Here is a 144,179-nt window from a genome sequence, read left to right on the forward strand (position 1 = left end):
TTTTTTTAATGGAGTTTTGCTCTGTTGCCCAGGGTGGATGGAGTGAAGTAGCATGATCTTGGCTCACCGCAACCTCCACTTCCCGGGTTCAATTGATTCTCCTGCCTCAGCCTGCCAAGTAGCTGGGATTACAGGCATGCACCACCGCACCTGGCTAATTTTTTTATTTTCTTTTTAGTAGAGATGGGGTTTCGCCATATTGGCCAGGCTGGTTTCGATCTCCTGACCTCAAGTGATCCACCCACCTCAGCCTCCTAAAGGGCTGGGATTACAGGTGAGCCACCATGCCCAGCCCAGATGGTGTTCCTAAGAAACATTATAAAGATTGTTTCTTCCAGCTGGGTGCAGTGGTTCACGCCTGTAATCCCAGCACTTTGGGAGGCCAAGGTGGGCAGATCACAAGGTCAGGAGTTTGAGACCAGCCTGGCCAACATAGTGAAACCCCATCTCTGCTAAAAAATACAAAAAATAAGCCAGGAGTGGTGGCGGGTGCCTGTAATCCCAGCTACTTGGGAGGCTGAGGCAGGAGAATCGTTTGAACCCGGGAGGTGGAGGTTGCAGTGAGCCAAGATTGTGCCATTGCACCCCAGCCCAGGCAATAATGTAAAACTGTCTAAAAAAAATTTGTTGCTTCTTTGTTCTACCATTAGTTGCAAATCTTTTGGAAATTTAGGACTGCCTGTGTTGAATTTTCTATTTTAGGCTCTCAATAAGTTTAACTGGATGAAAAGGAAATGAGAATGGAATAGAAGGGCTAAAGTAGTCTCATATATTCAAAATGCTTAAATAAAAGAAGCACAAAAGCAGGCACACAATGAATTTCAATTGGAAGGCTTTCCTCTACTGAGTAATTGGACAAATTGGTATGCAGACTTAATATTAGAATTCCTCATCCAGTTCCATGATATTATCAATAGATTTATTTTTAAAAATTGGGGCATAATTGATGGCTATTGCAAAGAAAAGGTAGAGCGTCTTAGGATGTAAATTAGGTAAATTTGTGCAGAACTGACCAACATTCTAGTAACACCAGGAACACCTGACTCAGAAAGGCGTTGGAAAAATTATTATTTCATGAAGTATTCAGAGCAGTGTGCCTAGTTTTGTCCCAAAGAGATTTTAATAACTACTTTCTGAAGTAGGAGTGCTATATATTTTTTATTTTTTTGAGACTGAGTCTCACTCCGTCACCCAGACTGGAGTGTAGTGGTGTGATCTCAGCTCACTGCAACCTCCGCCTCTCAGGCTCAAGTAGAAGTGCTATTTAAAACAGGTTTCATCCACATTGAGGAATTATCTGCTAACTGGCAGAAAGATCCCACTGATATCTGATATATGTGCAAGACATTTAAAAAGACTTTAATCTGAGCTTTATTATCCTGTAGAGAGGATTGATGTACATGGTCCTGAAGTACCATGGAGCTGGTATACCAAATGTCATCGGTTTAAGAACCAATAAGGAGGGAAAAAATTGGGAGACAAAGAAATCCATCACACATCACAATTATGTGCCTGACTTTTTCCCAAAGAGATTTTTAGTAACTAGTTTCTGAAGTAGAAGTACTATTTAAAACAGGTTTCATCTGCATTGAGGAATTATCTGCTGGCTGGCAGAAAGATTCCATTGATATCTAATATATTTGCAAGACATTAAAAGGGACTTTAATCTGAGCTTCCATTCAAAAGAATGGAATACAACCTTAGATGTTTTATTTTTGTACCAAATATACAATGGACTCTGTTGGAAGAGTAGAGAGATCTTTTTTACTGACAGTTTCAATATGCATTCTGAACAGTATAAATTTAAAAGGTATCTTGATATAGCAAGGCTTCAATGGATAGACCAATAGAATCCATCACACACCAAAATTTTTGTTTCCTTGTCTCATTTTTTCCCTCTCTTTATTGGTTCTTAAGCTCATGATATTTGGTATACTAGCTCCATTGTACTTCAAGACATTAGCACTCCATTCTACAGGATAATAAATCTCAGATCAAAGTCCCTTTTTAATGTATTGGATATCAATGGGATCTTGCACATATATTGGATATCAATGGGGTCTTTGTTTGCTTGAGCTATTAACAACTTTGCAAGACACGGTGAGCTCTGCTGCCATGAAAAAGGTAGAGGGTAGGTGAAAATTGTCAGTGCTTCAATTTCAGTTTGTTTTCTCTGTATCAGTAAAGCTACAGCCAGGACTTGTGTATATGTGTACATGAAAACACACAACTTAGTATTTAAAAAGTTAATTTTCCTTTGATAGTCTAATCATTGTAGTCTATCTGAGGAATGAATGCATTTTTTTCATTAGTAAAACATATTCACAACTACTTCTTGTGAAATCATAACACCAGCATTATTATGGCAAAGATATTTGCACCTTCTTTCTTGGCTTGTGTTTTCCAATATAAAGAGTCCCAGATTAATGTCATTGTCTCTGCCTGAACCATTTACTGACTAGAATCAAGCCCATGCATCTCCCTCTAATTGCCAAGTTTCTCCTTTAATGTCAAAGAATGAGGATGTTCATGCCTTCACAATCAGATGGCTATAAATCATACTTTTGAGGAAATCATTTCCTGAGATGCCTGAAATTTATTATTGAAATCAACCACTTTTAAGTGTTAACGAGTTTCAGGGATTTTAGCAGCATATTCTTTGTCATATCCTTTCCAATATACTTTCATAGTGTAAGAGCTCACCTATATCAATATGCCAAATACTAAAGCAGATGTCTCATTTAAACTTCTTTTATTCAACATATCAGAAGACAGGGTAAATATAAAGTTGCCCTCCAAAGAGCTATATGCCATTTCCCAAGATGGCCTAATTTAGTTTATTTTCCAAGTTAGGCAACTGGATATTTTTCCTGCCAGAGTGCAGTGGTCTTCCATGATTGAAAAGCCTAAGCAGATGCAGGAAGTTTGGGGTGTCTAGATTTCAGCAATGTACATTGCAAGTAAAAAATATTATGCACTTGACTCCCAGTCCATAGTCTCTTGGAGTCTGTGCAATAATATTTATTTTTTTTCCCTGTTATAAACTCAATGTTGTAAAGGAGCAATGAAAGGATATGACGTATTTCAAGAGCTGTTATTAGTGGCTTATTGGTGCCTACCACATGCCAACCACTGTGCTTTTAATTTGATATCAATTCTTTCATTTAATCCTCAAAGACTCGAAGAAGTTAAAGAACACAAAGAGGTAGCATATGAACCTAGATAGATTTGATAAACGAATCAAAGTATGATTATATTATTCTGCTAATGTATCAGAATCTACAACAAATCTTAGATAAACAAAAGACTAATGAGAAACATCCCTTTTTATCAGCTTCCTCATAGTTATACCTAGTGAATAAAAGTATATGAATGAACATCTTTTAAGGTAAAACTCCATGGAGATAAAGAATTGAGAGAAGATAATATAATGCAAGTCACAATGGTGGTTCAGTCAGCCTAATATGGCTCTGATAGTGGTATCCAACCATGTTGTCTCCAGGAATAGAAAGTAGGAAGTAGAAGGATCTGAAAATAGATGGTCTAGAATACTATCCTTAAATACATAAGTTTTCCCAAAACCATCTTACTGCTTTGTGAGCCACTTAAAAGCTGGCTTCTTGAATTACTATTGATTTATGAATCTCTATTTTTTAGAGTACTCTACCTCAGCTTTTAGCTGTCCCTGAATTCCTGCAGCACGAAGAGGATCTCTCTTTCTGTTCCTCACCCCTCACTCCTCTAGCAATAGTTTGCCGTTGCTTGTTATTTAGTGCTTACGAGGCTCGCTGTGTGGGTAGGTGGACTTCTCTGTTGTCTTGGTCCAGCTTCAATCTTAGACTGGCCCCATGTGCTTGGATCTTGGATTTAGGGTTTTCTCAGCATTCATACCTTTCCTCCCTGTGGCAGCCAAACACTGCCGTGTTTCTCTGTGGGTGTGGTGTGAGAGAGTTTTCTGCTTCTTTCTCACAGGTAGCAAAATTAGAATGGTATTGTTATAGGGTCTTCAGCTCAGAATGGTTTCCTGTCTCTACCCAAAGGTAGAGATTTTTTTCCTTGACTCTTTTCTTTGCTGTTGTGGATCTTAACCTGTGCTCTGGGGGGTGACAGAATGCGCTGTCAGGTCTTTAGCCCCTTCCCCAACAGCTTAAAGCTTTTCCTCCTGCAAGAGGCTGATTTAGGCAAGAATGGTGGGATTTGTGCTTTCCTGCAGTGACTGCCGATTATGTCTTGTAAGCCTACACTTTTGCTGGGGCTCTCTCTGTGTCTCACCCTGCCCCTAATTACTTCTTCCAATATCTGTGAAATGGCCCTACCAGTGAATATAAACTCCTTCTATGTCTGCAACTCCCAGCAGTTCTATATTCTGATGATAGCTCTCACTCAATCTTTTACCCAGTTTCTTTTTCTTGCTTGTATGGCAGATAACATTTCTTTTTCTATGCTCTGCTGCAGTTGTGCCAGTCCATAAGCTGCCTGTCTCCCTTGGAGGAGCCTTTTCCCCATTGGAGTCCAGCCTACTTGTTTGCCCTGTAATCTCAGGTCTCTGATGGGTTAAAGCAAAGTTACAATTTTTCTATTTATCTAGCTTTACTTATTGAGGCAGAAGCAACACTCTTTTCTAGCAGGAATGGGAACTCTAGCCATCTTCCATTGCATCTAAAATTGAAATATTGGTATCAGAAATGCAAGACCTTTGTCAGTATTCTCTCTGAACCATAAGAAGCATTGCAAATCATATTATCATTGTACATCACAGATCATAATTGAAATACCTCCCTCCTATTCAGTCTGAGAAGGAGGGCATTGTTTTCCCTTCTGCTGCACCATTTTCCCTTCCATTTTCTTTTAAAAGAAGACTAAGGTCTTTTCTCAAAAAATGTTGAGAGAATTTTATATTTAATTGTTAAAAGTCTCACAGAGACTAGAGTCTTTATTGGGCCGCTTGATGGAAGAATTGGCAAGTGTCTGAGTTATTTATTCTGTGGCTTCAGTTAGGTTGTGAGTCATGGTAGTAAATTTGGACTCAATAAGGAGAAATCCCAAGAAACATAGCAAGGCTGAGGAATTAGATAATTACAATTTACTTTGGTTCGGATGGGTTTTCTCTGGGCTCTTCATAGATTTTGAAGATGCGATTATGGATATTATGAATATCTACAGAGCAGTCTCCACATTTTTATCTACCTTGGGCTTAATAAAAAAAATATGGAGAGAAACAATTTTTAATCCATACAAGAGAACTTGGATATTTCTCTTGAAACAATTAGAAGCAACTGAAGAGCTTTGCGTAGGACATATTTTCATTTCCTGAATGAACAAGTGATTGACTGAACCAATGAGAGTGAGAATCCAAGTATGGCAATCTTATTTTGAATTCAGATAAATAAAATTTTAGAGGAGGAATGTCCAGTTTGCTCTGAAATAGGTAACAACCAAGAAAGGGCAGATACTTTGTGCATTCCAGTTTTGGTGTTGGCAAGTTGTCAAAACCTTAGCTGAGAGCACAGAATTAAGAGAAGAGGAAGGTTAAGGCTTAGGCACTGTGTCAGGCCTGCAGCCACATGTGATAGGGTTCACTTAGCATCCTTAGCAGAGGATTCATAGGAGGGATTTTTAGGAAAATCTGTAGGGAAGAAAAATGACTCATCAGAGTCAGAAGACTAGGCTTCTGTGCTTGACCAAAACAATTGGGTTTGGGGACTGAATAAAGAAATAGGGATTTAGAAACTGCAGTCTCATTTCTGGAGTTTCCATGAATTAGTTAGGTGGCTACAAGGTTAACTACAGATCCTAGCATCTGTAGCAGTGTCTCCCCACATATCTCCTTTCTCTGCTGTGGTTAACCAAATCTTGTGGTAGGCTTGTGACTGCAGGGAGGACCCAACTAGCAGACCCAGCTGCAAGGAACATGAGAATCAGAAAGCATGGTAAGCTAAGCTGGAGTTGGCAGGATTAGAGTGAAATGTAGCCAAGGAGATAGAAAAATGCATCTGGTCCAGAATAGGCTGCTGTTCTACATGGTCCAAAGTACTCCAGTCTATAGTCTCACCAAGATTGCATCTCTCTGGCCAGTCTTTAGGGATCCTGCCATAAAAATCTTTATTTTGTATGCATGTTTTTTTTTCCTTAGTGTCTTCCATACTATTTTCCTCAAGAGATTTGGTTGAGCAGATATAAAGTCCTGTACAATCAATTATAGCTTTAAAATTCCATGTTTCACATGTTGCTTTTTTAAACAGCATACTCCATGGGAAGAAATAGAGATGTGATGTCATCCGAGCAGTATGGCTTTTACATGTTGTCCTGTGTGGTTTCTAAGGCAGTTGTGAGGGTGTGCTTCCTGGAATGAACTCAATGACTTCCTTTCTAGGTCTTATCTTATGCACCCTAACCACCAGCTGCTAACAAATGCCTGGGTAAGGTTTGTGAGTTTTTCCTGAGAATGTGGGAATAGGCAATTGCTTCAGGTTGAGTTCTGATCTTTTTGTAAGGCTCTTCTAACATGTTCTTCACAGTGGGCTCTTTGAGACAACAGAAATATGTTGCAGGTCTTCTGGCTGTGATGATGATATGATAAGCTGAATAGTTTTAGTTGCTTTCTGGAAGCTCACAGAATATTGACTCTGTGTCGCATTGGTTTCTGCATCTGTTTGCTGATAAATGAGGAAAATAATCTTCCCATTGGGAGACCTTTTGTACCAATACAATATGTAACATACAATATTCGTTTTGTATGAACAGTCCAGTTTCACGGTCTCACCCTCCTGCGTAGATATTGCTGGTTGGGATTGAATGACCCTCTGTGACATGCTGGATGCCATAGATGAGAAGAAATAACAAGATTGGTCCCCTGAGCTGACCTGTAAGAGAGCTTCCAAGAACTTTTGGGGCAGGAGTTAAATCTTCAGTAAAGGCAGGAGTCAGAATCTGGTTCCTTTCCTCTTCCTTCTTATTATACCTGAGTGTTTGTCACATATGACCAGTTGTTCATCCCCTCTTCCCTCCCCACTGTCTTCTCCCAGTCCTAGACTGTCCTCAGCCTATCAGCTACTGTCCTTACCAAGGAAGGCAGAGGCCATGAGTGCCCGTAATATGCTGCCAACAGTCATGTTGGCACCTCTATTTCTAGGAAAAAAAACTGCCTGCTCAGAGCCTGAGACCTACTTTATTCAGTTTTGTGTAAAGCTCCACCTAGAATTATTGGAGGTGAGCAATGCATCTGTCTCAGAATAGGAAAGAAAGTGGTACAGGGGGGAAGGCAGGGGCAGGGACAAGTTGTTAAATCATATCCTGCTCATACTTGCACAGACTAAATTGAGCCACTAGATGTGTTTAAGACAGCTTTTTCCCTAGCAAAGTTTGCTTAGTTATTCTCCAGACATTTTGGGGCCACAAAATTTTATTCCCAGATTTAGACTGAGATTAAAAAGATACCTATATATTTTTTGAGTGAAGAAAATATATTTTACTTTAAAATACAGATGTGGTTTTGTATCCCCGGATGTAGATAGGCATATATATATTGTTACACACAAAATTTCAGGGTGATACTAGAAACTATGATATTTTCCCTGCCTCCTTTCCATCTTAATTCATGATTTCAAACAATTCTTTTGCAGTCTACTCTGTTTTCTGATTATCTTAGACTTCTGCTTATCCTCCTAATGTGTGATTTTGGTAACTTTGTCAAGACAAAAGAAAACTTCCATTCTATTCAATTTTGTTTCTCTTGGCTCAGTTATAATAGAAGATCACTTCCATTGATAAAATATTATTTCCCATCATCTTAGTCCATTTTATGTTACTATAAAGGAATACTGAGACTGGGTAATTTATAAAGAAAATAAATTTATTTGGCTCATGATTTTGCAGAGTATACAAGAAGAATGGCACCAGCATCTGCTTCTGGTGAGGGCCTCCGGCTCCTTCCACTCATGGTGGAAGGCAAAGGGGAGCTGTTGTTTGCAGAGATCACAAAGTGAGAGAGGAAGCAATAGAGAGGGGGACATACCAGGCTCTTTTCAACAACCAGTTCTCTTGGGAACTAACAGAGTGAGAACTTAACTCATTCTCTCCACTCCAGAGCATTAATCTATTCAGAGGGATCTGCCTCCATGACCCAAGCACCTCCCATTCAACCCTAATTCTGACACTGAGGATCACATTTCAACATGAGATTTGAAGGGGACAAACATTCAAACTATAGCACTTGGGATTCCAGGCTACCGGACAGTTTCTGAGATAAGAATACAATTTTCTTTTTTCTCTACTTTTACCCCTAGCCCCTCAAGTTGCCCAGATTAAAAAAATATTCTGGAGCTGCCATACCATGTTGATCACCACCCATAATTTGATTTAGAGAACCTAAGCTCACTTAAAATGACCACCTTTGGTTAATAATAAAAATACTAGATAAAATTCACTGAACATTTATCATGTTCTAGGAACATTATGTACTTATTATTACTTAATCCTCCCCTTGTGAGACAGTTGAATCTTGTGAGAAATTATTACAGAGAGGAGACAGAGGCTCAGACACATGCTCAAGATCACGGATACAGTAAATGAAGAACCTGGGATGTAATCGTCCTCTAATTTAAGAGAATGAATTTTAATTCCTGCATACTACCTCTTGTTAACTTCCTTTTCCTACTTCTTGTTATCTTATCTCTTTCTTTTACTTTTTGCCCAAAATTAAAACAGAAGAATTACTTCTATTGAGTTAAAAGAAGTGTTACAGATTATCATGAGATCTAGAATCTAAATCCTTTTATTAATCTTTTTAAGATTAATTTTATTGAATATAAATTACATGAAATAATATATCACATTTTAAGCAAAACAGTCAAGCTGTTTTTGAAAAATGTATATGTAGCAGGATGAGCCACAGACAAAACCTCTCAGACACCAAGTTGTAGAAGGAAGGGCTTTATTCAGCTGGGAACATCGGCACACTACTGCCTTAAAATCTGAGCTCCCTGAGTGCACAATTTCTGTCCCTTTTAAGGGCTCACAACACTAAAGATTTCACATGAAAGGGTTGTGATTGATTTGAGCAAGCAGGCGGTATGTGACAGGGGATGCATGCACCGGTGGTCAGAGAGAAACAGAACAGGGCAGGGAGTTTCACAGTGTTCTTCTATACAATGTCTGGAATCTATGAATAACATCGGTTTCTAAGTTATGAGTTGATTTTTAACTACTGGGTTTAGGCCAGGCAGGCCCAGACCTGGTTTCAGGCCTGGCGCCAGGCTGCCTGTCTTTGATTTTACTTCCTTGTTGTTTTTTCTTAAAACAGGTACTGAGTATAAAACAATATAAAACAATACAAGAGGGTCTCTCTCTTCCCTCATTTACATCTGTGTAACCACTATCCTAATCAACATATAGAATATTTTATCACCTTTTAAGTTCCCTTGTGACTTACTGTTGTCAATGTCCTTCTTCCATTCCCAATACCTGGAAACTACGGATCTGATTTTTGTCACCATCGATCAGATTTACTTTTTTCTAAAATTTCGTATGTATAAAATTATATGGTAGGTATTCTTTTGTGTCTAGCTTATTTCTTTCAGAATAATGCTTTAAAATTTATCCATATTGATGGACGAATCAGTACTTTATTTCTTTTGGTTGCTAAGTACTCTTCAGTTTTATGACTTGTGATATTATGAAGTATGTATTCAATCTTTGACCCCTTTTCCTGACATACGACTCCTAAAATACTTAGAAACTCTGAAGCGATGTCTTGTCTTTGCTAATGATTGACTGAACTGATGACTGGCAGCCCCTGGGTAACTTCAGGATGGGGGATGGGAGAGACAAAGGCATGATTAGAGAGTTGGGACTTTCAGCTCCATCCCCAATATCTGGGAAGGGGAGAGAGTCTGAAGGTTAAGTTGACTACCAATGGCCAATGATTTAATCAATTATGCCTATTTAATGAATCTTCCATAAAAACCTAAAAGGGCTAGGTTCAGAGAGCTTCCAGATAGCTGAACACATGGAGGTTCCTTGAGAGTGGTGTGCCCTAAGACGGTAAGGAAGCTCTGCACCCTTTTCCCCCATACCTTGCCCTTTGCATCTCTTCATCCTTATGCTTTGTAATATATGTATGCCTTTATAATAAACTAGTAAATGTAAGTAAGTGTTTCTCTGAGTTCTATGAGATGTTCTAGCAAGTTAATTATTAATTGAACTCAAATGGGGGGTCATGGGAATCTCAATCTGGAAAGAAAAATAAAATCTCAAAACCACAAAGTTATTATGCCAAGGGGAAAATTAAGGTTGGAAACAGAGTCACACAAAACACTGCCTTCCTTCTGTTCCCAAACAGGTAACTCTAATCTCACATGCTTACTCTATCTTATGTAAAATGTAGATTTACTGAGGATGAGATGAATGCATAATTGATTTTTTCCTCTACTCTCTTTTTTTCACACACAAAATGTGGATTCATTGAGTGTTAATCAAAGCCTTATAAGAATGTAACCACTTGTCTCATTGCCTACTGTCCCTCCTTTTTTCCCCTTTCCCTCCTGCTTGCTCTTAACCCTTAAATAGTTAAGTTTCCAAAACCCTCTTTGGAAAAACACAGGTCAAGGATCCTACTGTGACTTATGTTTCTATTTCCCAGGCATATCCTCGACTGGCAAAATAAACCTCTAATCAATAGAGATCTGCCTCAGTCACTTTTTGGTTTACATGTTGGTGACCACAAAGGAACTCCGAGTGGAGTCTGGCTCTTGGCCTCCAGCAAGTCTCCTATTGAGGCCCTGGTACCAGCTGGAACTCTTTATTACTCTTACAGATTGGATGATTTGCTATGTAAGTTCTGGGAACTTCTCCCTCCAGAGATCCCTGATCTCCCCCAAATTTTCAATTGGGATCTGAGGTTTATTCTGCTGTAAAACTCCTTTTCTGGTAGTTTCTGCTTCCATGATGGCAGACAGCAGTCTTCAGCTTGGGTCCATCTCCAGGTAAGTAGCTGGTTTCATATTGGGATTTGGTAGCTGAAAGTCAAGGTTTATTGTCAGTTGGCTATAACTTACCCTTATGCTGAGAGATCACAATTATATGTGAATTCTGTGATCACTTTTTCTGGTTTTTCTTTTCAGTTTTGGTCCACCTTCTGTTAGACTTTACCAACTCCTGGCCCCCTCGAATGTTGAATGAAACTCTGCAGCTGGAGAAAGTCAATTTTCACTTCTAAAAACTCTGGCTGGGTAAAAAAGGTCAACAATTTGACTACCTGAGAAGTTTCATTTACACAACAAGACCCTTTTCCCATCCTTTCTTTCGGTGCAATTAATTTAAAGATTTTAGGGATCTCTTATTCTAAACAGTTAACAAAGAGATCACATTTAAAAAGGACATATAATAGTGTCATGGCCAGCCTTAAAAATTCTCTTGACTAAATTAAGAGTGAAAAATCTGACCTAAAACAGTTCTGGTAGGTAAAATTCCTGCAGAGGCTTGGGTTTGCTTTCTGGTCAAGGAAAAACAAAGGCCACTCCACCTGTGGCCTAATAGTTAAAATTCTGCACTTTCACATCCACAGGGTGAGTCTGATTACTGGTCAGGGATCCAGCCCCTCTCGGTTTAATATTTGTGTGACTTTTTTGTTGGGTATCAATTTATTATTGATCTTTATTATTGATCTTTCCCACTTCCTTAGCTTTTTGTTTCCTGTCTTTTTTCATCTGTTGGGGGCACATGAGGCTTTGGGGCCTTTGTGTGCATATGGTCAGCTGAGAAGGTAAGACTCTAAAAACATGGCCTGACAGAAATATGGGTTATACCCCATTTATTGGTAATGAAACTTTCCTTCGCTGAGCAATCTTTGGGGTGATTCTGGAGCTTGTTAAAAAATGCTTGCCAACTCTTTGGAGACAGCTTGTGTACCCATGGTTATGTAATAACCTTGATTAAGGCACCTGGGGGTATATCTTTTGGTAAAGAAGTTCAAAAGTCAGAAATATCAACTGTTTGTCTCAGCTAAAATATGATAATAAGAGATTTGAAAGGATTTATTTAAAGGGCTCTATAGTCAAAAGTTGACTTAATTAAAACTGATATTTAGGCTATGTATGTATTTACTTACTGCTTTAAGGCCTCTGTTCTCTCTCTCTCTGTAAACATTTCTCAGGCAACTGAATTTCTTCTTAAACCGCTGCTAGGAATGTGCACTCCCTCTGTCTCTCTGTTTCTATTGCCCTTTCCTTCCTCTTGCCACCCTCAGTGCCACATAAGAAGACAAAAACAAACAAACAAACAACAACAACAAAAAATTCTAACAGCCTGGGATTCCTTAAGAAAAAACAGAAAATGTGCCACAGACCCATTTATGGGAGAAACTGCTATTTTTTTCCTCAGGGAATCCCAAGAGTTGAAAATGGACAGTGTCTTCTCAGATCTAAAACTCTTCTTTCCTTTGCATTGCACTACCAGAAATTTTTGCTTCTGGAGTTACTAGAAATTTCTTTTCATTGTGAAAAGCTGGCCTTTGGTGTGTATAATGGCGAAGGAATGGGCTGATCACAGAGTGGGCTGATTGGCAATGGGTTGCCCACCAGCCTCAGGGGAAATGTATTTGCAGTGAAATGTACAGTGAAAACATGGTGTGTCCTAATCCCCATGGTGTTTACCTCTTTTGGGGGACCCAAGATTTAGTTTGAGTTATGCTTTGAATTCAATGGTCCAGATAAAAAAGAGACTAAATTAAAAGCACCTATCTAAATGAAATTGGTCACCTTATAAAAGCCCGTGATAAATTTATATAATTTTGTGTTACTTGGCATCCATGTTTTCAATCTTCCTCGAACACAACCAAATTTAAAGAGCTTAAATTCCCTGTCTCTCTCTGTATTTTGAGATGCAAATCCTTTATCTTGTTTCACCTGAGAGTTATCACTTTAGAAATGCAAATTTAGGGTTGCCTAGCTAACAGTTGCCTAGAGCAATAAAATAGGTAATTGAAACTGTGAATAAAAACAACTACTTAAAATTGGTAAATAAAAAATCATATAGTTCTACAAGATCTGCTTCTGTCTGTGTGTCTGCGTGTCTAGTGTCTATATATTTATATGTGTTATGTGTATGTGATGTTTCACTACCAAAATATGTGAAAGAGTTCTAATTAATTGGCTTAAAAAGTAAACACTTAAATATTTTATGAGAAAAATAGAAACCTTAACTCAAACACCTTTAAGTTCATGTGACTTTAGTAATCTTTAACAAATAAAGACAATTTAAAAATTATTGGTGAAATAAAATAAAATAGAAACCTCTTCAGAATTTAATTTAGATATTTTGTCTGTCTATTGGCCTACTGTTCAGATATTATCTCTGCTAGATGTTTTAAAATCATAAAATGTGTTTTTATGACAATTTTTGACACTTAACTTGTCTATAAACTATGTTTTTGGATTTGGGCCTTTAGGAGATTGTGAAGCCTAGCTCCAGGGATTGTCCTTTGTCTTGGACTCTGTATCTGGTGCTTAATTAGAATTACTTACTTACTTCCTCAGTTTTTCACTAAGAATAAGAATTACTAAGAAGTAACATTACAATTTATGTATATAATTATACTAGCTATGGCCGGGCGCAGTGGCTCACACCTGTAATCCCATTAGTTTGGGAGGTTGAGGCAGCCGGATCACCTGAGGTCAGGAGTTCAAGACTAACCTGCCAAACATGGTGAAACCCCATCTCTACTAAAAATACAAAAAATTAGCCAAGTTTGGTAGTGTGTGCCTGTAATCCCAGCTGCTTGGGAGGCTGAGGCACAAGAATTGCTTGAACCCAGGAGGCGGGGGTTGCAGTGAGCTGAGATTGCATCACTGCATTCCAGCCTGGGCGACAAGAGCGAAACTCCATCTCAAAAACAAAACAAGACAAAACAAAACAACAAACTACTAGCTATAAGAGAAACAGTTATATATGCAAAGTGTACAAAGTTGTTTTGTGTTTTTGATAAAAAGCTTCTAAGAAGGCATGGGAATCTGGTTTCTGTTAAAGAGAAAGTAATTTTTCCCAGCATGGAGATATTTTTAAATTAGTTTTTTAAAATTAAGTTTGTAAAAAGTTAATTTTAAAGTTTTCTGAGTAAAAAAATGATGGATAAAACTCAATGAATATAGAAAGTTGAAAAATTAAATTTTTGTTCTAGGGTAGACTGATAGGACAAGACTAAAGATTTAAGCAAGTTGTAGAATGTTTGTGGAAGACTGATCTTGTGGAAGGAATTCTGTGTGTGATTATTTCGTTTGTTTTTTCTTTCTTTTTCTTTTTTTTTTTTTTTTTTTTTTTTTTTTTTTGAGACAGGGTCTCACTCTGTCACCCAGGCTGGAGTGCAGTGGCGTGATCTCGGCTCACTGCAAACTCCACCACCCAGGTTCAAGTGATTCTCATGCCTCAATCTCTCAAGTAGCTGGGATTACAGGTGTGTGTCACCACATCTGGCTAATTTTTATATTTTTAGTAGAGTTAGGCTTTCGCCATGTTGGCCAAGCTGGTCTTGAACTCCTGGCCTCAAGCGATCCACCTGCCTCAGCCTTCCAAAGTGCTGGGATTATAGACGTGAGCCACCCCACCTGGCCATTCTCAATTCTTATCAACATATGACTCAATTAAAACTTGTTGAGTGTTTCCTACATGCAGTGTTGTGCTGGGTTGATGTGAAAGGAACAATTGAGGAAGGATCTTGACCATTGGGCAAACTGGTAAGATAACTCAGGGTCCCTTGGGCAAAGCTGGAAATCAATCGGAATAAACCTCAATAAGAAGAGAAGACAAGGCAAATATAAAATTGAAGTACTTCTAAATGCCATTTCCCCAAAACAGATATTTAAAACCTTGGAAAAAATAATGCTAGTGACCTTTCCAGATAGGTAACAAGATTGACAATCTAAATACCTACCGTGTACAAACCTCACGTCCAAGAAAGAACCAGAGAAATTTTTTTTTTTTTTTTTTTTTTTTGCTGTCCTTCTATTGTCAAGCTGTGGGTACCTAGGAGAAGAAAGAGAGATTACTTTTCACTTTCAGATAGGAATGCAGAGATCCAAAAGGAGTTTATATGTATAGCTTCAGTCAAATAGGAATTCACTCTGGTTTTTGAAACTGAAATCTGTAATTTTCTCTGAATCTCAGTTATCTATCATATAATACCAACCAAGCAATTAAATAATTATCAAGAAAACAATGCCAAATTAGATATGGTCTTAAGGCCATGGCTTGCTTTTTGTGTTATATGTTGAAGCAAATGAATTTCCTTCAGGTTTCTCTTTTATCATGGATGAACCTTCTGGTAAGTTTCCCATACTCCTGTGGTGAGCATCTGTGCTAGGGGAGCACCTGTGGCTCAGCTTTAGGTTTGAGTACAGGTCTTGGAGGCCTGGGTATCACTGTGTCTCTGCACCACAGAAGTAGGTTCCTGAGTAACTGAGCTGGGAGGCCATAAGGTACAGGGAGCTTTGCTGCTTTTTTTCATTAAATGAAGCAGATATTTTGTCATGACCCTTCTGTTCTCCACCCTTCAGTAATATCATCAGGAAGATGGGTGCTTCACCATGCTTCTGCCTGTACCAGTGTACAGAATATAAAGCCTTGGAGGAACTGCAGTTGACGACAGCATCTTCCCCTTCTCGGAGGATCATGGCTTGAGGACTCTGCACTGGTTGTTGGCTTCTCACCCCTGATCAGAAAGACAATCGAATGAGATGCTCAATCTCGTGAAGGGAAGGGTGATTTTCTCTCTTCATTCCTTATGTAAAACATTAAGCATCACCACATAATTACGGTACATTTTCCTCACTTCTTAGGTCTGGTTCTTAAAAGGGCCCTTCCGAAGACAGAAAGCTATTGTCATTAAGATGCTGTCATATCACAACCTCTCCCAGACTGAATCGTGTACTCACAGGTCAACTGCCACAACAAGGTGCCTGAAAGCACTTTCAGAAGAGTCTCCATCCTTGGCCTGCCAGAATATCTAGTCAGCTTCTGAATAGGCTTCCTTAACAGGAGTTGCTTTGAACTCAGAATGAGGCCTGTTGCAATTGCTTCCAGGATATTGCAACTTTGGGGGCAACCAATCAGAGACACATCACAACAGTTTAACTGCAGGGAACTAAATGCATCTATCTAGAATACTTTTTAAACAGCTCTCCCCTGTAGCCAGACTGAGGAATGTTGATTAAACTGTGGATTTTGGCTTTTCTTGAGTAAGTTTTCATCCAGGATAGGTTTTTTTCTTGCTATAAGAAGGGCCTATCAATATACTGTGTTACAGAAAGAATTACTCCAGAATTAAGAGAAAAAAGAAGTATCAAGGGAAAATGTATTATATGTATTTTACTACATATGTATATTTTATATACATGCCCACACATGGATATAATATATAAGTATGTGAACTCATAGTAATCTTTCAAACAGTGACATTTCATTATATTATTTACTTGTGCAGATTTCTTTCACTGCTCATCATTGTCTTCAAGATAATGTAATGTACAAACATCTTATAATGGCTTTTAATTATTTTCACAAAGTGGTTTCTGCTTATTGCTTTAGTTTTATATTTACTGACATACATTTTGAGTTGTATGCTCTGGCCATTCTGGATTAGTTTAATGTCATTCTCTTAAACTAAATGTTGACTTCATGTCTTTGTACATTCTATTTATCTTTTTCTGTAATACCCTGTCTCTGACTCCATTTTTGGCTAGCTGTTTTACAGATCTTAACCTACATACTACCTCCCATAGGCAGCTTTCCCTTACATTCAAGTTTCCAAGTTAAATGCCACTGTTAGGTGGTCATATTCTACGCTTCTCCTATGATAGCTTTTATTATACTATATTGTAATACACTCTGCAATATTACATGCTCCCTGAAGGCAGAAACAATGCCTTATTCTTCTCATTTGCATCTATTGGTTTTGAGTCTAAGACACATATTAGGTATCAAATGAATAACGTTATTAAGTGAAATCTCAAGTAAATAGAAAACATATTTGGTAACCTCACAAATATTATGGTTACTCATTTATAAAACTGAGAATTAAGGTACAACTGCTTTGCAGTGGTGGTTTGAACATTTTATGACATACATAATCTTAATTATAGCGTAATTCTGGCTTTTAGTCCTCAGGTTCATTGTGTTCTGTGTCGCCTTGTACTTGCTGTTTCTATCTTTAAGATCACTTTCACTACCTTCTCTGTCTTTCAACTTGATTGACTCCTACTAAATCTTTAGGTCTCAGCATAGGCAAGACATACTCCAGGCTGCCCCTGACTCACCTCTAAGGCTAAGATAGGGGTGGGACTTTCCATATGCCTTCATACCTTCCTTTGCTTTCCCAAGGTTGGCCTCATTTCACTTTACTCTGTCTGATTAGCTGCCTACATAACTAACTAGACTACAATTTAGTGAAAGAAGATATGTATTTTTCCATAGCTCTTTTTTTCCCAGCATGTAACATTTATGCAGAACTCAGCAGGCAACCAGTTAACAATTGCTAATTGATAAAATGAATAAAACTTGAGACCAATGTTAGCTGGAAATCATTGCCCTTGCATTACAGATGAAGGTCCTGATATAAAATGTTAAGAAGTTGATTCACTTGCTCAAGAAGACACAACACACTTATGGCTAGAACAATGCTAGAAAGTATGTTTTCCCAATGCTGTTTCCCAAATATATTAGATAAGAAAAGAACGTAAATAGATAACTGTGGGAATGAATGAAATGTGAAAGTTGAAGCAGTCTGAAGAGCTTGAACAAAAAGACAGGGATGAGATTGGATGTAGTATTCCTTTTTCTGGTATGATTCTACGTTGCTTTGGAAGGATAGAGACAGCATTAATATATTCCCTCCCCATTATGCAAGACATGAAATGGGGTAAATGTAACAGCAGTTAGAGTGAAAAATGTCCATTGTAACAGAACTTTATAATGGGTTTCAGTAATTTGTAAATCATGTTAAATATATCTGAAAAGAAGAAAAGCTGATTTATTGTCTTAAGGTATTTGAAATAGTTTTGTTAAGAGCAGGGATATATAGTAACCGGACTGATTATTCAGCTGAATTTCCATATTTTTTGAAACTGAAATGAAATGATTCATCATAGCTACATTTCTCTACACCCTGCTAGAAGACAGCAACAACTCTCGCGTGTCTGCCCTTTTGCTGGGATCTGTGGCTACAGCTTTGAATTTGGGAACAGGCTCTGGATGCCTGTGAGCAAAGAGTATGCACAGCAGACTCTCCGCTCAGAGTAGCTGAGGCTCTAGAGTAGGAGCCCGAGATGTGCATGGAACACCCTAAGTATGAAGAGTGATGCTTAATATTCCTTCCTGCTTTTCATTCTCATTTACGTGCATTATGAAAAGGATCTTGGAATTTTTCCTGCCTATACCAATGTAAGCCATAAAAAGAACAGAAAAAATACTGCATGTGATATTGGTGCTCCTGGATATGGAGGGATAATAAATCTAATTCACACTGAGTTAGCTTTACATCCATGTTCAGGAATATAGAATTAAATATGAGAGAATTGATCAACCTATAGATTTTACCTTATAGTTAAACCAACCCCACAAGGATCCCTAGATGAACCAAGCTAAGCCAACCTATATATCACCCCTATTCTGATCAAAACTGTCTTCAGCATTCCTGAAATCACTGTTCCTGAAGTCACTGTTCAGATTATGCCATAAGTAATGGGATTTACAGAGGCTTCAGCATGCTTCTTGGGAAGTATCCTGAATTTCTGTATCTTCTCTCTGTAAAGATCTTCAGCTTCAGAAAATCAGCCTGTGAGGAACAAGCTCTAATCATTTATCTACAAATACAATATACATATAAAACCATAATTTCAGCTTTTAATTCTCTATGAGTGATAATCTCACTCTTCTATAGGTCAATGATGAAGACATGTATGATAAGAATTTTAAAGATTGCTAGCTTTTCAAAAGCATGACTTGTTAATAGCTTCTGTAGGAAGGGCCCATACTTGGTGGTTTGGGGCATGAGTGACCATGAACTCTCTTTTCTCACAAAGTTAGTGATACTGAACAAATCCCTGAACTCCCACAGCCTGTTTTCTCTACTAAAATATGGATTATTCTAATAGTTGTCTTAAATAATTATTAGAAGAATTAATGTAATACATGCAAAACAGGTGGAATAATAGAAGTTCAACATAATCTAGACATTATTACCATTACACAGCAGTGTGCTCTAAGTGATAAAATTCTTTCTCATGGAGCTACAAGTAACAATTCTGATACCACTATACATGTTTAATGGAATTGGACTATGATGTAAATGAATAGTGGGTGGTGATGACAAAAATTCTTTGCTTGACCAAACTTTAGTCAGGCTTTTGAAGTTTCTCCTAAACTCATCTGTACATTTTCTTGTAAAATGTAGTTTTAACAAGAATCCTTCTAAGTCAGTTTAGCAAGAACCACACCCTCCCCTGCTGCCCTCGTCATCCTCCGCTTGATATCTGATTACACTCCATATCCAACTGGGCTCCTCATCCTCTATCATCCCCCAGGGGATTGATGTCTGATCACCCTGACCTGTCTTCTGCAAAGATCCTGTTTGGCTGGTCTAGCCAGACTATCCCTTGGTTCTAATGTTTCCTCTTAGTAATTTCCCATCCACTGACCCCTAATCTGCCCCTTGGCTAGAAATCTCCACTTGTCTATGCTGTATTCGGAGTTGAATCCAATTCTTCTTCCTCACTGCAAAATCCTGTTGCAGTGGTCTCTGTACCTATCACGGTGGTCCTAAATAAATTCTGCCTCACCGTGTTTTAACAAGTATTACTGAACAACTTTTTGTTAACAGTGAGAGCCAGGCTGTGCACCCCTGTAGTGGGAATTTATGGATAAGTAAGGGGAGGAGGCTAGTGTGATCCATGCGGTAATGATTTAGCATTGGAGACATTGCTAAGAACGAATGTTTAACTTAATATAGATACAGATGGTTATGCTACATATAGAAATATTTATAGATATGCAGATATACATAAGTTAGTATTCACACATGAAATTCTTTGCTCAGAAATGCCTGTACACTGAGAAAAACTAAAAGAAAAGACATCTCAGGAAATGTTCATCACTGGAAGAACCTGCAGTAGGACCTTGGTTTTCCCATTCCAAACACACATCCTTGCCCCCTAGTATACAAGGGAGACAGGGCACCCGCATTCCAGAAGCTAGCAGAAACAAAGCATCACTAGAGATTTATGCTTTAGCTAAATCAGCAACCTCTTTCTGAAAGTAGAAAAGGAGAGTGGTTAGACTCTTAAACACTCTAAAACTCAGGGAACTTTCTTAACTTATTTGTAAGGTTTTGTCATGTATCAGTCTTTCTTTAAGCTCAACTTGCCTCACCTACTTCAAAGCATAATCTCTCATATTGGCATGTTTAAATGGAAGCGAGTCTATGTGTCTCCCAGTCTGAGTCCCCAAAGCAGGTTTGAGTACGGGCTGCAGGTGCCTGGAGAGCACTGTGCGCTTGCTGCACAGAAGTACACTGCAGAGTCTCCAGGCTGGGAGGGCACAATGTGCAGAGAGAGGTGCTTGGCACTTTTGTTTAAGAAGACAGTGAATCTTCCATCTTCATTTTTATCCTTAATGGAACTTATAGATATCAGGAATGTAGGACCTTCAGCAGGGTATTTTTTGTACCATAGGAAATAATCAAACATGCTGTTAGTATAGTCACAGTTCAGAATAGAAATTCTTCCTTCCTGGACGCTCAGGGATGGTGAATTTTGCTTAACTTGCTGGTCGTCATTCTTCTGTTGACTATTTACCCTTGTTTGGAAAGAGAATAACAGATTTTCAGTTTTATTTTTAATGTCCCCACAGGAAACCATCAAGATCTGGAAAACAAAACAAAATTCTCCAATTATCTCCCAGCCTTGTAGTGTTCCTTGTAGCTTTTCCTACTATATTCAAAACTCCCATGCACAACTCACAGTCTGGCTGAAGCCACAGAATCAGCACTGATGCTCCCAGGAGCATGGCCATCCCTCCTGTGAAGATGCAGATTGTCTTGTCTCCTGCCTAGAAAGCTGCAAATCTGACTTCAACCTCCTGTGCTTTATTCATGTCCTTCCACAGACCCCTTATTTTACATATGAACAACCTGTGTGGAGCTCTAAAGTTATTTATCTGTATGAAAGGAAGCACTGCCCCCTTTAGTTCAAATGTAGAAAGTTTCTGTAAATGTGTTTCTGTATTTCCTAAAGATGATTTTATAATGCCTTCCCCATAAAAAGTTAAAAAACAAGAGATTGAAAGAGAAGGAAAAGTTTTTAGAGAACACACACACACACAGCAATAGTAGAAAATGATAGCTGAAAATTAGAGAATTACATAAGGTCAAATGACTGACACCTTGTCAACTGGCATACTAAGGCAGACATCTTGTTTAAAAACATTAATAAGGATTGATACTTATTGGGGACGCATATGGGTATGATGTTTTATTTAATACAATGATATGAATTTAGAACACAAAGAAGTTTCATAGCTTACTCTTTAGTGCAATTGAATTCTAATATGGTCTTCAAATATGCCCATATTTTCTATATGATAAATAGCACAACATAATTAAATTAAATTTAAATTCTGGATACCTCTCTTAAAAACACAAATCAGCACAACAAAATTTATCTTCTGTATTAGATCACCTTCTGAACTGAAATTATCTCTATTGGAACTTGAATGAGATCATTTAGTGTGTTCTGTATTTTCAAATGAGAAAAACGGTGACATAATCCTGTAAAGTCTATAGACAATATATTCATGAAATTTACCAGAAGATGCCAAAAAGGCAACATAGCTGCTTATCTTCACTCTTGGTCCACAGGTAATGTATTTCCCCATGGTTTACTATGATGGAGGAAGGAAGAAGAATCAATTGTACTTTTAATGCTGAATTAGTAGGGCAACTAGTGATTTCAGCTAAGATTAAATTCCAAAATGTTTTTTGAAATTATTTTTAGCAAGGACTGATAACACATAATAAAATAATATTTGATGCATATTTTATTATGGTAATAAACATTTTGAATTTTCACTTGAAGAATAATGAAACAAATACTCAGAAAAGTTAAAATGCCTCTATTAAAAGTGTTTTAAGTCCATTAATACATTAAGTCTGGCTGGGCGTCATGGCTCACACCTGTAATCCCAGCAGTTTGGGAGGCCAAGGCGGCTGGGTCACCTGAGGTCAGGAGTTTGAGACCAGCCTGGCCAACGTGGCGAAACCCTGTCTCTACTAAAAATATGAAATTAGCCGGGCGTGATGGCACCTGCCTGTAATCCCAGCTGCTTGGGAAGCTGAGGCAGGAGAATCGCTTGAACCCAGGAGATGGAGGTTGCAGTAAGCTGAGATCACGCCATTGGACTCCAGCCTGGGCAACAAGAGCGAAACTCCATCTCAAAAAAAATATATGTCTATGTAATATATATACATGTAGTATATATATATATATACATATAATATGTGTATATATATATAATATGTATATATATATACATATAGTATATATATACATATGTATAGTATGTACTATACACATATATATATACATATGTATGTATATATATAGTCTATTAAAAATAATTGTCTGATTCAGGAGAAACTGATAAATTGTCTGTGTTTCATATTATATACTTTAAACCTATATAATTCAGACTTTCTAGTGAAGAAATTTTCATTGATTTATTTGTGTATTTATATATCAATCAACATTTATTTAGTTTTTATGCAATATTTAGCAATGTGCCTGGCTTAGAGTCTCAAATATGGTTATGGGACAATCTTCATTCATAAATACTGGTAATTTGAAGAGAAAGACAAATGTGTAACTATATACTTACAACATAGCATGAGACATGAGTGTTTTTATGAGGAAAGCATAACGGTGATCCATTAGTTCTGCTGAGGAGGTTAGCAGTGTGGAGTCAGGGAAGACCCTACAAAGGTAGAGCCCTTCAGCTGGGGCCTTAAGAGATAAAGGAAGATTAACAAGTTGGCTTTGTAGGAAAAGGGCATTCCGGACAAAGGTATCTGCAATTTTAAAAGCACACAGACAAATTATAGCCAAGAGTGCTCAGCAAATGAACTCCGTTCATTATAGTTGAATTTCAGTATCTGTCTGTAGGAAATTTATGACTTGATGTTAGGAAGGGTGGTCACACGCAAAACATGAGGATCCATGCATGAATCATGTATAAGAAGGCTGATTTTGCAAGTCCATGGGGCCTAGTGGTCTGTAATAGTCTCTCTTTCGCTCGTGCTCTCATACACATGCACACAGACTCACCATTTAGACAACAAAAGTACAAAATACACAATGCACAGATGCATCACAAGCCCCATGTTGAATCATTGGATATGAGTGACTCTATGCCTTGCTACAGAAAACTGTTTTATTTGGGAGGGGTGTTAGTGCGAGATTTTTCAGCAAGCTTTGAGGCTGATTGTGGGTTATTGGTGGCTCACAATTTTATATTTGTGGTGAATTCACTTTGTTGCCTGTGTGTGTGTGTGTGTGTGTGAGAGAGAGAGAGAGAGAGGGAGAGAAAGAGAGAGAAAGAGAGAGTATTACAGCCCACTAGGTCCCCTAGACCTGAGGAGATTCTGCTCCTCCTGGGGTATGCATGCTGGAACCAAGAGAAGTTCTCACACTGAAGACTGTGTCATTAAAGTGATTCTAAATCATATCATAGAACAATTAGAATGAAATAGAACTTTTATCTACCGAGAGTGGTGAACATTAAAAGAACTGATGATGGCTCCGCCACACAAGAGCAAGATGTTCTATTCTGGAGATGTAAAAGATTCACAGTGTTTTGAGCTTGTGGGAGAGCAGAAGATGAGCCTATCAATTTACAAATTTTATGACGTGCTCAAAGCATGTTATAAAAGTCACGTTGACACTTCTATTCCTAGGGAAGTAACCACTCTAAAGAGCCTGAACCTTGGCCTTATTCAGTTTTTATGACAAGTCCCTTGCAGAATCAGTGGAGATGGGTGACACAGCTGTCTCTGCACAGGAAATTAGTTGGGGGAGGGGGTGGGGACACTTGTCATAGCATATCCATATTCATATTTGCATACACCAAACTGAGTCACCAGATATGTTTAGAGAAGTCTGTCTTCCCTAATAAAGACTACTCAGTTATACTACCAGGAATTTCTGAAACATGGGAGTAGAGCTATTCCTTTGATATCTTTACTTTAACAACACAGAATTAGATTGACATATGTTAAATTATTCATAAAGTTATAAGTAATTTCTTCCTGATGAGAATTTTTTAATTAAAAATAATTCCTACATCTTCACATAGTGATAAATCTGATTCTTTGTATATATATATATATATATATATAGATTTTTTTTATTATTATACTTTAAGTTCAGTAAATTTGATTCTTTACACCCAGTGTTTCACGGAAATGCAGGAGCCCACAGGCTGTATCCCTTTCTTCCCTCTCTTCTTTCCCTTGCAACTCACCTTGCTACATGTGTTCTTTTAAGGTCTACTCTTTTTCTGGTAAGACTAGATTTCTGATTGTTCTTTCTCCCAATAGGTATCTGGATACACATTTTTAAAAGATGGACAACTTTCCATTGAACTAATTTATATTTGTCTAGTGCATCAATCAGGGTACCCTCAAGTGCAGGAAAGTCACCATGAGTTGTATGGGATAGGGGCTTAATTATGGGAATTTGGCTTTACGTGATTGTGAAAGGAGACAGGAAAGTGAAGGTCTAAGGGCTGTGGGAGGGCCAGAGAAGGAAACTCTAACCAGTTAATCTGAGAAACCAAGCATTTGCAGCTGCTGAAGTGTGATTTGAAGGGGAAGTTCAAGGAGAAGTCTAAGGAAGCTCTTGCCTTTGTGTGGTTACCATCTCCATTCATCTATTGCCAGGCATCTGAAGATGACTGGTCATCAGGAAGGCATGCTAGGCATGGAGTGGAACAGAGTTAGGACACGCTGGCACCTGCTGGGCATATCCGTGTCTATTTGTCAGATATGACAAATGACTGCTTCAGAGAGCAGTGGCTACTGTTTCACTTTTGCCTTCCATAGCTCACACACATTACTCTTTGGCCAATTTTATCCTGCTACTATACAAAAAAGGAAACTCTGGGAAACTTGGTTCCCTGTTTAATCCAGTACAAACAACCATTTTGTACCTCCTTATAAACTTTGCATTAGGTCATACCTCATTTGATGGTATTTAATTTCCATATAAGACAATAGTAAAATAATTATTCTACCTAATAGGATGCAATTTCTTCCATAAAATTGTAAGGATGCTAACCTTTTCCCCAAAAGAAAATGCAAGGTCCCTTGTGTCACTTTATACATCGTTAAATGAAGTTTATTCTTTTTCTAGGTGAGTCATACTTCTCCTTTGATAACCTGTGAATTTTATAGTGAGCCATAAAGCTAACAAATAAAAACACATACTATTGCAGACCGTAGAAGAATAAAAGAAATAAAAAGAATGGGTTGTTAACCCTACCCGCCCCCCACACACACATCAAAGTAAGGAAGATGTACCCATAACTACTTCAGATCTTGTTTCTGTCACTGGTCAAGAGGTTGTAGCTAGTATACACAATTTCATTCTTCTGCCATCATTCATTATTGTTTTTTGCCCTCAGCAATCATATTTCTTTGTCTGGTGGGATGATGACCTCAAGATCTATGTCTTAGCACTCCTGCCTATATTGAGTTGCTGTAGTTTTCCATTAAATTTTATCATCATTCATGGTGGGATTAAGAGTTTCCACAAACATACTCTTCTTTACCCCCACTGTATTGTAGCAAACCATTTCTCCATGAAAGGCAGCATCAATCATCTCAGCCAGTAGAATAACCCCTCTTCTTTGCTTTTGGTTGACTGGAATGAGGAGTCCATGCCATTCTCTTGCCTATACTATAATGTCAAATTGGTTTTGGCCAGCCCAGCTGCTCAGGTGTCTACCTATGTGGATCAAATGCAGTGATCTTCAGGCCTCCATAAGCTGTCCCCAAATTTGCAACTGGGCCACATATGTTTCCTGGCTCCTGAAGAGGGCTGGGCATTTGCTAGACTCACTCATCCATGATTTCAGAAAAACTTGAGGGAAATGAAATTGACCCTTTGAAAAACAAAAGCAAAGCTGATTTTAAGGATTTTTCTCTTTTTCCTTGATTTTCAGCAGTTTTACTCTGATGTGTAGAAGTATGCATTTCTCTTGTTCTGTGTGCGTTTATGTGTGTGTGTGTGCATGTGCTTTACATTTACCCTGTTTAGAGTTTGCTGAGTACCTTGAATCAGTGGAGACTTCTATCAAATTGGAAATTTCCAGTTATTATTTCTTCAGATTGTTTTTGTTTCATTTTCTCTCTCCTCTCTGTGGCACCAATTACACATACATTAGGCCATTTGAATTACCTCACATCATTTGTATGCTCAGATCTGTTCTTTAATTTTTTTTTGTTTATTTGACTTAAAGGCATTTCATGTTGATTTGTCCTTACATTAACTAATTCTGTGTCCCTCTTCCAGTCTGATATTAAGCCTACTCAATATCTTAATTTCAGATACTGTATTTTGCAATTCTATAATGTCTATGTAATTTTTAAATGTATGCTAAGTTACTGTTTTAATACTCTGTTAAAATATGGTATTGAAATAATTTCCTGTTGAAAATTTTGATTTATTTTATTCGTGTTTCCTTAATTTTTAAAACGTATTAATTATAGTTATTTTGAAATTCTTGTGTGTTAATTCCACATTTAAGTCATTTGTGGGTCTGCTTCTATTCATTATATTATCTCTTGATTATTGGCCCTTGTTCTTGCTTCATTATATTTTTTGTACACTATAAAATCTGGGTAATAATATATAAAATCTGTAGATTATTTTGTTTTTCTTTAAAAATGTTAATTTTGTTAAATTACCAGCAGATCACCCTGATACTGTTGAGACTTACTTTAATCTCTGTGAGGGGAGGGTTTTTTTCCCTCAGTTATTATTTTTGTCTTAGAACATAGCCCTTACTCTTAGCATGTCTATTTGTCACATATGACATATAACTGCTTCAGAGAGCAGTGGCTACTGTTCACTGACTCACCATACTCTAGTGAGTCAATTGAAAGCCCACGGTGTTTCCCAAGGTTTCTTTGCTCTGGCTAGGCCAGAGCTCCGATGTCTTTCTGCACAGTGCAATCCCTGAAATCTCCATGGAGCTTTTAGACCCCCAGAAGTTGTTTTCTGTGAGGCTTCCCAAAGTTTCTCCCTGTGCATGTGCAGTTTATGTGTAGGCTCTGCAAACACCCTACACAGATTTTAAGACCCTCTTATACAAGATTCACTTCTCTTTAGTACCATTTTCTTAAAATCACAGTTATATTCATAGCCATAATTCCATCTCTGTTTTTTCCACCCAGTAAGGCTGCCACTGTCTTCTGGGGTTCCAAGTCCTAGTGCTGAGACTTAGAAAATACCCACAAGGCAGAAATGCTGAGTGAATGTGGGAGTCACTTTGCAGTCTTTCCCTCTCCTAAGAATTGCAAACGTTCACTGTCTCCTCTCCTTAAAAGGAATTGTTTCATACGTGTTTTCAGTTTTGTAGTAGTTTATAGCTAAAAGATAACTGCAATGTCAGCTCTACTGCAAAAATCAGAAAATCTTTTTTTCTTTAAGTCAATGCTTTGTTATATATTTCCTCCCTTTTAAAGACAATTGTCAGCTTTATTTAATAGTCAAAATGGATCACATTTATGTATCATATTTATCATATCTTATACAACTTATTTAGAAATGCTTTCCACACTTAAAAGGGATTAGGGTCTCTGAAGAACTAACATTTTCTTATCATCAATCAGTTGCATGATTATTTTTATTTGTTCTTAGTGCAGTTATCCTTATCTGCTCTGTTAGGATGTAGATATGCTTAGTAATTTTGTTCCTCATATCCTTCACCTTACCATATTATGATTTAGAGATGATTCATTTCAAGGTTCTTATTTAGTCTCCCATAAAATAAGAGTTACTTATGCACATTATTTAGTAACTTGCAAATTATACATTATGTCTTAAAATTGCTATAATCTGCCTTGCTTCCTGCCTATATATGTATGCTGTTCCTCAAATTGGAGAACCTTCCCCCACTTGCTTTTGTTCTTCAGTCTGATTAACTCCTATTAAATTGCCAGATTTTGAACTGAGGCATCACATACTCCAGAAAGCTTCCTTTAACAGACATCTGTTTGTTTTTATAATACCCTTTACTGTCCCAGTTAAGTCCTTCTCTATTTTATAGGAACTGACAATAAAAATGTGTTCCCCACTAGAAATATATTCAACAAGGAAAGAACTCTTTATTTATTCAAAGTTCCCTACAGAACCTAATAGGTATTTGATAATTATTTGTTGAATAATTAATGTATCAAACTTGTGAGTAGTGGTGGGTGGGAAATATCATCTTCACATTATAAATGAGGATTCTGAGATGAGGGACAAATAAAATGACTCACTTGCTGAAGATGACATAGCATACTCATGACTGGAAATAAGCTTTTTTCTAATAACCTTCACAAAACATAACAAAGAGGAAAATGATATAGATACTATTGAATATGAGCAAAATGAACAATTAAAAATACTTTAAGAAGTTGGAGACCGGGTGTGGTGGCTCACGCCTGTAATCCCAGCACTTTGGGAGACCGAGGTGGGCAGATCACCTGAGGTTGGGAGTTCGAGACAAGCCTGACCAACATGGAGAAACCCTGTCTCTACTAAAAATACAAGAAATTAGCTGGGCATGATGGCGCATGCCTGTAATCTCAGCTACTCGGGAGGCTGAGGCAGGACAATCGCTTGAACCTGGGAGGTGGAGGTTGTGGTGAGCCGAGATTGAGCCATTGCACTCCAGCCTGGGTGACAAGGGTGAAACTCCGACTCAAAAAAAAAAAAAAAAAAAAAAGAAGTTGGAAAAAAAATTAATGAAGGATTAGAGAGCTTAGCATGTCTTTTTTGACACATTTTGGTTTGACTTTCTCAAGATTTTCCTTTATACATAGATAATATAAGATAAGAATAAGTAGCATTCGGGGTGCAAATACCCTTTTTGACAGAAAGCCTTATCATTGAGTTTGAGGGATCCTTTATCTAGAATTTCTGACTCATTGATTCCCTGATTTAGGGATTAGGATGTTAGAAATTGTTCTGTTTAGCACAGAGATAGTTACTAGAGTAAGTATTCATCAGAATCTTTTTTGGAAATGAAATCACTTTGATTTATCAAGTGTATGCTTCTCAAAACCATGTTACAGCAAAACACATGGACATCTCTAACTTATTGTTGAGTCTTAGAATTGCAGGTACTTGTCTGATTTCAGGCTTCAGGTGCCTGGGAAGCACTGTGTCTCCACAACATAGAGGTAAGTGGCTGAGTCTCTGGTCAAATATGCAGAAAGCTCTGACCATCCTTCATGGTAGTAGAGGCCATCTATTTTCCCTCTTCCTTTTCATCTTCACTTAAGTCTGTTAGAAAAAATATCATGGAAATTTTCCTAGGATTCTGTCTGTACTAAAGTAAGCCATAAAAAAGATGTGGAAAAGGAAGTACAGGTGAGACTGGTGCTTTCTTGCTCTTGGATATGGAGGATTGAGGACTCTGCTCATTCTTATCCAGAGAGATATGATAATATATGAAAGAGTTGATCAATCAATAGATTTTGCCTAGTAACACCATTCCCACAGATATCTGCAGGGGAACCATTTATGCACCTGCACCATAGTGTCAAGTTACAACTCATTTAGAAATGCTTTCCACATGACTCAGGACATGCAAGGAGATGTAGGCAGTGGGAATGCAATGCTAATCACATCGGGACCTACTGCCACTCTCGGGGTTGGGTTAGGCCTTCAGCTATGGTTTCATGTATAGGCTGCAGGTGTCTGAAGAGCACAGGGTCCCCACAGCACAGAAGTAAATAGCTGAGTCCTCAGGCTGGGAATCTGATGTATAGGTGGCCATAAAGTTCCTCAGCTTTGACTGCTGATTTTAGTCTTCTTTTTTGCTGTATTCCTGAATTAATGTTAAATAAGGACATGAGGTGTCCTCCAGGCTTTTGTTGAAACCACTGCACACGGATCATGTAAATAGAACAACTGCACACCAGGAATGAATTTCTTCCCTCTTGGAGGATCAGGACGTGAGGACTCTGCTCCACTTTCATTTGCACTTTTACCCCCGTTCAGAAAGAGAAAAGTAGATGCAGATGAGAGTCATCACAAAATCACTGTAGCTGTTTCCAAGTGTAGGAAATTTCTCTGTAGTTTTCTTCCTTATGATAGAGGACACAGCTTAATTGAGAGTTGCGTTCTTTCTCTTTCTCCATCTCTCCCGTTCCTCCATTGCTCCTTTCCAAATTCAGTTGTGATACTCCTCCAGGTTTCCTCTGGGCTGTCCCTAACTCACAGCAAATCTGTGTCCACAGGAGGCCCAGCAAGATTCCTATTAATGCCTTCATGATTCTTTACTTTTTTTGCTACAGGGGCACACCTTGATATCTATTCTCTTTAAATATTGGTAAGTATCATATCTTGAATTTGGAACTAATTTTGTTCCCATGGCTGAGAAATTTCATGAGACAGATTCAGCGGCAGCAGCTCCCGGGAGCTGCCACTCAGCTTCCTAGTGGAAAACTCCACCTACCTGTGGTTTAGTTCACCTTCTGCACACTGTGGTGCGTATGCGTGAGTCCTTGTGTGTGTATGTGTGTGGGTGGGGGGTAATGGAGGGGTCATCTTTTTAGGGTTCAAGAATCATTTTGGGGAAGAACAGGAACACAGTAGCTTAGAGAAAGAATAGAGAAACAGTCTATATGTCTTTGAGGAGTCAGAGATAAAAGATATTGACCAAGGTGAAATCTGGAACATGATCAGACTGAAAAATTTTTTGCATTGTGAATGAATTGTATAAAAAGTTATATATATTTATATATAAAATACATATGTTTATATATATATATATCACAATTCCCGTTTTTACATTGAAATTATCTTATTTAATTTATTAAAGCCAAATGAAATAATAGCAACTTAGGACGTATGACCACCATAGGAATAAAAAATGTGTTATAATAGTAGAAAAATGTTAACATCCTCATTTTGTGTATATGAATATATATGTAATAAAAATATATATACATATATATAATAAATATAATTCAACATTCAATATGTAGACATATATACCATTGGTTTTCAACCAGGGGCTATTTGCCTCCAGGGACATTTGACAGTGTCTGGAGACATTTGTGTTTGCCACAGGTGAGAATCTTACTGGCATCTAGTAGGCAGAGATGAGGGATGCTGTTAAACACCCTACAGTGCCCAGCAAAGCCCCTTCCCCCAAAAGAATTACCCGGCCCAAAAGGCTAGTAATGTTGCTGTTGACAAACTCACAGAGACAATGCTTTTCAATTCAGACAGTCCTCCATAATTTTCTTCTTAACCTTTCTCTATCCTTTTCTTCCCAGCTACACCTTACATTTTCTCAATTTGCTTCTTTTTAAAAATTTTTCTTGGTTTGAGTTTCTTCAATTTTTAATGTTTGTGAGTACTTAAGTATGTGCATATATTTATGGAGTACATGAGATGTTTTGTTACAGGAATGCTATGTGAAATAAGCACATATGGAGAATGGGGTGTTCATCCCCTCAAGCATTTATCCTTTGACTTACAAACAATCCACTTATATGCTTTATTTTAAAATGTACGATTATTATTGACTATAGTCACCCTGTTGTGCTATAGTCTTATTCGTCCTATTTTTTGTACCTGTTAAACAGTCCCACCTGTTCCCCAGCCTCCCACTACCCTTCCCAGTTTATGGTAATCATCCTTCTACCCTCTATGTCCATAGGCATGGTTTAGATAAGAACAGTGATCAGAGATTAGAAATAATTTCTGGACAAACAGATCTAGTCTCATATTGGCCCCTGATACTAAAAAATATTAATTCATGAACTATAAATAAATGTTAAACAAATTGTCTTCTTTAAATCTTAAGCTTCATCTTGGCTCTTGGAGATAAAGGAGAATTGGTGATAAAAAAGCAGGATTATGTATGTTATTAAGAATTTTATGGTCCATATACTCTTTTGCTACTGATCCCCCACCCTCAGCCTAAATTATTAGCCTTCTTCCTGTTTCAGAGATTTTTATTCTCCATTCATCCATCAATCCTCCTGACAGCCTAAGGAGACTTTTCTCAGGTTAGAGTACCCCCTAGAGCTAACACCACTTCCTCTGCAGCAATGCAGATGCCCCACCCAGGGGTGGTGCCTGAGTCTGGTCTTAAACATCAGCAGTGTGTTTTTAGGAAGGCATACAGTGATTCAGGAGTGTGGAGAGTGTGCAATTTCTCTCAGAAATTATTGCTCTGAATGGAGGTTGTAGGTCAGAGGATTCTTCAACTTATAGCCCCTGGAGAATGATGGCTATGGGAGCAAGTCTATGACTGTCTATCACCATGAGAGTGAGTTCCTTGGAAGCAGGGACTGTGTCCTTTCCATATTGACAGAGCAGGAGCATCACTGTCTTGGACAAGCCCTCATTTTAAAATTCACCTTAATCAAAAACTTCCTAAGTCCAAAGGCCATCAGCCTAATGGCTATGGTCAGCATGACCATAAACTACAAATAACATCTCCAACCAGAAACATTCCAAACTCCTCCCCAACCAGAGGCATGCTAGCTCTGAGATAACCCTGCTCTGACTGGGAAGGTGCCAGCCCCAAGATAATCCCCCTCCTGCCAAAAAGACATCAGCCTCAAGATAACCTCCCCTCCTCCCAGAGAGATTCCAAACCCCGCCATAAACTTCTCCTCCACACATAAACATTCCAAGCTTGTGATAAATCCCCTCACCCTAAAACCAATATATACTCTTAGTCTGCAAGAGAAAGTGCTCCTGACCAAAAAATAAAAATAAAAATAAATAAAATAAATAAATAAATAAATAAATAAATCAGCCAGAAGCCCCTCTCAGGTTTTATCTAAAGTAAACCTGTCTTTAACTGCCAAGCTGTGTTTTGTGTTTCTTTCCTCTTTCTTTAACTCTTACACATATTCCTGGCTCAAAACATATATCAGGACACAAATGAGGTTTTGAGTGTACCTTGTGGAAGCCGTGGTTCCCACTTTCAATTTTTTAATTTGTAAGTCCATTATGCTAGGCAGTTACCAAAACATTGCTAATCTTCACAATAATACTGTAAATTAAGTATTTATTCTTACTTCCTGCAGTACTTATCAGGAAATTGATGCTCATGAAGTTAATATAATATTCCCAAATTTACACAGCCAATAAGGGACAGAGCCATTAGAAACCCTTGCTCTTTTCATATTGTCATGGTGCTTTTCAGGAAGAGACATGTAAGCCCAGTGATTAGGGAAAGACCCTGGGCCATTTTGTTGAGGAAGTAAAACAGAATCTCCTATCAACCCATAACACCTTCCCACAAAGGTAGAAGAGAAAGAAAACAGTTTTGGCCGGGTGTAGTGGCTCACGTCTGTAATCCCAGGACTTTGGGGGGCCAAGGCAGACAGATAGGTTGAGCTCAGGAGTTAGAGACCAGCCTGGGCAACATGGTGAAGCCCCATCTATATAAAAATACAAAAAAATTAGCTGAGCATGATGGCATGTGGTCCCAGCTACTTGGGAAGCTGAAACAGGAGGATTGCTTGAGCCTGGGAGGCACAGGTTGTAATGAGCCCTGATTATACCACTGCATTCCAGTCTGGGTGACAGAGTAAGACTCTGTCTCAAAAAAAAAAACAGTTTTATTGAATAAGCATTAAACCAGAATGTGATGCATCTCACAGGCAATCCACTAAAGATATTACAAGGAAATAAAGAAATCTTATCCTTTTATATAGCCGAGCAGATGCAACTGATTGTCTACAGTTTCTCAAGATAAACAATAACTAGTCCGCAAGAAAGAGGACTTGACAGCATCATTTGTCAAACATAGTTCATCCTCAATTTACCTGGTACTTGAGGTAGCCACCTGTTTTGTAATTGCCTTCAGGCAAAGGAAACAGTTCTCATATCTTTACGACAGGAGGTTGGTTTGCAGCTGGGAGCAAAGTACCAGCTGAAGTTAGGCACCTATTCTCCACTAAAACTAGATTAGGGCACTACCTCCCTTCGTGATTACATTTTGAAAAAAATGCTCTCAGGTTCTTGAGAAAGACAGTCCTGGATTGTAAAACTGGCAAGGGATTTATTTAGCTTTTAAAAAGATTTACCTACATTTCAAAGGGATAGAAAACTCACAATTACAAGTTTTCTAAAGTAGGTGCTCTAATGAAAGGGAGGGGAGAGTGTCTTTCTCTTTTTGCATCAGAGATAATTAAAATAGTTTTCTTATTTTTATTTGTATTTGCCTTTAAAATTTTCAGAATGCAGGAGTTTAATGTGATAAAGTTTTTAGAGGAGGCTTTTAAAATGGATTACTGGGTAGAGTAAGGTTAAGAAAATAAGAAAAATAACCTTTGGAATATAAAATTAAGACAAATGTAAGACTATAGTTATTATTTGCATGGAAATTGTCTGTGGTTAAAAGACTTTAGGATGAAATCTGGATTCCATAATCTTCCATGAGTATAAGAAATTGCTATGGAAATTTAATAACGAGTCCTCTCTAAATGAAAGGTGAAGTTTTTTTCCTTTATAAAAAAATTATAGGAATATTAATACTTTATGAAATAGATATGATCAACATAAATGGAGTCCCCATGTTTGTATAAACAAAGTAATTTGTTTATATATGTTTTCCTGCTTTTACACATGGAAACAAGAAATCATAAAGCCATTTTATGTCAATCTTACTATAGTTAGAATTATGTTTAGCTGCAGCAACAGAAAACTCAACCAAATAATGGTTTATTAAAAATTTTCATGCAAAATTAAATCTGGGGGCTGGATTTGACTTGGCATCTAAAAGACTACCAGGCATGGGATAAGGAAAGGGGATTAGGTATGTGTTTTCCTTTACGGTAAAGTTATCTCTTCCATGTTTTAAAAAGAGAAAAGGAGGGGTAGAGAGATGTGTACTCGTATCAGGAGAGAAAAAAACATTATGGGAAGGCCCTAGCCAACTTCTGGTCCTATCTCACTGGTCAGAACTGTTCTATATGTATATGGCAATCTCTTGCTGCAAGAGAGGGTAAAATGTAGTGTTGAGCTTTTTTAAAGCTGGACATATTGTTGCCCAAATCAAAAATGAGGGCATTGTTAATAAGGAGGCAGAAAAGAATTGTGATTAGGTTGGCAGCTTGCAGTGTCTGCCTTCCTGACTCCTCTTGTGAGGACTCAGAGTATTAGGCAGAGAATAACTCATTCCCCCTTAAGTAGTCAGTGAAAATTCCACAGTAGGGGTGACATTTACATATGGGCATCAATAACAATATTATTTTAGGGACATTTGTTGAGTATACATGTTATGCCTGGAACTTGAGACAATTTTATGTATTTTATCTCATTTAATTCATAGCAACTCAGCAAGATAGGTGTTCTTACTAACATTAATTTATAAGGAAATGTAGGTGAGGATAAATAATTGCCCAGGGACACAGAGCTAGAAAATTGCAAAAACGAGATTTTAATTTAAGTTATTTTGATTTCAAAACTCAGAAACTCATGTGCATTTTGCTATATCATCTTGCCTTACAGAACAAATACAACTGCTTCAAGTATGAAAATGGGCCAGTGGAGGGCTTGCTATGTGGAGGAAACTGCCAACTTCTTTCTTCTTCAGGCTTGAAAACTTGAAGTTATTGACATTTGCCATTCAAAGACTCTTCCCCAAGCCAGTCCTGTGAACATACAGGCCATTGTAGTTAATGTTTGGTCACTTTCAGAACCACCAACTAGGATGTTGCTTTGAAACCACAGTTGGATGCTACTGAGGTGTACTATCAGTATCTTTCTTCCAAAAAGGTAGTAACTTTCTTCTAATTTTTACAATACTTCTGCATTTTACTGCAGTGTAAGAGTCTGGAAAGATAGCAGCTTCATCGTCTCTGGAGTACTACAAGAAAGCTGGGAAACCATCCATTTCTGCCCCATTGTACTGAACATTCCTGGGTGTGGTCTTCTGGAAAACGGAATGACCAATCTGAACCATGAAGTATTCTGAAATTCTCCATGTTGATCCTTTGGATTCAATTAGCATGAGAGCTGAAGGCGTTCCCATTTAAATTAACAGAAAATCCTAAAGAGACGGAAAATCCCTGATGCCAACTATGAAAGGAAGAATGAATGAAAGAAGGAAGAAAGAGAGAATGAGGGGGTGAGAAAGGTGGAAGGAGGGAGAAAAACTCATTTCAGGTTGGGAAAGAATCCCTAGCTCCCTTCCCTGGTGCCTTCTGCTTTGTTTCTACACAGGGGTGGAACACTCAGAAACAGTCTGTCTGATAGCTTCCATTTGTCCCTCTATATCGACTCTCTTTGCTACTGCCTACCCTGGGGAGTTGCAGGCCCATATCGTTAATGATCCTAATAGCAGGCTGCATTTCCAGATATTTGTGTTATAGCAGAGGGGTCTTGTCCTCCAGTGTGTGTGGAAAATGTTTTCTGGAAAGGCAGCAGAAATGGTTCCATGAGGGGCTGAGGTTGTTCTCTCTATTCATGCCATAAGCTGTGCAAGGCGGAGCTGGAGGCATGTGGCAGCCTCGTGACTGGGGCTGGCAGCAGGGTTTGGGTGCAGGCAGCAGGTGCCTCAAGAGCACTGTGCTCCTGCACAGAGGTAGAGGCCTGTATCACCAGGCTGGGCCACAGTGATGTGGAGAGAACTGTCCTTTCTTGCATCACCAAACTGAAAGGTTAGTCTCTTCAGCTTCTTCACTTCTCCACTCGTAACTACTGTCACCAGGAGGACAGGACCTTCCCCAGGCTCCTGTCTGTACCATTGTAAGCTGGAAAAAACACTTGAGGAGTTGCAGTACACAGTGAGATTTTCTCCCTCTTGGATGCTTAGAAACCGAGGGCTCTGCTCCAGCAGCTGGGTGCTCACCTCTGTTTAGAAACAGAGCAGAAGGAACCAGGGAAGGGAATTAGGGATTGTTTCCCAACCTGAAATGATTTTTCCTCCCTCCTTACTCCTTTCTCCTCCCTCCCTTGTTTTCCCCCTTTCTTCCTTCTTTTATAATTCCTCCTTTCATACTTTGCCATAAAACAACTTGCCATCAGGGATTTTCCATCTTCTTAGGATTTTCTGTTAATTTAATTGGGAACCTTTTCAACTCACATGCCAACTGAATCCAAAGAATGGACACGGAGAATTTCACGACCATCTTGTCTTTCTATCACATGGTGGACATGGCCCCTGACTTTAGCTGCTCCTGAAAGAGCCCGTCCTGTAACAGACTTCTCTGGGCTAGAAGAGTGCTTGCTGCCACCCACTTTGAGTTCCACAGAAAGGCAGGAGCCTCAGTGTGGCAGCCAATGGAATCATTCACTCTCCACCCGCCCCTTCCTCCAACCCAAAATGTATGTTGCCTTTTGAAATACTACCCTCCTGTGGAGAGATAGAAAAGTGATTTATTTCCAATAATGCTCTGTTTCTCCCAATTGCATTTGGTAGGCATAAATATCAAGATTAAAGTAGAAATGTAACTGGGGACCTCACCCACTTTCTTTTTCTTCCTTCCCTTCCCTCCCCTCTCATCCCTTCATTTCTTCCCCTCTGGACACTCCTTGCCAGCAATGCATGCTTGTCTAATTATTCTCTTGCTTAAGAAATCCCAGAGTCAAACCTTGAAACAAACCACGCAGTCCCCATTGAGGCATCATCAAGCTTAGGGGGACTTGTGAACAATTTGTCCACCACCACCAGGCCGAAGTCAAGATAACAACTTCCAGACCCCCAGAGGCGCAATTACCCAATATAGCCTCGAGAACAAGACACACAAACCCTGCACCCTGCAGAATTCCTGCATGTCTCCCATCCTATGTTTCATTTTTAAAATCTCATGGTGAATTTAAAAATGTAAAATGGTACTTTAGAATGCTAGTTTGCCATCTTCTCAGTTTGCTGGCTCTCATATTAAACCTGCTTTTCCCATCTACCCTCGGCTCTCTGTTTGGCTTTCAAGTGGAGAGCAGCTGGACTGGGGTCCGGTTACAGAAAGAGTATTGTGACCTTATTAAAAAAAATGGAAAATATATCCTTTTAAACATTGATCATTTAAAAGCCAGAATAAAAGAATAATAGAAGATAATGAAAGTACCATCTTATCATTTCTGATATCCTCAACAAGCGTGCTGAGCCATGTAGTATCTGAGTAACTGTAACTGTAGTGGGGGGCATATGTGGTGTGAAATGATACTACATTTACAGGGCCATACGGCATGAGTGTCATAAACCTATTTTTACTAAATTAAAAATGAACAACTCTGTGGTAGATTAATTTCGAATACTTTTTTGATATTCCACTGCATTACTCTGTTATTAGATCCCTGGTTCATGCTTATCAAAGCCCTCATCACACTATCTGGTAATTGCACTTGTTGGGCTCATCTACAAGTTCCTTGTGGAAAAGGTTGTGCTTTTTTTTTCACTCTTGTAACCCCAGCAGTTACTAGACAGAAAGATGTGAACACATAATCATGAATTGATATGTAAAGTGTTTGTGCATTGGTATAGTGATTTAAGGATATAGATGTTGTGGTGTGAGTATAGTATGTATTCAAATATCACAAAATCTTGTGTACCGAGAGGATTGTTTCAGCCATTGCATACAGTCATTAGTAAAGATAGTCAGATTGGCCATATGACTATTTGTTAATATCTTAAATGGGAAAATACAATGCATATGCATTTTCTTTTTAAAAATTTTACCTGTAAGTGGGTATGTGGGAATCCAGATTCCTTGAGGGGCTTAAAATAGAGGGGGTCAGCCTGTGGGGCTCATGGGAACAAGAAAAGAGCTGCTCAAGTTTTACAAGCTATTGACTGCTTCTTTGAGGAATCCCATAACCCAAGCCCTTTAGATATAATATGCTTTTATCTGAAAAGTAGAATAATGATTTAGCTTCAAGATGGAAATGAGAAGAAAATTTCCTTGACACTGGGATTAACTATCATTGTCATTATACTGATTGGGAATATGGAATGATCTTTTTTAGTGCTTGAATCTCCTTGCACTTTCAGTCAGAAGAAAAATTCTGCCACAGAATTTTTCTGTTCTGGATTTCATCCTTATAAAAAGGATGGAATTCAGAACAGTGTGGCTGGAGTCATATCTTCCTCCTCGGGTTCTATTCTAAGTAAGAACTACTGGATATAAGAAAAGGAAATATAGTCATGAATTGGCCTGAAGGATATAATGAAGTAGAGTCACCTCTTGGAAAAATCTTTTTTTTAAAGGTATCATGTTTACTGGGCCTTTATGATTGCGTAGAGTTTTGCCAAGTTTATGAAGAAATAACATATAAAAGAAGGAGGTGTTAGAGTGAGGTCATCTGATGGGCTGAAGTTCAGAGATCATAGAGGTAATGATAGGAATGAGGATAAAAAGTTATGGGGAGTAGTGGTGTAGATGGCCAAATAAACCTTGAGTTTTACTTTTGGGTAATGAAGAGCTGTGGAAGGTCCTGAAATAGGTTAGTAATCTAGTTACACATGTGTTTTAGCAGGGCAACTCCAGAGGTGGTAACAGATTGGAGAGGCATGAACTAAGTGGTAGAGGATATACTTAAGAAGCTACTCCAATTAGCCAGGTGAGAAATAATGAGAACCTGGATCAGGATAGTAACAAGGAGATTGAAAAGGAGTGACTGAATGATAACAATTTGCTTGTCCCTTCTCTTTTTCTTGTTTCTTTTTGTGTTGAAGGACTTGTCTTCAGTAAACTAGTTGTTCACATCAACAACGTTCTTTGTAAGATCTTGTTCCCCTTTATCAGAGCAAATGACTCTGCCCTGGTGACAAAGGCTCTGTGGTCTCTGAAATAATTGGAATCTAGAAGTGAAGATCTAGAATATCCAGCAACCGGAAACTTTTTTTTATTCTGATTCACAGCTATTTAGAGTGATCTAGGATCTTGCTTTAAAGCCACTGTACCCCAGATATTAATTTTGTTTCCACAAGGCATCACTGCAATTGCAAATGAGCCGGGTTTGGTTGCACTCTTCCATCTTTTGGCTTTTGAGGACTGTCCTAATGCCACTTTATTTACATTTATGCAAGTCTCCAAATTAACAGTTCATCAGAAGCCACACCGCAAAGTCTCAAAGAAAACTCCCAAGAGCTTTCATAATAGCTCTTGCACCCAAGTTTAATGAAGATTTGGTTTGGGATGATGAATATCCAGATGAAAGAGATTTTGCTCTTTCACTGCCATATTCTGCTCCGTCAAATATATGAAAATATAGCTCATTTTCTCATGAACTCTGTTATTCATAATATATGACACAATTAAGTCACACTATTTAGCTATTCATATTCTAAGGTGAAGTGGAATCCCTATCATCTTTGGTCAGTTATTGAAGAAATGTTTTGCTTGTTTCATGTTCATTTGGGATAGAAGTATATTCTATCCCAAATGTGCCCATTATAAAAAAAGTTTATCAATATATTAAAAAGAAAATATTCTACCCCAAATATGCCCATTATAAAAAAGTTTGTTATCAATATATAAAAAAGAAAATAAAAACACTCACACTCAAACTGTACCATTATCCCTCTTGGTATATAATTAGAAAAAATGTGGCTCCATAGGAGTGTAGGCAAAAAAGTACAAAGTTCATTTCTGATTAAAATATTCTAAGCAAGCCTTTCTCCAGAATCTAATTTTCCAACACATGCTTCATTTAATAAACACAGTTTCAGGCCATGTACTAGATTTGGGGGATATAAATGAGACAAGATAAGGTCTCTGCCTTCCAGGTCCTTAGTGTCCAAAACAGCTGCTGTCAAAAACAATTTTCAAAACTAATGTTTCAAAAAAGACCTGTAGCAGCATTACAGGCAAACATTGGACATGTAATAACTGCTAACAATGGGGCCACAGGGAAAGACTTTATCCAAGGCTTAGAGGGGCAGCCCAGCAAAGATTTGGAAACTATCCAACCTGCCTTTACACCTAAAGTAGAGCTCAGTGACAAGCGAGAGAAATAGAATAGCCCTTTGGAGGTTGCACCAGAGAGAAAAGGGCCAGGGTCAACTGTTGACCTCCCCAGGAGATTTTCCACATTTCTCAGAGCTTAAAATAGAACCTCTAGCCACACTATCAAGTCCTCCAGAATCATTCCACGGTGAGAGGCTGTGGTCCACATGGACAATTCTCCTTCCACTCTGAGTCCACCCTGGGTAGCCTCCAGTGTGATAAGGGTGGTGAGGGGAAACTGAGTTCAAGGCACCAGTTCTGTGTAAGCCTCCCCTTAGTGCCACCAATGTCCTCAAGGGAGCTCAGGATCACCAGGACAAATAGAATACTGAATATAAAAAAGTTTGGATACAAGAGAAAACTTTCAGAAATATTTTTAACACTTAGCACTTTTCGTAGAGAAGTGATGAATTCTGCCTAAATGACTTGATACCGGATTCAGACATACTTATATTAATACTCCATCATTGCCATTTACTGGCTAGGTCACATCAAACAATTTACTTAACCCATGCCTGTAATAGTTTTCTAATGAGTTGAATGGGGTTTATATTACTTATGCCACAAGGACGTCTTGAGGCTTCATTGAGATTATGTATATAAACCAGACTGTGTTTCAACCAATCTATTTAGACGATTCCCTGAAGCTCAACTTTACTACTTCAATTCATTCTCAACAGGCCCTAATGAAAGGCCCAGCCCAGATGAATCATCACCTAGAAAAATCCAAGAATACATCAGCCTCATCAGCCACACTCATCCGAAGTGAAAAATGCCCAGAATATATGACTATATTGTTCTGTGACAAGGGTTATGTGAAGAAGTGTAACAACTACGTAAAACTCAATAATTAGTCACCTTGTCGCTTTTTAAACAACTGGTACACAAGTAGCCAATTAAAAACCAATCAAAAACACATGGGTATTTAGTAGTCAAAAACACATAGATGTTTTTGATATGGCAAGCTTGACAAACAATATGTACAATTAACAATGTTGTTGACTTTTCTAAACATTTCATATAAATCAACACATTTATTCTTCACAACATCACTGGAGAAAGTTAACATTATTCTCATTTTTCAAATGAAGAAACTGAGACACAGAGAAGTTCATTAATCTTCCCATAATCATATAGTTAGTAAGCAGGCAGAGCCAGTCTTCTAATCTAGGCAGTGTGGCTAAAGAGTGGACCCACTTAGGTCCGTGGAATACTGCCTCTCAGATAGTGGAAACCTTGCTCAGCAGAATAGCAGCTTCAATATGACCTTGGAGCTTATTAGAAATGCAGAATTTCAGACCCTACTGAATCATAATCTGTACTTTAACAAGATCTGCAGGGGATCCACGTCAAAGTTTGAGATGTAGAAGTGGCACACAAACAGCCTCAGATCATTATGTTAATTATTAAGAATTAACATCTAACCTAAGTGGACATGTATACTTACCTATCTTAATTACTTGAATTTTATGAATATAACATATATTTCCCTTGTCAGCATCTGTGGATATTCATATCCTTGACCCATTTCCTCAACTCAACTATTGAGATATTTTTACTTCCTTAATTTAAGTCTGTAATGTAGATGCTGGGGATATCTTGTGTTTTTATCCCTTTAACCATCATAGGGAAATCTGTTCTACCCAATTTTATCCAAAACTGAGGTTATTACATCTTTTCCTTCCAAGGAAAAGACCTCCTATTTTAGTCAGTTTCTGTAAGCCAATTAGTAGCTTTACATAATCCTAAAATTCTTTCTTTTTTTTTTTTTTTTGAGATGGGGTCTTGCTTTTTTGCCCAGGCTGGAGTGCAGTGACACGATCTCAGCTCACTACAACCTCTGCCTCCCAGGTTCAAGCGATTCTCCTGCCTCAGCCTCCTGAGTAGCTGGGATTACAGGTGCCCACTGCCACGCCTGGCTAATTTTTGTATTTTTTAGTAGAGACAGGGTTTTGCCATGTTGGCCAGGCCAGTCTCGAACTCCTGACCTCAGGTGATCCACCTGCCTCAGCCTCCCAAAGTGTTGGGATTATAGGCGTGAGCCACCGCGCCTGGCCCATAATCCTAAAATTCTTAAAATGACTATAGTGTAAATGGTTAGAGCTTAATTTTGAGAAGAAAGGTTTAATTTCTTTGGATGTTAACAGGTGCTATAAATTAATTAACTGGTCTGTGTTCCTGATTAATTTATCAAAGCAACTCTAAGTCAGTTTTGTATGAGTAACTACCTCTTTAGTGATTTAAACCTCTAACCAGATTGCAATTTAATATACAATCCATTTCAGAAATAGTCCACATTTTACTTCACCCATACACTGAGGCTCATCTCATCATATATATAATTCTTTCCTACTTCTATATTATTTGATGCAAAGAAATCTTCATTTTGGAAGATAATTCAGAATAATCCTGTAAGAGGTAGAGTAGGTAAAATTGTCTCCATATGATAGAGGAAGAAGCCTATCTAAGATCACAGAGTAGGTATGGATAGATGAGAGAAGTCAGTTTTCTCTTGCCTGATCCTCTCAAGGAAACAAAGAGTCAGGAAAGAAAAATTGTGAGGTGGGACAAAAAACAAAATGTGCACATTGTTGAAATGGAAGAAACTGGAAAAAAGTAACCATAAATTAAAGAGACCTGCACTGCATTCACTAGTAGGAGATTATTGAGATTTAAGCATAAGTGTGTGTGTAAGTAGGGACTGCTTATATTGTAGGTCCCATTCATGTAGGAGCAAAAAATAAGATAATATAACCAATATTTAGGGGATAGAAACAGAAAAGCAACTATTATAGGCCAATGTATACACTTGAATAATCTCGAGTATCATATAATGCCAAGAAATAAGAGAGAATGACTGAGTTACTGACATGGCTGAGGCAGAGGAAGCGAAGTTGATAATGGTTCATATAATTTATAAATAATATTTATTAAATGTTATATGTTTGTATTTCCAGATCATTTTTTCAGAATATTAAAAATATTTGATTCACTGAGTTTGCCTTTCCCTATACACTTGTTGAGAATAAATTTGCTGCCTTGACACTGGGAGCCATAAGCCTAGCAGCACCACTGGGGACAGGCTGCAGGTGCCAAAAGAACATAGCACACAGAGGTAGGTGGCTGAGCCTCAGGCTGGAAGACTGAAGGGTGTAGGAAGCTCTGCCTCCTTATTAGTAAGGAGAGCTCTTTCCTCTTCCTTTTCACTCCAGTTTAGATTCATTATGAACAGGATATTGGCAATCCTTCTCAGAATTTTGCTAATACCTGTTAAAGCATGAAAAGAAGCTTTGATCTTCTTTCCCCCTTTGGCGTGCAGAGATCACAAAGTCTGCTCCCTGCTGATGGGCAGAACTGCATAAGATTGTAAATTCAGGATTACTACAGAATTTACAACCTTTTTATGCCTTTCTCATAGGGAATTCTGAGTAATCCACAATGAGTGTGACTGTTTGCCCTATCCCTTAGCCTGTTGGGAAAAGTCTTTGACAGCCTCTGTGCTCACATCCAATGTGAAGCCATGAGAGCTGAGCTGAGGGATCCCCAGGTCTTCTTCATCTGTCCTAGCCCAATATCCAAACTTAAGAATTGTTGAGATCTAATGCTTCAAAGAGACAGACCTGTCTGTGTATGTGATTATAAAGACAACCAAGACAAGTTCTATTCTTTGCCTAGTAATTGTTCTCATAAGCCAATTTAACTATAAATGGTATCACTATGGTCTGTGAGTGGAATCACAAACATAGCCTTCTTATCCAATATGTTATAAACTATTCATGTTAGGTGTGTATTCCAAGTGGAAGGTTTCTGTTTTTCAGGTTTATGGAGTCCCCAAAATCTTTTGCAAGCCTGGGAACTCTTTCTAATTATCAAACACCATCCCACTCTTGGGTCTTACTAATTCTCAGAGAGTTGTCAAGAAACAACGACCTGTTCCCTGCTGCCCAGGACCCACAGACCCCTTTATTCTCTCCTGGAAAAGCCATTCTCTTTTCTATTTATAGCAAAAAACCTCCTTCCACCTCTCCCACTTCCATAAACCCTATTATTCCTCAATGAAATTAGATTTTTCAAAACAAGCCAGAAGACTCTACAGGCAAACACAGCTTTCTGTCTTCCCAGGCCTCATCACTTACATGTTGAAGCACAGAGACACCACCTGCTTGAAAACAGGTGAAGGAGGGAGAAACACACAGAGAACTAAAACATAAATTAAGATGACAAAATGATAGAAAACTATATAATGTATATATAAATGTGTCTATACACCTGTATAATACCTATTACATAGGTTCTCTCTTTTTTGAATAATTACTTCAATAAAAGAAGAGTTAATCTAATTTTTTCATGATTCAATTTTTAAAAAACTGTCCAATTCTATTTTTTCTTTTTTCTCATAATTTAGTTATGCTTATACATTTATCTGTACCATTTTCATGATTTCCTTAGATTTATTTTTTTCTTCTAATTACTTGAATTTCGTGCTTACTTACTTGATCTTGTTTTTTATTTATTACTAATGAAAATGATATTAAATGATATATTTTAATATCATTATCATCATTATTATTGTAACCTGGTCCCTAGACCAAGGAAGCATATGACAGATGGGCTTTCTTATCAAAAAGAAAGAGTAAGCATTCTGTTCTTACTAGTGTGTTTTATGTATGTTTTCTTCAACTGGCTTCCAAGGCTGCCATCCTTTTCATTTTTGTCATAGGGCTATCACACAGTAGCAGCCTCATTTGTCACTCTCATGCCTCTCAGAGCATAGTCATATACAACAGCATCTCTCTGGTCCACCCTGGGAGGTTCAGGTTGCTGGACCTTCTGTTCGGAAGAATTGACAAATTGTTTTTGTCATTTGTCACAAGAATCTTGTACCTGAAATCAGAAAATCTAGTCTTTGGAAGGGATGCTATGAGCCCCAAACTATGTTTTTGTTTGTTGCTGAGCTGGCTGTAAGATCCTGAGTGACTGCTATGACGGACTGGAGTCTGAATGCTGTTTCCAGGACTAAAGGAGAGCCATGGCATAGAGGTACTGCAGAACCTCAGTGAACATTCACCCCCAGGAGAGGAGCACAATGGGGGCCTGCCTTCCCATTCCCACTAGAATGGAAGCCATACTGGGATACTGGGATTTGTTTTCAATGAGGTCTGTGATCCCAGAGGACACATACCCTAAAGTCTGGCACCGACTAGAGAAAAGGTAAGAAGAGAAAGATTCAGCCCTTTAGGTAATTCTTCATTCAACACACAGGTGCTTCAGAGATATACCTACTGAAGAAAAGACATTTGGAAGAAACTCGGGAAGTTCTGATGGTACTTACAGGCCTCCAACGCCCAGTACATACACTCTTTCCTTAGGATCTCATGTGTTCTCTGTTGTACCTGCAGTCACAGAGCCCTAGCACAGAAATAAGGACATTTATGGGCATTCGATCTCTGTTATCTTTTCTTGCCTTGTATTTTCTGGCTCAGCTGTACATCCCATTCTGCCTTTTGCTTCTATCGCCGAGTTTTTCTACATAATTCTTTCTAGCCTGACCTTATCAATCTGTCTGTGGTAATATGTGGACACATCAATCCTTTTTTAATTCCCACATTAAGATCTGCCAGGAAAGAGCCTGCTGCTATAGAAGGTGACAGTGGGAGAGAGAAGAGTCATGAGAAGCTGTAAGACACCGAGGTCTTAATGAAAGGAAGCTCACACAGTATAGGAGTAAACTGCCAGTCTCCCGCTTCATTTATATAAAGGCCCATCTACTGAATAATGGAAAACTCAAGCTAACTATCTTGATCTTCCCTCTTACTCACTGGATTAAATCATAGTCTTGAGAATAAAGAGAATACTTTCCACACAGTTTGTATAACAATAGAAAGAAAAATATTGTGACTCCAGTTAATAATCAGGGCTGTGTCAGGACAGAAGAGAAAGGATTTTCCATTTCATTAATACAAGGAGAAACAGCTGAAAAGAACATTACATTTATAACCTTGTAGAGAGATGCGGACCAGATCTAGGGCAACAAATCAATTGAAGGTTACAGAATGTTGTTGTAGGTTCTCTTTTATCAAGTCCTGCAGCCCTAGTACAAATGGCCATCAAGGAGTATGCCTATCTGTGTGATTGAATATCTGAAGAGATAATACATGTTTGGTGGTTTCAAAGTGTTTCTCCTGGTTTCTCTCTTTTCCTCTACTTTTCTCTAGCTGCTCATCTTTTACTTCCAATATATGTATTCAAGAGAATAGATCAGTGATATCATAAGTTGAAGATATTTGGCTTAAATTTTATAGCTAGGATTTCAAAACTCAGTGTTCTTTCTATAATGCACTAGGTTTCTGATTATGAGCAAAATTAGTTATGTTTTCTGGGCCTCCATTTCTTTACCTATAATAATTTATTAAATGTTTACATTGTGCTAGAATATGAGCTAAGCCCTTGAAAGATATTTTATTATTGGATAATTGGAACAACTTCCGACAGGATGATCATGATGATCTCCTGTAAGCAGATGATAAAATTGAAATTTAAGATGTTTGTTAACGTTTCTACTATAATTCAAATAACGACAGAGTTGAGAGTTCTACACACCCTATCCAATCCATAAACTTATTCTTTTAAATTACTTATTATATTTCTTTTCCTAACAGAAGTTATTTCTACTTTCATGTTAGTATACTTAAATTATATAATATATGCAAAATTTTACATAATGCATGCTGCATAGTAAGTACACAAACCAAAGAAGCACCAACACAAAAAGTTGAAGAGAGTACACAAGGCAGGAAAGTAAGAAATAATCCGAACTGGTTGTAGCAAATATTTTCTATGAGATTGAGCGCATTGGATTGATTTTTCTTTTTTCTTTTTAGCTTCTATACTAAAATTGATTTTTCAAAGTTAATAGACTATTTTAGAGCAGTTTTATGTTTACAGAAAAATTGAACAGAAAGTACACAAAATTATCATATACGCCCTCTATACCTGCCCACAGAAAAAATTCAGATTTTTATACTCTCAAAGATCAAATAGGACACAGAAAAGCTGATTGTTCCCTCTATTATGTCCCATAATGCTTCTGACACTTAAATGAGATGTCAGCGTGTTGTTACATTGTTATATTGAGAGGCATTCAGCGAAAAATAAAGCAAAAGTTGGGCACGTTGAAATGGAGAAGTGTTATACACTCCTCACATCCAGTTCATTCTGCACTTATGGACTTATTATATGTTAGTCCCAGCTAGTCCAGAACCTAGCCTGAGTCTTTCTTTATTCTATCAGCTTTCCCATTTGTTCTTAGGCTTGACCCACTGCATAACTTGAACATTCTTGTGCTTATCCCTTGAAAAGCTAAGGAAAAACATAGTGGCATAGTTCCATTTAATAATTAGTGATATCTCACCTTGTGTGAAAATATGCAGATGTATTGTAAGGTACCCTATAATGTCCTATATAATTTATAATGTATATAACGGAATACATTTCGTGGCAAACAATCTTCATAACTGATTTTTTTTTAAAAGATGAAGGACTAAACTTATCTTGTACCCTTTCTGATATCATTACTACAATAGGAAGGCTCATAACCTCCTCCAGAACTGTGACATGTGATATAAATAGAATTAATCTCATTTTAATCTTTGAGCATAGGAGAGCAATATAAAATATGAGACATATCATTTTCCAGTTGGGTACCTGGTGCAGTAACAGCAGAAAATACTCTTGTTTGCCTGAACTCAAAAACAGTTTCTTGGATTGCTAGGATTGTTTTTTTCTATGCAGGACATCACCAGTGGGGACACACAGAGGGAAGAAACAAAATTATTGATTTGAGCCTTTTTTCTTTTTCTAATGTAAATGTTTACTGTTATAAATTTTCTTCTAAGCATGGCTTTATGTTCTTTCTGTTGTTTACTGGAGTGTTCCATAAGTGTCAATATAATAGTGTTGAGCAGGTCTGCTGCATCTTTGCTGATTCTCTAACTATAATACTTGTTCTATTATTTACTGAACACAAAGGGTTTAAGTCTCCAAGTGTAATAGTGGTTTTGTCTATTTTTCTTTTAGTTCTAACAATTTTAGCTTCAAATATTTTGAAGCTTTGTTGGTAGGTACAAGCACTTTAAACATTTTTTTAGTGAAGCAACCCTTTTATAATTATGTAATATTTCACTTTATTTCTTTAATATTTCTTTTTCTGAAGTCCCATTTGTCTGATGTTAATATAGCCCTTCCAGATTTCTTTTGATTAGTGTTTTCATGGATCTCTTTTTCCATTCTTTTACTTTTAATCTTTGTCATTGTATTTAAAGTCAGTTCGTATGTAGATGGGTCTTCTTTAAGAAAAAAATCCATACTGACAATCTCTGTCTTTAAATATCTGTGTTTAGACCATTTACATTTAATGTAACTATTAATATGGTTGTATTTAAGTCTATTACTTCAGTATTCATTTTCCACTTCTGCCCTTTGTTTTGGTCTCCTATTATTCTGTTATAATGTATCTATTTGATTTTTGACTATTTCTTTTTGTATTATGTTTTTAGTGGTTTCTATTAGGATTGCCTACTACTACTATGCTTACTACTTAATCTTTCACAGTCTGTTTATATTTATTTATACTGCTTCATGAAAAATATAGAAATTGTATATAGGTTACTTTACCCTCATTTCTTCATGTTATAGTTGTCAGATGCCTTCCATCTTTAGACTTTGAAAACCCCAACGGGGAATTTTATCACATTTTATTTCAACAGTCTATGCATTTTAAATAAATTAAGAAGAAAAATTATTGTGTATAATGCTTAAATTAACATGGAAATACAGATATCTATTTGAGATCCTGATTTCAATTATCTTGGATATATACCCAGAGGTAGGGTTTTGGGATTATATGGTAGTTCTATTTAAAATTTTTTGAGGAACTCCATAATGTTTTCTATAGCAGCTACACCATTTTACATTCCCAAGAACACTGTACAAGGATTTCAGTTTTGCCAAAGCCTCACCTATACTTAACTTTTTAAAAAATAATGGTCATCTTAACATTTGTGAGGTGATACCTCATTGTGGTTTTGATTTGCATTTCCCTGATGATTAGTGATGCTGAATACCTTTTCATATACTTGTTCACTATTTGTCTGTCTTCTTGGGAGAAATGTCTATTTGAGTCTTTTGCCCATTTTAAACTTTTTTTTTTGTTACTGAGTTTTATGGTTCCTTGCATATTTTGTATACTAGCCACTTATCAATATATGGTTTGCAAATATATCTCCCTTTCCATAAATTGCTCCATTGCTGTACAGAAGCTTTTTAGTTTGATGTAATATCATGGGTCTTTTTTTGCTTTTGTTGTCTGTGCTTTTGGTGTCATGCCCAAGAAATCACTGTCATGTCCAATATTATGAAGCTTTTTCTCTACGTGTTCGTCTAGTAGTTTCACACTTTCAGGTATCATGCTTAAGTCTTTAATTAATTTCGAGTAAGTTTTTGTGTATGGTGTTCAATTTTATTCTTCTGCATGTGGTATTACAATATGCAAGATATGGAAAAGAAAGATTAGTGACAAATAAATAAATAAATTGTGGTATATTCATACAATTAAACATTACTCAGCCTTGAAAAAGAAGAATATCCTGCCATTTGTGACAACACGATTGAACTTGGAGGAGATTATGCTAGGTGAAATAAGCCAGTCACAGATGGACAAATAATGCATGATTACACTTATTTGAGGTATCTAAAACAGTCAAATTCATAGAAGCAGAGAATAAAATAATGGTTTCCAGGGACTGGGGGGAGGGAGAAATTGGGAGTTGTTGTTCAACGGTTTTAAAGTTTTAGTTATGTAAAAATAAGTTCTAAAGATCTGCTATACAACATAGTGTCCATAGTTAACAATACAGGCTTGAGCACTTGAAAATTTATTGAGGGTAAATCTCATATTAATTTTTCTTACAACAATAGCAGCAGCAATAACAACAAAAACAAAGAGTCACAAGGAAACTTTTAGAGGTGACAAACATGTCTATTGCCTTGATTGTGATGACGGTTTCACGGTTGTATGCATATGTCCAAACTCATCAAATTGCATATATTAAATATGTATAGTTTTTGTATATAACTTATACCTCAATAAAGCTGACTGTAAAAGAGAAATGAAAACTAGTTTCTTGTATCTTATCATATATTTACTATTTCTGTTGTTCTTCCTTTGTATTTGAAGTTGCAAATTTTCCTCTGGTATCCTTTCCCTTCAGCCTGAATAACTTCCTTTAGGACTTCGTTTATAGCAGGTCTGCTCACAATGAATTCTCTCAGTTTTCCTTTCGAGAATGTCTTTACTATAATTTCTTTGTGATATTTTCACTGGTATAGAATTCAGGGTTGCCAAAGTTATTTTTTTGTTGGTGTTTTAAAAATGTAACGAGAGATAGATCACACATTCCTACAGGTCACTGTAAGTACTTTGATGTTACTCTAAGAGAAATGGGAAGCTATTGCAAGGATTGGAGTAGATGAGTGACCTATCTATATTTGAAAGATCTCATTGGCTGCTGTATTAAGAATGTTCTGTAGGAGGACAAGCAGGGAAACCATTTGGAAGGCTACTACGGTAATTCATTGAGATGAGGGTGGCTTGACCAAAGAGATAGCAGTGGTCAAACTATGGGTCAATCTTTTAGTTAGGGCCAACTGAATTTCTTGATGGATTCAATGTGAATAGTGAAAGAAAAAATAAGAGTCAAAAATAACTCTGAGGCTATGGGCAGAGATTCTGAAAGAATGAGATACTGTCGATTGAAAAACAAAAGGTAATAGAAGCAGCATGTTGGCAGTGAGAAGGAGAGGATCAGGAGTCCAGTACTGGTCACACTAATTTAAAATCTTGCACATGTACCCTAAAACTTAAAGTATAATAAAAAAAAACTTGACGGTCTTCAGTGTGGTATTTCCAAGCAGAAGGAGAATAGTCATAGAAGTCTGTCTCTTCTACGTCTTGTCTGATGTGACCCAGTAGTAAAAGAAGGAACGTGTTGAAGTCTCTGTTTCTTCTCTGGAGTCAAGCACTCCTCATGGCTCTGTTCTTCCACCTTTCTCACTTTCATCAAATGAGAGACCTTTCTACAAATAGGTCAGGCTGTGTCCTCGAGTTCCTGAAAACCTCAGTGTCTCAGGAAGTTTGTGTTCAGCTCCTCCTGCAGTCCCAGGCACTGTGTCACCCACAGCACAGAAGTACTCAGCAGCATGGCTCACATGGGTTGATGGTTTCCTCAGGTAGAAGGAGGTTTCACTCTTCTTAAATTCAGCCTCAAAACCTTTGATGCCTTTAACCTGGGTGGTCTCTGTTAGGTCTTTGAGGAGAAGCTGGAGGCTTTGGCTAGAGTATTGGACATACCAGAAGAGAGAAGGAACTCCACTATAGGAATAGTTGCACTTCAGTTCCAGAGGGGCTTCTTCAGAGACAGTGATGTGGCCATCAAGCTGGGTCACCGACTGGGCTCTGGTTCCTCCTGCAACATCAACACTCTGTTATTGAGACCAGAACAGATCTACCTGTAATGAGACAGAGTCTCTATTTAGATTCCGATTGGAACAATGTTCCTTGTATGGAGACGGGAGCAGGGAAACAATATTATTATACTTACTCAGTGTGAAAAACATTCCAAGCAGCAGAATGACCACTAAGAGCATGGCTAGGCAGTGAGGAAGCTGAGAGCTCTATTCTAGAAGATCTCCTGAGTGGGAAGGAATGTGCCAGAGGATGGTGAGTCCTTATAATGAGGAAAATCTAGGATTCAAGAGTTCCCTGCTTAGGTAAGGCCTAGAGACCACTAGTAAGAGCTGCTCTCTTGACAACAACCACTCTGGTATTGACCCTACTCAGAATGTGCACCTCAGTGAGCTGTGAGATAAAGCCGCTCAGGAAGGACACAACTCTTCTTAGCAGAGACATTTCCGGTCTGTGAGACATTGCCCTCTGGAGGTCAAATGTGGAAACACACTGAGCCTTTTGGGTTTGGACTCCATTTCCTTGGTTTGAATTTCTTAGCAGAATAATCTGATGACAGTGTTTTCAGGGGTCTGCTTATGAGGAAGCCATTTTAATCAATTAAAGTAAATAATATTATTTAATCCTATGAAGTAAATACTATTATCATCGTCATTTTATAAACGGGGAAACTAAAGCATGGAAGAAAAGATTCAATTTGTCCAAGTCGTAGTAAGTGATAGTGATGTAGGTGATCCCTAAAACCAGCCCAGCAGGTTTCCTGGCTTCACACAGGAAAGAATTCATGAGTGAGCTGACAGAACAAAGTGAAGGCAAGTGTATTGGAGCTACAGAGTACAGGAAAGTGGTTGCTCCATAGACAGAGTAATAGCAGCAGCAGTTACAGCCCTTGTGGATTGTTGGCTAGCTATATATATGGCTATTTTTTGATTATATTCTAAATAATAAATAAATTCATGAATTACCTGGAAAAGGAACCCTAAACTGAGGGTTCCTCCCCTTTTAAGCCATATAAGGTAACTTCTGGGGATTGTCATGGCATTTGTAAACTGTCATGGTGGTGGTGGGAGTTTCACTTAGCATGCAAATGTATTATAATTAGTGTATAATGAGCAGTGGGGCCAATCAGAGGTCACTTTCATCTCCATCTTGGTTTTAGCTGGTTTTGGCCACTCTCTTTGCTGCATTCTGTTTTGATCAGCTCCTGTTTTGTTCAGCAGGGTCTTGTGACCAGTGCTCAGAAAACAAGTCTGGCTGATCTGCTATCTCAACAGAATTGGAGTTTGTCTCATCGATATGATTTAATAATCCACATTATTGACCACTGATAACTATTGCACATTTTACACTATAGCCCTTTACAGTTGATCTTATCTATACTGAACAGATGGGAAATCAAGTCCTTATGAAGTTAAATAATTTGTCCAAGGACATGCAAGGATTAGAATCCAATTCTTTTCCACTGCAAGCTCAGTTCCTTGCCCACTATGTTATCTGTGACGTAGTACTACCCTATAAGACTAGATGCAATTTTACCAAGTCAAATGCTTAGAGCAAAATTTAGAAGAGAATAGGGACTTAAAAAAATCCTCAAGGAACCCAAACACTGACGGGATAGATAATGGAAAAAGTACTAAAGAAACCTTGAAGCTGGGTGTGGTGGCTCACGCCTGTAATTCCAGCCCTTTGGGAGGCTGAGACGGGAAGATCATCTGAGGCCAGGAAGTCAAGACCATCCTGGTCAACATGGTGAAATCCCATCTCTACTAAAAATACAAATAATTAGCTGGGCATGGTGGCTTGTGCCTATAGTCCCAGTTACTTGGGAGGCTGGGATATGAGAATCGCTTGAATCTGGGAGGCGGAGGTTGTAGTGAGCCAACATCGTGCCACTGCACTCCAGCCTGGGTGACAGAGTGAGACTCCATCTCAGAAAAAAAAAAAAGAAAAAGAAAAGGAAACCTCAAAGGGTATCCAGGGAGGTAAGTGGCAAATCAGAAATGGCTGGATTTCTAAAAGAGAAGGAAAAGGAATTCTAAAAAGAAATGAATGGCTAACAGAGTGAGTGGTAAATAAATGTCTATAAGATGATAACTTTTCAATGTCTATTGATTTTTTATTGATGCGTAATAATTGTACATATTTATGAAATGCATGTGACATTTTGATACATACATACAACATGTAATTATCAAATCATGGTAATTGAGTTAACCATTGCTTCAAACATTTATTATTTCCTTGTGTTGACAACATTCCAAATCTAGCTATTTTGAAATATACAATAAATTATTGATAACTATAGTCACCATACTGTGCTATTGAACTACTGATTTTTTTAACAACACAAAAATCATGATTTTGGTCTTTTCAGCAAAAGGTCAACTGCTGTGGGAAGAGGCATTGTGATGAGACAAGGAAGAAAAAATTTGAATATAGAAATCTCCTTCTAGAGATTGCTGGATCCTCTAAAGAGGAGAAAAGAGTCATGGTGTTAACTGGATGAGGATGTTGAAGAGGTAATGGTAGGGTTTATACAAATTAGGGTATATTTACATGCTTTTGGAAAGAATGTATAAACAATGGATCAAAGTTTTGAGGAGACAGATGGGATTGGAATGTGGATTATGGGTAGAAGGACAAAGTTTTGGTAGGAGGAAAAACAGTTATTTTCAATTTTATTGAAATGAAGGAGAAAAGGATTACAGTAGTTTAGATTTAAGTGATACTTTGGAGTGTGAAGGTAGAAAGCGAAACACGTATTACCTTCTAATGGGATCTTTTTTCTTGTTATACACAGAGATTAAATGTCTCCCAAGAGAGTGAATGGAGGAGGATCTGGGTTAGGAAGTCTGAGGTATGTGAGAAGTTTTAGAAAATGGCAGTGAGATGTGATTACAGAGAAGAAGAATACTTTCCTGGAAACATTGTGGGCCTAGTTAGTTTTAAAGGTAACAACATTTATTTATTTATTTATTTATTTATTTATTTATTTGAGACAGAGTCACACTCTGTTGTCTAGGCTGGAGTGCAGTGGCATGATCTCAGCTCACTGCAACCTCTGTCTTCCAGGTTCAAGCAATTCTCCTGCCTCAGCCTCCCGAATAGCTGGGGTTACAGATGTGTGCCACCATGCCCGGCTAATTTTTTGTATTTTTAGTAGAGACAGCGTTTTGCTGTGTTGGCCTGGCTGGTCTCAAATTCCTGGCCTCAAGTGATCCACCCACCTTGGCCTCCCAAAGTGCTGGGATTACAGGCATGAGCCCCTGCTCCCAGCTGGTAACAGTATGTTTTAATGGCACCCATCTGAACATCGGTGTACTCTGATCAGACAAGATATGCATTACAATAAGGAATATACAGATTCATGATTGGGAATTAATTAGATCACTGCTATGATGCAGAATTGGGATGAGAATAATATAGTCAATGACTAAAGATTGAAAGCAACAGGTAATAGAGTATAAGCATTATAGGTAAGAAAATAAAAGATAAGAAGCTTCTGAGAAATAAGGTGAAAATAAAGGGGAACAAAGCTGGAGGCATCATACGCCCCACCTTCAAACTATACTACAAGGCTACAGTAACCAAAACAGCATGGCACTGGTACAAAAATATATACATAGACCAATGGAACAGAATAGGGAACTCAGGAATAAGGCTGCCCATCTACAACTATCTGATCTTTGACAAAGCTGACAAAAACAAGCAATGGGGAAAGGATTCCCTATTCAACAAATGGTGTTGGGATAACTGACTAGACAAATCAGAAGATTGAAATGGGACCCCTTCCTTACACTGTCTACAAAAACTAAGTCAAGATGGATTAAAGACTTAAATGTAAAACCCAAAAGTATAAAAACCTTAGAAGACAACCTAGCAATACCATTCTGGACATAGAAAGGGGCAAAAATTTCATGACGAAGACACTAAATGCAATTGCAACAAAAGCAAAAATTGACAAATGGGATCTAATTAAACTAAACAGCTTCTAAACAGCAAAAGAAACTATCTACAGAGTGAACAGACAACTTACAGAATGGAAGAAAATTTTTGCGAACTATGTATCAGACAAAAGTCTAATATTCAGCATCTATAAGGAACTTAAACAAATTTACAAGAAGAAAAAACCCCAACAAAAAGTGAGCAAAGGACACGAACAGACACTTTTCAAAAGAAGTTATTATTGTTGGCTGCATGTATGTCTTACATGTATGTCTTATACATGCAGTCAACAATAATATGAAAAAAAGCTCAACTTCACTGATCGTTAGAGAAATGCAAATTAAAACCACAAAGAGATTCCATCTCACACCAGTCAGAATGGCTATGAGTAAAAAGTCAAAAAACAACAGATGCTAGCAGTGTTGCAGAGAAAAAGGAACACTTATATACTGTTGGTGGGAACGTAAATTAGTTCAACCACTGTGGAAGACAGTATGCCAATTCCTTGAAGATTGAAAAACAGAAATACCATTTGACCCAGCAATACCATTTCTGGGTATATACCCAAAGGAATATAAGTCATTCTATCATAAAGACACATGGATGTGTATGTTCAGTGCAGCACTGTTCACAATAGCAAAGACATGGAATCGACCTAAATGCCCATCAAAGACTGGATAAAGAAAATGTGGTAATATATACACCATGGAATCCTACACAGCCATAAAAAGAAATGAGATTATGTCCTTTACTGGAACATGGGTGGAGCTGGAGGCCATTATTCTCAGCAAACTAACACAGGAACAGAAAACCAAATACTGCACATTCTCTTTTATAAGTGGGAATGAAGTGATGAGAACTCATGGACACAAAGAGGGAAAAACACACACTGGGGCCTACTTGAGGGTGGAGGGTGGGAGCAGGAATAGGATCAGGAAAAATAACAAATAAGTACTAGGTTTAATGCCTGGATGACAAAATAATCTGTATAAGAAACCCCCATGACACAGAATTACCTATATAACAAACCTGCGCAAGTTTACCTGTATAACAAACCTATTTTAAGTTCAATACCCCTGAACTTAAAACAAAAGTTAAATAAAAAAAAAAAAGAAAAGAAAGGTGTCAAGGGACTAAATGACCAAATATAGTCAAAGAACAAGTACAGTAAGAGTAAATGAGGGTAAGAATCTCAGGGTGGGAGGTTTTAGACTGCAGGTAAGATTTCAGAGGTGGAGCAGAACATTATCATAAGACCTGTCTAGATGGTGGCTATGGGAGTTAATGGCTAAAGGGGATTCAAATTAATGGTCTTTAAAGTTGATGAGTTCTGGCTTCTCACTGAATGGCTCATGTATCCTCATAGCGAATCTAACTCATGTCCCTAGTATTTTATTGCATCCTTAGTATTTGCCAGTAAAAATTTTCAATTATAAATAAATATATTTGTTCAGTAAATATTTTCTGAGTACTTACTATTTGCCAGGCACTGTCCTAGATACAGAGGATGCTTCAGTGAATAAAAACCAAAAATACAGGCTTCAAACTTTTGTATGTTCAAATACAGGAGAGTGGAGGATGGTGTTAAACAAAAGGTAAATGAGATTAAAGACTGTGTGAAAGAGAAAAGGAGTGTGAATAAAGTGACTGTAAGGACGTTGAAAGTGATATGTCAATCTTTGGAAACTGCTACCAGCACATCTCACTGCACTTTCTAAGATTTGTGTGTAGATATCTGTTCCCTTATCTTTCACTCATGGAATCAAAGCAATTTCCAAGTATGATCATCATAGCAATTTACATTTATCTACCCATTCTATGGACCAGAAAAATTCCTCAATCTGTGTGAAGTTTCCAAGAATAATTGGAAGCCACTCAGATCCAGGATCAAACTCCTCTTTCCTACTTCCTTTGCTTTGTGTTCTAATTTCTTCAATATCCATTCTGCTTGGGAAACGTATGGCTAATAAAGAGCTGAGGATGCATTAGAATTCTTCCACAATCAAAACACCCATTTTGACTGCTATTTGAATGTTTAGGGTACTAGCATTACCTTTCTATAAGATTAAGGACCATTGATTTTCTCAACTCATAACTCGCAATTTCTACCCTGACATTCCGGACCTTTTGCTCTAACATGTGTCTTAGATGGCTACTATAATCCATTCCACTGATGCTTTATTTGACTCATTATTTTGGGGTTTTCTTCTTATGATTGCTTCCAGTAAGATGATGAGGTTAAACAATGTGTGTTCAGATTTTAGTGTTAGACAATCTCAGGTTTAAAAATAAATTTAAAGTTGATGCTAACTTATTAATACTGTGAATATTAGCAGGTTTTTAAATCTCTTTGAGACTCAGTTTTCTAATCTGTAACATACACCTCAAAATAATTCTCAACCAAATGGTAATAAATATTAAAATATGTAATATACTTAGGGATTTCCTATAAAGATATTGACCTTCAAGGCCTAAAGGAAAGGAATACTTGATAGGTTAAAATATGTAAAAATTTAAAATTATATTAGAAATAAGCAATAAAAAGGTAATGTTAGAATAAAATATTCAAACAAATAATGTATTATTTAAGGCATGAAACTAATTCTTATGAAGAAAAAGAGAAAAGAAGACAACTAAATAGAAAAATATTCAAAAGGTAGGAATAAGCATATTGCCAAATGAAAAAGTGCCAATACATGTAGAAAAAAGTTGCTCAAAAACACTATGAATCAGGAAAATGACTAAAGATAATATATCTTTGGATTATTAAAAACTGGGCTGGGTGCGGCCGCTCATACCTATAATCCCAGCACTCTGAGAGGCCAAGGCTGGCAGATCTCTTGAGCTCAGGAGTTTGAGACCAGACTGGGCAACATGACAAGATCCTGTCTCTACAAAAAGTAGCCAGGAGTGATGGTGTGTACCTGTAGTCCCAGCTAGTCAGGAGGCTGAGGTGGGAGGATTGCTTGAGTTTTGGAGGTGAAGGTTGCAGTGAGCCAAGATCCGGCCACTGCACTCCACCCTGAGTGACAAGAGTGAGACCCAGACTCAAAATAAATAAATAGAATAATTAAGTAAAATAAAAATAAAAGCCACTAGTAATTCTCAATTTTTATAAAAACGTAAAATGAGTTCTTTCACCTACTGTTGTTTGGAAGCTATTTAACACATTATATATATTATATTTATTAATTATATAATAGTTATAATGGATACATTATGTGTATAATAATACATATATATGTATTATATAGAGTGTAGTTACATCATTTGGAGGGCAAATTGCCACTTTCTCCAAAAATTTTAAATGCACCTTCCCTTTGACATAGTAATTTCAGTTTCAGAAATCTCATTAAAATAAACACTTCCACATACACACAAACTAAGGTGAATCTATAAAGATGTGGAACACAATGTTCTTTATGACAGTGAGGCAGTAGGAACAAATATGCATCAAGAGAAAAGCAATTATATGACGGAATGTCTCAAAGTACTAAATAAGCACCAAAAAGAATAAAGTGAACTTCTCTATTGATATAGAAAGATCTCTAGGACAATTTATTAAATGAAAAATAAATGGCAAGTTAAAAAATCTAATAAATCCAATTTACATGACAAAACTGTGTGTGTGTATGTAAGTCTGTGTGTGATTGCATAAAGTTATATGCAAAGATAGATAACTGAAATTAAACTGGCTATCATGGTATACCTTAAACTGTCAAAGCTAGTGTTCTTTGAAAAGAGTGGTGTGAGATAGGGAAGAATGAGGAAATGCAGCTAAGTCTTCCACTTTTGCTTTATCTGAGTCATTTATGGTGAGATGGATTTGTGTGCTTCTTAGGAAATAAAACATGATGAAGACTATTTAAAGATTCAAGACTTCAAGAAAAATAAAAACAAATTAATATTCATTTGATTTTTGTTTCTTTCCAAAAAGAAAAACCTTCATCACAAATATGCATGCTCTAGTAACTGGTGTTACTGCACTAGTAAGAAAGAACATTTCAGATTTTTCTTGCAGAAACATCAACTTGTTTCTGGTAATTGGAACAACTATAACAGCATGCATTTCAAAGCTTGGACTTGCCCCTGCATCCAGACGAAAAAAGCCTTTGGGACAAGCAGAATTATTTTGATTGTCCTTATCCATTCATTTTTACTAACAAACTGAAATGAATTTTTTTTGACATGAAGAAGAGTCTTGAAAATTCTTAACCCTCTTCATTTTATTGCTATGTTCAAATTATGATTCACAGCCTCTTTATCATTTTTCTCAGCCGCATCAACAATAAAGTTCTTATTCCTATCTTTTTACCCTTCATCGTATCTCCCTTATTTACTTTACCTATTTTCCTCCTTCTCTCCTTCCCTTCCTTTTCCTCTTTTCTTGTTACTTTTGGTCTCCTATAGACATTTTGTTCTAGGTGAAGGCTACCCACCTCCTCACTTGCCACCAGGGAGATATTGCACAGGTGCAGCCCCATCTGTCCCGGTGTGCGACTCTGACGATGCAATAGTACACAGCAGTGTCTCTCAGCGTAGCGTGGGGCAGGATCAAGGTGCTGGACTTTCTGTCTTCGGTGATGATCAGAGAGGCCATTTCGTTGGTTTCATTGTTTTTTAGACCATGAATGATATACTGTGGCCCTTGGGAGTGAATCTGTCGATACCAATACACATACTCATTTCCACTGATGGTAGAGTGATTACAAGGCAGGTTTGCGGCTCTTCCTTCAGCGCAATCCATGGAGGTGGGCTGGGTGGTCTTAGCATCTATTATAGTTCCTAAGGGGTCAAGAAAATCAGATTAGCTCCTGACTCTCAAACCAATGTAATTCTGTGGATCAAGGATACAACACTCCCTTAACACTCCAAAACTTTTATGTCCTGCGAGAACACAAAAAAAATCATTGGTGTTAATTATAAAGACCAAAGATACATGCCAATAATCAGAGACCCTCTAGGCTGTATTCCATGGGCGCTTGACTTAGTAAACCCATAGATTTCTTAAAACCGAATACTGCCAAGGGCTCTTCTGGGATTATGGTTATGATCTAGCCTGGTATGTAGATGTATGTACTTCCTAGACAAATGCACAGGACAGTTCTCAGTAATATCTAGTATGCTGGATAAAGCACAGGGAGCATAGAGGGCAAACCACCCTTCGGGGTCCCTTGTCCTCAGAAGCCCTCCCTAGGTAGACACAGAGCACTTACCAAAGGTCAGAAACACAGTTACTCTTGCCACCAGCCTCATACTTCAAGGACAAATGAGGATTGTGGACCCAGAGTTCAGTTTTTGTGTCTGATTCTAGGTTTAAAGAATTTCCAGAGAACAGAAGCAACAGCTACTAGTAAAGACTTGCAAGGAGTGCAGCTCTCATTGTGTTGTTGTCAGGATCTTGTCAGCCAATGATAGAGCAGTTGCTTTTCTATGTCTTCCTCCCCAGGTTTAGTCATGTTCCTGAGAAGACGGTGAGGATATCAACCAGACATCCTCAACTCAGGGGGTGTCTACTGAAATCATTTATGAGGTTTAAAGTCTAAGAGGCTGGCACACAATGAGGAAAACTGATCATAAGGATGTATCTATCCAGACCTTTTCTTCCATCATTTCTTCCTCAATGTACCAAATAAAGTTTCCTCTGCTCCATGGAGCTTGTGGAAAGTGTCATTAAATCCCAGAAACCTACAGTGAGCTCTGTGTTGTAAGGAGTTGGAAATTCCCATCTACATTCTAGAAAACGGAAGTGAGGTTCAAAAGTAGGAAGTGATGTGCTCGGGTGGGGGGGGAATAAAAATTAATAACATTGACACTAAAAGCTAAGTCTCCCCAAACTCGGGTTTTCTATAGAGGTCCCTGGAATCATGTGTCGACTGTTGTCTAAGTAGCCATTTCTCAATACATCTGTTCTTGATATAGTGACTAATGACATAAATGGTGCTGGCTCTCATCCGCCTTAAACTCATGGCCTTCATGTTCATTTCCTAATTTCTATGCCCATGCTTATGCCTACTGTGTGCACCAAGGACACTGAGGCGGAAAGAAAAGAGACCAGGAAAAGCAAAGAAGGTTGGGGTGGTGGTGGTAAGAATAGGTAAAGGAAAGGAAGAAGAAGGTGTAAGGAATAGGGGAGGTAAGAGATGATTAGGGAAGTGAAACTTGGAGAAAGCAGTGTTAAGGGAGGCGCTCTGAAAAGACTTAGTCCATCAGTGTAAGGGCCCCAGAACTTTTGAAGCCATAACACACTTAATAAGAGATCATAAAGTACAATTTGTCTAAAGAGGATAAAAGTGTATCTTTTGTTTCCTGTTTTCTGTGGAACTTTAGTGGAAAACATAAGCTTAGCGTCCCTTCTCCAAGAAAGAAACCTGAGTTTTAAGGTGAAGCAGCCCCCTCTTGTGACTGACTGAATGAACTGTGTAGCTATAGTCAGGCAAAAAGTCAGCCAGCAATCTTCTGACTCTTTTATCAGGTTTGAAGGTAGGTATCTTAGTTTTAATACCTCTGTACTCATCTTTGTTTTATCAGTCCTCTAACACGCCAAGAAAGGTTTTAACTATTTTTTAAATTACTTTGTTATTTCAATAATATTCCCATTATAATTCTCAATTGCTGACTTGGAGTTAATTTTTCTTTTGTTTCTAATCTTCCCATAATTAAAGGATGGTTCAAAAGCCCATACTATTCAATGTTTATAAGAGATATTGGCGGCCGGGCATGGTGGCTCACGCCTGTAATCCCAGCACTTTGGGAGGCCAAGGAAGGCAGATCATGAGGTCAGGAGATCGAGACCTTCCTGGCTAACACGGTGAAACCCTGTCTCTACTAAAAATACAAAAAATTAGCCGGGCGTGGTGGCACGTGCCTGTTGTCCCAGCTACTTGGGAGGCTGAGGCAGGAGAATTGCTTGAACCCGGGAGGCGGAGGTTGCAGTGAGCTGAGATTGTGCGATTGCACTCCAGCCTGGGCGACAGAGCAAGACTCTGCCTCAAAAAAAAAAAAAAAAAAAAGAGATATTGGCACAGAATAAGCACTCAATAATTACTTGTTTCATGAACGAGTAGATGAGTCATAACTGACAAATTTACTGAGAGAACTTATGCAGAGCAAATCTTTAAATTATTCTCTGTGCACTCTTTCAGTTTTCTGGAATAGATTTTGAACAAAAGACTACAAAGGGGTAAACACAGGGTCAGATTTGTAGGCAAAAATTCAATGATAGACAATAAATTTCCCCAACATGGGTGTGAAAAATCAAGCTACAAAGATATGGAGTAAAAGTCATAGTAATAATATTCCATTCATTTAAAAAATATTCACTAAGAGCCTACTCTGTACCAGATCATAAAGATGTAAGGTAACAGGACAGTACTGCCGAAAATATAAGAAGAAACAAACAATTACTTAAAGTAGGGAGGACTATATCATGTTGTTACATTAACAAAGGCAGAAGAAAAGTAATTAATGCAATTTCCTTTTTTGCTTTTGGTTTGTTCGCCTTTATTTTTTGGAAGACAATTGAGGCCACTAACAGGTGATTTTTTAATGGTATTGAAAAACCATTAAGTATTTTGCATAGCTCTAAAGAATAAAAAATGTATTTGTCCAATCTATTGAGTATTCGCAGAGTATCTTACATTTTAGAAGATTACGTGATCTCTAAGATCATAATGGGTAAGGTTTTCTCCTCCTTTGCTTGATGAAAAACCAAAATAATGAGTTCAACTTATTTTAACTTCTTTATGATTTACCACCATAAAATATATACAAATCTATTATTTAAAGTTTAAATTCATCAAAACTTACACACGCAAGAGAATTTGATACAAGACCAATACCCTCACATGATGAATACTCTCAACAATCTAGAAATGTAGAAAAGAGTCCTTAATCTGATAAAAGGTATCTAAAAAATATCCAAGGCTAACATTGTAATTAATGGTAAAATACTAAACATTTTTTCTCTGAGGTTAGGAACAAGACACATTATCACACTTCCATGTATTATCGCATTGGAATAACTGGCATCAAGTCAGGAAAGAAAATAAAATGCATACATTTGGGAAAGGAATAAGTAAAATTCTTCTTCTGCATAGATAACATAATTTGAATATAAAAAAATTTAAAAGAATCTGTAAAGAAACTACTAGAACTAATGGATGAATTGCACAGTGATTGAATAAGAAAATTCCATTGTATTTCTAGATTCTAGCTAAAAGCAATTGGAAAATAAAATAAAAATGCCATTTACAATGAAATAAACAAATGAATTTAATTAAGGATATGAAAGTTCATTAAAATGAAAATTATAAAACATTAATAAAAGGACTTAGAGAGGACCTAAATAAATGGAGAGCTATATTTATAAATCTAAGGAATCCATATTTAAATTATCAGTTTTCTCAACCTGATCATAAACTCAGCAAATTTGAATCAAATTACTAGAAATTTGTTGTGGTAGAAGTTTGAGAATCTGTTTTGCAATTTCTATGGAAATTTAAATCCTATAGCAAGCTAGACAATCTTGAAGAAAAAGGTGGGGGATAGTTGGAGGAATTGCATTTCCAGATTTCAAGACTTCTGTGAAACTTCAGTAATTAAGAGAAAATGGTCTATTGGTATGAGAATTGTTAAAAAGATGATTTAACAGAATCATGTCCAGAAATAGATGAACACGTATGTAATCACTTGATTTTCTCCAAAGGTGCCAATGCAATTCAGTGGGGGAAGAAATGGTCTTTTCAATATAAATGCCAAAGTAACTGTTTAATGATATATATAAACACACACACACACGCAGACACACACAGACACACACACACAGACACACACACACACAGACACACACACACACACACATTCCAGATGGGTCAGACATCTAAATGTGAAGGGTGAAGCTATAAAGTTTTAAAAGAAGACACAGGAGAACAACTGTATTATATTAGAAGTGGACAGCAATACCTTTAAAAGTACACAAAAAACCCTAACCATAAAGAAAGAAAAATAAATTACAGTGGTGACTACAGTTGACCCTTGAACAAGTTTGACCTGTATGGGTCCATCTATATGCGAATTTTTTTTCAATAAATATATTGGAAAAATTTTTGGAGATTTGCGAAAAGTTGAAAAAAACTTGCAAACACACAACGTAGTCTAAAAATATCAATAAAATTAAGAAAAAGGTATGTCATGAATGTGTAAAATGCATGTAAATACTAGTCTATTTTATCACTTACTACCATAAAACATACACAAATTTATTACAAAAATTTTAAATGTATCAAAACTTAAGCACATAAACACAGAGTGTATGTGGTGGCACTTGGAGTCCAGAGAAATGCAAACAAACTTAAAGATGCAGTATCAAATCAAAACTGCATAAAATTAACTATAGTACATACCATACTACTGTAATAATTTTGTAGCCACCTTCTGTTGCTGTTGCAGTGAGCTCAAGTTTGTGAATACCTACTTAAAATGCAATGCTAATTCTCTCCACATGAGCAGTTCATCTCTCTAGCCATTTGTGCATTGCAGTAAAAAGTCATCTCTCACAGATCTCCCATACTTTTCGCTGTGTTTAGTGCAATAGTGTAAACCTTGAATAACACCATGGAATCCATACAAAATTCCACTAGTGATGCTGGAAGTGCGCCCAAGAAGCAGAGAAAAGTCATGACTTTACAAGAAAAAACTTTATTGCTTGATATTAAGCTGCAGCTGCAGTTGGAGTTGCCTGCAATTTCAGACAGATGATTCATCTTGTGAACAGACTACATAAACTTACAGAACTGCTATATACAGTATGGTACTGTAAACATATTTTTTCTTTCTTATGATTCTCTTAATATCATTTACTTTTCTCTAGTTTACTTTATTGTAAGAATGTGGTATATAATACATATAACATATAAAATACGTGTTAACTGATTTTTTATGTTATCAGTAAGGCTTCTAGTCAACAGTAGGTTATCAGTAGTTAAGTTTTGGGGGAGCCAAAAGTTGTATACAAATTTTTGAATGCTTGGGGGTTGGTGCCCCAAACCCTCATGTTTTTCAAGACTCATCTGTACATGGGGACCCAGAAGTCCAACCCCCACCTGGCAGTTTGACGATCCTCCCTGCCCTCTGATGTCAATGAGGCTGAATGGGGACCCTGGATTCTATCTCTACCAGGTAGTAAGGCGGTGTTCCCCTTCCCCTGCTGGAGTGGCATCAGAGAAAAGGAGAAAAAACAAAAATTTTAAATAAGATCCAGAGTTTCAAACACAATACTCAAATGTTCAGATTTCAATAAAAAAAATCACTCAATATACTCAGAACCAAGAAGATCTCAAACAGAATTTTAAAGAGACAATCAATAGATGCCAACCCTGAGATGAAAGCGATGGTAAAATTACCTGACAAAGATATTAAAGCAGCCATGATGAAAATGTTTTGAAGGGCAACTACAGACATGCTGGAAACAAATAAAAAAACAGAAAGCTTCAGGTGGAAATAGAAATCTCAGCAAAGAAGTAAGATACATAAAAAAGAACCAAGATATAAAATGGAAATTTTAGAACTTAAAAATATAGCTGAAATAAAAAGTCCACCAGATGGGCTCAATAGCAAAATGGAGTGGACAGAGAAAATTATTAGTGAACTGGAAGGTAGAACAGAAGAAATTACTCAATCTGAATAACAAAGGGAAAATAGAATGATTAAAAAAATGAACCAAGCCTCAGGGAATTGCAGGACTATAACAACATATCTAACATTCCTTTCATCAGAGTACTAAAAAGGAAAAGGGGTAGGGCTGAAAAAGTATCAAAGAAGTAAAAGCCAAAAACTTCTCAAGTTTGGCAAGACACAAAATACAGCGGTATGCTGAGTTTAAAAAGTCAATTCCCAAAGGTCATTTATATAACATATATGGAATTACAAAATTATAGAAATGAAGGACAGATTAATAGTTCCTAGGGATAAAGGAGGGGATGGGAGCAGAGAGGAAATGAATATGGCCACAAAAGGACAACAGAAAGCATCCTCGCGGTGATAGAAATGTTCTGTGCCTTGACTGAGTCAACGTCAATATCCTGGTTGTGATATTGTACTATAGTTTTACACCACTGGAGTAAACTGAGTAAAGGATACATATGATCTGTCTTAATTTTTAAAAATATATGTGAATTTATAATAATCTCAAAATTAAAAAGTTTAAAAATACATGTCAACAATATTAAGTACTAGCAAGGTTATGGAGAATTGAAACTCCTTCCCATAATGATATAACCTCAAAAATGCCTTGGAAGTTTCTAATAAGGTTAAAGATACGCCTGTCCTATGACCCAGAGATTCTACTACAACAATAAAAGTTATATAAGAAGGTTCAACAATTTCACATGTCCATAAAAAGACTTACATAAGAACATTTATAGCAGTTGTATTCATCATAGCCCCAAACTGGAAACAACACAAATTTCTATTACCAGAGAAGTAGATAAACAAGATGGCATATTCATACAATGGAACAGTATTCAACATAAGAAACATATAAAATGTAATGCATGATTTCATTAATATGAAATTCAAGAGAAAGCAAAACTAATCTAAGGCAATAGAAATCAAAATAGTGGTTATCTCTAGAGGTGGGTATTGATTGAAAAGAGGAATGAAATAATTTCTGGATTGGTGGAAATATTCTGCATCTTGATTGGTGGAGGATTATTACACAGGTATGTGCATAACTAAAACGTTCACAAACATTTGATGAATGTTCGTGCACTTTACTATATGCATATTATACCTCAATACAAAAACCAAAGAGATACACTGACAGAACTAAATATGGTGACAACACAAATTCTGTATCTTTCCTAATATTAAGACCACCTAGGTTTCCCAGACATTTCTTATCTACTTTGCTGAAAGTCTTTCAGGCTTTTGAATCAATTCAAATAAAGTAACCACAGGCTTGTCCTTTGCTGTTGGGCATCGGAAAGCACTCAAGTCTCCTAATAATTTTATTTATGTATCAACCTATATGTATGAATGTTTAAAAAAACATGAGTTCAACTCCACTGGGTCTGCATAGATTTCTCCCTTCATTATTTATTACTTTTCCCAACAGTGAGAAATCTGGCTCTCATGATCTATGATCTATTATATATTTTACCTATACACATTTGTTCAATCCAAATGCTCACATAAATTACTTTAAGAATTGCTAGCCTATACCCCTTGAGAAACAAATTTATTAACTACAGAATGGTATTTGTGTGCCATTCTTTTGCCTTTAGTCTTACAATATCTATTCAAAATACTGTTTTCAAAAATTATTTAGGTTAGTTATTTTCTTCCACATTAAAGACAGTGTCACTGTGTTTACATTATTCACTATAATATTGTTGGAAGCATTTGTTACACTTTCTATTTCTTTTGGGGTTCCACTCACATTCTAATTATTAAAAAATTTATACACAGTAAGATTTACTTTTTGCGGTATACAGGTCTATGGTACAGTTCTCACCAACCCTTTGATCTGTTTCCTATCTTTATAGTTTTGCTTCTACCCATATGTATTAATAATATAAATAAACTCACACAATATGTAGTCCTTTGGACTTAGTTTCTTTTATTTACCAAGACACGTTGAAGATTCATCCATGTTGTTGCATGAGTCAATATTTCATTTTTTTTGTTGTTGCTGAGTAGTACTCAATCGTATGGATGAACCACAGTGTGTGTAACCATTCTCCAGGTGAAGGACATCTGATCGTTCCCAGGTTTTAGTAATTATGAATTAAGCTTCTGTAAACATTCACATGGAAATTTTTATGTGAACATAACTTTTATTTCTCTTGGCTAAATACATAGAAGAGGGATTGATGAATCATATTGTAAGTGAAGTTTAACTTTATAAGAACTGCCAACCTGTTTTACAAAGTGCTGATCATTTCTCTTTCCTATCAGCAATGTATGAGAGTTCCAGCTGGTGTGTAGCCTAACCAGTACTGATATTCTCATATATTTGAACTTTATCCATTCTTACAGGTGAGTAGATGTAAGTTACTTAATATCTTGAGGTTTCAATTTCTTTCTTTATAAGTTTGAAATTATAATACCTGCTTCATAAAACAATATTATCCTTACCTGTTTTTAATCTTATTTCCTGTGGGTGAGCAAGAAAAGCAGAGATGTGGACTAATGCGCCCCAGTGCTGTAAAGGATAGAGAATCACTCTAATCACTCTAGACAGCATGGAGATACAGATTGGATGTGACAAAAAAAAAGAAAGGAAGGAAGGAAAGAGAGATAAAAAGAAAGAAAGACATGATTAATGCCTTCTGAAGGAGGTCTTTTATTTTATTTTTATTTTTATTTTATTTTATATTTTGAGATGGAGTCTCACTCTGTCACCCAGGCTGGAGTGCAGTGGTGCGATCTATGCTCACTGCAACCTTGAAGGAGGTCTTTTAAGCAGACTCTACTGATGTGTTTTTGTACAGTAGTTAGGTGTGGTCTTTGAGTAAACCTTCAAAAAAAATTCTATGAAGAAAGATTTTGGAGGAAGTAGCCAAACACTTCAATTTGACACTAGAGTCAAATTGAAACTGTCAGTCCACCCCTTGTTTCTGTACATGGGGTCTCCCAGACAGAAAATATTGGAGAATCAAAGGATGACAACCCCTCATGTGTGCTTAATAAAAGATACACTGGGAAGAAAAGAGAAACAATCAGTGAGGGAAACCAATAAATATCAGACCATACTCTCCTTAAATTTGGTAAAGAAACAAAACGAGATCCTAATTATACTGGTAAGGTGGTGTTTGTGGTTTTTGTTTTTTGTTTTTTTACTTCTGATGTGAATCATCTCTGGCAGCTGTTTTGATGGATGAAATCACTCCCCTACTGGCTGTAAAGGTCACTTTTTGATCTTTCCAGAATTATTTATGAGGCCTTTTATAATTCATGTCTGTTTTCTAGTGCTTGTGATTTTGTTAATTAGTATTATTTTTTACTTTGGAATGATTGTAGCAGAAAAACACAGAAAACGTATGAAAGAAAAAAAGAGAAAGGAAGGAAAACTTCGTGGGAGAAAGACCCACCTTCCCCTCCCCTCCCCCGAAAAAAAGGTCAGTTTGAGAGGATCCGTGTGCAAAAGGGCCAAGGCTATGACAGAAGAGGAGAAAATAACTTTTACAATAATTTTAACATAACTGTTTTTGGCACAACTCTGAAATAGCCTTGGAAATGTTATAATGGATGAAAACAACTACTAAATAATTACGGTGCTCTTAGAAATTAACCTAAACGTGCGTGTGCTCCCATCCATATTTTTCTATATACACATGTTATTTTGTTTTATAAGTGTCATAGTACTATTTTGTATTTGACTTTGTTCATTTGATAAATTAACTTAATTCCTATGTTACAAAATTTTCATCACAATAATTTTATGGCTACAAAACTTTTTATTAAAAAGGTGAAAAAACTTTATTTGACCATTTAGCTGACCAATCTCAGTTGATTTTAATGTTTAAACTCTCCAATACAGTTGTATTTTTATCCTCTCTTTCCCATGATAAAAATCTTTGTAAGTACTGAGAAATAAAGTAATTGGTCAAATCAGTGAACACACTTTGAAATCTATGGCTAACTTTTCCCTGTAGTTAGACCAATGAATATGGCTACCGAAACTTGAATCATCAGCTTCATCTGGGCTTGGCGAATATAATTGGAGTTGGAAGAGTGAAAAAGAGACCATGCCTAAATCTCTTCATGGGTCACCTTCCAGTTTCGTCTAAACTCCTCATTTTAAAAAGAGCTCTTTTCACTCAGTTCTCTGGAAAGGTGGTTACCGCCTGCATAATCTTTATGCTATGTTGGACTGCATTGGATTGAAGCAGATGAGTTCTACAGAGGTGACTTTTCAGGGAGTTGGTCGTAAACTTCTTTTAAGTTTTGTGTACATAATGAAAAATGTTTAATTTTCAAATCTTCCGCAATACAATTGAGCTAAAACCTTAAAGAAACTGCTTGGAAAACTCTGCTACCATCCAAACAGGGGTCCCAAACCCCTGGCGGCGGGGAATCTGTACCATTCTGTGGCCTGTTAGGAACCTGGCCGCAGAGCAGGAAGTGAGCGGCAGGTGAGCATTACTGCCAGAGCTCCGCCTCCTGTGAGATCAGCAGTGGCATTAGATTCTCATAGGAGCCCGAACCCTATTGCGAACCGCGGCATGCGAGGGATCTAGGCTGCTCGCTCCTTAAGATAATCTAACTAATGCCTGATAATCTGAGGTAAACAGTTTCATCCCGAAACCATCACCCCACCCTCTCCGTGGAAAAATTGTGTTCAATAAAACCGGTCCCTGGTGCCAAAAATGTTGGGGACCACTGCACTGAAAGATGACTTTTTATATAAATATCTGTATCACAATTTGTTAAAATCCACCGATTCTTCCTAAGACAATTAGAATTCTTTGAGACACCTGTATAGAAGAAAACCGGTAGTTAAGTTTTAGGAACTAAAACTGCTAAACTCTTCCAGGTCTTAACAGAGTGAATTTCTACATGCATTCCTACTGCCATGGGGAGGAGTTGCTCGAGATCCTCACAGACATTGTGACTTTGGCTTTCTCTGGCGCCTGCTCTTTGGGGAGAGTAGGATGATCTGCTCCTGAAGACCCAGGGCAAGATTTGGAGACAGGCAGCAGGTGCTTGGGGAGCACTGTGCCCTGCACAGAAGTAGGTTCCTACATCTGTAGTCTGGGTGGCTGTGATGTGCAGGGAGCTGTTCTTTTTTGCTTCTCCAAACTGAAATGTCAGTCTTTTCTGCTTCTTCACTTCTCCACTCTTCACTAACTGTATCAAAAAAACGGGATGTCCACCAGGCCTTTGCTTATACCACTGTATATTGCTTAAAGTAGTTGAGGAATTGCAGTACGTGGTGAAGTCCTCTCCTTCTTGTACATGCTGGTACTGAGGAATTTGCATTACCTGTCGTCCATTCACCTCTGTTTAGAAAGACAATGGGAAGCATCACATAAAATCAGATTAGATATTTAGCTCCTGAGCTACGCAGGTCTCTCTCACTCCTCTTTTCTTTTTTCCCCTTTCTGTCCACGTCTCCCTTCCCATCTCCCTCAACCTTTATCCATTCTGTCTCTTTCTCTCTGTTTTTCTCCCTTTGTCTTAACTCTTGTTTCTCAAACAGAAAGTCCATTCCCTGCCTGCAGATACTTCTCTATCCTGTTGGATTTATTCTCTGGAAGCAGTCAGGGATGTCTCAAACTCACGTGACAATTGCATCCATAAGACCAACATTGATATGATGAGTAGCATCTCCCTCTCCTTCCTCTTCATCCAACTGCTCCTAAATGGGTTGCCTGGTACAAGCTTCTTCCAGATCAGTAGAAATAGTTGCGGTCTATTTTGGAAAGTAGATGTGTGCATTTTGGAAAGAAAGGGAAAGAGGTGACTGCAAATTGAGAAAACCAATCACACTATTTTGCCCACCCTCTCAGAGGAGAGTCTATGTTTGCCTATGCTGCCCCCCTGTGGCTGGACTCAAACATTGTTGATTTGACAACAGATTATTTTATTAATAAAGCTGCTTTCTAATTTAGGTGGTATGTATGTGTGTCAAGGATTGGAAGAAAAGAGTTTACTGATGGTGACATTGTTCAAGGAGGAATAATTTGCCTCTTAAAAATGGAGTCTGTGATTTAAAACTAGGGCATCCGAAGAAAAGAGAAAGTTCCATTTTGTCGCTTCCATCGTCACTAAGAATCATGTTGTGTCATGTAGCACATGCTTATAAGTGCCTTAATGGGACATATTAGGTCACAGACTTTTTAATAAATGTGGGAGACACTTGTGATTTATTGTTAGACAACCCATTACCTCAAAACAGAAGATAAGAAATACAAATTTCTCTTTCATCACCCGGATTTCCCTGGTAAACTATCCAATTTAGAGATCATGTCTGCCATCCCACTATGTTACTTTTACACATGCCAGCGTGATGAGGGAAGACATTAATATAATTAGAAAAAAAGTCTTATCTAACAGATAATCAATTTCTATTGGAAAGCTTCCATAAACAAAAGACTTGGATAAAGTAGCTTTCTGTTCTGATCTGGCTGATAAACATCTACAGTATGTGGTGGGAAAGGTTGGAAGATAAAAACAGAAAGTAACTTAAAAAAACTGTGGACTCCCTCAGAACTTCAGTCACACTTATCACAGTGTTTATACCTGTATAACTACTGATTATCTGAGTTAGCCTTTTTGTACCTTAAAGGTGTGTACTGTATCATCTTCAAGAAATGCACTGTCTTATGTGGTAGCTACTAGCCACACAAGGATACTTAAATTTAAATTAAATAAAATTTAAAATTTAGTTTCTCATGCACACTAGCCACATTTCAAGTGCTGAGTATCCGTATGTGGCTAGTGTTTATGCAGATGCAGAATATTTTTACTATCTTTGAAAATTCTATTGGATAGTACTGCTCTAGAATATAGGGTCTATGAAAACAATGAGTTTTGTCTCTTTGGTTTGCTAATGGATCACTAGTATACTCCTGATATGTGGTAAGCCCTCAATAAGTATTTGTCTATTATTCACCAACATGTCCTACTCTAATAGAGGGTAAATTGTGGATACTCAGGTGTTCATTAAATGATAAAAAAAAACTGTGTGTTTGTATATATACTGTGTCACGATTTAAACTTAAAATATTCCAAAAATTATTAAAATATTAGAACCATATCAATACCATATTCAAATGGTATTGGTTGAAAATGTGCCCTTCTATAAAAACAATCAAGGTTTGGTTGTAGCTATTTAGAAATATTACCTTTAGGAGATACTACTTTCCTAGGGTTGCCGTAGCAAACAAATTTGGTGGCTTGACAAAAATTTATTTTCTTTATAGCCCTAGAGGCCAGAAGTCTGAAATTAAGGTGTCAGCAGGGCCATGTTCCCTCTGAACGTTCTAGGGGAGGATCCTTCCTCATCTCTTCCAGCCTCCGGTGGCTCCAGGCATCCCTTGGATGTGGCTGCATAATTGCAACCTCTACCGCTGTCTTTAGATGGCCTTCTCATCTGTGTGCTTCTTTTTTCTTTTCTTTTTTTTTTTTTCTGAGACAGAGTCTCACTCTGTTACCCAGGCTGGAGTGCAGTGGCTCACAGCAACCTCCACCTCCCAGGTTCAAGCGATTCTCCTGCCTCAGCCTCCCGAGTAGCTGTGATTACAGGTGTGCATCACCATGCCTGGCTAATTTTTGTATTTTTAGTAAAGACAGGGTTTCACTATGTTGGCCAGGCTAGTCTTGAACTCCTGACCTCAGGTGATTCACCCACCTCAGCCTCCCAAAGTGCTGGGATTACAGGCATGAGCCAACATGCCCGGCCTCATCCGTGTTTTCTTAAAAGAACAGTTGTCATTGGATTTAGGGCCAGCCTGAATAATCCAGGGTGATCTTAACTTGATATTCTTAACTCAATTACATTTGCAAAGACCCTTTTTCAAATAACACCACATTCACTATTTCTAGGGATTAGGACATGGACATATCTTCTGTCATCATTCAACCCACTACAAGAAATCTAATGTCTTTAAAGTGTTGCCATGTAAATGTATTAATGGCGGAAATCTCAACATTTTGTGTAGGGTAAAAAGTGAATCTAAATCTGAATTACTGCATGAAATGGAAACAGACCAAGAAGCAGTTTTAGGATGTGCTGAAAAATGGCAAATCTCGTGAATTAAGATACACTTTTGAAATGCATGCCACTGGGATGCTTTTTTTCCTCCTTAGGAATACTGGATTTGGATCTCAAAATGAAGACAAAGCTAACAATTTTAAGGCAATAAGGACTCCTTCCCCATTCAAGAAGAGCAAGGAGTGTGCAAGGAGCACCTGTGGGGGCTTTAGAAATCCTCCTCTTCATCCACGGCAGCAGTACTGGTGCAGTTTACGTAGGAGGCATAAACCAAGACAGAGGAATCTCGCCCGGGTCAAGCTTGCCCTTTCCCAACTCGCAGCATGGTCTGTCTTGTAGCCTCTGTCTAGATCTTATGGTTGGAAGTGGAAATTTACTAAAGGAAGAGAAGGGAAGCTGGCCATGCATTGGTTCAAGGAGTAAAAGAAATCTCTGCACTCTTAGACGGAATCTCTGCATTTCCTAGTAGGAAACATTTCCATTGAATATAAACATATGATAGCTCTCAGTGGCAAATATTTTTGTCAAAACAATTGTAAGAGATGATCAGATTCAAAAATATTTATAATAAGATGTTACAAGTGTTATTCTATGAAATCTCAGATTCTATGAGATTCTATGAAATCTCAGATAAAAAACAAATAATGCCTGAATTGGGCCATAAAGGGTGAGTAGACCTGTGTGCATATTACAATGGGAAAAATATATTCTGGGAAAAGAGGTCAGATTTAGGAAGGCCCTCAATATTCACATAAAGGGTTAGAATTTAAATATACATATATAATATATAAATATATATAATATAAAAATATATATATTACATATATGAGAGAAGGATGGAAGATTAAAACAGAAGGTAAACAGGATTCCGTAGATGGCCCTGTATTTTTGTTTGTTTGTTTGTTTGTTTCTTTTTGAGATGGAGTCTTGCTTTGTCACCCAGGCTGAAGTGCAGTGGCAATCTCAGCTCACTGCAACCTCTGCCTCCTGGGTTCAAGCAATTCTCCTGTCTCAGCCTCTTGAGTAGCTGGGATTACAGGAGCATGCCACCATGCCCAGCAAATTTTTGTATTTTTAGTAGAGATGGGGTTTTGCCATGTTGGTCAGGCTGGTCTCGAACTCCTGACCTCAGGTGATCCGCCTGCCTCGGCCTCCCAAAGTGCTGGGATTACGGACATGAGCCACCACATCCGACCGGCCTTGTAGTTTCAATATAGAATTTCAACTTTACAACTTCTAGTGGTTCCTCATTACCCAAAGGGAGGAAGGAAGTGATCTTATTAGATACATTTTATAATAACTCTAGTTGCCATGTAGCAGTTAGATTCAAAGAGTTGAGAAAAGAGGCAGGAAGACAATTAGGAAGCCATTGCAATCATCCAGGTGAGAGGTGCTGAATGCCTAAATTAGGAAAGCAGTAAGCAATATAGAAATAGAGAAACAGATACAAGCAGTATTTGGAAGTTCAAATTGACATGACCTTGATAATTACTGGATTATCAAGGTCATGTGTTATGCTTCATTAGCACTCTGATATCTATCTGGCATAGGAATATGTTTACTTAGTTAGCTCTTGTGGGAGTTAGTATCCAAAGATGCCCCCAAAATCCTGCTTCTGATATTCATGCCCTTGTGTATTTCCCTTCTATGTTGACTCTGGGTTGGCTCCGTGACTCAATTTTAATTATATTTACAGAGGCCCCTTTTCCAAGTAATGCCACATTCATGGTTCTTATGTATGCATGAGAATGCAGTAGAAATAATATTGTGGCAGTTCTGACCTAAACATTAAAAAGGCCTGGCACCTTCCACTTTTGTAATATTGGAAGCCCTGAGCCACCAGATAAGTTGTACCCTAGAGAGATCTTGAGGAGAGACCACATGCAAAGGCCATGTGTAATGAAAGCCCTGAGAATAGTTGGGATGAGAGATGAGCCCAGCCTTCCACATTCACACCAAGGCTCCAGGTATGGAAGTGAGCTCCAGGGGTTCTAGTCAGGCAAGCCCCCAGAGGACCCTAGCTGCAGTCAGCATCACAAGGAGCAGAAGTATCTTGAGATAGTAAAATGGCACTTGCTTAAGTGAGTTGTACAACAGTTTGTTACTCAGCAAGCCACAAAAGCTCTGGAGTCCAATGAAAAATAGTCTTTTTGAGAACTTGTGAGAAATCAACAATAAAAATGTATGCTTCCTCTGGCTGATTTCTGCTAGTCTCTAATAGCTTGACCTGAAACATCTGCCTGTTTCACCAAACTTCTTTTCAAAAGCCATCCTTGTGCTTCCGCACTGGCACAGAAGACCTGGTGGCAATGATCAGAGGTAACAAGAGCTCTGTGCAGCCACAGTACAGGAGCAGGTGGCTGATTGCTCAGGTTGGGGCCCTGCAATCAACAGAGATCTGTGTTTCTTATTTAACATGATTTTTATATTTCACTCACTCTTCTCTTTCCACGTGTCTAAACTAACAAAATTTACAAGAACATGCCTGTCTGTGTCTCTATAAATAATCAGAATTTGACACATTATTTTCGATTTCAGATCAGTTTTAGAATCCAAAGACACTGAAAATTTTGGTCCATATTTACTTGGTTACATACAGCTTTCATAAAGATAGGGATATTTTTGTAAGGACCGTGCACCACAGATTTACATTTTTCTTGATTGTGTGTGTAGGAAGATCTCTGTCTCATTGTGGCTTAAGGCAGGCAGAGTTCTCAAGGAAGTTGGAGTCATGGGCTGGTTTCAAGCAGCGTCATTCCACACTGAAGTGTTGTATGAATGTAATTAATTTCTATGTGTGCCTTGACATGCAGGAGACTGTGAGGCATTGTGTTGCAGCCACTCACAAATGAGTCAGATGTTCATCTTTTATTTTACTCATGCCTTTTGATTCTACCAATTCAGAGTTAGTTCAAGCCTCAAGATCATTGCTGGAAAAATTAGAAATTCTTCCATTGATCTTTATGCCAATAATGGAGAGCTGGTTTGGGAATTTGACTAGCAGCTGGAACAGTGATCAGTCTTCTTTTGTGTAGTTCTTCTCCACCGACACTAGGGTACAATGAACCATAGCTTCTCCGCACTCAGTCCTGTGCTATACCCTTCTGATTCCATATATGTTCAAATAATATTACAAATTTAGCCACTTCTGATCTGGTAGTCAAATAGATTCATTACTACCTTGTGAATAAATTTTGAAAAAAGTATTTCTCTCTCTATATATGTATCTCTCTAAATGGGTCCAGTCAGAGATTTGTATACACTCCATTATTATTTTTAAAATGTACCAGCTTTTTTCCCTAAATATGTGATAATAACAATAATATTTTTAAAAACATAAATCCACAAAAGAGAGAGAAAATGCAATAGCAGCATAATTTAGGTAACTGGACAGGAGCTGGATAAATAATTATTAATGTAGATGTTTAGAGAAAGTTGAAATTCTAGCTTTTAGATGAGGAGGCCCAGAAGCAACTTACTTCATCTTAACAGCCCCCAAGAATGCTTAGAATTAGATGCCTCTAGAGTACAAGTGGGACTTTAAACTGGTGGGTTGTTTGGAAATCTGCAAAAGGAGGAGAGCACCAAACACTCAGCCTACTTAATATACCTGGAAATTACAAATGAAGAGACTTTGATAATAGAGTTCAGTTAGTCATCCAATATCACAATCACAGTACAAGCTGGGGTATAGACCACGTAAAATAGTGAAGGTCCTTCATCAGTGCTCCTTTATGGTATTATCAGTGATATTTAAAAATGAAAATAGCCACATGTGAGAAGAAATAAAAATACAAATGTTCATGTGGGGGAAAAGTTGAACTAAAGCAAAACCAAAATCCCCAATGGATTAAAGGAGGCAGCATCACCTGTTCTGTTATTAAACATGCATATTTCCAGGCCAGGTGTGTGAGGGAGGGGCATGCTGACATGCTCTTTTTGTGCTGTGATAAAGTATAATAGAAGAATTCGTTTTCAGGACATAGCAACAATGAGGGGGTAAATATCGCCTTTGTTTACCCAGATTGTTTTAGATAGATTTGAATAACTATTGGGTTCTTTCAGAATCATGCCAAAAGAGCAGGCAATGGGTCTGACTCCATGATGTGGTTAATGTGCTGTTGGGAGCTGGGGTTAGTATTGTTTAGTAACGGCCCAGTTACCAGGTCATGTGTTATGCTTCATTAGCACTCTGACATCTATCTGTCATAAGGAATATGTTTACTTAATTTGCTCTTGTGGTAGTTAGTTATGATCACTAGCATGCTTATTTTTCTATGTTTGCACAATCCTCTTAAAAAAAACTGTAATTCAACGAACTTGTCTTTTCCATCCTACTCATGGTTCTTTGTCAATGCTGGTAACAGTGCAACACCAGACACAGGTTTGCGTATGGGCTGCAGGTGCCTGAACAGCACTGTGTAAAGGCACAGAGGTATGTGGCTGAGTCTTCAGGCTGGGATCCTTTGATGTACAAATAGCTGTAACCCTTCTTGGTATTAAGAGTGGCACTTATTCGTCCTTTCTTCTTTTCATCCCCATTTAAAGTCATTACAAACAAGGCCTCGGGGCTTTTTGCAGTTTCCCATCTGTACCAGTGTAAGGCATAAAAATTGCTGGAAGGGAAGCTGCAGGTGAAACTGGTGCTGTCTCCCTCCTGAACATGCAGTGACTGAGGACTTTGTTCCACGTTCAGTATGCTGCTCACGCCTGTTTTTTTTAAAAAGAGTCAGACATAGAAATTGGTCTCTCTACAGAGTTGGCATTTTCTTCACACATCCGCAAATAAAACCTAGAGTGTCTGACTGCATCCTCCTCCTTCCTCATCATCACCCCAGACTAACAATGTCTCCTGTAACCCCTGGACTTACAGTCAAGATGAAGCCAGAGGATTAGTAATGGGGCTGCCAAAGGATTCTTCTCCATGTTTCCTTCTCACGTACCCACAGCAGAGAAACGTTTTGCAGCCAAAATCTGTGGAAATATTCTGCTTCAGAAAACAGGATTCTGCATCTGGTTGCCTAGCCAATCAAAGACCAGCTCCCATAAATGTCCTAGAAACGCTCTGCCCTATGTTCAGTTTCCTGTGGTTCACAAAGAGGGGTCGAAGTAACTGCTTTCTTCAGGCCAACTTCATAAACTTTGAGGAAATCCCCCATGAGTGTGGAACACAACGAGAATTGACACCCTTTCAGAAGTGCACTGCCTAACTGTGGACTGCTATTATTCAAATTTAGAGGGAGTTACAGGTGGGATGGCATTTGTGGCAGGAAAAGCACTTTTCTTTGAATCTTCAAACGTTAAAAACAACTTTTGAATCCCCCTCAAATTACAAATGTGCACACATCTAAATTACCTTTTTCTTTATGTACATTAATAAGAAAGTCATGCAATAGAGACATTACCGTTTCCAATTTACAAACAAAAAATAACCCAAAGCTCAAGGAGATTAAATAATTCACTCAAGGTCAATTACCTAAGTGGCATATTAAGAATTAGAACATATATCTGTCTAGCTCTAGACTTTATAATATTTGGAATCTGATATGCCACCTACATTTGTGATGCACCATGAATGTTTTACATGTTACCTATGTTCTAAAAATAATGGAAGTCTAATTTGTGGATATTCTTTATTAAGGCTAAAAAAATGAGAACAACCCAAATGTCCATCAGCTGGTGAATGAATAAACAAAATGCAGTATGTTCATACAAGATGTGAATGATATTGGGCAACAAAAATAAATAAATAATAAATAAAATAAAATAAATAAGCAAAAATGAAATAAATAAAATAAAACATAATATATGCTACAACACAGATGAGCCTCAAAAATACTATTTTAAGAAAAAGAATCCAGCCACAAAAGATTACATATTGAGTGATTCCATTTATATGAAATGTTCAGAAAAGGAAGATCTATAAAGATATAAGCCGGTTGCCTGGGGCCAGGGTTGGATTAGAGATTAACTATAAGTTTGGCATGAAGGATCTTTCTAGAGTGTTGAAAAGGATTTACAAATAGATTATGGTAATAGTTTCATAAATCAGTTATTAATTAAAATCACTGAACCATACATTTAAAATGGATGAATTTATGGAACGTAAACATACTCCAATAAAGTTGTTTAAAAGTAAATAAGAATTATGCTGTCTTGCTTCTGTCACAGTCCAGATATAATGTTGCTTTGATTCAATATGCATGTATTTTTTAAACAGTAATTTTTGTGCTTTGAATTTCCCTAGGAGCTCTGAGGAATTAAAAATTACAAAGCTACAGCCTCATCTAGGGGAGAGGAAAAGAAAGAAAAAAAGATTACAAAGCAACATTCCCTAGTCCCTGTGAGCCCAAAATATAATTGGAGAAATAAGATATATCCAAGGGAAATTTAATAATATAAGATAGCATTAATTAATTTTTTTCAGAATATAAATTTAACCTCTAGGTGTTTAGTGTATGAAGTGCCTTTAAAACCTTTCCAGTGAACAACTGAAGTAAGCAAAGGAAACAGCATGGGGTATGTACTAAAATCAGGGGACAGCACTTTCCACATACATTTAAATCACATTCTAAAAAATTAGAACAGGATTAGAAAGTATCTCAATGGTTAACTTCTAGCTTTCCTTCCCAGGAAAGGAGATAAAGGTATGGGTAGTAAAGGAAATCCTGGAAGCCTCAATAATGACTCCTAGTTCAGAAGCATGAGGACTAGGGTTAGGGATGGCTGCTAGACAAACAAGCCATTCTTTTTTTTAAATTATACTTTAAGTCCCAGGGTACATGTTCAGAACGTGCAGCTTTGTTACATAGGTATACACATGCCCTGGTGGTTTGCTGCACCCATCGACCTGTCACCTACGTTAGGTATTTCTCCTAATGTTATCCCTCCCCTAGTCCCCCATCCCCTGACAGACCCTGGTGTGCGATATTCCCCTCCCTGTGTCCATGTGTTCTCATTGTTCAACTCCCACTTATGAGTGAGAACATGCAGTGTTTGGTTTTCTGGTCTTGTGATAGCTTGCTGAGAATGATGGTTTCCAGCTTCATTCATGTCCCTGCCAAGGACATAAACTCATCCTTCTTATGGCTGCATAGTATTCCATGGTGTATATGTGCCACATTTTCTTAATCCAGTCTATCACTGATGGGCATTTGGCTTGGTTCCAAGTCTTTGCTGTAGTAGTTTCTTTTCTGTAGTTTCTTCTCCAGATGAATGGAGAAGATCATAGCATTCAGGTAACTTCATCATATGAGAGTGAAGTCATGGCCACAATCACTCAGAAAGCCTACATGCTGTGGAGCTCATTTCTGGTGAGAACACCGATCCACTGATAAATTCACCCACATGTTGGAGGAGCAGTGTCCAGATCAAGAAGATATACCTCTAACAGCAGGGAGAATTCCTCTATCTATAATAGTAGGACAGAATACTACAAGGTATAGCCACACATTTGACCTGAAGTAAAGGCCAAGCCTGTTGGCAACTAAATACAGCCTTACAGAGAAAGTAAACAACGAGATTCTCTTTCTGGAAGAGTGCATGATCCTAGTTTCCTTCCTCCCCACTTTGGCCACAGTACGACTCAACTAGTAATATCAATCTTTATCATTCGTAACAGCCTAATATATCAGGGAGGATTCTAAATGTACCTACCCTGATAGTGAAGGGAAAGAAGGTCAATTTGCTTTCTCTGTTTTGAGCAAACAGTGGGCCTGTATATCAACTCTTATGCGAGGAGTGTGTGTGTCTGTGTGTGTGTGTGTATGTGTGCACGCAGAATTTTTTAAAACATAAAAATATATACATATACATGAGTCCTCTGAAAAACTTTTGCAACATAAAAGATAAGATGCATGCACTACAGAGAAAAATGCCTCAGAATTTTTTCCACCTCATCTCCACAGTGAGTAAAGTGAGGGATTTATAGATAAAATTTTTAGTAAGATTATTTATTAATTCCCCCAAAGTGCAAAAATAAACCAATGTAGATAAACCAAAGCTAGTATTCAACTATTTAGCATTTATATATTTAAATATTACATTAAGAAACTTACAGGATAGAAATCTTGACAATTCTGGATAAATAACACAAAGATTAATCCAGCTTAAACTTTTATATTAATGTTTGAATTGCAAGGACTCTGGACATAATTTTACCTTTTATGCATTCATTCAACAAACATGTATTGATTGTGTCTCCTGTGTGCTAGGCATTGTTCCAGGCATGGAGAACATGGTGGTGAAGAGATAGAAAAGGGACTAGAGTGCAATGAGAAGAAATTAAATAAATGAGTTTTTACAAAATAAGATAATTCTATATGGTGATAAGCTCTATAAAGACAATATAACACTGTAATGAGATAGAGAGTTATTCTTGGGGTGAGAAAATGTATCTGCTCTACATAAGGCATGGAGGGAAGGCTCAACTCTGACACTTTGTGATGCTAGGCAAGACATTTAATTTCTCTCATATTCAATTTCCTTTTCTGTAAGTAACCAGTAGCTTTTTGTTGGTACTGGGCTAAGCATTGGCATTTGTCATTTTGTTTATTTCTCAAAATAACCCTTTGTAGTAAGTACTATCAATATCCACATTGTAGGGATAAGGAAACTGAAGCATAAAAGTGATTAAGTAATTTGCTCAAGATAATTCAACCAATGAGTGGTAGGTCCAGAAATGCAATCCAAGCCTATATAATGGTTATGCCATTACATTATAAGTAATGGAAAAAGCAGAAATTACTTTTACACCAACCGAATAAATCACCTAGTACAATAACTTCTGTATCTTAGGCACTCAACCAGATGCATTCAATATAGAAAATATTGGGGGGTTGGGAGACTCTATCTGAAATTGCAGTGCAATCTATCTACAAGATAAAATTCAGTATTTTTCCGAGAGGCATTTTGTAATTTGCATAGCACATTTTATGTACTGTAATACATATCCATGTTCTATCATGTTTCTTACTGTTAGTGGGAAATCAGTGGCATTATGATGCTGTATTGGGAGGTTGGGCGGCATATGATAACATGGAGAGAGTATGCTACACTGTGTTCCCTACAATGGCTTACTTTTCTCCATCATTGACTCTTGTTATCACTTCTTAGGATATTTCTATACTGCAGTAAGGGACAGAGCAGTAGACGAACTCTCACTTAATAGAGAAAAACTTCCCACCTTGTGCAATAATGCCAACATTTGTTTCCAAGGTATTCCATTAGCCTAAATCATCCCATATATTATATTTGCCATTTTGAAATCAATCACCCTCACACATTCAGGGAAAAATATTTTTAAAATAAAATTTTAAAAAATCCCAGCCAGTCCTGCTGAATCCTGTCTCACATGATTACTACAATGGGAAGGTTACTGACATTGGTTCAGAAATGTTAGCTCCTGTTGCAACCAGGCTTCACCACAGCTTAGCCCGTGAACACTGGAGGGCAGCAGGGAGGCCAGCATAAACCTCACCAAATAGTTCAGCGGGACACCAGGTGGCAGTGCTTCAGAACTTGGTGCTTTAGTTCTCAACACGTGGAATATGCTAGAGCCTGATTCTCAAAGAAGGAAAATACAATAGAAAGATTTTGATAAAGGCTTCACAAGGTGGTGACTTTTGTGTAAAGACGTAGAGGAGTTCAGAGGTACACCATGAAGTTTTGTGGGGGTATAGCATTGCAGGCAGAGTGGGCAAAGGCCTTGATATGGAAGTCCGCTTGGAGTGTTTAAGGAATAGTATCTCATCTTTCCCTCTAGCCTCTTGTGCTTCATAGCACACTACTGTAGAAGAGACTCACTGATACATTCAGCACTCTTAAATACTTAGTCGGTGATTTCCTCCATCTGTTCATCCTGAGGCAATTTGTGCCTAGGTTTGGCATCTTGTCATCCTCACTGAGAAAGCCAATGCTGCTGCTTTGGGGCTATTTGCTTCTCCATAGTCCAAACTTTGATTTTTTAGGAGCCCTCTAAGATGTTACACCCTGGCTGACTTTAGTTAGAGATGCTTTTCAAAGTTAGGGAAAGTTGTGTCTCATTTCCCAAATATAAAAAATTGGAAGACTAAAACCTATCTTGTAGGGTGTATGATGCTTAAATTAGGTAATGAATTTGAAATGTATAAATAGTGCTTGACATATAGTACGGCCAATGAATACCAACTTTCTCTTTTCCTAGTAAAACTTGCTTTCCTTCAGTGTTCCAGTTTTTAGCCTGTTACTGCTTTTTCTTCTTCCACTGAACATGGTTCAATGATGGACATGTTAAAAGAAAAACTTTAGACGAATTAAATTTTACAGAGTTTAATTGAGCAAAGAATGATTAGAGATTCAGGCAGCCCCCCACCAGACCAGAACAGGTTCAGAGAGACTCTGGCACTGCCACATGGTCAAAGAATATTTATGGACAGAGAAAGTAAAGTGACTTATAGAAAAAGGAAGTAAGGTACAGAAACAGAAGGATTGGTTAAAGCTTGGCATTTGCCTTATTTGAACATGTTTGAACAGTTGGCCACCTATGGCCGAAACTTAGGGATTGGTGGAGAGCAGACTGTAGCCTGTTTATGCATCCTGTTAGGTTACAGGGCACTATGTATGGAGAAACTTTTGCCCTGAGTTTAAAATAAATAAGGAGGCAGCTTTAGGCTAAACTTAATTTAACAGAAGTTTCTAGAAAACCTACTTGGCCATCCCTTCCCCTGGAAGTAGTCACTATTTTTCATTATCCTCTTGTGGTCATTTCCTCCTGGCTACATTAATACAATTGGGGTGCTGAAAGGGCACAGGGGGATCACTCAATGGGGTTTCATTTTCATTTTCTTAATGAGTAATTATATTAAGTGCTTTTTGTGTATGCTTATTACTATTAGATATCATATTTCTGAAGTGTCTCTTCAAGTTTTGGCCATTTGTATTGTTTTCTCATTGCTTATTGACTTGTACAAGTTTTTTATATATTCTGCATTTGAATCTTTTTCAGAAATATGCCAATGCAAATATAATTTCCCAATCTGTGCACTGACTTTCCACCTTTTTAACAATGATTTTTGACAAAGGGTTTAAAATTAGACTTTCATGTTCATAGGAAGCTAGCTAGAGAGTTTTGTTTGTTTGTTTGTTTGTTTTATAAGTACTCTAAAAATACTTTTTCCTCTTTGGCTTCTGTTGATTTTGATGAGAATTCAGCAATCATTCTTAAAGACATTTCCCAGAACATGATATATCAACTTTCTCTGGCTGCTGGCAAGTTTTGCTTTGTTTTAGTCCACTTAGACATTCTGAATATGGACTTTCCTTCCACATCTGCACTGCTTCTGGCAAAACCACAGTGGTGGACTTAGAGAATTCCTTACTCAACTTTATGGCATTCTGTATAACATTGCTCCTGACTAAGGAGCTTGTTTTATAGAAAGTCAAGTGTACCAGTGAGTTGAGGTGCTTGCTGAAAACAGATTATGAAACGGGTAATGGAAGAGGTAGTTATAGAAACCAGCTACAATCATGTGACCATTGTGGGAAAAAAGACTATACTGTTATAAACATTTCTTTTTCATTGTCATATGAAAATATTAAAATACATGTCAACCATTTTTTACTCTCCTCCCATTTGCCTATACATAATAGTGAAAGATATGTTAATAAGTTACTCTTATAGCTTGTTATATCTCAGAAGCTAAACTACAGGATATCAATGGGAGAGTGTGACTCAGCTAGAAGAGGAAAGAACATCACCCAAAGATGAATAAATACTTTGTATTCTCTTTGGGGGAGAGGGTTAGGGTATGTGTGGTTGAATGAAGAACAGTGGCATCATATTGGCAGGAAGTATGCTATTTAAAATTGTCTTTATTTGAAAGCTAAGTGCTATTAAAAGAGGTGCATATGGATGTGAAGTTTACAAGGTGGGGGTATTGTGGTAACTTCATACTGTCTCATCGTAACTACCTGGAAATATATTTCTAAGAAAATCCTTCCCTATATTGTTCTCGATTAAGTTGAAAAAAATTGTGCAAGGCAGGTGCCAGGCTCCAGGCACTGTGGCAACTCACATATGTTGCTACTGATCTGCTAACTCATCTTATTGTTGATTCACACCTCCCCCACTCCCCCCAGATCTCCTCTTTCAGCTTCTCTTTTTCTTGGGCCAAGTACCCAGGGAGCATGATAGCAAATAACACCATTTCTTCTGAAGGTCACCAACACTATGAGATTGAAGGAGGTAAGAGACAGACAAGTTTTAGTTTGTCCTCGTGGGTTCCACCTGTCACCATGGGTTCCAAAATGTCTTTACAAATCACAGCTTTTGCATGCTCTTGTCCATGTTCAACTCTCCTTCCCAAATGTGAGTCTAGCTGACCTAGAGTAAATTCAGGCTCAATACTAGATGCAAAGACAACAGCTTTGAATAGGAGTAAGAGCAGATTATGGCATTGTATCACATAGAAATCTGGCATGCTTATCACGACTTTGTTTTCCACATGAAAAACATACCCAGCCACAGAATTTAACAAGTGAGACTGAATACTTTGGATTAACGGGATAGAAATGTGGTATCAGGAGAATTCTAGGACACATGATCTAAGAAGTACTATTCTATTTGTGAAGCCAATAGGACTGAATGTCCTGATCCTCTTCAGCCTAGTACATAAAACTCAGTGTCAGATTTTGAAAAGATTATATTTTATTCCTTTACAATTTCATAAAAACATAAACAACTAAGTAACTTCCGAGAGCCGCCAGTTCCAGCAATTGCATGAGGTCTAATCCTTATAATTAATCTTATTCTACATCTTTCACGATGGTTCTGCTTCCCTGATTGTACCCTAACTGACATAAAGCCTAGAGGAAAGGGCTAAGGAAATGATTTTTATGGTGATTCAAGATAACTAGACCCAGATTTCTGCTGTGAGCATCGTTAAGTGAAACTGCCACTTTAAGTTATTATGTGGAAGTCTTTCCAACTTTAGACAACTTTACACATTTTCTGTATGATCTATTTTAAGTAAAAATTGAAGTATTAGAAGAAAGTTGCTCTGAACACCTGTTTCCAAATGAGATAAAAGGAGGTTTTACTTGGAATTAAATCATCTGATCCAGACCACAGATTAAATCCACAGACCACAGTCACTACCCTCTCCTGCCTGAGATCTGCAGGTGTGCATTTCAGATTGGCTCCTGTAGCAAAGGATGGGGAGTAGAGGGGTTCTCTTATTGAGCCCTAGGGTTTTTGTTTTGCTTTTACTATCACTTCAAACACTGTGAGTTCCCAAAGAGCACAAAAGTACTTTGCTGAATCTTCTAGCTGTAAGGCTGAAATGGTTAAGGCGACGGATTTCGCTGCTTTCTTGAAGTTGACAGAATAGCGACCACTTTTTGCATTCTGTTCATCAGAACCCTGGCGAATAAGGAAAATCATCTCTTTGCTGGGAAGTTGCTTGTACCAAAAAATATAATATGACCACCAACTTGCTTCATACAGGCAGTTCAGGGTGACTGCTTTCCTCACTGGCATGGATACTGATGACTGGGCTTGAGTAACCTTCTGGGCCACACTGGATCCTGTGGGAAAAATCAGAAAACAGAGCTGATCCTTTGATATAGTGAATAAAATATCGTAAGAGCTAGACTAATTTAGGACCCAGAGACAAACCAAACTAAAATCATAATATGCTCGCTTTTTTACAATTTCTCCTTTCCTCCTCAAGTCCATGAGAAATACCATACGCCTGTTTGGAATCCTTCCACCCTTAACATTTTTACTCACACTTGGAACCATCCATACCAGAGTAGCTGAAGGCCACAAATACACACAGCAGGCTGGAGAACAGCATGTGACATGTAGCTCTTTGCACAAATGTGAGTTGTGCTGCCTGAAGCTCAAAGTTCAGTGCCTATGAGGGCCCTGCGGTGTGTATATGTAGTTCCTGGGTTCTGATGCTATCTCCCCAAACAGGAAATTGAGTCTCATGTTCATAGACTACATGGCTATGCACAGATGAGGAAAAATGTCTGGCTCACCCCTGAAACTTTACTTTGTCTAGTTGTCTTTCCCTAGTCATTAGAATAGACAGAACCTAGAAAAGGGATATAAGAAAAGCAATTTGTATTGAGGGGAACTGCAGTTGAACCAGTTGACATACATTGATATTATTTATTTAGCATATATTTACTTTTTGCCATCAGAAACTAATTAAATTTAAAAGAAAAATACTCAGATATTTGACTTTCTCTGTGAAAGGCAGTCCTATTCTAAACAATTACTGCATCTCTTTCTTCCTCCTTACTGAGGTCTAGGGCCCTAGTTAAGTTCTATAATAAGTAAAGCTACTTCAAAATCAAATGATAAAAATCAGTCCTTCTCGACGTTCAGAAGCTGCTCAGTTTTTTATCTCTTTATGAAATTATAACAGCAATAAAATGTAATCATTTCAAAATCTGACACTAAGTTTTATTTACTAGACTGAGGAGGATCAGGATATTCAGTCCTGTTGCCTTCACAAGTAGAATTAACACTTCTTAGATCATGTGTCCTAGAATTGTCCTGATATCACATTTTCTATCCCATTGATCCAAAGTATTCAGTCTCACTTGTTACATTCTGTGGCTGGGCATTTTTTTAATTTTTAATGATAAGCATAAGACATTGTTTGTCATGATAAGCATACAAGATCTCTCTGTGATGCAAATGATACAATGCTATAATATACTCCCACAGAACGTGTTATCTGAAGGTTGCAAGAACTTTGTGCAAGTCAATACCACAGAAGTTGGTGGCTGAATTTTTTGTATGCTGTTATGTGATTGGACGGAAATTAGATGTTAATCTTCCATGTGATTTCATTGTCTTTTTAAAATTTTTAAGTAGAAAAATTTTTATTTTAGAGTTGGGGTCTCTCTTTGTCACCCAGACTGAAGTGCAGTGGCACAATGAGAACTCACTGCAGCCTGGAACTCCTAGGCTCAAGTAATTGTGTCACCGCAGCCTCCCAAATGCCTAGGACTCCAGTTGCGAGCTACCAGGCCTGGCTAAATTTTTATTTTACTTTGTAGAGATGGAGTCTTTCTATGTTGCCCAGACTGGTCTCAAACTCCTGGCCTCAAGTGACCTTATCTTGGCTTCCCAAAGTGCTGGGATTATATGTGTGAACCCAGCCCCTAGTTTCACTAACTTAATGGACGAATTAATGTAAAGGGACCAAGAGATAGCTAAGAAAGAAAGTGCAGACAAGGTCTCTAAAACATTTCCAGTTCTTCTATAAAGGTCAAAATAGCATATCACTGAGTGGTGCAGGGAATAGTTTCTCATTGTTTGAGACATCTACTCCTTAGTCCCGTTTCACCTCTGAGTGTTGAGAGGTAGCCATGCTCTGGTTTGCAATTATTTGTACCTAAGTAGATGGAGACCATGAATACCCACAGTAGACTGGGAAGCAGTATGATGGCAGGATTTCCTTCCTGTTGAAATAGCCCTGCTCTGTACCCTGACAGTACAGGTGCAGGGTCCCTCAGTTCTGTATGGAAGCTGCCTCTGAAATGTGGTTTCTGGGTGGGTCAAGTGTGAATGTGCTATGATAATCCCTAGGCTGGGAAATTGGTTCTATCCTAAATATCGTTTTGCCATTTCTTATAATTTAATTAACAAATGACAAAGGATTATAACTGGTAAAGGACATGCATGAAACAATATTGAAGAAATTCTTAAAAGGAGATTAGTCATTTAAAATTTCCAAGTTTAGGAAATTGATCTGTGATAAATCTGAGGGGCTTATCTGAAACCAATTTATTATGAATCATGGCTTTGATTACAAATATACATTCATGTTTTGATTGTTCACTTACTACCAACCTGAGTCAAAGGTGAAGTTACTCACCAATCCTTGGCTTTGACACAGGAGACAAACCAGAAGTCATCACCTCCCGTCCTTCCTACTTACCCATTAAACCAAGGGAATTGGAACTTCACAATGGCAAACCAACAGCTCAGACAAATGAGATTTAAAAAAAAAGACCCCCAGGTTCTGTATTTTCTCCAGTTTTGTGTGTTCTACTGTCAATAGTAACGGCAAAGGCCTATTATTTCTACTATTACCCTATGCTTAATTTTATTAGAAGTTCTAGGATGGGAGAATCCATGGGCCCTCTGAATTCAAATCTTTAGCTATGCTGTTGCGATCAGTGCATGTGTACTCTTTGGTGCAATTCTATAATTTTTAATAGTTATCAGGAAGACAAGGCTGGATCCTGGGTCCTGTTTGGGGTGGCGTGGGAGAGGGGGCCGCGGGTGTCTAGTCCTGTCCCAGGCCCAAACCCCCAGGGGTCCTGTCCTCAGGAGCTGCTTGAGCCCACTTCCACCGAGGGAGGGGGAGCTCCAGGATGCCTGCTGTGTACTCTGGACGACCGTTGAAATCCGATTTTGGCCCTCTCCGAGTGAGATAGGATGGGCTCACCACATCTGGACAGGCCGGCAGGGCCTCGCTGCAGCACAGAATGATACCATAGGTCTCAAGGCCGAGTGTCAGCTGCAAATTCACTCATCCATCAACCCTCTGCCTCCCTCCTCCTTTGAAAGAGCAGTGGCCTGCCCGGCTTGTCAAAGCCCTGGGGTTCCGGAAAGCCGACCGTGCATTACAGGACACCTGCAATGAGGAACAGATGCGAATCCGAGGGGGAGACCATGTGACCACGCGTGGCACTGGCCAATCCCACAGCAGTTGGTATTAATGTGTGTCACCGGAGGAATACGGGGCGACGGCGAAACAAAGGGTGGTGTCCAGGTATCTGCCGGTGGAAGGGGGAAACGGGAGACATTTCCATCAATGCTAGAGAAAATCTAAGAACACCTGGGACCCAGGGGTTGGCCGGGCCGCCTGTGCCTCACCCAAACCACGTTTTCAAATGCCTACCAGAGGAGCAAAGAGGTTTCTGCAAAATTCGCAACACCCCCAATCCTGCACCGACCTGGTAGCCCTGACGCAACTTTGGCTGGCACAAACCCACAGAGAGTGGGAAAGAAACACACAGACTGTGAGACAGAGAGAGAAGAGAAAATGGGAGACAAACACACAGACACATAGACACACACACAAACACACACACACACACACACATAGAGTCATACAGCAGAGGCATTGAAACACACACCCCCAGGCAACCCCTGAGGCTGCGGGGTCCTGCTCTGGAGGAGAACCGTCCTCGGGTGAGAGAGCAGCACAGGGGCACGCATGCCGACCAGTCCTCGAGATCACGGAGGGCGGCACGACTTTTGGGGAGACTCACCCCAACCAACACCGTCCGTGAAGGCCTGAGGCTGGTATCCTGTGCTGCTTCCCCCGTCTCCACCTCGGGTTTCATCATCATGGTCGGCCCATTGCGACTCCTGGCATCCGGAGACGTTCCCTTCGACCCGGGGAGAGGTGAGGTCTTACCCTCAGAGCCTGGACACCCAAGCAATGCCACGGAGGGCTGCTACTCTGCCAAGCTTCGGGGCCTGGTTTCTAAGACAACCGTGGGAACCACTGTGACGGGACAAACTGCTCGCACCTCACGCATGCGCATTGGCTGAGCTGAGTCGCGCTCCACTCCTGACAGATAGGCTGCGTCCCCTTTAAATATCGCCACCGCCGCGCGGCTGCCGCGATGCTCCTGCTGCCGCCGCGGCGGTGGCTGGATCCTGGGTCCTGTTTGGGGCGGCGTGGGAGAGGGGCCGCGTGTGTCTCCTACTGTCCCAGGCCCAAACCCCCAGGGGTCCTGTCCTCAGGACCTGCTTGAGCCGATTTCCAACAAGGGAGGGGGAGTTTCAGGACGCCTGCTGTGTTCTCCGGACTCCCGTTGAGATTCGATTTTGGCCCTCTCCGAGACAGATAGGATGGGGTCACCACATCTGGACAGGCCGGCAGGGCCTCGCTGCAGCACAGAATGATCCCATAGGTCTCAAGGCCTAGTGTCAGCTGGAAATTCACTCATCCATCAGCCCTCTGCCTCCCTCCTCCTTTGAAAGAGCAGTGGCCTGCCCGGCTTGTAAAAGCCCTGGGGTTCCGGAAAGCCGACCGCGCTTTACAGGACAACTGCAATGAGGAACACAGGCGAATCCGAGGGGGAGACCATGTGACCACACGTGGCAGTGGCCAATCCCACAGCAGTTGGAGTTAATGTGTGTCAGGGGAGGCATACGGCGCGATGGCGAAACAAAGGGTGGTGTCCAGGTATGTGCCGGTGGAAGGGGGAAACGGGTGACCTTTCCATCAATGCCAAGGAAAATCAAAGAACACCTGGGACCCGGGGGTTGGCCGGGCCGCCTGTGCCTCACCGAATCCACGTTTTCAAATGCCTACCAGAGGAGCAAAGAGGTTTCTGCAAAATTCGCAACACCCTGAATCCTGCACCGACCAGGTAGCACTGACGAAACTTCGGCTGGCACAAACGCACAGAGAGTGGGAAAGAAACACACAGACTCAGAGAGAGAGAGAAGAGAAAACGGGAGACACACACACAGACACATAGACAAACACACACACACACACTCACACAGAGTCATACAGCAGAGGCATTGAAACACACACCCCCAGGCAACCCCGGAGGCTGTTGGGTCCTGCTCTGGAGGAGAACCGCCCTTGGGTCAGAGAGCAGCCCAGGGGCACGCAGGCCGACCCGTCATCGAGATCACGGACGGCGGCACGACTTTTGGGGAGATTCACCACAGCCAACACCGTCCGTGCATGACTGAGGCTGGTATCCCGTGCTGCTACCCCCGTCTGCGCCTGGGGTTTCATCATCATGGAAGGCCCTTTGCGACTCCTGGCATCCCGAGAACTTCCCTTCCACCCCGTGGAGAGGTGAGGCTTTAGCCTCAGAGCCTCGACACCCAAGCAATGCCACGGGGGGCTCCTGTTCTGCCAAGCCTCGGGGCCTTGTTTCTAAGACAAACGTGGGAACCACTGTGACGGGAGAAACAGTTCCCGCCTCGCGCATGCGCATTGGCTGAGCCGATTCGCCCTCCACTCCTGACAGATGTGCTGCGTCCCCTTTAAATACCGCCACCACCGCGCGGTGGCTGTGATGCTCGTAAAGCCGCCGCGCGGCGGCTGGATCCTGGGTCCTGTTTGGGGCGGCGTGGGAGAGGGGCCCGCGGGTGTCTCATTCTGTCCCAGGCCCAAACCCCCAGGGGTCCTGTTCTCAGGAGCTGCTTCAGCCCACTTCCACCGAGGGAGAGGGAGCTTCAGGACGCCTGCTGTGTTCTCCGGACTCCCCTTGAGATCCCATTTTGGCCCTCTCCGAGTGAGACAGGATGGGCTCACCACATCCGGTCAGGCCAGCAGGGCCTGGCTGGAGCACAGAATGATCCCATAGGTCTCAAGGCCTAGTATCAGTTGCAAATTCACTCATCCATCAGCCCTCTGCCTCCCTCCTCCTTTGAAAGAGCAGTGGCCTGCCCGGCTTGTAAAAGCCCTGGGGTTCCGGAAAGCCGACCGCGCTTTACAGGAAACCTGCAATGAGGAACAGAGGCGAATCAGAGGGGGTGACCATGTGACCACGGGTGGTACTGGCCAATCCCACAACAGTTGGTGTTAATGTGTGTCACCGGAGGCATACGGGGCGACGGTGAAACACAGGGTGGTGTCCACGTATGTGCCGGTGGATGGGGGAAACGGGTGACCTTTCCATCAATGCCAAGGAAAATCAAAGAACACCTGGGACCCGGGGGTTGGGGATGCCGCCAGTGCCTCACCCAAGCCACGTTTTCAAATGCCTACCAGAGGAGCAAAGAGGTTTCTGCAAAATTCGCAACACCCCCAATCTTCCACCTACCTGATAGCCCTGACGTAACTTCGACTGGCACAAACCCACAGACAGTGAGAAAGAAACTCACAGAGACTGAGAGACAGAGAGAGACGAGAGAATGGGAGACACACACACAGACCCCTACACACACACACACACACACACACACACACACACACAGAGTCATACAGCAGAGGAGAGCAGCCCAGGGGCACGCAGGTCGACCCGTCATCGAGATCACGGACGGCGGCACGACTTTTGGGGACACTCACCCCAGCCAACACCGTCCGTGCATGCCTGAGGCTGGTATCCCGTGCTGCTTCCCCCGTCTCCGCCTGGGGTTTCATCATCATGGATGGCCCTTTGCGACTCCTGGCATCCGGAGACCTTCCCTTCCACCCCGCGGAGAGGTGAGGCTTTAGCCTCAGAGCCTCGACACCCAAGCACTGCCACGGAGGGCTGCTGCTCTGCCAAGCCTCGGAGCCTGGCTTCTAAGACAACCGTGGGAACCACTGTGACGGGAGAAACCCTTCGCGTGTCGTGCATGCGCATTGGCTGAGCCGATTCGCCCTCCACTCCTGACAGATGTGCTGCGTCCCGTTTAAATACCGCCACCGCCGAGCGGCGGCCGTGATGCTCCGGCAACCGCCGCGGCGGCGGCTGGATCCTGGGTCCTGTTTGGGGCGGCGTGGGAGAGGGGCCCGCGTGTGTCTCGTCCTGTCCCAGGCCCAAACCCCCAGGGGTCCTGTCCTCAGGAGCTGCTTCAGCCCATTTCCACCGAGGGAGAGGGAGCTTCAGGACGCCTGCTGCGTTCTCCGGACTCCCCGTGAGATGCGATTTTGGCCCTCTCCGAGTGAGACAGGATGGGTTCACCACATCTGGTCAGGCCGGCAGGGCCTCGCTGCAGCACAGAATGATCCCATAGGTCTCAAGGCCTAGTATCAGTTGCAAATTCACTCATCCATCAGCCCTCTGCCTCCCTCCTCCTTTGAAAGAGCAGTGGCCTGCCCGGCTTGTAAAAGCCCTGGGGTTCCAGAAAGCCGAACGCGCTTTACAGGACACCTGCAATGAGGAACACAGGCGAATCCGCGGGGGTGACCATGTGACCACAGGTGGCACTGGCCAATCCCACAGCAGTTGGTGTTAATGTGTGTCAAAGCAGGCATAGGGGGCGACGGCGAAACAAAGGGTGGTGTCCAGGTATGTGCCAGTGGAAGGGGAAAACGGCTGACCTTTCCAGCAATGCCAAGGAAAATCAAAGAACACCTGGGACACGGGGGTTGGCGGGGCCGCCTGTGCCTCACCCAAGCCACGTTTTCAAATGCCTACCAGAGGAGCAAAAAGGTTTCTGCAAAATTCGCAACACTCCCAATCCTCCACCGACCTGGTAGCCCTTACGCAACTTCGGCTGGCACAAACCCACAGACAGTGGGAAAGAAACACACAGAGACTGAGAGACAGAGAGAGAAGAGAGAAGGGGAGACACACACACAGACACACACACACACGGAGAGTCATGCAGCAGAGGCATTGAAACACACACCCCTAGGCACCCCCTGAGTCTGGGGAGTTCTGCTCTGGAGGAGAACGACCCTCGGGTGAGAGAGCAGCCCAGGGGCACGCTGGCCAACCTGTCCTCGAGATCACGGATGGCTGCACGAATTTTCTGTTGACTCACCCCTACCAACACCATCCAGGCAGGCCTGAGGCTGCGATCCCGTGCTACTTCCCCAATCCCCGCCAGGGATTTCCTCATCGTTGTCAGCACTTTGCGACACCTGGCATCCGGAGACGTCCCTGTCGACCCCGTGGAGAGTTCAGGGCTGAGCCTCTGAGCCCCGACACCCATGCACTGCCACAGAAGGCTGCTGCTTTGCCACGCCTCGGGGACTGTTTTCTAAGACAACCCTGGGGACCACTGTGATGGGGGAAGCGGCTCGCGCCTCACGCATGCGTATTGGCTGGGCTGACTCGTGCTCTGCTCCTGGCAGTCAGGCTGTGTCCCCTTTAAATACCGCCACCGCCGAGCGGCGGCCGTGATGCTCCGGCAACCGCCGCGGCGGCGGCTGGATCCTGGGTCCTGTTTGGGGCGGCGTGGGAGAGGGGCCCGCGTGTGTCTCGTCCTGTCCCAGGCCCAAACCCCCAGGGGTCCTGTCCTCAGGAGCTGCTTCAGCCCACTTCCACCGAGGGAGAGGGAGCTTCAGGACGCCTGCTGTGTTCTCCGGACTCCCCTTGAGATGCGATTTTGGCCCTCTCCGAGTGAGACAGGATGGGCTCACCACATCTGGTCAGGCCGGCAGGGCCTCGCTGCAGCACAGAATGATCCCATAGGTCTCAAGGCCTAGTATCAGTTGCAAATTCACTCATCCATCAGCCCTCTGCCTCCCTCCTCCTTTGAAAGAGCAGTGGCCTGCCCGGCTTGTCAAAGCCCTGGGGTTCCGGAAGGCCGACCGCGCTTCACAGGACACCTGCAATGAGGAACACAGGCGAATCCGAGGGGGAGACCATGTGACGACGCGTGTCACTGGCCAATCCCACAGCAGTTGGTGTTAATGTGTGTCAAAGGAGGCATACGAGGCGACGGCGAAACAAAGGGTGGTGTCCAGGTATGTGCCAGTGGAAGGGGGAAACTGGTGACATTTCCATCAATGCCAAGGAAAATCAAAGATCACCTGGGACCCGGGGGTTCTGGGTGCCGCCTGTGCCTCACCCAAGCCACGTTTCCAAATGCCTACCAGAGGAGCAAACAGGTTTCTGCAAAATTCTCAACATCCCCAATCCTACACCGTCCTGGTAGCCCTGACGCAACTTCGGCTGGCACAAACCGACAGAGAGTGGGAAAGGAACTCACAGAAACTGAGAGACAGAGAGAGACGAGAGAATGGGAGACACACACACAGACACCTACACACACACACACACACACACACACACAGAATCATACAGCAGAGGAGAGCAGCCCAGGGGCACGCAGGCCGAACCGTCTTCGAGATCATGGACGGCGGCACTACTTTTGGGGAGACTCACCCCAACCAACACCGTCCGTGCAGGCCTGAGGCTCGTATCCCTTGCTGCTTCCCCCGTCTCCGCCTGGGGTTTCATCATCATGGTCGGCCCTTTGCGACTCCTGGCATCCGTACTCATTCCCTTCGACCCCGTGGAGAGGTGAGGCCTTAGCCTCAGAGCCTCGACACCCAATCACTGCCAGGGAGGGCTACTGCTCTGCCAAGCCTCGGGGCCTGGTTTCTAAGACAACCACGGGAACCACTGTGGAGGAAGAAACCGCTCGCGCCTCGCGCATGCGCATTGGCTGAGCCGATTCGGGCTCCACTCCTGATAGATAGGCTGCGTCCCCTTTAAATACCGCCACCGCCGCGTGGCGGCAGTGATGCTCCTAAAGCCGCCACGGCGGCGGCTGGATCCTGGGTCCTGTTTGGGGCGGCGTGGGAGAGGGGCCCGTGGTTGTCTCGTCCTGTCCCAGGCCCAAACCACCAGGGGTCCTGTTCTCAGGAGCTGCTTGAGCCCACTTCCACCGAGGGAGCGGGAGCTTCAGGACGCCTGCTGTGTTCTCCGGACTCCCCTTGAGATGCGATTTTGGCCCTCTCCGAGTGAGACAGGATGGGCTCACCACATCTGGTCTGGCCAGCAGGGCCTGGCTGCAGCACAGAATGATCCCATAGGTCTCAAGGCCTAGTATCAGTTGCAAATTCACTCATCCATCAGCCCTCTTCCTCCCTCCTCCTTTGAAAGGGCAGTGGCCTGCCCGGCTTGTAAAAGCCCTGGGATTCCGGAAAGCCGACCGCGCTTTACAGGAAACCTGCAATGAGGAACAGAGGCGAATCAGAGGGGGTGACCATGTGACCACGGGTGGTACTGGCCAATCCCACAGCAGTTGGTGTTAATGTGTGTCACCGGAGGCATACGGGGCGACGGTGAAACAAAGGGTGGTGTCCACGTATGTGCCGGTGGATGGGGGAAACGGGTGACCTTTCCATCAATGCCAAGGAAAATCAAAGAACACCTGGGACCCGGGGGTTGGGGGTGACGCCTGTGCCTCACCCAAGCCACGTTTTCAAATGCCTACCAGAGGAGCAAAGAGGTTTCTGCAAAATTCGCAACACCCCCAAACTTCCACCTACCTGATAGCCCTGACGTAACTTCGACTGGCACAAACCCACAGACAGTGGGAAAGAAACTCACAGAAACTGAGAGACAGAGAGAGACGAGAGAATGGGAGACACACACACAGACCCCTACACACACACACACACACACACACACACACACACACACAGAGTCATACAGCAGAGGAGAGCAGCCCAGTGGCACGCAGGTCGACCCGTCATCGAGATCACGGACGGCGGCACGACTTTTGGGGACACTCACCCCAGCCAACACCGTCCGTGCATGCCTGAGGCTGGTATCCCGTGCTGCTTCCCCCGTCTCCGCCTGGGGTTTCATCATCATGGATGGCCCTTTGCGACTCCTGGCATCCGGAGACGTTCCCTTCCACCCCGTACAGAGGTGAGGCTTTAGCCTCAGAGCCTCGACACCCAAGCACTGCCACGGAGGGCTGCTGCTCTGCCCAGCCTCGGGGCCTGGCTTCTAAGACAACCGTGGGAACCACTGTGACGGGAGAAACCGTTCGCGTCTCGTGCATGCGCATTGGCTGAGCCAATTCGCCCTCCACTCCTGACAGATGTGCTGCGTCCCCTTTAAATACCGCCACCGCCGAGCGGCGGCAGTGATGCTCCTGCAACCGCCGCGGTGGCGGCTGGATCCTGGGTCCTGTTTGGGGCGGCGTGGGAGAGGGGCCCGCATGTGTCTCGTCCTGTCCCAGGCCCAAACCCCCAGGGGTCCTGTCCTCAGGAGCTGCTTCAGCCCACTTCCACCGAGGGTGAGGGAGCTTCAGGACGCCTGCTGTGTTCTCCAGACTCCCCGTGAGATGCGATTTTGGCCCTCTCCGAGTGAGACAGGATGGGTTCACCACATCTGGTCAGGCCGGCAGGGCCTCGCTGCAGCACAGAATGATCCCATAGGTCTCAAGGCCTAGTATCAGTTGCAAATTCACTCATCCATCAGCCCTCTGCCTCCCTCCTCCTTTGAAAGAGCAGTGGCCTGCCCGGCTTGTAAAAGCCCTGGGGTTCCGGAAAGCCGACCGCGCTTTACAGGACACCTGCAATGAGGAACACAGGCGAATCCGCGGGGGTGACCATGTGACCACAGGTGGCACTGGCCAATCCCACAGCAGTTGGTGATAATATGTGTCACCGGAGGCATACGGGGCGACGGTGAAACCAAGGGTGGTGTGCACATATGTGCCGGTGGATGGGGGAAACGGGTGACCTTTCCATCAATGCCAAGGAAAATCAAAGAACACCTGGGACCCGGGGGTTGGGGGTGACGCCTGTGACTCACCCAAGCCCCGTTTTCAAATGCCTACCAGAGGAGCAAACAGGTTTCTGCAAAATTCGCAACACCCCCAATCTGCCACCTACCTGATAGCCCTGACGTAACTTCGACTGGCACAAACCCACAGACAGTGGGCAAGAAACTCACAGAAACTGAGAGACAGAGAGAGACGAGAGAATGGGAGACACACACACAGACACCTACACACACACACACACACACACACACACACAGAGTCATACAGCAGAGGAGAGCAGCCCAGGGGCACGCAGGTCGACCCGTCATCGAGATCACGGACGGCAGCACGACTTTTGGGGACACTCACCCCAGCCAACACCGTCCGTGCATGCCTGAGGCTGGTATCCCGTGCTGCTTCCCCCGTCTCCGCCTGGGGTTTCATCATCATGGATGGCCCTTTGCGACTCCTGGCATCCGGAGACGTTCCCTTCCACCCCGTGGAGAGGTGAGGCTTTAGCCTCAGAGCCTCGACACCCAAGCACTGCCACGGAGGGCTGCTGCTCTGCCAAGCCTCGGAGCCTGGCTTCTAAGACAACCGTGGGAACCACTGTGACGGGAGAAACCGTTCGCGTCTCGCGCATGCGCATTGGCTGAGCCGTTTCGCCCTCCACTCCTGACAGATGTGCTGCGTCCCCTTTAAATACCACCACCGCCGAGCGGCGGCAGTGATGCTCCTGCAACCGCCGCGGTGGCGGCTGGATCCTGGGTCCTGTTTGGGGCGGCGTGGGAGAGGGGCCCGCATGTGTCTCGTCCTGTCCCAGGCCCAAACCCCCAGGGGTCCTGTCCTCAGGAGCTGCTTCAGCCCACTTCCACCGAGGGAGAGGGAGCTTCAGGACGCCTGCTGTGTTCTCCAGACTCCCCGTGAGATGCGATTTTGGCCCTCTCCGAGTGAGACAGGATGGGTTCACCACATCTGGTCAGGCCGGCAGGGCCTCGCTGCAGCACAGAATGATCCCATAGGTCTCAAGGCCTAGTATCAGTTGCAAATTCACTCATCCATCAGCCCTCTGCCTCCCTCCTACTTTGAAAGAGCAGTGGCCTGCCCGGCTTGTAAAAGCCCTGGGGTTCCGGAAGGCCGACCGCGCTTCACAGGACACCTGCAATGAGGAACACAGGCGAATCCGAGGGGGAGACCATGTGACGACGCGTGTCACTGGCCAATCCCACAGCAGTTGGTGTTAATGTGTGTCAAAGGAGGCATACGAGGCGACGGCGAAACAAAGGGTGGTGTCCAGGTATGTGCCAGTGGAAGGGGGAAACTGGTGACCTTTCCATCAATGCCAAGGAAAATCAAAGAACACCTGGGACCCGGGGGTTCTGGGTGCCGCCTGTGCCTCACCCATGCCACGTTTCCAAATGCCTACCAGAGGAGCAAACAGGTTTCTGCAAAATTCTCAGCATCCCCAATCCTACACCGTCCTGGTAGCCCTGACGAAAATTCGGCTGGCACAAACCGACAGACAGTGGGAAAGGAACTCACAGAAACTGAGAGACAGAGAGAGACGAGAGAATGGGAGACACACACACAGACACCTACACACACACACACACACACACACACACAGAGTCATACAGCAGAGGAGAGCAGCCCAGGGGCACGCAGGTCGACCCGTCATCGAGATCACGGACGGCGGCACGACTTTTGGGGACACTCACCCCAGCCAACACCGTCCGTGCATGCCTGAGGCTGGTATCCCGTGCTTCTTCCCCCGTCTCCGCCTGGGGTTTCATCATCATGGATGGCCCTTTGCGACTCCTGGCATCCGGAGACGTTCCCTTCCACCCCGTGGAGAGGTGAGGCTTTAGCCTCAGAGCCTCGACACCCAAGCACTGCCACGGAGGGCTGCTTCTCTGCCAAGCCTCGGGGCCTGGCTTCTAAGACAACCATGGGAACCACTGTGGAGGAAGAAACCGCTCGCGCCTCGCGCATGCGCATTGGCTGAGCCGATTCGGGCTCCACTCCTGATAGATAGGCTGCGTCCCCTTTCAATACCGCCACCGCCGCGTGGCGGCAGTGATGCTCCTGCAACCGCCGCGGTGGCGGCTGGATCCTGGGTCCTGTTTGGGGCGGCGTGGGAGAGGGGCCCGCGTGTGTCTCGTCCTGTCCCAGGCCCAAACCCCCAGGGGTCCTGTCCTCAGGAGCTGCTTCAGCCCACTTCCACCGAGGGAGAGGGAGCTTCAGGACGCCTGCTGTGTTCTCCGGACTCCCCGTGAGATGCGATTTTGGCCCTCTCCGAGTGAGACAGGATGGGTTCACCACATCTGGTCAGGCCGGCAGGGCCTCGCTGCAGCACAGAATGATCCCATAGGTCTCAAGGCCTAGTATCAGTTGCAAATTCACTCATCCATCAGCCCTCTGCCTCCCTCCTCCTTTGAAAGAGCAGTGGCCTGCCCGGCTTGTAAAAGCCCTGGGATTCCGGAAAGCCGACCGCGCTTTACAGGAAACCTGCAATGAGGAACAGAGGCGAATCAGAGGGGGTGACCATGTGACCACGGGTGGTACTGGCCAATCCCACAGCATTTGGTGTTAATGTGTGTCACCGGAGGCATACGGGGCGACGGCGAAACAAAGGGTGGTGTCCAGGTATGTGCCAGTGGAAGGGGAAAACGGCTGACCTTTCCATCAATGCCAAGGAAAATCAAAGAACACCTGGGACACGGGGGTTGGGGGGGCCGCCTGTGCCTCACCCAAGCCACGTTTTCAAATGCCTACCAGAGGAGCAAAAAGGTTTCTGCAAAATTCGCAACACTCCCAATCCTCCACCGACCTGGTAGCCCTTACGCAACTTTGGCTGGCACAAACCCACAGACAGTGGGAAAGAAACACACAGAGACTGAGAGACAGAGAGAGAAGAGAGAATGGGAGACACACACACAGACACCTACACACACACAGACACACACACACACACACACACACACAGAGTCATACAGCAGAGAAGAGCAGCCCAGGGGCACGCAGGCCGACCCGTCTTCGAGATCACGGACGGCGGCACTACTTTTGGGGAGACTCACCCCAACCAACACCGTCCGTGCAGGCCTGAGGCTGGTATCCCTTGCTGCTTCCCCCGTCTCCGCCTGGAGTTTCATCATCATGGTCGGCCCTTTGCGACTCCTGGCATCCGTAGTCATTCCCTTCGACCCCGTGGAGAGGTGAGGCCTTAGCCTCAGAGCCTCGACACCCAAGCACTGCCACGGAGGGCTACTGCTCTGCCAAGCCTCGGGGCCTGGTTTCTAAGACAACCCTGGGAACCACTGTGGAGGAAGAAACCGCTCGCGCCTCGCGCATGCGCATTGGCTGAGCCGATTCGCGCTCCACTCCTGACAGATAGGCTGCGTCCCCTTTAAATACTGCCACCGCCGCGTGGCGGCAGTGATGCTCCTAAAGCCGCCGCGGTGGCGGCTGGATCCTGGGTCCTGTTTGGGGCGGGGTGGGAGAGGGGCCCGCGGGTGTCTCGTCCTGTCCCAGGCCCAAACCCCCAGGGGTCCTGTTCTCAGGAGCTGCTTGAGCCCACTTCCACCGAGGGAGCGGGAGCTTCAGGACGCCTGCTGTGTTCTCCGGACTCCCCTTGAGATCCCATTTTGGCCCTCTCCGAGTGAGACAGGATGGACTCACCACATCTGGTCTGGCCGGCAGGGCCTGGCTGCAGCACAGAATGATCCCATAGGTCTCAAGGCCTAGTATCAGTTGCAAATTCACTCATCCATCAGCCCTCTGCCTCCCTCCTCCTTTGAAAGAGCAGTGGCCTGCCCGGCTTGTAAAAGCCCTGGGGTTCCGGAAAGCCGACCGCGCTTTACAGCACACCTGCAATGAGGAACACTGGCGAATCCGCAGGGGTGACCATGTGACCACAGGTGGCACTGGCCAATCCCACAGCAGTTGGTGTTAATGTGTGTCAAAGGAGGCATACGGGGCGACGGCGAAACAAAGGGTGGTGTCCAGGTATGTGCCAGTGGAAGGGGAAAACGGCTGACCTTTCCAGCAATGCCAAGGAAAATCAAAGAACACCTGGGACACGGGGGTTGGGGGGGCCGCCTGTGCCTGACCCAAGCCACGTTTTCAAATGCCTACCAGAGGAGCAAAAAGGTTCCTGCAAAATTCGCAACACTCCCAATCCTCCACCGACCTGGTAGCCCTTACGCAACTTCGGCTGGCACAAACCCACAGACAGTGGGAAAGAAACACACAGAGACTGAGAGACAGAGAGAGAAGAGAGAAGGGGAGACACACACACAGACACACACACACACGGAGAGTCATGCAGCAGAGGCATTGAAACACACACCCCTAGGCACCCCCTGAGTCTGGGGAGTTCTGCTCTGGAGGAGAACGACCCTCGGGTGAGAGAGCAGCCCAGGGGCACGCTGGCCGACCTGTCCTCGAGATCACGGATGGCTGCACGACTTTTCAGTTGACTCACCCCTACCAACACCATCCGGGCAGGCCTGAGGCTGCGATCCCGTGCTACTTCCCCAATCCCCGCCAGGGATTTCCTCATCGTTGTCAGCACTTTGCGACTCCTGGCATCCGGAGACGTCCCTGTCGACCCCGTGGAGAGTTCAGGGCTGAGCCTCTGAGCCCCGACACCCATGCACTGCCACGGAAGGCTGCTGCTTTGCCACGCCTCGGGGACTGTTTTCTAAGACAACCCTGGGGACCACTGTGATGGGGGAAGCGGCTCGCGCCTCACGCATGCGTATTGGCTGGGCTGACTCGTGCTCTGCTCCTGGCAGTCAGGCTGTGTCCCCTTTAAATACCGCCACCGCCGAGCGGCGGCCGTGATGCTCCGGCAACCGCCGCGGCGGCGGCTGGATCCTGGGTCCTGTTTGGGGCGGCGTGGGAGAGGGGCCCGCGTGTGTCTCGTCCTGTCCCAGGCCCAAACCCCCAGGGGTCCTGTCCTCAGGAGCTGCTTCAGCCCACTTCCACCGAGGGAGAGGGAGCTTCAGGACGCCTGCTGTGTTCTCCGGACTCCCCTTGAGATGCGATTTTGGCCCTCTCCGAGTGAGACAGGATGGGCTCACCACATCTGGTCAGGCCGGCAGGGCCTCGCTGCAGCACAGAATGATCCCATAGGTCTCAAGGCCTAGTATCAGTTGCAAATTCACTCATCCATCAGCCCTCTGCCTCCCTCCTCCTTTGAAAGAGCAGTGGCCTGCCCGGCTTGTCAAAGCCCTGGGGTTCCGGAAGGCCGACCGCGCTTTACAGGACACCTGCAATGAGGAACACAGGCGAATCCGAGGGGGAGACCATGTGACGACGCGTGTCACTGGCCAATCCCACAGCAGTTGGTGTTAATGTGTGTCAAAGGAGGCATACGAGGCGACGGCGAAACAAAGGGTGGTGTCCAGGTATGTGCCAGTGGAAGGGGGAAACGGGTGACCTTTCCATCAATGCCAAGGAAAATCAAAGAACACCTGGGACCCGGGGGTTCTGGGTGCCGCCTGTGCCTCACCCAAGAAACGTTTCCAAATGCCTACCAGAGGAGCAAACAGGTTTCTGCAAAATTCGCAACATCCCCAATCCTACACCGTCCTGGTAGCCCTGACGCAACTTCGGCTGGCACAAACCGACAGACAGTGCGAAAGAAACACACAGAGACTGAGAGACAGAGAGAGAAGAGAGAATGGGAGACACACACACAGACACCTACACACACACACACACACACACACACACACACACACACACAGAGTCATACAGCAGAGAAGAGCAGCCCAGGGGCACGCAGGCCGACCCGTCTTCGAGATCACGGACGGCGGCACTACTTTTGGGGAGACTCACCCCAACCAACACCGTCCGTGCAGGCCTGAGGCTGGTATCCCTTGCTGCTTCCCCCGTCTCCGCCTGGAGTTTCATCATCATGGTCGGCCCTTTGCGACTCCTGGCATCCGTAGTCATTCCCTTCGACCCCGTGGAGAGGTGAGGCCTTAGCCTCAGAGCCTCGACACCCAAGCACTGCCACGGAGGGCTACTGCTCTGCCAAGCCTCGGGGCCTGGTTTCTAAGACAACCCTGGGAACCACTGTGGAGGAAGAAACCGCTCGCGCCTCGCGCATGCGCATTGGCTGAGCCGATTCGGGCTCCACTCCTGATAGATAGGCTGCGTCCCCTTTCAATACCGCCACCGCCGCGTGGCGGCAGTGATGCTCCTGCAACCGCCGCGGTGGCGGCTGGATCCTGGGTCCTGTTTGGGGCGGCGTGGGAGAGGGGCCCGCGTGTGTCTCGTCCTGTCCCAGGCCCAAACCCCCAGGGGTCCTGTCCTCAGGAGCTGCTTCAGCCCACTTCCACCGAGGGAGAGGGAGCTTCAGGACGCCTGCTGTGTTCTCCGGACTCCCCGTGAGATGCGATTTTGGCCCTCTCCGAGTGAGACAGGATGGGTTCACCACATCTGGTCAGGCCGGCAGGGCCTCGCTGCAGCACAGAATGATCCCATAGGTCTCAAGGCCTAGTATCAGTTGCAAATTCACTCATCCATCAGCCCTCTGCCTCCCTCCTCCTTTGAAAGAGCAGTGGCCTGCCCGGCTTGTAAAAGCCCTGGGATTCCGGAAAGCCGACCGCGCTTTACAGGAAACCTGCAATGAGGAACAGAGGCGAATCAGAGGGGGTGACCATGTGATCACGGGTGGTACTGGCCAATCCCACAGCATTTGGTGTTAATGTGTGTCACCGGAGGCATACGGGGCGACGGCGAAACAAAGGGTGGTGTCCAGGTATGTGCCAGTGGAAGGGGAAAACGGCTGACCTTTCCATCAATGCCAAGGAAAATCAAAGAACACCTGGGACACGGGGGTTGGGGGGGCCGCCTGTGCCTCACCCAAGCCACGTTTTCAAATGCCTACCAGAGGAGCAAAAAGGTTTCTGCAAAATTCGCAACACTCCCAATCCTCCACCGACCTGGTAGCCCTTACGCAACTTCGGCTGGCACAAACCCACAGACAGTGGGAAAGAAACACACAGAGACTGAGAGACAGAGAGAGAAGAGAGAATGGGAGACACACACACAGACACCTACACACACACAGACACACACACACACACACACACACACACAGAGTCATACAGCAGAGAAGAGCAGCCCAGGGGCACGCAGGCCGACCCGTCTTCGAGATCACGGACGGCGGCACTACTTTTGGGGAGACTCACCCCAACCAACACCGTCCGTGCAGGCCTGAGGCTGGTATCCCTTGCTGCTTCCCCCGTCTCCGCCTGGAGTTTCATCATCATGGTCGGCCCTTTGCGACTCCTGGCATCCGTAGTCATTCCCTTCGACCCCGTGGAGAGGTGAGGCCTTAGCCTCAGAGCCTCGACACCCAAGCACTGCCACGGAGGGCTACTGCTCTGCCAAGCCTCGGGGCCTGGTTTCTAAGACAACCCTGGGAACCACTGTGGAGGAAGAAACCGCTCGCGCCTCGCGCATGCGCATTGGCTGAGCCGATTCGCGCTCCACTCCTGACAGATAGGCTGCGTCCCCTTTAAATACTGCCACCGCCGCGTGGCGGCAGTGATGCTCCTAAAGCCGCCGCGGTGGCGGCTGGATCCTGGGTCCTGTTTGGGGCGGGGTGGGAGAGGGGCCCGCGGGTGTCTCGTCCTGTCCCAGGCCCAAACCCCCAGGGGTCCTGTTCTCAGGAGCTGCTTGAGCCCACTTCCACCGAGGGAGCGGGAGCTTCAGGACGCCTGCTGTGTTCTCCGGACTCCCCTTGAGATCCCATTTTGGCCCTCTCCGAGTGAGACAGGATGGACTCACCACATCTGGTCTGGCCGGCAGGGCCTGGCTGCAGCACAGAATGATCCCATAGGTCTCAAGGCCTAGTATCAGTTGCAAATTCACTCATCCATCAGCCCTCTGCCTCCCTCCTCCTTTGAAAGAGCAGTGGCCTGCCCGGCTTGTAAAAGCCCTGGGGTTCCGGAAAGCCGACCGCGCTTTACAGCACACCTGCAATGAGGAACACTGGCGAATCCGCGGGGGTGACCATGTGACCACAGGTGGCACTGGCCAATCCCACAGCAGTTGGTGTTAATGTGTGTCAAAGGAGGCATACGGGGCGACGGCGAAACAAAGGGTGGTGTCCAGGTATGTGCCAGTGGAAGGGGAAAACGGCTGACCTTTCCAGCAATGCCAAGGAAAATCAAAGAACACCTGGGACACGGGGGTTGGGGGGGCCGCCTGTGCCTGACCCAAGCCACGTTTTCAAATGCCTACCAGAGGAGCAAAAAGGTTCCTGCAAAATTCGCAACACTCCCAATCCTCCACCGACCTGGTAGCCCTTACGCAACTTCGGCTGGCACAAACCCACAGACAGTGGGAAAGAAACACACAGAGACTGAGAGACAGAGAGAGAAGAGAGAAGGGGAGACACACACACAGACACACACACACACGGAGAGTCATGCAGCAGAGGCATTGAAACACACACCCCTAGGCACCCCCTGAGTCTGGGGAGTTCTGCTCTGGAGGAGAACGACCCTCGGGTGAGAGAGCAGCCCAGGGGCACGCTGGCCGACCTGTCCTCGAGATCACGGATGGCTGCACGACTTTTCAGTTGACTCACCCCTACCAACACCATCCGGGCAGGCCTGAGGCTGCGATCCCGTGCTACTTCCCCAATCCCCGCCAGGGATTTCCTCATCGTTGTCAGCACTTTGCGACTCCTGGCATCCGGAGATGTCCCTGTCGACCCCGTGGAGAGTTCAGGGCTGAGCCTCTGAGCCCCGACACCCATGCACTGCCACGGAAGGCTGCTGCTTTGCCACGCCTCGGGGACTGTTTTCTAAGACAACCCTGGGGACCACTGTGATGGGGGAAGCGGCTCGCGCCTCACGCATGCGTATTGGCTGGGCTGACTCGTGCTCTGCTCCTGGCAGTCAGGCTGTGTCCCCTTTAAATACCGCCACCGCCGAGCGGCGGCCGTGATGCTCCGGCAACCGCCGCGGCGGCGGCTGGATCCTGGGTCCTGTTTGGGGCGGCGTGGGAGAGGGGCCCGCGTGTGTCTCGTCCTGTCCCAGGCCCAAACCCCCAGGGGTCCTGTCCTCAGGAGCTGCTTCAGCCCACTTCCACCGAGGGAGAGGGAGCTTCAGGACGCCTGCTGTGTTCTCCGGACTCCCCTTGAGATGCGATTTTGGCCCTCTCCGAGTGAGACAGGATGGGCTCACCACATCTGGTCAGGCCGGCAGGGCCTCGCTGCAGCACAGAATGATCCCATAGGTCTCAAGGCCTAGTATCAGTTGCAAATTCACTCATCCATCAGCCCTCTGCCTCCCTCCTCCTTTGAAAGAGCAGTGGCCTGCCCGGCTTGTCAAAGCCCTGGGGTTCCGGAAGGCCGACCGCGCTTTACAGGACACCTGCAATGAGGAACACAGGCGAATCCGAGGGGGAGACCATGTGACGACGCGTGTCACTGGCCAATCCCACAGCAGTTGGTGTTAATGTGTGTCAAAGGAGGCATACGAGGCGACGGCGAAACAAAGGGTGGTGTCCAGGTATGTGCCAGTGGAAGGGGGAAACGGGTGACCTTTCCATCAATGCCAAGGAAAATCAAAGAACACCTGGGACCCGGGGGTTCTGGGTGCCGCCTGTGCCTCACCCAAGAAACGTTTCCAAATGCCTACCAGAGGAGCAAACAGGTTTCTGCAAAATTCGCAACATCCCCAATCCTACACCGTCCTGGTAGCCCTGACGCAACTTCGGCTGGCACAAACCGACAGACAGTGCGAAAGAAACACACAGAGACTGAGAGACAGAGAGAGAAGAGAGAATGGGAGACACACACACAGACACCTACACACACACACACACACACACACACACACACACACACACAGAGTCATACAGCAGAGAAGAGCAGCCCAGGGGCACGCAGGCCGACCCGTCTTCGAGATCACGGACGGCGGCACTACTTTTGGGGAGACTCACCCCAACCAACACCGTCCGTGCAGGCCTGAGGCTGGTATCCCTTGCTGCTTCCCCCGTCTCCGCCTGGAGTTTCATCATCATGGTCGGCCCTTTGCGACTCCTGGCATCCGTAGTCATTCCCTTCGACCCCGTGGAGAGGTGAGGCCTTAGCCTCAGAGCCTCGACACCCAAGCACTGCCACGGAGGGCTACTGCTCTGCCAAGCCTCGGGGCCTGGTTTCTAAGACAACCCTGGGAACCACTGTGGAGGAAGAAACCGCTCGCGCCTCGCGCATGCGCATTGGCTGAGCCGATTCGGGCTCCACTCCTGATAGATAGGCTGCGTCCCCTTTCAATACCGCCACCGCCGCGTGGCGGCAGTGATGCTCCTGCAACCGCCGCGGTGGCGGCTGGATCCTGGGTCCTGTTTGGGGCGGCGTGGGAGAGGGGCCCGCGTGTGTCTCGTCCTGTCCCAGGCCCAAACCCCCAGGGGTCCTGTCCTCAGGAGCTGCTTCAGCCCACTTCCACCGAGGGAGAGGGAGCTTCAGGACGCCTGCTGTGTTCTCCGGACTCCCCGTGAGATGCGATTTTGGCCCTCTCCGAGTGAGACAGGATGGGTTCACCACATCTGGTCAGGCCGGCAGGGCCTCGCTGCAGCACAGAATGATCCCATAGGTCTCAAGGCCTAGTATCAGTTGCAAATTCACTCATCCATCAGCCCTCTGCCTCCCTCCTCCTTTGAAAGAGCAGTGGCCTGCCCGGCTTGTAAAAGCCCTGGGATTCCGGAAAGCCGACCGCGCTTTACAGGAAACCTGCAATGAGGAACAGAGGCGAATCAGAGGGGGTGACCATGTGACCACGGGTGGTACTGGCCAATCCCACAGCATTTGGTGTTAATGTGTGTCACCGGAGGCATACGGGGCGACGGCGAAACAAAGGGTGGTGTCCAGGTATGTGCCAGTGGAAGGGGAAAACGGCTGACCTTTCCATCAATGCCAAGGAAAATCAAAGAACACCTGGGACACGGGGGTTGGGGGGGCCGCCTGTGCCTCACCCAAGCCACGTTTTCAAATGCCTACCAGAGGAGCAAAAAGGTTTCTGCAAAATTCGCAACACTCCCAATCCTCCACCGACCTGGTAGCCCTTACGCAACTTCGGCTGGCACAAACCCACAGACAGTGGGAAAGAAACACACAGAGACTGAGAGACAGAGAGAGAAGAGAGAATGGGAGACACACACACAGACACCTACACACACACAGACACACACACACACACACACACACACACAGAGTCATACAGCAGAGAAGAGCAGCCCAGGGGCACGCAGGCCGACCCGTCTTCGAGATCACGGACGGCGGCACTACTTTTGGGGAGACTCACCCCAACCAACACCGTCCGTGCAGGCCTGAGGCTGGTATCCCTTGCTGCTTCCCCCGTCTCCGCCTGGAGTTTCATCATCATGGTCGGCCCTTTGCGACTCCTGGCATCCGTAGTCATTCCCTTCGACCCCGTGGAGAGGTGAGGCCTTAGCCTCAGAGCCTCGACACCCAAGCACTGCCACGGAGGGCTACTGCTCTGCCAAGCCTCGGGGCCTGGTTTCTAAGACAACCCTGGGAACCACTGTGGAGGAAGAAACCGCTCGCGCCTCGCGCATGCGCATTGGCTGAGCCGATTCGCGCTCCACTCCTGACAGATAGGCTGCGTCCCCTTTAAATACTGCCACCGCCGCGTGGCGGCAGTGATGCTCCTAAAGCCGCCGCGGTGGCGGCTGGATCCTGGGTCCTGTTTGGGGCGGGGTGGGAGAGGGGCCCGCGGGTGTCTCGTCCTGTCCCAGGCCCAAACCCCCAGGGGTCCTGTTCTCAGGAGCTGCTTGAGCCCACTTCCACCGAGGGAGCGGGAGCTTCAGGACGCCTGCTGTGTTCTCCGGACTCCCCTTGAGATCCCATTTTGGCCCTCTCCGAGTGAGACAGGATGGACTCACCACATCTGGTCTGGCCGGCAGGGCCTGGCTGCAGCACAGAATGATCCCATAGGTCTCAAGGCCTAGTATCAGTTGCAAATTCACTCATCCATCAGCCCTCTGCCTCCCTCCTCCTTTGAAAGAGCAGTGGCCTGCCCGGCTTGTAAAAGCCCTGGGGTTCCGGAAAGCCGACCGCGCTTTACAGCACACCTGCAATGAGGAACACTGGCGAATCCGCGGGGGTGACCATGTGACCACAGGTGGCACTGGCCAATCCCACAGCAGTTGGTGTTAATGTGTGTCAAAGGAGGCATACGGGGCGACGGCGAAACAAAGGGTGGTGTCCAGGTATGTGCCAGTGGAAGGGGAAAACGGCTGACCTTTCCAGCAATGCCAAGGAAAATCAAAGAACACCTGGGACACGGGGGTTGGGGGGGCCGCCTGTGCCTGACCCAAGCCACGTTTTCAAATGCCTACCAGAGGAGCAAAAAGGTTCCTGCAAAATTCGCAACACTCCCAATCCTCCACCGACCTGGTAGCCCTTACGCAACTTCGGCTGGCACAAACCCACAGACAGTGGGAAAGAAACACACAGAGACTGAGAGACAGAGAGAGAAGAGAGAAGGGGAGACACACACACAGACACACACACACACGGAGAGTCATGCAGCAGAGGCATTGAAACACACACCCCTAGGCACCCCCTGAGTCTGGGGAGTTCTGCTCTGGAGGAGAACGACCCTCGGGTGAGAGAGCAGCCCAGGGGCACGCTGGCCGACCTGTCCTCGAGATCACGGATGGCTGCACGACTTTTCAGTTGACTCACCCCTACCAACACCATCCGGGCAGGCCTGAGGCTGCGATCCCGTGCTACTTCCCCAATCCCCGCCAGGGATTTCCTCATCGTTGTCAGCACTTTGCGACTCCTGGCATCCGGAGATGTCCCTGTCGACCCCGTGGAGAGTTCAGGGCTGAGCCTCTGAGCCCCGACACCCATGCACTGCCACGGAAGGCTGCTGCTTTGCCACGCCTCGGGGACTGTTTTCTAAGACAACCCTGGGGACCACTGTGATGGGGGAAGCGGCTCGCGCCTCACGCATGCGTATTGGCTGGGCTGACTCGTGCTCTGCTCCTGGCAGTCAGGCTGTGTCCCCTTTAAATACCGCCACCGCCGAGCGGCGGCCGTGATGCTCCGGCAACCGCCGCGGCGGCGGCTGGATCCTGGGTCCTGTTTGGGGCGGCGTGGGAGAGGGGCCCGCGTGTGTCTCGTCCTGTCCCAGGCCCAAACCCCCAGGGGTCCTGTCCTCAGGAGCTGCTTCAGCCCACTTCCACCGAGGGAGAGGGAGCTTCAGGACGCCTGCTGTGTTCTCCGGACTCCCCTTGAGATGCGATTTTGGCCCTCTCCGAGTGAGACAGGATGGGCTCACCACATCTGGTCAGGCCGGCAGGGCCTCGCTGCAGCACAGAATGATCCCATAGGTCTCAAGGCCTAGTATCAGTTGCAAATTCACTCATCCATCAGCCCTCTGCCTCCCTCCTCCTTTGAAAGAGCAGTGGCCTGCCCGGCTTGTCAAAGCCCTGGGGTTCCGGAAGGCCGACCGCGCTTTACAGGACACCTGCAATGAGGAACACAGGCGAATCCGAGGGGGAGACCATGTGACGACGCGTGTCACTGGCCAATCCCACAGCAGTTGGTGTTAATGTGTGTCAAAGGAGGCATACGAGGCGACGGCGAAACAAAGGGTGGTGTCCAGGTATGTGCCAGTGGAAGGGGGAAACGGGTGACCTTTCCATCAATGCCAAGGAAAATCAAAGAACACCTGGGACCCGGGGGTTCTGGGTGCCGCCTGTGCCTCACCCAAGCCACGTTTCCAAATGCCTACCAGAGGAGCAAACAGGTTTCTGCAAAATTCGCAACATCCCCAATCCTACACCGTCCTGGTAGCCCTGACGCAACTTCGGCTGGCACAAACCGACAGACAGTGCGAAAGAAACACACAGAGACTGAGAGACAGAGAGAGAAGAGAGAATGGGAGACACACACACAGACACCTACACACACACACACACACACACACACACACACACACACACACACACACAGAGTCATACAGCAGAGGAGAGCAGCCCAGGGGCACGCAGGTCGACCCGTCATCGAGATCACGGACGGCGGCACGACATTTGGGGACACTCACCCCAGCCAACACCATCCGTGCATGCCTGAGGCTGGTATCCCGTGCTGCTTCCCCAGGTTCCGCCTGGGGTTTCATCATCATGGATGGCCCTTTGCGACTCCTGGCATCCGGAGACGTTCCCTTCCACCCCGTGGAGAGGTGAGGCTTTAGCCTCAGAGCCTCGACACCCAAGCACTGCCACGGAGGGCTGCTGCTCTGCCAAGCCTCGGGGCCTGGCTTCTAAGACAACCGTGGGAACCACTGTGACGGGAGAAACCGTTCGCGTCTCGCGCATGCGCATTGGCTGAGCCGATTCGCCCTCCACTCCTGACAGATGTGCTGCGTCCCCTTTAAATACCGCCAGCGCCGAGCGGCAGCAGTGATGCTCCTGCAACCGCCGCGGTGGCGGCTGGATCCTGGGTACTGTTTGGGGCGGCGTGGGAGAGGGGCCCGCGTGTGTCTCGTCCTGTCCCAGGCCCAAACCCCCAGGGGTCCTGTCCTCAGGAGCTGCTTCAGCCCACTTCCACCGAGGGAGAGGGAGCTTCAGGACGCCTGCTGTGTTCTCCGGACTCCCCGTGAGATGCGATTTTGGCCCTCTCCGAGTGAGACACGATGGGTTCACCACATCTGGTCAGGCCGGCAGGGCCTCGCTGCAGCACAGAATGATCCCATAGGTCTCAAGGCCTAGTATCAGTTGCAAATTCACTCATCCATCAGCCCTCTGCCTCCCTCCTCCTTTGAAAGAGCAGTGGCCTGCCCGGCTTGTAAAAGCCCTGGGGTTCCGGAAAGCCGACCGCGCTTTACAGGACACCTGCAATGAGGAACACAGGCGAATCCGCGGGGGTGACCATGTGACCACAGGTGGCACTGGCCAATCCCACAGCAGTTGGTGTTAATGTGTGTCAAAGGAGGCATACGGGGCGACGGCGAAACAAAGGGTGGTGTCCAGGTATGTGCCAGTGGAAGGGGAAAACGGCTGACCTTTCCAGCAATGCCAAGGAAAATCAAAGAACACCTGGGACACGGGGGTTGGGGGGGCCGCCTGTGCCTGACCCAAGCCACGTTTTCAAATGCCTACCAGAGGAGCAAAAAGGTTCCTGCAAAATTCGCAACACTCCCAATCCTCCACCGACCTGGTAGCCCTTACGCAACTTCGGCTGGCACAAACCCACAGACAGTGGGAAAGAAACACACAGAGACTGAGAGACAGAGAGAGAAGAGAGAAGGGGAGACACACACACAGACACACACACACACGGAGAGTCATGCAGCAGAGGCATTGAAACACACACCCCTAGGCACCCCCTGAGTCTGGGGAGTTCTGCTCTGGAGGAGAACGACCCTCGGGTGAGAGAGCAGCCCAGGGGCACGCTGGCTGACCTGTCCTCGAGATCACGGATGGCTGCACGACTTTTCAGTTGACTCACCCCTACCAACACCATCCGGGCAGGCCTGAGGCTGCGATCCCGTGCTACTTCCCCAATCCCCGCCAGGGATTTCCTCATCGTTGTCAGCACTTTGCGACTCCTGGCATCCGGAGACGTCCCTGTCGACCCCGTGGAGAGTTCAGGGCTGAGCCTCTGAGCCCCGACACCCATGCACTGCCACGGAAGGCTGCTGCTTTGCCACACTTCGGGGACTGTTTTCTAAGACAACCCTGGGGACCACTGTGATGGGGGAAGCGGCTCGCACCTCGAGCATGGGTATTGGCTGGGCTGACTCGTGCTCTGCTCCTGGCAGTCAGGCTGTGTCCCCTTTAAATACCGCCACCGCCGAGCGGCGGCCGTGATGCTCCGGCAACCGCCGCGGCGGCGGCTGGATCCTGGGTCCTGTTTGGGGCGGCGTGGGAGAGGGGCCCGCGTGTGTCTCGTCCTGTCCCAGGCCCAAACCCCCAGGGGTCCTGTCCTCAGGAGCTGCTTCAGCCCACTTCCACCGAGGGAGAGGGAGCTTCAGGACGCCTGCTGTGTTCTCCGGACTCCCCTTGAGATGCGATTTTGGCCCTCTCCGAGTGAGACAGGATGGGCTCACCACATCTGGTCAGGCCGGCAGGGCCTCGCTGCAGCACAGAATGATCCCATAGGTCTCAAGGCCTAGTATCAGTTGCAAATTCACTCATCCATCAGCCCTCTGCCTCCCTCCTCCTTTGAAAGAGCAGTGGCCTGCCCGGCTTGTCAAAGCCCTGGGGTTCCGGAAGGCCGACCGCCCTTCACAGGACACCTGCAATGAGGAACACAGGCGAATCCGAGGGGGAGACCATGTGACGACGCGTGTCACTGGCCAATCCCACAGCAGTTGGTGTTAATGTGTGTCAAAGGAGGCATACGAGGCGACGGCGAAACAAAGGGTGGTGTCCAGGTATGTGCCAGTGGAAGGGGGAAACTGGTGACATTTCCATCAATGCCAAGGAAAATCAAAGATCACCTGGGACCCGGGGGTTCTGGGTGCCGCCTGTGCCTCACCCAAGCCACGTTTCCAAATGCCTACCAGAGGAGCAAACAGGTTTCTGCAAAATTCTCAACATCCCCAATCCTACACCGTCCTGGTAGCCCTGACGCAACTTCGGCTGGCACAAACCGACAGAGAGTGGGAAAGGAACTCACAGAAACTGAGAGACAGAGAGAGACGAGAGAATGGGAGACACACACACAGACACCTACACACACACACACACACACACACACACACAGAATCATACAGCAGAGGAGAGCAGCCCAGGGGCACGCAGGCCGAACCGTCTTCGAGATCATGGACGGCGGCACTACTTTTGGGGAGACTCACCCCAAGCAACACCGTCCGTGCAGGCCTGAGGCTCGTATCCCTTGCTGCTTCCCCCGTCTCCGCCTGGGGTTTCATCATCATGGTCGGCCCTTTGCGACTCCTGGCATCCGTAGTCATTCCCTTCGACCCCGTGGAGAGGTGAGGCCTTAGCCTCAGAGCCTCGACACCCAATCACTGCCAGGGAGGGCTACTGCTCTGCCAAGCCTCGGGGCCTGGTTTCTAAGACAACCACGGGAACCACTGTGGAGGAAGAAACCGCTCGCGCCTCGCGCATGCGCATTGGCTGAGCCGATTCGGGCTCCAATCCTGATGGATAGGCTGCGTCCCCTTTAAATACCGCCACCGCCACGTGGCGGCAGTGATGCTCCTAAAACCGCCACGGCGGCGGCTGGATCCTGGGTCCTGTTTGGGGCGGCGTGGGAGAGGGGCCCGTGGTTGTCTCGTCCTGTCCCAGGCCCAAACCACCAGGGGTCCTGTTCTCAGGAGCTGCTTGAGCCCACTTCCACCGAGGGAGCGGGAGCTTCAGGACGCCTGCTGTGTTCTCCGGACTCCCCTTGAGATGCGATTTTGGCCCTCTCCGAGTGAGACAGGATGGGCTCACCACATCTGGTCTGGCCAGCAGGGCCTGGCTGCAGCACAGAATGATCCCATAGGTCTCAAGGCCTAGTATCAGTTGCAAATTCGCTCATCCATCAGCCCTCTGCCTCCCTCCTCCTTTGAAAGGGCAGTGGCCTGCCCGGCTTGTAAAAGCCCTGGGATTCCGGAAAGCCGACCGCGCTTTACAGGAAACCTGCAATGAGGAACAGAGGCGAATCAGAGGGGGTGACCATGTGACCACGGGTGGTACTGGCCAATCCCACAGCAGTTGGTGTTAATGTGTGTCACCGGAGGCATACGGGGCGACGGTGAAACAAAGGGTGGTGTCCACGTATGTGCCAGTGGATGGGGGAAACGGGTGACCTTTCCATCAATGCCAAGGAAAATCAAAGATCACCTGGGACCCGGGGGTTGGGGGTGACGCCTGTGCCTCACCCAAGCCACGTTTTCAAATGCCTACCAGAGGAGCAAAGAGGTTTCTGCAAAATTCGCAACACCCCCAAACTTCCACCTACCTGATAGCCCTGACGTAACTTCGACTGGCACAAACCCACAGACAGTGGGAAAGAAACTCACAGAAACTGAGAGACAGAGAGAGACGAGAGAATGGGAGACACACACACAGACCCCTACACACACACACACACACACACACACACACACACACACAGAGTCATACAGCAGAGGAGAGCAGCCCAGTGGCACGCAGGTCGACCCGTCATCGAGATCACGGACGGCGGCACGACTTTTGGGGACACTCACCCCAGCCAACACCGTCCGTGCATGCCTGAGGCTGGTATCCCGTGCTGCTTCCCCCGTCTCCGCCTGGGGTTTCATCATCATGGATGGCCCTTTGCGACTCCTGGCATCCGGAGACGTTCCCTTCCACCCCGTACAGAGGTGAGGCTTTAGCCTCAGAGCCTCGACACCCAAGCACTGCCACGGAGGGCTGCTGCTCTGCCCAGCCTCGGGGCCTGGCTTCTAAGACAACCGTGGGAACCACTGTGACGGGAGAAACCGTTCGCGTCTCGCGCATGCGCATTGGCTGAGCCAATTCGCCCTCCACTCCTGACAGATGTGCTGCGTCCCCTTTAAATACCGCCACCGCCGAGCGGCGGCAGTGATGCTCCTGCAACCGCCGCGGTGGCGGCTGGATCCTGGGTCCTGTTTGGGGCGGCGTGGGAGAGGGGCCCGCATGTGTCTCGTCCTGTCCCAGGCCCAAACCCCCAGGGGTCCTGTCCTCAGGAGCTGCTTCAGCCCACTTCCACCGAGGGTGAGGGAGCTTCAGGACGCCTGCTGTGTTCTCCAGACTCCCCGTGAGATGCGATTTTGGCCCTCTCCGAGTGAGACAGGATGGGTTCACCACATCTGGTCAGGCCGGCAGGGCCTCGCTGCAGCACAGAATGATCCCATAGGTCTCAAGGCCTAGTATCAGTTGCAAATTCACTCATCCATCAGCCCTCTGCCTCCCTCCTCCTTTGAAAGAGCAGTGGCCTGCCCGGCTTGTAAAAGCCCTGGGGTTCCGGAAAGCCGACCGCGCTTTACAGGACACCTGCAATGAGGAACACAGGCGAATCCGCGGGGGTGACCATGTGACCACAGGTGGCACTGGCCAATCCCACAGCAGTTAGTGATAATATGTGTCACCGGAGGCATACGGGGCGACGGTGAAACCAAGGGTGGTGTGCACATATGTGCCGGTGGATGGGGGAAACGGGTGACCTTTCCATCAATGCCAAGGAAAATCAAAGAACACCTGGGACCCGGGGGTTGGGGGTGACGCCTGTGACTCACCCAAGCCCCGTTTTCAAATGCCTACCAGAGGAGCAAACAGGTTTCTGCAAAATTCGCAACACCCCCAATCTGCCACCTACCTGATAGCCCTGACGTAACTTCGACTGGCACAAACCCACAGACAGTGGGAAAGAAACTCACAGAAACTGAGAGACAGAGAGAGACGAGAGAATGGGAGACACACACACAGACACCTACACACACACACACACACACACACACACACACAGAGTCATACAGCAGAGGAGAGCAGCCCAGGGGCACGCAGGTCGACCCGTCATCGAGATCACGGACGGCAGCACGACTTTTGGGGACACTCACCCCAGCCAACACCGTCCGTGCATGCCTGAGGCTGGTATCCCGTGCTGCTTCCCCCGTCTCAGCCTGGGGTTTCATCATCATGGATGGCCCTTTGCGACTCCTGGCATCCGGAGACGTTCCCTTCCACCCCGTGGAGAGGTGAGGCTTTAGCCTCAGAGCCTCGACACCCAAGCACTGCCACGGAGGGCTGCTGCTCTGCCAAGCCTCGGGGCCTGGCTTCTAAGACAACCGTGGGAACCACTGTGACGGGAGAAACCTTTGGCGTCTCGCGCATGCGCATTGGCTGAGCCGATTCGCCCTCCACTCCTGACAGATGTGCTGCGTCCCCTTTAAATACCACCACCGCCGAGCGGCGGCAGTGATGCTCCTGCAACCGCCGCGGTGGCGGCTGGATCCTGGGTCCTGTTTGGGGCGGCGTGGGAGAGGGGCCCGCATGTGTCTCGTCCTGTCCCAGGCCCAAACCCCCAGGGGTCCTGTCCTCAGGAGCTGCTTCAGCCCACTTCCACCGAGGGAGAGGGAGCTTCAGGACGCCTGCTGTGTTCTCCAGACTCCCCGTGAGATGCGATTTTGGCCCTCTCCGAGTGAGACAGGATGGGTTCACCACATCTGGTCAGGCCGGCAGGGCCTCGCTGCAGCACAGAATGATCCCATAGGTCTCAAGGCCTAGTATCAGTTGCAAATTCACTCATCCATCAGCCCTCTGCCTCCCTCCTCCTTTGAAAGAGCAGTGGCCTGCCCGGCTTGTAAAAGCCCTGGGGTTCCGGAAGGCCGACCGCGCTTCACAGGACACCTGCAATGAGGATCACAGGCGAATCCGAGGGGGAGACCATGTGACGACGCATGTCACTGGCCAATCCCACAGCAGTTGGTGTTAATGTGTGTCAAAGGAGGCATACGAGGCGACGGCGAAACAAAGGGTGGTGTCCAGGTATGTGCCAGTGGAAGGGGGAAACTGGTGACCTTTCCATCAATGCCAAGGAAAATCAAAGAACACCTGGGACCCGGGGGTTCTGGGTGCCGCCTGTGCCTCACCCATGCCACGTTTCCAAATGCCTACCAGAGGAGCAAACAGGTTTCTGCAAAATTCTCAGCATCCCCAATCCTACACCGTCCTGGTAGCCCTGACGAAAATTCGGCTGGCACAAACCGACAGACAGTGGGAAAGGAACTCACAGAAACTGAGAGACAGAGAGAGACGAGAGAATGGGAGACACACACACAGACACCTACACACACACACACACACACACACACACACACACAGAGTCATACAGCAGAGGAGAGCAGCCCAGGGGCACGCAGGTCGACCCGTCATCGAGATCACGGACGGCGGCACGACTTTTGGGGACACTCACCCCAGCCAACACCGTCCGTGCATGCCTGAGGCTGGTATCCCGTGCTTCTTCCCCCGTCTCCGCCTGGGGTTTCATCATCATGGATGGCCCTTTGCGACTCCTGGCATCCGGAGACGTTCCCTTCCACCCCGTGGAGAGGTGAGGCTTTAGCCTCAGAGCCTCGACACCCAAGCACTGCCACGGAGGGCTGCTGCTCTGCCAAGCCTCGGGGCCTGGCTTCTAAGACAACCATGGGAACCACTGTGGAGGAAGAAACCGCTCGCGCCTCGCGCATGCGCATTGGCTGAGCCGATTCGGGCTCCACTCCTGATAGATAGGCTGCGTCCCCTTTCAATACCGCCACCGCCGCGTGGCGGCAGTGATGCTCCTGCAACCGCCGCGGTGGCGGCTGGATCCTGGGTCCTGTTTGGGGCGGCGTGGGAGAGGGGCCCGCGTGTGTCTCGTCCTGTCCCAGGCCCAAACCCCCAGGGGTCCTGTCCTCAGGAGCTGCTTCAGCCCACTTCCACCGAGGGAGAGGGAGCTTCAGGACGCCTGCTGTGTTCTCCGGACTCCCCGTGAGATGCGATTTTGGCCCTCTCCGAGTGAGACAGGATGGGTTCACCACATCTGGTCAGGCCGGCAGGGCCTCGCTGCAGCACAGAATGATCCCATAGGTCTCAAGGCCTAGTATCAGTTGCAAATTCACTCATCCATCAGCCCTCTGCCTCCCTCCTCCTTTGAAAGAGCAGTGGCCTGCCCGGCTTGTAAAAGCCCTGGGATTCCGGAAAGCCGACCGCGCTTTACAGGAAACATGCAATGAGGAACAGAGGCGAATCAGAGGGGGTGACCATGTGACCACGGGTGGTACTGGCCAATCCCACAGCATTTGGTGTTAATGTGTGTCACCGGAGGCATACGGGGCGACGGCGAAACAAAGGGTGGTGTCCAGGTATGTGCCAGTGGAAGGGGAAAACGGCTGACCTTTCCATCAATGCCAAGGAAAATCAAAGAACACCTGGGACACGGGGGTTGGGGGGGCCGCCTGTGCCTCACCCAAGCCACGTTTTCAAATGCCTACCAGAGGAGCAAAAAGGTTTCTGCAAAATTCGCAACACTCCCAATCCTCCACCGACCTGGTAGCCCTTACGCAACTTCGGCTGGCACAAACCCACAGACAGTGGGAAAGAAACACACAGAGACTGAGAGACAGAGAGAGAAGAGAGAATGGGAGACACACACACAGACACCTACACACACACAGACACACACACACACACACACACACACACAGAGTCATACAGCAGAGAAGAGCAGCCCAGGGGCACGCAGGCCGACCCGTCTTCGAGATCACGGACGGCGGCACTACTTTTGGGGAGACTCACCCCAACCAACACCGTCCGTGCAGGCCTGAGGCTGGTATCCCTTGCTGCTTCCCCCGTCTCCGCCTGGAGTTTCATCATCATGGTCGGCCCTTTGCGACTCCTGGCATCCGTAGTCATTCCCTTCGACCCCGTGGAGAGGTGAGGCCTTAGCCTCAGAGCCTCGACACCCAAGCACTGCCACGGAGGGCTACTGCTCTGCCAAGCCTCGGGGCCTGGTTTCTAAGACAACCCTGGGAACCACAGTGGAGGAAGAAACCGTTCGGGCCTCGCGCATGCGCATTGGCTGAGCCGATTCGCGCTCCACTCCTGACAGATAGGCTGCGTCCCCTTTAAATACTGCCACCGCCGCGTGGCGGCAGTGATGCTCCTAAAGCCGCCGCGGTGGCGGCTGGATCCTGGGTCCTGTTTGGGGCGGGGTGGGAGAGGGGCCCGCGGGTGTCTCGTCCTGTCCCAGGCCCAAACTCCCAGGGGTCCTGTTCTCAGGAGCTGCTTGAGCCCACTTCCACCGAGGGAGAGGGAGCTTCAGGACGCCTGCTGTGTTCTCCGGACTCCCCGTGAGATGCGATTTTGGCCCTCTCCGAGTGAGACAGGATGGGTTCAGCACATCTGGTCAGGCCGGCAGGGCCTCGCTGCAGCACAGAATGATCCCATAGGTCTCAAGGCCTAGTATCAGTTGCAAATTCACTCATCCATCAGCCCTCTGCCTCCCTCCTCCTTTGAAAGAGCAGTGGCCTGCCCGGCTTGTAAAAGCCCTGGGGTTCCGGAAAGCCGACCGCGCTTTACAGCACACCTGCAATGAGGAACACTGGCGAATCCGCGGGGGTGACCATGTGACCACAGGTGGCACTGGCCAATCCCACAGCAGTTGGTGTTAATGTGTGTCAAAGGAGGCATACGGGGCGACGGCGAAACAAAGGGTGGTGTCCAGGTATGTGCCAGTGGAAGGGGAAAACGGCTGACCTTTCCATCAATGCCAAGGAAAATCAAAGAACACCTGGGACACGGGGGTTGGGGGGGCCGCCTGTGCCTGACCCAAGCCACGTTTTCAAATGCCTACCAGAGGAGCAAAAAGGTTCCTGCAAAATTCGCAACACTCCCAATCCTCCACCGACCTGGTAGCCCTTACGCAACTTCGGCTGGCACAAACCCACAGACAGTGGGAAAGAAACACACAGAGACTGAGAGACAGAGAGAGAAGAGAGAAGGGGAGACACACACACAGACACACACACACACGGAGAGTCATGCAGCAGAGGCATTGAAACACACACCCCTAGGCACCCCCTGAGTCTGGGGAGTTCTGCTCTGGAGGAGAACGACCCTCGGGTGAGAGAGCAGCCCAGGGGCACGCTGGCCGACCTGTCCTCGAGATCACGGATGGCTGCACGACTTTTCAGTTGACTCACCCCTACCAACACCATCCGGGCAGGCCTGAGGCTGCGATCCCGTGCTACTTCCCCAATCCCCGCCAGGGATTTCCTCATCGTTGTCAGCACTTTGCGACTCCTGGCATCCGGAGATGTCCCTGTCGACCCCGTGGAGAGTTCAGGGCTGAGCCTCTGAGCCCCGACACCCATGCACTGCCACGGAAGGCTGCTGCTTTGCCACGCCTCGGGGACTGTTTTCTAAGACAACCCTGGGGACCACTGTGATGGGGGAAGCGGCTCGCACCTCGAGCATGCGTATTGGCTGGGCTGACTCGTGCTCTGCTCCTGGCAGTCAGGCTGTGTCCCCTTTAAATACCGCCACCGCCGAGCGGCGGCCGTGATGCTCCGGCAACCGCCGCGGCGGCGGCTGGATCCTGGGTCCTGTTTGGGGCGGCGTGGGAGAGGGGCCCGCGTGTGTCTCGTCCTGTCCCAGGCCCAAACCCCCAGGGGTCCTGTCCTCAGGAGCTGCTTCAGCCCACTTCCACCGAGGGAGAGGGAGCTTCAGGACGCCTGCTGTGTTCTCCGGACTCCCCTTGAGATGCGATTTTGGCCCTCTCCGAGTGAGACAGGATGGGCTCACCACATCTGGTCAGGCCGGCAGGGCCTCGCTGCAGCACAGAATGATCCCATAGGTCTCAAGGCCTAGTATCAGTTGCAAATTCACTCATCCATCAGCCCTCTGCCTCCCTCCTCCTTTGAAAGAGCAGTGGCCTGCCCGGCTTGTCAAAGCCCTGGGGTTCCGGAAGGCCGACCGCGCTTTACAGGACACCTGCAATGAGGAACACAGGCGAATCCGAGGGGGAGACCATGTGACGACGCGTGTCACTGGCCAATCCCACAGCAGTTGGTGTTAATGTGTGTCAAAGGAGGCATACGAGGCGACGGCGAAACAAAGGGTGGTGTCCAGGTATGTGCCAGTGGAAGGGGGAAACGGGTGACCTTTCCATCAATGCCAAGGAAAATCAAAGAACACCTGGGACCCGGGGGTTCTGGGTGCCGCCTGTGCCTCACCCAAGAAACGTTTCCAAATGCCTACCAGAGGAGCAAACAGGTTTCTGCAAAATTCGCAACATCCCCAATCCTACACCGTCCTGGTAGCCCTGACGCAACTTCGGCTGGCACAAACCGACAGACAGTGCGAAAGAAACACACAGAGACTGAGAGACAGAGAGAGAAGAGAGAATGGGAGACACACACACAGACACCTACACACACACACACACACACACACACACACACACACAGAGTCATACAGCAGAGAAGAGCAGCCCAGGGGCACGCAGGCCGACCCGTCTTCGAGATCACGGACGGCGGCACTACTTTTGGGGAGACTCACCCCAACCAACACCGTCCGTGCAGGCCTGAGGCTGGTATCCCTTGCTGCTTCCCCCGTCTACGCCTGGAGTTTCATCATCATGGTCGGCCCTTTGCGACTCCTGGCATCCGTAGTCATTCCCTTCGACCCCGTGGAGAGGTGAGGCCTTAGCCTCAGAGCCTCGACACCCAAGCACTGCCACGGAGGGCTACTGCTCTGCCAAGCCTCGGGGCCTGGTTTCTAAGACAACCGTGGGAACCACTGTGGAGGAAGAAACCGCTCGCGCCTCGCGCATGCGCATTGGCTGAGCCGATTCGCGCTCCACTCCTGACAGATAGGCTGCGTCCCCTTTAAATACCGCCACCGCCGCGTGGCGGCAGTGATGCTCCTAAAGCCGCCGCGGCGGCGGCTGGATCCTGGGTCCTGTTTGGGGCGGCGTGGGAGAGGGGCCTGCGGGTGTCTTGTCCTGTCCCAGGCCCAAACCCCCAGGGGTCCTGTTCTCAGGAGCTGCTTGAGCCCACTTCCACCGAGGGAGAGGGAGCTTCAGGACGCCTGCTGTGTTCTCCGGACTCCCCGTGAGATGCGATTTTGGCCCTCTCCGAGTGAGACAGGATGGGTTCACCACATCTGGTCAGGCCGGCAGGGCCTCGCTGCAGCACAGAATGATCCCATAGGTCTCAAGGCCTAGTATCAGTTGCAAATTCACTCATCCATCAGCCCTCTGCCTCCCTCCTCCTTTGAAAGAGCAGTGGCCTGCCCGGCTTGTAAAAGCCCTGGGGTTCCGGAAAGCCGACCGCGCTTTACAGGACACCTGCAATGAGGAACACAGGCGAATCCGCGGGGGTGACCATGTGACCACAGGTGGCACTGGCCAATCCCACAGCAGTTGGTGTTAATGTGTGTCAAAGGAGGCATACGGGGCGACGGCGAAACAAAGGGTGGTGTCCAGGTATGTGCCAGTGGAAGGGGAAAACGGCTGACCTTTCCAGCAATGCCAAGGAAAATCAAAGAACACCTGGGACACGGGGGTTGGGGGGGCCGCCTGTGCCTGACCCAAGCCACGTTTTCAAATGCCTACCAGAGGAGCAAAAAGGTTCCTGCAAAATTCACAACACTCCCAATCCTCCACCGACCTGGTAGCCCTTACGCAACTTCGGCTGGCACAAACCCACAGACAGTGGGAAAGAAACACACAGAGACTGAGAGACAGAGAAAGAAGAGAGAAGGGGAGACACACACACAGACACACACACACACGGAGAGTCATGCAGCAGAGGCATTGAAACACACACCCCTAGGCACCCCCTGAGTCTGGGGAGTTCTGCTCTGGAGGAGAACGACCCTCGGGTGAGAGAGCAGCCCAGGGGCACGCTGGCCGACCTGTCCTCGAGATCACGGATGGCTGCACGACTTTTCAGTTGACTCACCCCTACCAACACCATCCGGGCAGGCCTGAGGCTGCGATCCCGTGCTACTTCCCCAATCCCCGCCAGGGATTTCCTCATCGTTGTCAGCACTTTGCGACTCCTGGCATCCGGAGACGTCCCTGTCGACCCCGTGGAGAGTTCAGGGCTGAGCCTCTGAGCCCCGACACCCATGCACTCCCACGGAAGGCTGCTGCTTTGCCACGCCTCGGGGACTGTTTTCTAAGACAACCCTGGGGACCACTGTGATGGGGGAAGCGGCTCGCACCTCGAGCATGCGTATTGGCTGGGCTGACTCGTGCTCTGCTCCTGGCAGTGAGGCTGTGTCCCCTTTAAATACCGCCACCGCCGAGCGGCGGCCGTGATGCTCCGGCAACCGCCGCGGCGGCGGCTGGATCCTGGGTCCTGTTTGGGGCGGCGTGGGAGAGGGGCCCGCGTGTGTCTCGTCCTGTCCCAGGCCCAAACCCCCAGGGGTCCTGTCCTCAGGAGCTGCTTCAGCCCACTTCCACCGAGGGAGAGGGAGCTTCAGGACGCCTGCTGTGTTCTCCGGACTCCCCTTGAGATGCGATTTTGGCCCTCTCCGAGTGAGACAGGATGGGCTCACCACATCTGGTCAGGCCGGCAGGGCCTCGCTGCAGCACAGAATGATCCCATAGGTCTCAAGGCCTAGTATCAGTTGCAAATTCACTCATCCATCAGCCCTCTGCCTCCCTCCTCCTTTGAAAGAGCAGTGGCCTGCCCGGCTTGTCAAAGCCCTGGGGTTCCGGAAGGCCGACCGCGCTTTACAGGACACCTGCAATGAGGAACACAGGCGAATCCGAGGGGGAGACCATGTGACGACGCGTGTCACTGGCCAATCCCACAGCAGTTGGTGTTAATGTGTGTCAAAGGAGGCATACGAGGCGACGGCGAAACAAAGGGTGGTGTCCAGGTATGTGCCAGTGGAAGGGGGAAACGGGTGACCTTTCCATCAATGCCAAGGAAAATCAAAGAACACCTGGGACCCGGGGGATCTGGGTGCCGCCTGTGCCTCACCCAAGCCACGTTTCCAAATGCCTACCAGAGGAGCAAACAGGTTTCTGCAAAATTCGCAACATCCCCAATCCTACACCGTCCTGGTAGCCCTGACGCAACTTCGGCTGGCACAAACCGACAGACAGTGCGAAAGAAACACACAGAGACTGAGAGACAGAGAGAGAAGAGAGAATGGGAGACACACACACAGACACCTACACACACACACACACACACAAACACACACACACACACACACCCACAGAGTCATACAGCAGAGGAGAGCAGCCCAGGGGCACGCAGGTCGACCCGTCATCGAGATCACGGACGGCGGCACGACTTTTGGGGACACTCACCCCAGCCAACACCATCCGTGCATGCCTGAGGCTGGTATCCCGTGCTGCTTCCCCCGTCTCCGCCTGGGGTTTCATCATCATGGATGGCCCTTTGCGACTCCTGGCATCCGGAGACGTTCCCTTCCACCCCGTGGAGAGGTGAGGCTTTAGCCTCAGAGCCTCGACACCCAAGCACTGCCACGGAGGGCTGCTGCTCTGCCAAGCCTCGGGGCCTGGCTTCTAAGACAACCGTGGGAACCACTGTGACGGGAGAAACCGTTCGCGTCTCGCGCATGCGCATTGGCTGAGCCGATTCGCCCTCCACTCCTGACAGATGTGCTGCGTCCCCTTTAAATACCGCCACCGCCGAGCGGCAGCAGTGATGCTCCTGCAACCGCCGCGGTGGCGGCTGGATCCTGGGCCTGTTTGGGGCGGCGTGGGAGAGGGGCCCGCGTGTGTCTCGTCCTGTCCCAGTCCCAAACCCCCAGGGGTCCTGTCCTCAGGAGCTGCTTGAGCCCACTTCCACCGAGGGAGAGGGAGCTTCAGGACGCCTGCTGTGTTCTCCGGACTCCCCGTGAGATGCGATTTTGGCCCTCTCCGAGTGAGACAGGATGGGTTCACCACATCTGGTCAGGCCGGCAGTGCCTCGCTGCAGCACAGAATGATCCCATAGGTCTCAAGGCCTAGTATCAGTTGCAAATTCACTCATCCATCAGCCCTCTGCCTCCCTCCTCCTTTGAAAGAGCAGTGGCCTGCCCGGCTTGTAAAAGCCCTGGGGTTCCGGAAAGCCGACCGCGCTTCACAGGACACCTGCAATGAGGAACACAGGCGAATCCGCGGGGGTGACCATGTGACCACAGGTGGCACTGGCCAATCCCACAGCAGTTGGTGTTAATGTGTGTCAAAGGAGGCATACGGGGCGACGGCGAAACAAAGGGTGGTGTCCAGGTATGTGCCAGTGGAAGGGGAAAACGGCTGACCTTTCCAGCAATGCCAAGGAAAATCAAAGAACACCTGGGACACGGGGGTTGGGGGGGCCGCCTGTGCCTGACCCAAGCCACGTTTTCAAATGCCTACCAGAGGAGCAAAAAGGTTCCTGCAAAATTCGCAACACTCCCAATCCTCCACCGACCTGGTAGCCCTTACGCAACTTCGGCTGGCACAAACCCACAGACAGTGGGAAAGAAACACACAGAGACTGAGAGACAGAGAGAGAAGAGAGAAGGGGAGACACACACACAGACACACACACACACGGAGAGTCATGCAGCAGAGGCATTGAAACACACACCCCTAGGCACCCCCTGAGTCTGGGGAGTTCTGCTCTGGAGGAGAACGACCCTCGGGTGAGAGAGCAGCCCAGGGGCACGCTGGCCGACCTGTCCTCGAGATCACGGATGGCTGCACGACTTTTCAGTTGACTCACCCCTACCAACACCATCCGGGCAGGCCTGAGGCTGCGATCCCGTGCTACTTCCCCAATCCCCGCCAGGGATTTCCTCATCGTTGTCAGCACTTTGCGACTCCTGGCATCCGGAGACGTCCCTGTCGACCCCGTGGAGAGTTCAGGGCTGAGCCTCTGAGCCCCGACACCCATGCACTGCCACGGAAGGCTGCTGCTTTGCCACGCCTCGGGGACTGTTTTCTAAGACAACCCTGGGGACCACTGTGATGGGGGAAGCGGCTCGCACCTCGAGCATGCGTATTGGCTGGGCTGACTCGTGCTCTGCTCCTGGCAGTCAGGCTGTGTCCCCTTTAAATACCGCCACCGCCGAGCGGCGGCCGTGATGCTCCGGCAACCGCCGCGGCGGCGGCTGGATCCTGGGTCCTGTTTGGGGCGGCGTGGGAGAGGGGCCCGCGTGTGTCTCGTCCTGTCCCAGGCCCAAACCCCCAGGGGTCCTGTCCTCAGGAGCTGCTTCAGCCCACTTCCACCGAGGGAGAGGGAGCTTCAGGACGCCTGCTGTGTTCTCCGGACTCCCCTTGAGATGCGATTTTGGCCCTCTCCGAGTGAGACAGGATGGGCTCACCACATCTGGTCAGGCCGGCAGGGCCTCGCTGCAGCACAGAATGATCCCATAGGTCTCAAGGCCTAGTATCAGTTGCAAATTCACTCATCCATCAGCCCTCTGCCTCCCTCCTCCTTTGAAAGAGCAGTGGCCTGCCCGGCTTCTCAAAGCCCTGGGGTTCCGGAAGGCCGACCGCGCTTTACAGGACACCTGCAATGAGGAACACAGGCGAATCCGAGGGGGAGACCATGTGACGACGCGTGTCACTGGCCAATCCCACAGCAGTTGGTGTTAATGTGTGTCAAAGGAGGCATACGAGGCGACGGCGAAACAAAGGGTGGTGTCCAGGTATGTGCCAGTGGAAGGGGGAAACGGGTGACCTTTCCATCAATGCCAAGGAAAATCAAAGAACACCTGGGACCCGGGGGTTCTGGGTGCCGCCTGTGCCTCACCCAAGCCACGTTTCCAAATGCCTACCAGAGGAGCAAACAGGTTTCTGCAAAATTCGCAACATCCCCAAACCTACACCGTCCTGGTAGCCCTGACGCAACTTCGGCTGGCACAAACCGACAGACAGTGCGAAAGAAACACACAGAGACTGAGAGACAGAGAGAGAAGAGAGAATGGGAGACACACACACAGACACCTACACACACACACACACACAGAGTCATACAGCAGAGGAGAGCAGCCCAGGGGCACGCAGGTCGACCCGTCATCGAGATCACGGACGGCGGCACGACTTTTGGGGACACTCACCCCAGCCAACACCATCCGTGCATGCCTGAGGCTGGTATCCCGTGCTGCTTCCCCCGGTTCCGCCTGGGGTTTCATCATCATGGATGGCCCTTTTCGACTCCTGGCATCCGGAGATGTTCCCTTCCACCCCGTGGAGAGGTGAGGCTTTAGCCTCAGAGCCTCGACACCCAAGCACTGCCACGGAGGGCTGCTGCTCTGCCAAGCCTCGGGGCCTGGCTTCTAAGACAACCGTGGGAACCACTGTGACGGGAGAAACCGTTCGCGTCTCGCGCTTGCGCATTGGCTGAGCCGATTCGCACTCCACTCCTGACAGATAGGCTGCGTCCCCTTTAAATACCGCCACCGCCGCGTGGCGGCAGTGATGCTCCTAAAGCCGCCGCGGCGGCGGCTGGATCCTGGGTCCTGTTTGGGGCGGCGTGGGAGAGGGGCCCGCGGGTGTCTTGTCCTGTCCCAGGCCCAAACCCCCAGGGGTCCTGTTCTCAGGAGCTGCTTGAGCCCACTTCCACCGAGGGAGAGGGAGCTTCAGGACGCCTGCTGTGTTCTCCGGACTCCCCGTGAGATGCGATTTTGGCCCTCTCCGAGTGAGACAGGATGGGTTCACCACATCTGGTCAGGCCGGCAGGGCCTCGCTGCAGCACAGAATGATCCCATAGGTCTCAAGGCCTAGTATCAGTTGCAAATTCACTCATCCATCAGCCCTCTGCCTCCCTCCTCCTTTGAAAGAGCAGTGGCCTGCCCGGCTTGTAAAAGCCCTGGGGTTCCGGAAAGCCGACCGCGCTTTACAGGACACCTGCAATGAGGAACACAGGCGAATCCGCGGGGGTGACCATGTGACCACAGGTGGCACTGGCCAATCCCACAGCAGTTGGTGTTAATGTGTGTCAAAGGAGGCATACGGGGCGACGGCGAAACAAAGGGTGGTGTCCAGGTATGTGCCAGTGGAAGGGGAAAACGGCTGACCTTTCCATCAATGCCAAGGAAAATCAAAGAACACCTGGGACACGGGGGTTGGGGGGGCCGCCTGTGCCTGACCCAAGCCACGTTTTCAAATGCCTACCAGAGGAGCAAAAAGGTTCCTGCAAAATTCGCAACACTCCCAATCCTCCACCGACCTGGTAGCCCTTACGCAACTTCGGCTGGCACAAACCCACAGACAGTGGGAAAGAAACACACAGAGACTGAGAGACAGAGAGAGAAGAGAGAAGGGGAGACACACACACAGACACACACACACACGGAGAGTCATGCAGCAGAGGCATTGAAACACACACCCCTAGGCACCCCCTGAGTCTGGGGAGTTCTGCTCTGGAGGAGAACGACCCTCGGGTGAGAGAGCAGCCCAGGGGCACGCTGGCCGACCTGTCCTCGAGATCACGGATGGCTGCACGACTTTTCAGTTGACTCACCCCTACCAACACCATCCGGGCAGGCCTGAGGCTGCGATCCCGTGCTACTTCCCCAATCCCCGCCAGGGATTTCCTCATCGTTGTCAGCACTTTGCGACTCCTGGCATCCGGAGACGTCCCTGTCGACCCCGTGGAGAGTTCAGGGCTGAGCCTCTGAGCCCCGACACCCATGCACTGCCACGGAAGGCTGCTGCTTTGCCACGCCTCGGGGACTGTTTTCTAAGACAACCCTGGGGACCACTGTGATGGGGGAAGCGGCTCGCACCTCGAGCATGCGTATTGGCTGGGCTGACTCGTGCTCTGCTCCTGGCAGTCAGGCTGTGTCCCCTTTAAATACCGCCACCGCCGAGCGGCGGCCGTGATGCTCCGGCAACCGCCGCGGCGGCGGCTGGATCCTGGGTCCTGTTTGGGGCGGCGTGGGAGAGGGGCCCGCGTGTGTCTTGTCCTGTCCCAGGCCCAAACCCCCAGGGGTCCTGTCCTCAGGAGCTGCTTCAGCCCACTTCCACCGAGGGAGAGGGAGCTTCAGGACGCCTGCTGTGTTCTCCGGACTCCCCTTGAGATGCGATTTTGGCCCTCTACGAGTGAGACAGGATGGGCTCACCACATCTGGTCAGGCTGGCAGGGCCTGGCTGCAGCACAGAATGATCCCATAGGTCTCAAGGCCTAGTATCAGTTGCAAATTCACTCATCCATCAGCCCTCTGCCTCCCTCCTCCTTTGAAAGAGCAGTGGCCTGCCCGGCTTGTCAAAGCCCTGGGGTTCCGGAAGGCCGACCGCGCTTTACAGGACACCTGCAATGAGGAACACAGGCGAATCCGAGGGGGAGACCATGTGACGACGCGTGTCACTGGCCAATCCCACAGCAGTTGGTGTTAATGTGTGTCAAAGGAGGCATACGAGGCGACGGCGAAACAAAGGGTGGTGTCCAGGTATGTGCCAGTGGAAGGGGGAAACGGGTGACCTTTCCATCAATGCCAAGGAAAATCAAAGAACACCTGGGGCCCGGGGGTTCTGGGTGCCGCCTGTGCCTCACCCAAGCCACGTTTCCAAATGCCTACCAGAGGAGCAAACAGGTTTCTGCAAAATTCGCAACATCCCCAATCCTACACCGTCCTGGTAGCCCTGACGCAACTTCAGCTGGCACAAACCGACAGACAGTGCGAAAGAAACACACAGAGACTGAGAGACAGAGAGAGAAGAGAGAATGGGAGACACACACACAGACACCTACACACACACACACACACACACACACACACAGAGTCATACAGCAGAGGAGAGCAGCCCAGGGGCACGCAGGTCGACCCGTCATCGAGATCACGGACGGCGGCACGACTTTTGGGGACACTCACCCCAGCCAACACCATCCGTGCATGCCTGAGGCTGGTATCCCGTGCTGCTTCCCCCGGTTCCGCCTGGGGTTTCATCATCATGGATGGCCCTTTTCGACTCCTGGCATCCGGAGATGTTCCCTTCCACCCCGTGGAGAGGTGAGGCTTTAGCCTCAGAGCCTCGACACCCAAGCACTGCCACGGAGGGCTGCTGCTCTGCCAAGCCTCGGGGCCTGGCTTCTAAGACAACCGTGGGAACCACTGTGACGGGAGAAACCGTTCGCGTCTCGCGCATGCGCATTGGCTGGGCCGATTCGCCCTCCACTCCTGACAGATGTGCTGCGTCCCCTTTAAATACCGCCACCGCCGAGCAGCGGCAGTGATGCTCCTGCAACCGCCGCGGTGGCGGCTGGATCCTGGGTCCTGTTTGGGGCGGCGTGGGAGAGGGGCCCGCGTGTGTCTCGTCCTGTCCCAGGCCCAAACCCCCAGGGGTCCTGTCCTCAGGAGCTGCTTCAGCCCACTTCCACCGAGGGAGAGGGAGCTTCAGGACGCCTGCTGTGTTCTCCGGACTCCCCGTGAGATGCGATTTTGGCCCTCTCTGAGTGAGACAGGATGGGTTCACCACATCTGGTCAGGCCGGCAGGGCCTCGCTGCAGCACAGAATGATCCCATAGGTCTCAAGGCCTAGTATCAGTTGCAAATTCACTCATCCATCAGCCCTCTGCCTCCCTCCTCCTTTGAAAGAGCAGTGGCCTGCCCGGCTTGTAAAAGCCCTGGGGTTCCGGAAAGCCGACCGCGCTTTACAGGACACCTGCAATGAGGAACACAGGCGAATCCGCGGGGGTGACCATGTGACCACAGGTGGCACTGGCCAATCCCACAGCAGTTGGTGTTAATGTGTGTCAAAGGAGGCATACGGGGCGACGGCGAAACAAAGGGTGGTGTCCAGGTATGTGCCAGTGGAAGGGGAAAACGGCTGACCTTTCCAGCAATGCCAAGGAAAATCAAAGAACACCTGGGACACGGGGGTTGGGGGGGCCGCCTGTGCCTGACCCAAGCCACGTTTTCAAATGCCTACCAGAGGAGCAAAAAGGTTCCTGCAAAATTCGCAACACTCCCAATCCTCCACCGACCTGGTAGCCCTTACGCAACTTCGGCTGGCACAAACCCACAGACAGTGGGAAAGAAACACACAGAGACTGAGAGACAGAGAGAGAAGAGAGAAGGGGAGACACACACACAGACACACACACACACGGAGAGTCATGCAGCAGAGGCATTGAAACACACACCCCTAGGCACCCCCTGAGTCTGGGGAGTTCTGCTCTGGAGGAGAACGACCCTCGGGTGAGAGAGCAGCCCAGGGGCACGCTGGCCGACCTGTCCTCGAGATCACGGATGGCTGCACGACTTTTCAGTTGACTCACCCCTACCAACACCATCCGGGCAGGCCTGAGGCTGCGATCCCGTGCTACTTCCCCAATCCCCGCCAGGGATTTCCTCATCGTTGTCAGCACTTTGCGACTCCTGGCATCCGGAGACGTCCCTGTCGACCCCGTGGAGAGTTCAGGGCTGAGCCTCTGAGCCCCGACACCCATGCACTGCCACGGAAGGCTGCTGCTTTGCCACGCCTCGGGGACTGTTTTCTAAGACAACCCTGGGGACCACTGTGATGGGGGAAGCGGCTCGCACCTCGAGCATGCGTATTGGCTGGGCTGACTCGTGCTCTGCTCCTGGCAGTCAGGCTGTGTCCCCTTTAAATACCGCCACCGCCGAGCGGCGGCCTTGATGCTCCGGCAACCGCCGCGGCGGCGGCTGGATCCTGGGTCCTGTTTGGGGCGGCGTGGGAGAGGGGCCCGCGTGTGTCTCGTCCTGTCCCAGGCCCAAACCCCCAGGGGTCCTGTCCTCAGGAGCTGCTTCAGCCCACTTCCACCGAGGGAGAGGGAGCTTCAGGACGCCTGCTGTGTTCTCCGGACTCCCCTTGAGATGCGATTTTGGCCCTCTCCGAGTGAGACAGGATGGGCTCACCACATCTGGTCAGGCCGGCAGGGCCTCGCTGCAGCACAGAATGATCCCATAGGTCTCAAGGCCTAGTATCAGTTGCAAATTCACTCATCCATCAGCCCTCTGCCTCCCTCCTCCTTTGAAAGAGCAGTGGCCTGCCCGGCTTGTCAAAGCCCTGGGGTTCCGGAAGGCCGACCGCGCTTTACAGGACACCTGCAATGAGGAACACAGGCGAATCCGAGGGGGAGACCATGTGACGACGCGTGTCACTGGCCAATCCCACAGTAGTTGGTGTTAATGTGTGTCAAAGGAGGCATACGAGGCGACGGCGAAACAAAGGGTGGTGTCCAGGTATGTGCCAGTGGAAGGGGGAAACGGGTGACCTTTCCATCAATGCCAAGGAAAATCAAAGAACACCTGGGACCCGGGGGTTCTGGGTGCCGCCTGTGCCTCACCCAAGCCACGTTTCCAAATGCCTACCAGAGGAGCAAACAGGTTTCTGCAAAATTCGCAACATCCCCAATCCTACACCGTCCTGGTAGCCCTGACGCAACTTCGGCTGGCACAAACCGACAGACAGTGCGAAAGAAACACACAGAGACTGAGAGACAGAGAGAGAAGAGAGAATGGGAGACACACACACAGACACCTACACACACACACACACACAAACACACACACACACACACACACACACAGAGTCATACAGCAGAGGAGAGCAGCCCAGGGGCACGCAGGTCGACCCGTCATCGAGATCACGGACGGCGGCACGACTTTTGGGGACACTCACCCCAGCCAACACCATCCGTGCATGCCTGAGGCTGGTATCCCTTGCTGCTTCCCCCGTCTCCGCCTGGAGTTTCATCATCATGGTCGGCCCTTTGCGACTCCTGGCATCCGTAGTCATTCCCTTCGACCCCGTGGAGAGGTGAGGCCTTAGCCTCAGAGCCTCGACACCCAAGCACTGCCACGGAGGGCTACTGCTCTGCCAAGCCTCGGGGCCTGGTTTCTAAGACAACCGTGGGAACCACTGTGGAGGAAGAAACCGCTCGCGCCTCGCGCATGCGCATTGGCTGAGCCGATTCGCGCTCCACTCCTGACAGATAGGCTGCGTCCCCTTTAAATACCGCCACCGCCGCGTGGCGGCAGTGATGCTCCTAAAGCCGCCGCGGCGGCGGCTGGATCCTGGGTCCTGTTTGGGGCGGCGTGGGAGAGGGGCCCGCGGGTGTCTTGTCCTGTCCCAGGCCCAAACCCCCAGGGGTCCTGTTCTCAGGAGCTGCTTGAGCCCACTTCCACCGAGGGAGAGGGAGCTTCAGGACGCCTGCTGTGTTCTCCGGACTCCCCGTGAGATGCGATTTTGGCCCTCTCCGAGTGAGACAGGATGGGTTCACCACATCTGGTCAGGCCGGCAGGGCCTCGCTGCAGCACAGAATGATCCCATAGGTCTCAAGGCCTAGTATCAGTTGCAAATTCACTCATCCATCAGCCCTCTGCCTCCCTCCTCCTTTGAAAGAGCAGTGGCCTGCCCGGCTTGTAAAAGCCCTGGGGTTCCGGAAAGCCGACCGCGCTTTACAGGACACCTGCAATGAGGAACACAGGCGAATCCGCGGGGGTGACCATGTGACCACAGGTGGCACTGGCCAATCCCACAGCAGTTGGTGTTAATGTGTGTCAAAGGAGGCATACGGGGCGACGGCGAAACAAAGGGTGGTGTCCAGGTATGTGCCAGTGGAAGGGGAAAACGGCTGACCTTTCCAGCAATGCCAAGGAAAATCAAAGAACACCTGGGACACGGGGGTTGGGGGGGCCGCCTGTGCCTGACCCAAGCCACGTTTTCAAATGCCTACCAGAGGAGCAAAAAGGTTCCTGCAAAATTCGCAACACTCCCAATCCTCCACCGACCTGGTAGCCCTTACGCAACTTCGGCTGGCACAAACCCACAGACAGTGGGAAAGAAACACACAGAGACTGAGAGACAGAGAGAGAAGAGAGAAGGGGAGACACACACACAGACACACACACACACACGGAGAGTCATGCAGCAGAGGCATTGAAACACACACCCCTAGGCACCCCCTGAGTCTGGGGAGTTCTGCTCTGGAGGAGAACGACCCTCGGGTGAGAGAGCAGCCCAGGGGCACGCTGGCCGACCTGTCCTCGAGATCACGGATGGCTGCACGACTTTTCAGTTGACTCACCCCTACCAACACCATCCGGGCAGGCCTGAGGCTGCGATCCCGTGCTACTTCCCCAATCCCCGCCAGGGATTTCCTCATCGTTGTCAGCACTTTGCGACTCCTGGCATCCGGAGATGTCCCTGTCGACCCCGTGGAGAGTTCAGGGCTGAGCCTCTGAGCCCCGACACCCATGCACTGCCACGGAAGGCTGCTGCTTTGCCACGCCTCGGGGACTGTTTTCTAAGACAACCCTGGGGACCACTGTGATGGGGGAAGCGGCTCGCACCTCGAGCATGCGTATTGGCTGGGCTGACTCGTGCTCTGCTCCTGGCAGTCAGGCTGTGTCCCCTTTAAATACCGCCACCGCCGAGCGGCGGCTGGATCCTGGGTCCTGTTTGGGGCGGCGTGGGAGAGGGGCCCGCGTGTGTCTCGTCCTGTCCCAGGCCCAAACCCCCAGGGGTCCTGTCCTCAGGAGCTGCTTCAGCCCACTTCCACCGAGGGAGAGGGAGCTTCAGGACGCCTGCTGTGTTCTCCGGACTCCCCTTGAGATGCGATTTTGGCCCTCTACGAGTGAGACAGGATGGGCTCACCACATCTGGTCAGGCTGGCAGGGCCTGGCTGCAGCACAGAATGATCCCATAGGTCTCAAGGCCTAGTATCAGTTGCAAATTCACTCATCCATCAGCCCTCTGCCTCCCTCCTCCTTTGAAAGAGCAGTGGCCTGCCCGGCTTGTCAAAGCCCTGGGGTTCCGGAAGGCCGACCGCGCTTTACAGGACACCTGCAATGAGGAACACAGGCGAATCCGAGGGGGAGACCATGTGACGACGCGTGTCACTGGCCAATCCCACAGCAGTTGGTGTTAATGTGTGTCAAAGGAGGCATACGAGGCGACGGCGAAACAAAGGGTGGTGTCCAGGTATGTGCCAGTGGAAGGGGGAAACGGGTGACCTTTCCATCAATGCCAAGGAAAATCAAAGAACACCTGGGACCCGGGGGTTCTGGGTGCCGCCTGTGCCTCACCCAAGCCACGTTTCCAAATGCCTACCAGAGGAGCAAACAGGTTTCTGCAAAATTCGCAACATCCCCAATCCTACACCGTCCTGGTAGCCCTGACGCAACTTCAGCTGGCACAAACCGACAGACAGTGCGAAAGAAACACACAGAGACTGAGAGACAGAGAGAGAAGAGAGAATGGGAGACACACACACAGACACCTACACACACACACACACACACACACACACACAGAGTCATACAGCAGAGGAGAGCAGCCCAGGGGCACGCAGGTCGACCCGTCATCGAGATCACGGACGGCGGCATGACTTTTGGGGACACTCACCCCAGCCAACACCATCCGTGCATGCCTGAGGCTGGTATCCCGTGCTGCTTCCCCCGGTTCCGCCTGGGGTTTCATCATCATGGATGGCCCTTTTCGACTCCTGGCATCCGGAGATGTTCCCTTCCACCCCGTGGAGAGGTGAGGCTTTAGCCTCAGAGCCTCGACACCCAAGCACTGCCATGGAGGGCTGCTGCTCTGCCAAGCCTCGGGGCCTGGCTTCTAAGACAACCGTGGGAACCACTGTGACGGGAGAAACCGTTCGCCTCTCGCGCATGCGCATTGGCTGGGCCGATTCGCCCTCCACTCCTGACAGATGTGCTGCGTCCCCTTTAAATACCGCCACCGCCGAGCAGCGGCAGTGATGCTCCTGCAACCGCCGCGGTGGCGGCTGGATCCTGGGTCCTGTTTGGGGCGGCGTGGGAGAGGGGCCCGCGTGTGTCTCGTCCTGTCCCAGGCCCAAACCCCCAGGGGTCCTGTCCTCAGGAGCTGCTTCAGCCCACTTCCACCGAGGGAGAGGGAGCTTCAGGACGCCTGCTGTGTTCTCCGGACTCCCCGTGAGATGCGATTTTGGCCCTCTCTGAGTGAGACAGGATGGGTTCACCACATCTGGTCAGGCTGTCAGGGCCTCGCTGCAGCACAGAATGATCCCATAGGTCTCAAGGCCTAGTATCAGTTGCAAATTCACTCATCCATCAGCCCTCTGCCTCCCTCCTCCTTTGAAAGAGCAGTGGCCTGCCCGGCTTGTAAAAGCCCTGGGGTTCCGGAAAGCCGACCGCGCTTTACAGGACACCTGCAATGAGGAACACAGGCGAATCCGCGGGGGTGACCATGTGACCACAGGTGGCACTGGCCAATCCCACAGCAGTTGGTGTTAATGTGTGTCAAAGGAGGCATACGGGGCGACGGCGAAACAAAGGGTGGTGTCCAGGTATGTGCCAGTGGAAGGGGAAAACGGCTGACCTTCCAGCAATGCCAAGGAAAATCAAAGAACACCTGGGACACGGGGGTTGGGGGGGCCGCCTGTGCCTGACCCAAGCCACGTTTTCAAATGCCTACCAGAGGAGCAAAAAGGTTCCTGCAAAATTCGCAACACTCCCAATCCTCCACCGACCTGGTAGCCCTTACGCAATTTCGGCTGGCACAAACCCACAGACAGTGGGAAAGAAACACACAGAGACTGAGAGACAGAGAGAGAAGAGAGAAGGGGAGACACACACACAGACACACACACACACGGAGAGTCATGCAGCAGAGGCATTGAAACACACACCCCTAGGCACCCCCTGAGTCTGGGGAGTTCTGCTCTGGAGGAGAACGACCCTCGGGTGAGAGAGCAGCCCAGGGGCACGCTGGCCGACCTGTCCTCGAGATCACGGATGGCTGCACGACTTTTCAGTTGACTCACCCCTACCAACACCATCCGGGCAGGCCTGAGGCTGCGATCCCGTGCTACTTCCCCAATCCCCGCCAGGGATTTCCTCATCGTTGTCAGCACTTTGCGACTCCTGGCATCCGGAGACGTCCCTGTCGACCCCGTGGAGAGTTCAGGGCTGAGCCTCTGAGCCCCGACACCCATGCACTGCCACGGAAGGCTGCTGCTTTGCCACGCCTCGGGGACTGTTTTCTAAGACAACCCTGGGGACCACTGTGATGGGGGAAGCGGCTCGCACCTTGAGCATGCGTATTGGCTGGGCTGACTCGTGCTCTGCTCCTGGCAGTGAGGCTGTGTCCCCTTTAAATACCGCCACCGCCGAGCGGCGGCCGTGATGCTCCGGCAACCGCCGCGGCGGCGGCTGGATCCTGGGTCCTGTTTGGGGCGGCGTGGGAGAGGGGCCCGCGTGTGTCTCGTCCTGTCCCAGGCCCAAACCCCCAGGGGTCCTGTCCTCAGGAGCTGCTTCAGCCCACTTCCACCGAGGGAGAGGGAGCTTCAGGACGCCTGCTGTGTTCTCCGGACTCCCCTTGAGATGCGATTTTGGCCCTCTCCGAGTGAGACAGGATGGGCTCACCACATCTGGTCAGGCCGGCAGGGCCTCGCTGCAGCACAGAATGATCCCATAGGTCTCAAGGCCTAGTATCAGTTGCAAATTCACTCATCCATCAGCCCTCTGCCTCCCTCCTCCTTTGAAAGAGCAGTGACCTGCCCGGCTTGTCAAAGCCCTGGGGTTCCGGAAGGCCGACCGCGCTTTACAGGACACCTGCAATGAGGAACACAGGCGAATCCGAGGGGGAGACCATGTGACGACGCGTGTCACTGGCCAATCCCACAGCAGTTGGTGTTAATGTGTGTCAAAGGAGGCATACGAGGCGACGGCGAAACAAAGGGTGGTGTCCAGGTATGTGCCAGTGGAAGGGGGAAACGGGTGACCTTTCCATCAATGCCAAGGAAAATCAAAGAACACCTGGGACCCGGGGGTCCTGGGTGCCGCCTGTGCCTCACCCAAGCCACGTTTCCAAATGCCTACCAGAGGAGCAAACAGGTTTCTGCAAAATTCGCAACATCCCCAATCCTACACTGTCCTGGTAGCCCTGACGCAACTTCGGCTGGCACAAACCCACAGACAGTGCGAAAGAAACACACAGAGACTGAGAGACAGAGAGAGAAGAGAGAATGGGAGACACACACACAGACACCTACACACACACACACACACACACACACACACACAGAGTCATACAGCAGAGGAGAGCAGCCCAGGGGCACGCAGGTCGACCCGTCATCGAGATCACGGACGGCGGCACGACTTTTGGGGACACTCACCCCAGCCAACACCATCCGTGCATGCCTGAGGCTGGTATCCCGTGCTGCTTCCCCCGGTTCCGCCTGGGGTTTCATCATCATGGATGGCCCTTTTCGACTCCTGGCATCCGGAGATGTTCCCTTCCACCCCGTGGAGAGGTGAGGCTTTAGCCTCAGAGCCTCGACACCCAAGCACTGCCATGGAGGGCTGCTGCTCTGCCAAGCCTCGGGGCCTGGCTTCTAAGACAACCGTGGGAACCACTGTGACGGGAGAAACCGTTCGCGTCTCGCGCATGCGCATTGGCTGAGCCGATTCGCCCTCCACTCCTGACAGATGTGCTGCGTCCCCTTTAAATACCGCCACCGTCGAGCGGCGGCAGTGATGCTCCTGCAACCGCCGCGGCGGCGGCTGGATCCTAGGTCCTGTTTGGGGCGGCGTGGGAGAGGGGCCCGCGTGTGTCTCGTCCTGTCCCAGGCCCAAACCCCCAGGGGTCCTGTCCTCAGGAGCTGCTTCAACCCACTTCCACCGAGGGAGAGGGAGCTTCAGGACGCCTGCTGTGTTCTCCGGACTCCCCGTGAGATGCGATTTTGGCCCTCTCTGAGTGAGACAGGATGGGTTCACCACATCTGGTCAGGCCGGCAGGGCCTCGCTGCAGCACAGAATGATCCCATAGGTCTCAAGGCCTAGTATCAGTTGCAAATTCACTCATCCATCAGCCCTCTGCCTCCCTCCTCCTTTGAAAGAGCAGTGGCCTGCCCGGCTTGTCAAAGCCCTGGGGTTCCGGAAGGCCGACCGCGCTTTACAGGACACCTGCAATGAGGAACACAGGCGAATCCGAGGGGGAGACCATGTGACGACGCGTGTCACTGGCCAATCCCACAGCAGTTGGTGTTAATGTGTGTCAAAGGAGGCATACGAGGCGACGGCGAAACAAAGGGTGGTGTCCAGGTATGTGCCAGTGGAAGGGGGAAACGGGTGACCTTTCCATCAATGCCAAGGAAAATCAAAGAACACCTGGGACCCGGGGGTTCTGGGTGCCGCCTGTGCCTCACCCAAGCCACGTTTCCAAATGCCTACCAGAGGAGCAAACAGGTTTCTGCAAAATTCGCAACATCCCCAATCCTACACCGTCCTGGTAGCCCTGACGCAACTTCGGCTGGCACAAACCGACAGACAGTGCAAAAGAAACACACAGAGACTGAGAGACAGAGAGAGAAGAGAGAATGGGAGACACACACACAGACACCTACACACACACACACACACACACACAGACACACAGAGTCATACAGCAGAGAAGAGCAGCCCAGGGGCACGCAGGCCGACCCGTCTTCGAGATCACGGACGGCGGCACTACTTTTGGGGAGACTCACCCCAACCAACACCGTCCGTGCAGGCCTGAGGCTGGTATCCCTTGCTGCTTCCCCCGTCTCCGCCTGGAGTTTCATCATCATGGTCGGCCCTTTGCGACTCCTGGCATCCGTAGTCATTCCCTTCGACCCCGTGGAGAGGTGAGGCCTTAGCCTCAGAGCCTCGACACCCAAGCACTGCCACGGAGGGCTACTGCTCTGCCAAGCCTCGGGGCCTGGTTTCTAAGACAACCGTGGGAACCACTGTGGAGGAAGAAACCGCTCGCGCCTCGCGCATGCGCATTGGCTGAGCCGATTCGCACTCCACTCCTGACAGATAGGCTGCGTCCCCTTTAAATACCGCCACCGCCGCGTGGCGGCAGTGATGCTCCTAAAGCCGCCGCGGCGGCGGCTGGATCCTGGGTCCTGTTTGGGGCGGCGTGGGAGAGGGGCCCGCGGGTGTCTTGTCCTGTCCCAGGCCCAAACCCCCAGGGGTCCTGTTCTCAGGAGCTGCTTGAGCCCACTTCCACCGAGGGAGAGGGAGCTTCAGGACGCCTGCTGTGTTCTCCGGACTCCCCGTGAGATGCGATTTTGGCCCTCTCCGAGTGAGACAGGATGGGTTCACCACATCTGGTCAGGCCGGCAGGGCCTCGCTGCAGCACAGAATGATCCCATAGGTCTCAAGGCCTTGTATC

The 144,179-nt window shown here is 45.6% G+C and overlaps 1 gene segment (V, D, J or C); it reads right to left on the reverse strand.

The window, feature by feature from the left end:
* Nucleotides 1-15,219: 15,219 nt before the first annotated feature.
* Nucleotides 15,220-15,999, reverse strand: LOC104001973 (T cell receptor alpha variable 30-like). The segment is given in 2 exon segments: nucleotides 15,220-15,700; nucleotides 15,924-15,999. Coding segments are annotated over 2 exon segments (345 nt in total).
* Between the last annotated feature and the right edge of the window lie 128,180 nt (nucleotides 16,000-144,179).

This window comes from Pan troglodytes, chromosome 22 (genome assembly GCF_028858775.2).
Source record: "Pan troglodytes isolate AG18354 chromosome 22, NHGRI_mPanTro3-v2.0_pri, whole genome shotgun sequence".
In the NCBI taxonomy this organism is placed as follows: Eukaryota; Metazoa; Chordata; class Mammalia; order Primates; family Hominidae; genus Pan; species Pan troglodytes.